Source organism: Odocoileus virginianus, chromosome 7 (genome assembly GCF_023699985.2).
Source record: "Odocoileus virginianus isolate 20LAN1187 ecotype Illinois chromosome 7, Ovbor_1.2, whole genome shotgun sequence".
NCBI lineage: Eukaryota > Metazoa > Chordata > Mammalia > Artiodactyla > Cervidae > Odocoileus > Odocoileus virginianus.
This window is the reverse complement of record NC_069680.1, coordinates 43486179-43630357: the sequence shown is the minus strand read 5'-3', so window position 1 is coordinate 43630357 and position 144179 is coordinate 43486179. Positions and strand designations below refer to the sequence as shown.

The following is a 144179-nucleotide window of genomic DNA, read 5'->3' as shown; positions in this document are numbered from 1 at the left end:
CATCAGGGTCTTTTCCAATGAGTCAGTTCTTCACATCAGGTGGCCAAAGTATTGGAGTTTCAGCTTCAACATCAGTCCTTCCAATGAATATTCAGGACTGATTTCCTTTAGGATGGACTGGTTGGATCTCTTTGCTGTCCAAGGGACTCTCAAGAGTCTTCTCCAACACCACAGTTCAAAAGCATCAATTCTTCGGCCCTCAGTTTTCTTTATAGTCCAACTCTCACATCCATACATGACTACTGTGAAAAACCATAGCCTTGACTAGATGGACCTTTGTTGGGAAAGTAATGTCTCTGCTTTTTAATATGCTGTCTAGGTTGGTCATAACTTTTCTTCCAAGGAGCCAGTGTCTTTTAATTTTATGGCTGCAGTGATTTTGGAGCCCCCCAAAATAAAGTGTCTCACTGTTTTCACTTTTTCCCCATCTATTTGCCATGAAGTGATGGGACTGGATGCCATGATCTTAGTTTTCTGAAAGTTGAGTTTTAAGTAAACTTTTTCCCTCTCCTCTTTCACTTTCATCTAGAGGCTCTTTAGTTCTTCTTCACTTTCTGCTGTAAGGGTGGTGTCCTCTGCATATCTGAGGTTATTGATATTTCTCCCGACAATCTTGATTCCCAACTTGTGCTGCATCCAGTTCAGCATTTCTCATGATGTACTCTGAATATAAGCTAAATAAGCAGGGTGACACTATTCAGTCTTGACGTACTCCTTTCCCGATTTGGAACCAGTCTGTTGTTCCATGTCCAGTTCTGTTGCTTCTTGATCTGCATACAGATTTCTCAGGAGGCAGGTCAGGTGGTTTGGTACGCCCATCTCTTGAAGAATTTTCCCCAGTTTGTTGAGATTCACAGAGTCAAAGGCTTTCTTATAGTCAATAAAGCAGAAGTAGATGTTTTTCTGGAACTCTCTTGCTTTTCCGATGATCCAATGGATGCTGGCAATTTGATCTCTTGTTTCTCTGCCTTTTCTAAATCCAGCTTGAACATCTGGAAGTTCACAGTTCATGTACTCTTGATGCTTGGCTTGGAGAATTTTGAGCATTACTTTGCTAGCATGTGAGATGAGTGCAATTGTGCAATAGTTTGAGCATTTTTGTCATTCCCTTTCTTTGGGATTGAAATGAAAACTGAACTTTTCCAGTCCTGTGGCCACTGCTGAGTTTTCCAAATTTGCTGGCATATTGAGTGCAGCACTTTCAGAGCATCATCTTTGAGGAGTTGAAATAACTCAACTGGAATTCCATTACCACCTCTAGCTTTATTCATAGTGATGCTTCCTAAGGCCCACTTGACTTTGCATTCCAGGATGTCTGGCTCTAGATGAGTGATCACACCATCATATTCTTACCACCTCTTCTTAATATCTTCTGCTTTTGTTAGGTCCATACCATTTCTGTCCTTTATTGTGCCCATCTTTGCATGAAAAATTCCGTTGGTATCTCTAGTTTTCTTGAAGCGATCTCTAGTCTTTCCCATTCTGTTGTTTTCCTCTGTTTCTTTGCATTGATCACTAATAAAGGCTTTCTTATCTCTCCTTGCTATTCTTTGGAACTCTGCATTCAGATGGGAATATCTTTCCTTTTCTCCTTTGTCTTTTGCTTCTCTTCTTCTCATAGCTATTTGTAGGGCCTCCTCAGACAATCATTTTGCCTTTTTGCATTTCTTTTTCTTGTGGATGGTCTTGATCCCTGCCTCCTGTACAATGTCATGAACCTCTGTCCATAGTTCTTCAGGCACTCTATCAGATCTGATCCCTTGAATTCATTTGTCATTTCCACTGGATAATCATAAGGTATTTGATTTAGGTCATATCTGAATGGTCTAGTGATTTTCCTACTTTCTTCAATTTAAGTCTGAATTTGGCAATAAGGAGATCATGATCTGAGCCTCAGTCAGCTCTGGGTCTTGCTTTTGCTGACTGTATGGAGCTTCTCCATCTTTGGCTGCAAAGAATAAAATCAATCTGGGTAGTTAAGGGAGGGGAAATGGATTCTCTTGAACGCACTGGGTCTCTATTGCCTTTAGTTCCAAGTAATCTTCATGTCAACATGGCACATTTGGGTAAGCTTGTTTCAAACTCTGACACCTTCAAGATGCAGTCAAGAGAGAGATAGATTCCAGTTAGAGGAGTTATGGTCCTGTTAGGAAATTAAAGAAGACTTTTCAGTTCAGTTAGGGTGCAAAGACCTTGGAGAAACCAGCAGCAACCTTAGCATAGAGGTAGTGAAAGTGAAGAGTTCTGTTAAATAAGTTAGTTAGAGGAAATTACAAAGGAAGCTAAAAAGGGTAACAGAAGATTTACACAAGATACTGAAGTACTCCCTGGAAATAGCATTAATGTTTAGGTCAATGGGAAAGAACCTGAATGCGTTAAGAATAAAGAAATGCAAAATCAAACTAAGCCAAAGAGGAAGTCAGCTGCAATCTCACTGGGTATTGCAGACTTCTGTCTCCAAGTCTCCAACAGAAGTATTAGCTAATTCTTAACATTACTGGGGGGTTGGCTCCAAAGCCAAGTCATAGTAGTGTATAATTCTCATTATAACAACAATAAGACTAGCCCACTGCATCCATCAGTGGAGTAGAAAGAATTTCCCTGGGGAGGAAAAGAAATTCAAGAGCTCAGGTCTTGAATCCTAGCTCCTTAATCTTGACCAGAAAGAACCTCAGTTGATTAGAGTCCTATCCATTTGCTTGGGATGACTGAACTCTTTTCTCATAAGTGTGTGTTTTAATTCTGGGAATGTTTAGCACTTTGCTGTGATTGTGTTAAGTTCAGAAAAAATGTGTGAATATTTTGTATTATATTTGGTACCAAATATAACAACTTCCCTGGTGGCTCAGCTGGAAAAGAATCCACCTGCAATGCGGGAGACCTGTGTTTGATCCCTGGGCTGGGAAGATTCCCTGGAGAAGGGAACTGCTACCCACTCCTATATTTTTGCCTGGAGAATTCCATGGACAGAGGAGGCTCTGAACTGGCAGGCTACAGTTCACGGGGTCACAAAGAGTTGGACATGACTGAGCAACTTGCACTTGCACTTGATATATAAAATGTCTGGGCTTCCTAGGCGCTAGTGGTAAAGAATCCACCTGCCAATGCAGAAGTAAGAGAACTCCATGGGTTTGATCTCTGGGTCGGGAAGATCCCCTGGAGCAGGAAATGGTAACCTGCCCCAGTATTCTTGCCTGGAAAATTCCACTGACAGAGGAGCCTGGCAAACTACAGTCCATGGGTCTGCAGAGAGGCAGCCGTGACTGAGTAACTGACTGTTCATGCACACACACACACACACACACACACACACACACAATGTCAGCAGTGCTTAAGAGATTTGGCATGTTAACCTATTTGGCCATGTGGCCTGGTGATTCCATGCAAAATGTATTGTTGTTGTTCAGTCACTCAGTTGTGTCTGACTGTTTGCGACTCCATGGACTGCAGCACACCAGGTTTCCCTGTTTTTCATCGACTCCCAGAGTTTGCTCAAACTCATGTCCATTGAGTCTGTGATGCTGACCAACCATCTCATCCTCTATCGTCCCCTTTTCCCCCTGCCGTCAGTCTTTCCCAGCATCAGGGTCTTTTCCAAGGAATTGGCCCTTGGCATCAGGTGGCCAAAGTTTTGGAAGTTCAACTTTAACATCAGTCCTTGCAATAAGTATTCAAGATCGATTTACTTTAGGATTGATTGATTTGATGTCTTTGCAGTCCAAGGGAGTTTCAAGAGTCTTCTCCAATACCACAGCTCAAAAGCATCAAATATATAATAGAGATTTTAGACTTATGATTTTTAAATGGAATATTATAAATTAATTTGACTGAATTTGAAAAAAGAATGTTTAAGACAATATATTTGTTTTATTAGAGTAAGTTTAGTTTATTCAATTCACAAGATTGTTTAGCTGTGAAAGTATTACTTGTTATGCTCAGAATTACAGTGCTTATAAAGGAAAATCAAATATGGTAGTACTATAAGTGTAATTTAAACTTTTCAAGGTAATTGAATTGACTAGAATGTAAATGGGATTAATTCTTCCAAAATTTAGTTTCTTTTTGAGTTGCTCAAACTTTACTCAGAGATGCCCTTGAAAGTCATTATGACTATATTTATGTATTTAAAATTGTATAGTTTACAAGTTGACTTTATTATTTTAATTAGTTTATATCAAAACATTAAGAATATTAAACAAACTTTTCTGTGAATAAAGATAGCAATAATCCATTAGTTTTAAAGTGGATTTTTCACAAAGGTCAAGACCTGTGCCAACATATATGGTTTTAACAAGTGAGTTTGTTTGCACTTAGCCTTTCTCAATAGCCACTGAAAACCAGATTTCAGTAGGAAATGTCCCAAACACAGTACCCCGTTTTGAGCCCTGAGTCCTTCCTGACCCTGTGAGAACTTTTCTTCCCCCTTCAACTCTGCTTCCTTCTTTTCACATGTCACCATTGGCAGAGCAGATATGACTCAGAAACCGGTTCCTCGGGGTTGTAACATTAGATGACACAGGACTTGGGTCATTCATTACACAGTAAACTAATGCCCTCGTTTCACTGGGTTGGGCTCACTGGAAGGCGTGTTGCTGTGGGCTGCTAGAAGAATACTCACCGGCGTCAGAAGAAATGACTTGCCGCTGACCGCCCTGGGCTTCTAGAGACCTTTCTCTGGACTGGGAAGGATTTGGATATTAACTGGAAATACCTCAAGAAGATTCAAGAAGCTGTAGAGGTGAAGTGAATCTGTGAAGGACCAGTATGGGAATCCTATACTCTGAGGTATGTAAGTTCTCTGCAAATAAGATTCCCAGGGTGTTAAAACTGGCTCCTGCTTTTCAAATGGAACTTCCTATCCCTGTTACTATGTCTCCTTTTCTTCTGTCTAACTTTCAGTAAGAGCATTAAGTCAAAACAAGGTCCTGTGTGCTAGTCTTTTTGATATGTTTGATATTTTTAAAGCAATATTATTTTGCAGCTCTAAAACTTTAGCTAGACAGAGCCATAGCATGTACAAGTCATGATGTCCAGATGTTTATGGGGGTAATTTGGATCCATAAAATGAAGTTTATGAAGATGGAGTTAATGGAGTTGTGTTTTCTGATGTCAAATATCCAGGGGATAAGGAAAAATTGTCCTCAGCTGAATTTTCTAAACAGACAAAAGATAGCCTGGTTCTTTCATGGAACCATTTGTATAATACAGAGTAACACCTTTCTTCTTGGTATTTGAAAGGAAATTCACCTCTAGCAATTACTAATAAAGCCTGCCCCTATATAGAAGATAGATAAAAACAGAATGCATTTTGATATTTTTCTTTTCACATCTGATGGATGCAGAAATACTTTCTCCTATATTGAGAGTAACCAGTTAGAATCAAATAGATTTTTACTAATGTTTTAAAGGAGAACAGGAGAGTGATGTTTAAACAAGAGTCCAAGAGAGGAAATGATGTTATTGTTCACGATTTGCTCCCTCTCCTCTCTGACACAAACAGCCTGTCTGTCCACATTTCATTGCAGATGCTTGAAACCTCTTTCAGCAGTGGAACCTCTTTGGGTGGTTTGTCTATTACTAAAGGCATTTTCTCAGTGTTGGCAGTTTTGTCTAATGCCAGGTGTGGGTTTGTGTTTCTGTAGTCAACTTGTTCTTTAATTAGTTTATATTTCTAGGTATGTCTTGCCCAGCGACTTTAGGCTGGTGAAAAACCCACATAGATGAAAGTGTCAACATGTATAATATTCTAAAATGCTACTCTGGCTTTTCTTAAACCCTAGATTGCCTAAGCGCTGGGGAGAGGAACTTGTTGAAAATGCAGTTTCAAGGGCCCCCACCCCAGAGATTCTGCTTCACTCAGTTTGGGGTAGGGTCCAGAAACCTGCTTTGTAGAGGAGCCTCTCAAGTGATCCCGATGTAGGTGATCAGCTTACCACCTCTTGGGAGAGAAACACTGGTTTAGGCTTGTGCTTTTCAAACTTTAATGTGCATACAGGTCACTCAAACATCTTTTTCAAATATAGATTATTATTCTGTAGGTCTGGCTGGGCCTAAGATAATGCTGCTGGGCCAGGACCACAGCTGTGAGAAGCCAGGCTATAGTTTTAGCTGTTCCCTTCTCCAAGGCATCTTCCCAACCCAGGGATCGAACTCAGGTCTCCTGCATTGCAGGCGGATTCTTTACTAACTGAACCAACAGGGAAGACCAGACTGTAGCTTAGGCCCCAGGAATAATTACTTACAGAAATCTCTGTGTGAGAAGCGTGATTGTTAATGGCCTGCTCATGTGGCAGGTGGTTGAGTCAAGGCAAGGCAAGACATAATGAGTTACTTAGCAAAGAGATATTCAAAGAGAATATCCTCAGAAGCAGAATGAATGGTTCACTTTTCAGATACATCAAGGACAAAGCAATGTGGAATTTGCTGTGATATTTGAAAGCAAATACAACAACCACATGCACACACACACATCACATGCTTACACATATCCGTAAAAGACTTTAACTTACCCAGAAACTCATAGGTAACTATTTAAAGCTCATAATTAATATTGAATCATGGATAGTATTGACTGAAAAACACATGCACAACCTTAAAGTTGAGAGTTATGTTTTATTCAGCAGACACTCTGAGGATATCAAGCCCAGAAGGCAACATCTCAAGTAACCCTGAGAAAACTGCTCCGAGGAGGTGAAGGGGAAGCCAGGATATATAGGAGCTTTGCAAGCAAAGGCAGGTAGTAGGAACAGATGATTACTGTTAACAAAAGAAAACTAGATATCTCAAGTTAAAGAATTTAGTGCTTTTCCATGTATGGAAAGACACCAGAGTCTGGGCTCACTGAAATCATTTCTTTGATATGCATCTCAGTTATCTGGGGCCTATATCCTGGTTTTCACATCCTGAGTGTTCTCAGGGCTCACTGTAGGGAGTGGCTGCAATCTGCTGGCTTCTAGATGGCAGGTTATTTGTTTTCTTCCTGAGTTCCCTCAGGGCTCATCAGGTCACACTTGATGGTCTTTGATGACTCTGACATCCTTTGTTTACTGATATGTCAGGCAATAAGGTAGTGATGGGATAAACTGTATTTCCATGCAACTCAGTATCAAATGATACTACTCGGAGTAACTCAAAGAGGTACTTACAGCTTGGGCTCACATAGCATCTGGACAAAAGAACGACGAGTTTGTAGATCAGTGGCAAGATGGAAGGAAAAGAACTTTTGAGTTCCTGAGGCAGAAAATTGAGGGAAGGCAAATACATAAGATAGCTAATGGAAGATGAGAGCTAGTTCCTGTAGATTGGTTTGTAGCCTTCTCTGGGCTGACAAAGGTAATTTTGTGTTTCCTGGTAGAGAAGGAAGGGAGACACCTTCACAAATTTATATCCTGCTTTTAGTTAAATAGGAGGGCAGAGAATAATCTTTGTATCTACTTTTTCTCAATTGCTTTTACCTCAAAATAACTGTTCCATTAAGAGGTGAAAATTGGGGGGCATATTCTGCTACTCTTTAGAGTCTTGCATTGCTAGTAATTATGCTATTTTATATTAATAGCTATTTATATTAATATATATTTATATTAATACCTAGCATATATATATTTATTGAGATATAACTGACATTACATTAGTTTCAGGTGTATAAAGTTGTGATTCAATATTTGTATATATTGCAAAATGATCACCACAATAAGTCCAGTTAACATGCATCACCATAGTCACCAGGCTTACATTGCATCCCAATGACTTACTCATTTTATAACTAGAAATTTGCACCTTTTGACTTCCTTTACCCATTTCCCCCACCTTTCACCTCCTTCCCTCTGTCTCGGGCAACCACCAATCTATTTTCAATATTCATGTGTGATTTTTGTGTGTGTGTGCTTGATTTGTTGTTTTTCATTGTTGTTATTTAGATTCTGCGAAGAGTCAGACATGACTGAGCAACTAATCACAGCATAAAAGTTACAGCATCTGGTATTTATCTTTTTCTGTGTGACATACTTCACTTAGTATAATACCCTGAAGGTTCTCTTTGTTATGAGCCCCTGCTAAGGTGCTTCAGTCATGTCTGACTCTTTGCAACCCCATGGACTGCAGCCTGCCAGACGCCTCTGTCCATGGGATTCTCCAGGCAAGAATACTGGAGTGGGTTGCCATTTCCTCCTCCATTTATGTTGTTGCAAATGGTAAAAGAAATTGGTTCCTGTTTAAGGCAATGGCAACCCACTCCAGTACTCTTGCCTGGAAAACCCCATGGACGGAGGAGCCTGGTAGGCTGCAGTCCGTGGAGTTGCTGGGAGTTGAACACGACTGAAGCGACTTAGTAGTAGTGGTATGGTTGAATAATACTCCACTGTAGATATAAAAGTACCACATTTTCTTTATCCAGGTATTCACTGTTGGACATTTAAATTATTTCTAATATATTTTTAAGAAAGAAGGAGAAACTAACACAACATTGTGAATCAATTATATGCCAATAAAATTTTTTTAAAAATAGGAGAGAATGAGTGGGCATCCCAGAGTCATTCCTAATGCCTACAGTAGGGGATATGCTCAGAGCTCAGTGAGAGAACCTAGCTTGGAGGGATCACCCCCAGTTACACAAGCCAGACTTTTAAACAGGGCTGATTCATTTAAACTCTTATCACACGTATCTGTTCATACTGTTTACAATAATAACAAACATGTACTTTGCGCTTATTATGTGCCTGGCTGTGCCTGCCAATGCAGGACACGTAAGAGATCCAAGTTCCTCCCCTGGGTTGGGAAGATCCCCTGGAGGAGGGCATGGCAACCCACTCCAGTATTCTTGCCTGGAGACTCCCCATGGACAGAGGAGCCTGGTGGGCTACAGTCCACACGGTTGCACAGAGTCGGGCATGACTAAGGTGACTTAGCACGCATGCACACATGAGGCAAAGACAGTTTCAGGAACCTGCTCAGAGTTAATGCAACTAGAGAGTACTTACTGGCTAGAGAACTGTGTACATTCAGGGAAATTCTGCTTACCTGCTGGTGAACCTACTAAACTCTTTCCCTAAAGCTCTCTAAACAGGCATGTCACCCTCCATAAAGAAGCTGGTCTTAACCACTCTGCTCCCCATGAAGACACACTGCGGCCCTTTCCCTTAGAAGAATAGGGTACTAAATCCAGGTGCCAGTGAGGTACATCTTACTCTCAGCTATAGAGAAGTGTTGCACTGGAAAGTATTGTTGCAAAACAAAAAGTAGAAAGCAGGAATATGTATAAAAACTTAAAGAGCTCAAGAATTAGTGCTTAGAAGACCTACAGAATCTTCTCTAAGCTCTTATACTTGTCAGCTGGGGAATCAGGCCCTAAGAGGAATATCTAGAGAATCATACAATAAATGATGTAGCCCTTTAAACTTTAGGAAAGTTTAATGTTAAAATTACCTATGAACAGAGGTGCTTACAGACACACACACACACACACTCTTAGTATTAGTGTTTTAGAAATGAACCTATTTTTCAGATAGGAAGATGATGCCATAGAAAAAGAGCATATGGTTTAAAGAAAAGAGGGATCATATTGAAATGAACCGTGTCCAGAGAAAGCAATTTCAGCTGAGCAGGGCTTTTTGGGAGAGCTGGTACCCCTGAGGAGGAGAGCTCAGTGGGGAGAGAAAGAGAGATGTAATGAGTGGGAAGGCCATTGGGATGGAAATCCAGAAGACCTGGAATTTAGTCTCCATTGTGCCAGAAAGTCTTGGCCCTTACAGGGAATCATTTAACCTCTCCAAGTCACAGTTTTGATACACATAAAACAAGAGGGCTGGGTGAGATCCAGTTCAGCATGAAACACTGTCATTCCAGACAAGGGAAAAGGAGAAGCAAAGGCAGTTGAAAAAAAAAAAAAAAAAACCCTCCTCATAATTTTACAAGCTGTATCTTCTTTGTTTGTGTATTGCTCCCTTTGCAAAATTTTGACATTGTGTATTTAAAAAGAGCACCAAAGAGCACCCAGTTGTTTTCTTGATTCCTTCCTTGTATATTTTAAGTATTTTAAAAATGATAATAAGGTACTAAATCACTTTTCAAAGGGGAAATGATAACTTCAATGTATGAGCAGAAACTGGAGCTAAGTGCTAGTAAATATTTATTCACACATTCAGTCATCTATTTGTTTAATCAACAATATTTATTGATCACATACTACATTCCAGGCACATACTAGTTCCTGGTACATAGTGATAAGAAAATAAAAGTGGATCTGGACCTCTTGGAGCTACCAATGTGAAATAAATATACAAACTGAAAAGAAAAAAAAACCAACTAGATGCAGTGAAAAGAGGAAGCAAGGAAACAACAGGATAAAGAAAGAGTATCTAAGAGGGATGTATATGCGGAATTAGATTTGACCTGAAAGGCTTCTCTGAGATAGTGACACTCGAGCTAAACTCTGGGGAAAATGAATCAATCTTAGAATCTAGTCTTGGGGATGGTGTCCTGGACAGAGGATGTATGTGTGGAGAATCTGAAGCATGGAAAGTTGGGGCAATTGGAATAACCGAGCAGTGTACGCAAGGCATGCTGATGAAAGCAGTTCATCTGGGTACAGGCAAGAAGAAGTTTTATCATCTATTCAGAACTTGTGTTTGCGTGCGCTCAAGTTGTGTCTGACCCTTTGTGACCCCATGGACTGTAGTCCATCAGACTTCTCTATCCAGAGGATTTTCCAGGCAAGAATACTGGAGTGGTTTGCCATTTTCTTTTCCAGGGGATCTTTCCGACCCAGGGACTGAACTCACATCTCTTGTATCTCCTGCGTTGGCAGGCAGCTTCTTCAGCACTGTGCCACCAGGGAAGTCTGGAATTTAGAGATTAATGAATTTGACTCCGGATTGATTTGCTTTTTGTCATCACTGCTCCAGGGATTCTAAATAATGTCGGCTTAACCTGGTCCTCCCCACCCTTGGGCAGAAAGTCCCGGAGTACAGGAAGCAGTAAGTGTGAGACTAATCTCTGGCGGTCTCGACCTGTAGCAGCTTGAAGCAGAGTTTGAGCTCTTGGCAGATTGATGTCAGGCCACGGCAGTGAGAGTGTCAAATCCTGGCCACCAGACCACCAGGACCAGTGATCGGTGACAAGGCCCTGGCCCCTCAGCTGTGTGCAAATGAATTTCCATGTAGAGAAAGAAAGCTGTGAAGCAAGTAAAGTGTTTATTAGGAGGAAAAAGAGTACACATGGAAAGACACACAGGCAGGCTCAGAGAGAAAGAGTGCTCTCCTAGTGGTAGTTTGAATTACTTTTATGGGACATTTCTTCTGGGTTTCCTTTGGCCATTCACCTTGCTTGGCTTGCTTCTGATATATTTGGTGCATCCCGGGATCCTCCTAAGTGTGCACATGTGTCTCTTAGCCAAGACGGATTCTAGCAAAGAGGCCTATGGGAAGTTGACATCACTTACCATGAGCTGATGCTGCCTCCCTTCCTGACCTTCAAGGAGCCTTTCTGCACACGTGTCATCTGGAAGGTCTCCATGCCTTCAAGAATGAGGAATATGTGATCTTTTATCTCTTACCTGGGTAGGGCTCAGCTCCTTTCTTGCTCCAGCTATTTTGGAGTATCTGTCCACAGGGAAGAAACTCCAGCTGTTCAGACTGGGGCCCGTCTATCTCCTGCCTCAACACGACTTCCTCCTCAAAGCTCTGAACTTACTTCTTTCGTGGTTTGAGCTGGTGGGGAGATATAGGGCTTCTGATTTGCTAAATCTAGCAGTGAGAACCCATGCTTCCTCTGCCCCTTCTCCTCAAACAAGCCTTTGCCATCTCCTGGTCCTCATCACTGACCGCAGGGCTTCTCAGTTTCAAGTGTGGTAATGATGCTTCTTTAACTTTCTGGCGATGAAGATGACATCACGTTCTCAAGAGGATCTTTGTTGGAGAAAGAATAGAAAATAGATAAATGTGTGCCTTGCCTTGATTTCCCCTTCACTGTTACTACTCCTTATAACCCAACCACTGCTGAGACTATCCTTCACGTAACATAAAGGCTAGTGGATGTAAAGGCGGAAGACAAACAAACAGCAACAAAACAAAACACCTTGTGCCTTTTTAAAATTTGTCTGAAAGAATTTACTAAGAAATTTAAGTCACAGTATGTGAAGAAAGGAGTCATCAGAAGGAAAGACTTGAGATTTATTGTACAGGTAAAATTAAACCTTCATTATTGTTCCCTAAGATTTCTTGAATTGAAGAGGAAGAAAATGCTTTCTTGACTTTTCTGGGAAGACATTTCGTTAATATACAAGGCTCTCTACCTGAACCATGTTGCATCAAAAGCCACTTATCCTTCTCAGAAGTTGTTAGGGAATGTTTTAATTCCCCCCCACACTCTTTTTTTGCCATGCCATGTAGCATGCAGGATCTTAGTTCCCCAGCCAGGGATCAAACCTGTGCTCCCTGCATTGGGAGCGCAGAGTCTTAACCGCTGGACCACCAGGGAAGTCCCAGGGAACATTTTAAATGAGTGGATCTTCAGCATGGAGTGTGTTAATAAGCAACTTATAAAGGCAGAGTTCCACATCATCTTTCTTTAGACTGATAGTTAAGGAAGATCCTCTACACTTAGAGGGAAGCAATACTGAGGATGGGCGTGGTGGGAGAAACTTTGCTTTTAGAGAATCTATAATGGTGCAGGCAGCTCAGGTTCTTCCATGTTACTAAAAATGCAAACCCGAGGACTGTAGCTCACCAGGCTCCTCTGTCCATGGAATTCTCCAGGCAAGGATACTGGAATGGGTTTGCCATTCCTCTCTCCAAGGGATCTTCCCAACCCAGGGATTGAATCTGGGTCTCCTGTATTGGCAGGTGGATTCTTTACCCTCTAAGCCACCAGGGAAACCTGAAAAGGTGGGATACAAAGTGGGACAGAGGTGGGCTTCTAGCACCCAGCTCTCAACTATTTTTAAGGCCAGACATGGACACTTCCTCTTCTTCAGGCTGATCTGAGAATTAGATGGGCATGAGGAAGACAAGCAGGAGAAAATCAATCAAAAGTTTGATAACATGTTTACATGGGAGAGACCCAGGAAAACTGAGTAGCTCGCCAAAATGGCTGAAATCTTCACGTTAAATACCATCTTCAGCTAAATATGCAGAGGATGTCGGGGTAGTGATTTGAGACTTCAAAGGGGGAGGAAGGCAATTCATGTAAAGATGAAAAAGCAGAGAACTTCCCTGGTGGGCAGGTGGCTAACACTCCATGCTCCCAAAGCAGTGGGCTCAGATTTGATCCCTGGTCAGGGAACTGGATCCACATGGCACAGCTAGGACCCGGTGCAGCCAAAAAAACAAAATAAACATTTTTCTTTAAAAAGATGAAAAAGCAAACATTTGGTAGATGGATGTTTGCTGGGCCTGCAGAAACAGTGGGACACAAAGTAGACTCTCATCTTTAGGCTTTGCTGAGTTTTCCCCATATTCCTCGCAGAGATCTCTGGTGATAGCTTTATTCTGGAACGGGCCTTTTTAAAAAAATTATAGTTGATTTACAATGTTGTGCCAGTTTCTGCTGTATAGCAAAGTGATTCAGTTTTACATGTACATACATTCTTATTTTTAAATATTTTTTCTACTGCAGCTTATCCCAGGAGACTGGATATAGTTTCCTCTGTTGTACAGTAGACCTTGTTGTTTATCCATTCTAAATGTAATAGTTTATTTATATCCACCAACCCCAAACTACCAGCCCATTTCTCTCCCTCCCCTTAGCCCCTTGGCAAGCACAAGTTTGATCTCAACCAATAGTCTATGAGTCTGTTTCTATTTCATAGAGAGGTTCATTTGTGCCATATTTAAGAATCCACATGTAAGTGATATTACATGGTATTTGTCTTTCTCCTTCTGACTTATTTCACTTAGTATAGTAATCTCTAGTTGCATTAATATTGCTGCAAATGGCATGAGATTCTATTTCCATGTAGGTCATTACTGGGCATTGAGTGCAGCTCCTTGTGCTATACAGTGGGTTCTCTATCCCATCATTACTCTTTCAGTAATTATTTATCTGATAACCAGCTCTGCTCATCTTCACTGGCTTCTATGTTTTTAAAAAATAATTATAAGGGTATAGTTTATGTTAATTGAAGGTTTATTATGAGTCAGATCTGAGCTATGTGCTTTATCTATACAGTCACACTTAATCCTTTTTGTAACCTAATAAAGAAGATGTCATTATTAAATGAAGAAACAAACTGAACACAAATTATTTAAGTTGTCCAAATAGCACAGTTGTTAAATGGCAGGGCTGAGATCGGAACCTAGAAACTTTGCTTCCAGTGCCTGTATTTATAACCATTTGAAACCTTGTCTATAAGGGGGGTAGAACTTTGGCTGGACCCTGATACTCCCCTCTGGGTACCCACTGGCTCCCTCTTAGCTTTCACTACCAAACTTACAAACCAGTCCAGTATTCTTTTCTGGGAAAGTCTGAAGACAGAGAAGGCTGATGGGCTACAGTACACGGGGTTGCAAAGAGTCAGACATGACTGGATGACTGAGTACACACACACCAAACTTGCCACAGATTCCTCTCTGATCACACTCTTTAATTCTTCTTAATCTGAGTACTCAGGCCCATATAATCTGCCTTCTGCACAAGCCTGTGTGAAATTGATCTCTGAATGGTCATTAATGATCAGATCCAACCATCTTTTCTTGAACTTGACTTTCTTAATTCTATCTTCCTTCTTGAAACTTTTAAACTTTTTCTTTTTTTTAGCAGATATTGCTAAACACAGAAACTGTATGTCTAGGATATAGGAAGCCTAGGAATGATGGAAAGATAAGGTCAGGTTAATATTGTAAGTAATGTTGCTCAAATGGGATTGAGAAAACACGCCAAGGCACTGGGCAACTCTTGCAGGAAAACTGTCCACTTTTCCTTTCCTCCTCATATTTAGCTCTCAATGAAAATTTTGAGCAACCCAAGCAGAGGGAACTTTGTTTGGTGTCCTGTGTGAATTGTGGGCTCTTAAAATGTTTGAGTATTTTAAGAGAATTTGGAAAGCCAGATTACTACATGAAAAACTCTGCCTTTTAAAATATTGTCAATAAAAATTTTAGAAAAGAAAAATTAACAATTTGGATAGGATGTCTAACCAAGCCAGGAAGACACTTTACATTTTAACAGAAAAATTAACTCTAGAACCACCTGTTTTTAAGTTTTGGAGACCATCACTTCCCGAACACTAGTCCGTGAGTAGTAGTGATAAGAGGCAAAGTTTCACAGGTCTATGGTTAAATTTTTAAAAAATGAAATGGGTTTTTCAAACAGCTAAATCTAGCTAATATGACAGACTGTTTTTTCCTTCTGATTACAGACTGGCATCTGTTATCAGTGCTTTTATGACTCCGAGCTGCCCCCTAGTGGAGATAGAATGTAGAACAGCATAGAATTTTCTCATCTGCTTGTACAAGTCACCCAACAAATCACTTCTGTGTGATGTCTAAATAAAAGTTGAGAGTGAAAGTGTAGTCGCTCAGTTGTGTCCGACTCTTTGAGATCCTGTTGACTGTATGTAGCCGCCAGGCTCTTCCGTCCATGGGATTTTCCAGGCAAGAATACTGGAGTGGGTTGCCATTTCCTTCTCCAGGGGATCTTCCAGACCCAGGGATGCAACTCACACTTCCTGCATTGCGGGCAGGCTCTTTACCATCAGTTAGACATAACAATTTAATTTTATAATTAAAAAAAGCTTTGCCTCCTTTGCATTTGGGCCATATCTTCTTCTGTCTTCTCTTGCAACCACTCTGACCACTATTTCTTTACCTGTTGGCAGATACTGCTAATTAATTTAATTAATACTTGTTTTAGTCACTAAATTATGTCCAACTCTCTGCAACTGCATGGACTGCTGTCCACCAGGCTCCTCTATCTATGGGATTCTCCAGGTAAGAATACTGGAGTGGGTTGCCATTTCCTCCTCCAGGGGACCTTCTTGACCCAGGGATCGAACCTGTGTCTCTTATGTCTCCTGCATTGACACGTGGATTCTTTACCACTTGCCACCTGGGAAACTCATAAGCAATAATAATAACTTCCATAAACTAAGTATGATTCATGTGCTAGGTATTTTAAGTGCTTTTTAATACTGTCTAATTAAAATCAATCTGAAAATATTTAATGTTTTTCTACTCTGTTCCCAGTGCTGACCAACACTGCATGAAACTGATCTCTGCATGGTCATTAATGATCAAATTCAGCAATCTTTTCTAGGGCAGCGGTGGTGAATGAAATTAAGTAATCTCTATTCATGTGGAATTTCTAGCCTGAGCTTCAGTGTTTCCCCTCACTCACTGTGGCCTCAACACCTCCTGATTCACACTGGTGTGAAACACACAATTATAAATAAGAAAAGAGGTATAATTATGTCAGTTGCTGTAAAGGAATGCTGTAGCCAGGAAAGACTTAGATAATAGGAAAATAAGTTATGACATGAAGGATAAGCTAGAAGTTAGCCAGGTGAGGAGAGAGGTGAAAAGTGTTTTGATTTGTTTAGCTTGTTTGTTTTCTAGAGGGGGTAGTAAGGGCAGAGGCCCTGATGGGGGAATTAAACATCAGCTTCCCTGATAACCCAGTGATAAAGAATCCACTTGCCAATGTAGGAGACATGGGTTTGATCCCTGGGAAAACCCTCTGGTGAAGGAAATAGCAATCCACTCCAGTATTCTTGCCTGGGAAATCTCATGGACAGAGGAGCCTGGCAGGTCAGTCCATGGGGTTGCAAAAGAGTCTGACATGACTTAGCGACTAAGCAACAACAAATTGAAAAAAAGAGAGAAGCCCAGAGGGAGAGCAGAGCGGGGAAATTAGGCAAGATTAGGTAGGCTCAGAAACTCCCATCATGTGTTGCCAACTTCCTTATAATTCTTTATAAAATAAAAAGCATCTAGTTGCAAGTAATTACATAAATCAGTATTTGTATATTATTCGTCTGAAATAGGTCCTTCCCACTGTGCAGAGTTCCTTGGTGGGGTGTGCGGGAAGGGGACAGGTGGTCATATGTCTTTGACCCATTACTTGGCTGCCCTGAACTCCTCCCATAGGCCGATTTCATTTTAAGTAAAATCCTGCTTTCGTGACAGACATTAATCCATGAATCCAACATATGATTTCCTTAGCGAGTTGGTAATATTGTATTCCTCCTTTCACTCACTGGTCTTGGATGAACATGCCTGTGTGCCAAGCAATTTAGGAAATCATGAGGTTCTAGTCCTTAAGACTAGACATAATGGAGACCCAAGATCTCATCTACAAAGCAGAGGACTACTGTTCCAAAACACAGAATTTCAAGGTATCAGGTGATTTTTTTTTTCCTGCTGTAGTTTAATTATTCCTGTATTTCAAAACCTGCTTTTGTTTTCTTCTCCTCAGCCCATCTGCCAGGCGGCCTATCAGAATGACTTGGGTCAAGTGTGGCGGTGGGTGAAGGAAGATGGCAACTATATCAATGTCCAAGACGGCTTTAATGGAGACACCCCCTTGATCTGCGCTTGCAGGCGGGGGCACATGAGAATTGTTTCCTTTCTTCTAAGAAGAAATGCTGATGTGAATCTCAAAAACCAGGTGAGGCTGTGACCACTGTAATGCCTTTTCCCTTGGCCCGGTGGAAGCAGTGAACGTCATTTGCTTGATGTTTGCAGTTCTTAATATCAACAAAAAATTTTTTTGGCCTTACTTTAGAGAGACTGACACTTACTGAGGCCATGTTATCAGGCTAAAAAGCAAAATAAAGCATAGTTCCATGAGCAGGTATAGTTCCATAAGCAGGCATATTTTGTGGGTTTTGTGGCAATTTTGTCCTTGAATTTATGAAAAAAAAACAAACGAAACAGGAATGGTTCACTCATTTGTCTGCAAAGAGCATCTTCCTTTCTTTTCCTCCTTCTCATCCTCCCCAGGCTTCTCTTTGCCCTTCTTCTTTCCCTGCTCATCTTCCTCACTATTACAAAAGTTAATTGTCAAGAGTCCCTGGAAAACAAGTATTGACCTGGTACTGCTATTTCATTAGTTAGACTTTTGTCTACTATGTCAGTGTTCTGATCTCCAGAAGATTCTATAATTTGCTTATGGAATAAAAGAATTTCAGTAAGAAATTTGCAAAGAGCAAATACGAGGCTACTTGAAACCAGACAGGAGATGCTGTGAACATCCTTTCAGAACCCCACAGGAACATCCAGTATTGGCATCACAGTAAAGCCAACATTTAAAGGACACTGAGTAAATATAAAAAGTCACTTTTTGTAATAATTGTGAATGCCCAGAACCCACTCAAGTGCATTCAATGACAGAAAATAGCCCATAAGGCCCCACTTGCTCCATCCAAGTCACTTCAAAATCCACATTTGGAGTAATAATATATTATCAGAAAATGGGTCACTGCTGGACTTTTTTGTTTGTGCTTCCCATTTTTGGTGTTGTTGGGTTTAAAAGCAAGTCATGGCTGGGCTGCATCTAACAGATAGGCACTTTAATGGAGTGTGACATGATTGCCCCAGCACCCAGCTGAGGAACCAGATGGGTGGCCTTGTGGTGAGAGGGGGTGGCCAAAACAGATGTTTCTGGGTTCATGCCCTCTCAGGAGACTTGGTGGTTAGGAGGCTGAGAGATGGAGATGTTTGTCAATACTGGGAGGAGGCAGCTTAGCTCTGTTTGGCAGAGAACCCGAGCCAGCCTGCTCATGGAGATCATGTGGATACTTAAGTAGAGATTTTATGAGAAGTGGTATTTGGTTTGCAATTTGAAAAATATTTTTAATGTTTTTTTAAAGGTTTAATTAGTTACATTTCCCCCCATTATTAATTCTTACACATTAATAATTTGAACTGGTGCTTTCTCATTTCTTAGGTCTGTGAACTGCCTTCAGGAAGTTCCCCTAACCTAGGAGTTAGGAGTAAGGACTCCTAACTGGAGTCCTTAAAAACAAACAAACAGAAAGCTCTGGTGTACCATTGATGATTAAGGAGGGGTGGTGGTGGTAGCTTAGTTGCTCAGTCATGTCTGACTCTTGTGATCCCATGGACTGTGGCCTTCCAGGCTTCTCTGTCCTTGGGAATTGTCCAGACAAGAATGCTAGAGTGGGTTGCCATGCCCTCCTCCAGGGGATCTTCCCAACTCAGGGATCAAACCCAAGTCTCAAACCTGCACCTCCCACATTGCAGTTGAATTCTTTATTGCTGAGCCACCAGAGAAGCCCAGATTAAGGAGTAGCTATAGACTTTCATATTAAATTCAGTCCTTTGTTTTTGTCTCAATGTATTTTCCCCCCAAACTAAAATGAGTGTAATAATCCATTTTTTGATAATTTGTAAAATGTGCATTTTATTTACTGTCTTCTTCTGTGGCCCAACTTTTCCTTTAGACTGTACTGTGTTCAATATTCTGGTCAATGGAAAATGGGGTTTATTTGTTAGATGTACTCTTCAGAAAAGGGTGCCATGGGTACCACAAAAATAAAAACCACAGACTAAAGTTTTTTATATTATAATTTAAAAACCTGAATTTTGAAAGTGTTTTATTAGTAAAGAGTCCTTTTATGAATTTTTTAGAAACAGAGAACCTGCTTGCATTATGCTGTGAAGAAAAGATTTACCTTCTTTGATTATCTACTCATTATTCTCTTAATGCCTGTCCTGCTTATTGGGTATTTCCTCATGGTGAGTACAACACTCATGAGATAAGTGAGTAAGAGATCGTCAGCATGAGTCATTAAGTTTTGCTACACTGGTGAGATGTAAATAAATGGTAACAAAAATAAGCTCTTGGTTTGTATTCTATAAGTGGCATTACCAACATATATGCAATGCTATGATTGAAGTAAAGCAAGAAGAAAGGAAGCCAGGTTAATCAATCAATGATAAAATAATCTATGCAATGTTCATTTGGAAAAATAAATTAATTTTGATTACAAATCTTCTGAAGGAAAAGCAAAAATTCTAAATATTAAAAAAAATCCCCTCCCTACTGTTTATTTTCGCTCTCTCTCTTTTTTTTTTTTGGTAAGGAGAGTGTAAGTATGTACATATCTTTCTGAGTTTCTCACTTTTAGGACCCACCCTGGTGTGAATTAATAAACAGATCCCAGGAGATTTGCACCAGAAGCTAACAAACATAGGGGATCTTTACAGAGAATTTGAAGCCCACCTTTCCCCTTGGTTGAAGGAATCTTTGGAGTGCAGTAACCTGCTTACATAAAGAAAGATGCAGTTGGTATATGAATACAGTCATATTATGAGTAGAAAATGAAGCTTGAGATTTTTTTTCGCAAATAGAGTGACCAATTTGCACTGACTCATTCACTTTTTCCCATCTGGTTCTTCTTCTGGCAAGTTCCATGTTTGAGAGATGACTCAACATATATGCAATTTATTAAGTGACCAACTCCCTTCCTTTCTTGCTAATAGACTATGGGTGTCAGTTATACTTGTCAACATAAGTTCCAGAACAAACTCTGCCAGTAGGCAATGTGATTATCTCCTTGAGTAATTAAGTGTTATAAATTTTGAAGAACTATAATTAAATATGGTAACATTGATTCTGATGCTTGGATTTATGAGAGAGGGAAAACTATAATTCACTGACAAACATATAATCTGTTTATACTCTCAAAAAGTTCTTTAAAATGTATATTTAGTCCACAGCATTTGAGTATTTGTAGTTTTGTTGTGTGTGTGTGGGGGGGTGGGGGGGGTGGAATCTGCCATTCACTTCCAAGCCTTTTTAGAGATTATGAAGAAAAAGTCTCAACTATGATTGGTCAGACTGTTTTAGAATTTGTTGACACACAAACTTGCTCTTTAAAACAGTACAACTTTTTTTTTTTCATTTATTTTTATTAGTTGGAAGCTAATTACTTTACAATATTGTAGTGGCTTTTGCCACACATTGACATGAATCAGCCATGGATTTACATGTGTTCCACATCCCGATCCCCCCTCCCACCTCCCTCTGCATCCCATCCCTCTGGGTCTTCCCAGTGCACCAGCCCTGAGCACTTGTCTCATGCATCCAACCTGGGCTGGTGATCTGTTTCACCCTTGATAGTATACTTGTTTCAATGCTATTCTCTCAGAACATCCCACCCTTGCCTTCTCCTACAGAGTCCAAAATTCTGTTCTGTACATTTGTGTCTCTTTTTCTGTTTTGCATATAGGTTATCATTACCATCTTTTAAAATTCCATATATATGCGTTATTATACTGTATTGGTGTTTATCTTTCTGGCTTACTTCACTCTGTATAATGGGCTCCAGTTTCATCCATCTCATTAGAACTGATTCAAATGAATTCTTTTTAATGGCTGAGTAATATTCTGTAGTGTATATGTACTATTGCTTCCTTATCCATTCGTCTGCTGATGGGCATCTAGGTTGCTTCCATGTCCTGGCTATTATAAACAGTGCTGCGATGAACATTGGGGTACACATGTCTCTTTCAGATCTGGTTTCCTTGGTGTGTATGCGCAGGAGTGGGATTGCTGGGTCATATGGCAGTTCTATTTCCAGTTTTTTAAGGAATCTCCACACTGTTCTCCATAGCGGCTGTACTAGTTTGCATTCCCACCAACAGTGTAAGAGGGTTCCCTTTTCTCCGCACCCTCTCCAGCACTTATTGCTTGTAGACTTTTGGATAGCAGCCATTCTGACTGGCGTGTAATGGTACCTCATTGTGGTTTTGATTTGCATTTCTCTGATAATGAGTGATGTTGAGCATCTTTTCATGTGTTTTGTTAGCCATCTGTATGTCTTCTTTGGAGAAATGTCTGTTTAATTCTTTGGCCCAGTTTTTTGATTGGGCCACTTATTTTTCTGGAATTGAGCTGCGGGAGTTGCTTGTATATTTTTGAGATTAATCCTTTGTCTGTTGCTTCATTTGCTATTATTTTCTCCCATTCTGAAGGCTGTCTTTTCACCTGGCTTATAGTTTCCTTTGTTGTGCAAAAGTTTTTAAGTTTAATCAGGTCCCATTTATTTATTTTTGCTTTAATTTCCAATGTTCTGGGAGGTGTGTCATAGAGGATCCTGCTGTGATTTATGTTGGATAGTGTTTTGCCTATGTTCTCCTCTAGGAGTTTTATAGTTTCTGGTCTTATATTTAGACCTTTAATCCATTTTGAGTTTATTTTTGTGTATGATGTTAGAAAGTGCTCTAGTTTCATTCTTTTACAAGTGGTTGACCAGTTTTCCCAGCACCACTTGTTAAAGAGGTTGTCTTTTTTCTATTGTATATCCTTGCCTCCTTTTGTCGAAGATAAGGTGTCCATAGGTATGTGGATTTATCTCTGGGCTTTCTATTTTGTTCAATTGATCTATATTTCTGTCTTTGTGCCAGTACCATACTGTCTTGATGACTGCGGCTTTGTAGTAGAGCCTGAAGTCAGGCAGGTTGATTCCTCCAGTTCCATTCTTCTTTCTCAAGATGCTTTGGCTATTTGAGGTTTTTTGTATTTCCATACAAATTGTGAAATTATTTGTTCTAGTTCTGTGAAAAATACTGTTGGTAGCTTGATAGGGATTGCATTGAATCTATAGATTGCTTTGGGTAGTATAGTCATTTTCACAATATTGATTCTTCCAATCCATGAACATGATACATTTCTCCATCTATTTGTGTCCTCTTTGATTTCTTTTATCAGTCAAAACAGTACAACTTTTAAAGTTGGAGCCTGGGCAAAAAAGATGAATTACAGTGAATAAGTCAGCTCTGATTGCACATGTATTATATTAATTCATGGGGCCTGAAGTTGTAAATTTGTGATGCATAAAGAATAAATGACATGAGAAGAAATAATCTGGGAAGCGATCAGAAAGGATTGTGCTACATCAGAGGACAGGAGGAGAAAGGCGATATTGAGGTGGGAGGGAACTGCAAAGAGAAGACAGCTGGATGGAGCTTCCTAAATGATAAAGGGGCTTAACTCCAGGACATGCCCACTTGAATAGGGACAGCCATTCTCCCTACACAGTGGAATGGTGGGGATGCTCAAAGTGTCCCGTGATCAGAATCTCAGAAGACTAGGCAGGAAAAGTGGATTTCTGAGGAGCCTAGTTAATTTCATTCATGTTTTCAACCATTCACCACATACCTATTATAAACCTTTTATGTGCCAGACAGTGTGCTGGTATTAGGAATACAATGATGCACCAAACAGGTTTGGTTCTTGTCCTCATGAGAGTTAGATGGTAGTGAAGAATGAGTCATTAAATCAAACAGTGAAAGAAACTTATGAAATTCTCATGAGGTAGTTGGTACACAGAGGTAGTCAATGGAGAGGGATATTGCCTGGACAGGTAGGTCAGAGAGAGCGTGTTGGAGGAAGAGGGGCATAGGGTGAGATATTTACCAGGCAAAGAAGAAAGAGAGGAGGCTTCTAGGCAGAAGAAACATTCAGTGCAACTCTTCTATGGCACAGAGGAGCCTGTGGGGATGAAAGACTAACAGAGGCCAATGTGGCTGGAGCAAGGTGAGCCAGGGGGTGTGGTTGAGATGGCTGAGGCCATTAAGTGGAGAGCAGAATATATGGGGATTGCCACAGGCTGACGATTTTGCTTTTGTCTCCAGAGCAATGGGATGTTATAGAAAGGTTTTGAGTGAGGAAAGGAAAGACAGGTCACTGGACTCCAACCTCAGCAGGATTTGGCAGGTCTGGGATGGCACCCTAGATTTTGTATTTCTAGGTCCCCAGATGCTGATGCTGCTACTCCAGAACCACACTCTGACAACCATGGTTTTCCCTAGTTGTTACTGGAGGGCAGGGGGAAGGTGGGGAGAGTTTAAGAATGATGCATAGATGCAGGGGGATGTTGGGATTAAAATAAAGCCTATTGATGGGAATATTCCAGATATAAGAAGGAGACAACATTTGTAAATAACCCTCTCTTGTTCTTCTTGTGCTTGCTGTTGTAACAGGTATCAAAGACGAAGCAGAATGAGGCTCTTGTACGAATGCTGCTTAATGCTGGTGTTGAAGTTAATGCCATAGACTGTGTAAGCTTGCATTTGTAGTCACTTTGAAATAACATTCAAAATGGTATTCATGGGTATTATACTTGTCTCAAAAGAGTCAGACATGACTTAGTGACTAAACAACAATACTTGTCATCTGTAAAGTTGCTTGTTTTTTACTTTGTGAAACACTTGAACATTTAGCTGCTCCTTCCTCCTTTCTTGCCTTTCTTCTTCCCTCCTTCCTTCTTTGCCTCCCTCTCTCCTGCCCTCCTTTCTCTTCTTCCTTTTTACTGTGTCAGGCAACCTTGATATTGCCACTGAACTCATGGGATTAATACTTTTATTGAGTATAGTACATTTTTTAAGAGAACTGCTCCACCAGTAGTGGGAAGTTAATAAAAATGGAGGCTCTGATGACAAAATTCCATTCTCAGTAGTTAAGCTGCAATCCAAATGCCTGTGTGTAAACCTTACCAGTTTTTATGTATGCAAGTTGTGGCAAGTTTTAAACTTACCTGACTCTTGGGTTTCCTCATTTGTAAGATGAGGACATCACTAGTTCTTACAAGACTCATCACGTGATGCACAGAGCAGAGTGACTGGCACACAGTAAGTGCTCAATGAATCCTAACAGCTGTTGCAGCCAAAACCCCAACCCACTGGTGAGAAGGTACCCAACTGCAAACTAAGGAAAAATAAGGGCAAAAGGTCAAAGAGAAATCCAAATGACAATAAAAACAGTGATAACAGAAGCAGTGTAAGCTACTTTCTTCCTGTTTAAATATAAGATTTTGTTTTCACCTTTTGCTCCATACCCTTGCACTCATCTTCTCTTGCATGATAATAAAGGGATCAGAAGTTTACTTGCATGAAATTTTGCTTATATTAGCAAAATGAAATTTTGATTCCCAGTTCTTTATTGAAAGGGCAGGCAAGTTGAAATTTGATCCTAAGAAAACCAATATTCTTAGGTTTTCTTTATGATCCATGCTGTGTATATCCATGCTGTGTATTTTATGCTGTGTACATCTGTGTGTGTGCATGTTTATTACCATTTTTCTGTGGTAGAGAAAATGTCCCCACCCCTGTTTGCATTATTGTAATTTTAATTTTGGTTATATTGGTATTGTTTAAATGGAAGTAGCACACTCTGTGTGTGTGTGTGTGTATGTGTGTGAAGAGAGAGAGAGATACAGGAGGAGAATGCCCAAGAGAATACATTTATGAAATGAATGTTTTCCCTTTTATTTAAGTTAGAATTTTTGGATTAATTTGGATAGAATGTACATCATCATTTTCTTAGATAACTTTGAAATGTATTAAGTAAGATGTTAGAAACCTAAAAGATTTGTTGCAGGTATTGCTAGGTCTTCTTATTTCGACTCAAAGGGTGTATTTCTTTTTTTCAAATAGTTTTTGCTTTAAGTATTGTCTAACCATTTGTTGTTAGAGACTGTATTGGATGACTTCTGATGTCTTGTCTAATTCAAGATTCTGCTTATTTAGTGTTATTTGTGCAACTAAAAATATGTAAAACACATGTAATGTCTTGAAAGATCTTTTCATCCAGAGCTTCTTAGTTTCTAACTTATTAGTTGATGATTTTCAACTTGCTACACCAAGGATGTATATAAATGAGTCAACATAGAATGTATCTATTTTTAAAAATGTGTTCATAATATAATTTCAAACTTAATTCCCCTTAAAAAAGGTTTAAACTTTGCCTATGACTGAAATTTCCCTAGGATATTTTTCTCATTATCTATGTCTCTCTCTAGATAGAAAAAATCACATTTTTGAATACACACAAGCACATACATGCAGACACGCTCTTTCCCCACTATTTTTCAAAAACCATCTGAATATTAAGGTCCATTTCCCAAATCTAAGTAATGCAGTATAGTGCATTTTTAGGTAATTAGGTCCTATTTATTTCATATGGAAAAATTCAGATCCAGATCTTCATTTAACATGTTATCATTTAATAAAAAATAAGTGGTTGCAGCATTATTTCCTATGATCTTAGAAGAATTTCTGGGGAATAAGATCCAGAGTCAATTTTGTTAGTCTTGACAGTCAAGCATAATATTTCTTCACTTCTTGAATATTATTATTCAAAATCATAGTTATTTGGCTGCTTTTTAAAAGACAAAACTTTGGGCATGAATATCTCAGCTATAAATTTCCTTTGACTGTCAGTTGTGTTTTAAATTAGACCCCCCTAGTAGATCTGCTACTGTATAATACATAATATAAGCTACAGCAAAGCAAGGATGGGCAATGGCTATGTGGACCAACATTGATCTTGTAGGTGTGCTACAACATCTGAGCACCAGCAACCTTCTTCAGACTGGAGGGATTTTGATTATGAACAATAAAGGATGATATTTGTAAAAACTTGGGATCTCTTTAAGAGAAAAGATGGTAACATAATCAAGGTGGTGATTGCCCAGAATTGTAGAAAGAAACCTTGGGATAGTTCAGCATTAGCCTTTTATAAGCAGAATTTATTTCGTCTGGAACAGAAAACAAGAAGGGAAGATATGGATGACTTACAGGATGTTGCTAATATACACACTGAGGCACAACAGACTTTTTGAGCTTAAGAAATGTAATTGCATGTGGATGGTTTGCAGACTGTTGATTTGGCTTAGTTGTACAAGACAAAATATGAAAAGTACTTGCTAAAGAAGCCACATGTACAGTGTGTAAGGGTTCCGATGGATCCGTTGCATTGTTGGTCTTTTGTGTTTCAGTATGGCTGCACTGCGCTACACTATGCCTGTGAAATGAAAAACCAGACTCTCATTCCTCTGCTCCTTGAAGCCCATGCAAACCCCATGATAAAGAATAAGGTAAGGATCTGTGGACCACGGTCTGAGGTCCTTCTATCAGCATCACCTTCTAACGTTGGCCTTGTGTTGACATAAATAAATTGCCCCTGAAGTTGTTAATAGCAAATTATTAAGGAATCAAGTTATCCTATTAAAGTTAGAACCCAGTGACATTGAAAGCCCTTGCCAAACCTGTGAGTAAGTCACACTAAACTGTTTACTAGATCCTTTGCAATGACATTTGACCTTCTTGGTGATAATTATGGTTTCTTTTTCTTCTCAGCATGGTGAGACTTCCCTGGATATTGCACAGAGATTAAAATTTCCCCAGATTGAATTAATGCTAAGGAAAGCATCATAATCTTTGCAATCTCATATGAAGAAGTAGTAAAAGGCCTGGATTGTGTCTCAATCTTGGACTGTGGGTCTGCAGACCACTCAACCTGGAGACCCCCATGGTACGGGGATAAGGTTGGTTGCCATGGGTAACATTTTCGAAGAGCTTTGTATTTCTAATGTTTTTTGCTCAGTGGAGTTCATTATGGTCACAATCCTTCTGGGGGAGCCACTAAAGATGTTGGACTCTCCACATCAGTCAAAACAAGGTGATGTTTCAAAGTCAATCTCTTCTGAAGGAAAGGATCAGTGTTCTTCTCTCTTTTCAGTTGTGCTGCGCTTATAAAGAGGCTGTCCCATCCATATCCTGCCCCAAGAGCCAAACTGTTCCTCTGAGGCTCCTTTGAGTAATAAGACCAAGAATCAAGCATATATATTCGTACAGAATGGTATATGTATGTGTGTAGGTTTAGAGATTTATATGTAAATATTCAAACTTCAACAAAATCATGTATCAGTTATCAACAACAGATATTGGCAAATGCTTCAAGTCAGAGCTTTTTTTTTTCCCTTACAAAGAGCCAGTGTACCAGCACATCTCTAGATGTTTTGCTATCAGCTTACAAATTAGAGTCATCTTGATGTCAAACATGATTATGTGACTATCAAGTTGTTTGTTCAAAAATAATTTTATGATCCTCTTGTGAATGCAGGACAGTTACTAACCTTGTTAGTGTATTTTTTATTGATAAAATAAAAATATTGTAAATTATTTGAATAAAAGAATTCTTGACAAGAAAGGACTATGTGATGAGGTGGTATCTGGATTAAACTTCTAGAGGAGAGAGTGAACATTGAAATATCTGTCTCAAGTTCTTTGTCAGTGAGAGAACAGAAATGAGTACATTTAAAAATGACTGAATTTTGCAAAGCAAGACTGAATCATGAATATTTTTAGCCATGGACTACACAGTGTGTAGTAACAAATGCAGTCTAAGAATGAAAGATTTACCATCTCCAAACAGAACAAAGGTCTAATAAAAAAATAAAATCCAGGAAAATTTACTGAACTCTGCACAGTACCTTAAGCACATACTTTTTGAGGGAAGTAGTTGTGTGTAGATATAGATTCTGAAGACCTTAAATGTCTCTTACTACATTATCTAAGATCCATTCACATTGAACTTAGATATAAGGTGACTCTGAAGATTAAAAAAAAAAAAATTGAAACTTTCAACAAATTGCCAGAATGCCTTCAGTTTGGTGTCAGAGTTCTGCAAAATCACCATACCATGTAATTCATAACTGTTGTCTTTGAAACTGTGTGAAAATTGAACAATTTTCTAAAGAAATAAATCCAGGTATATAAATGAGTTACTTTGCCAACAAAGGTCCGTCTAGCCAAGGCTATGGTTTTTCCTGTAGTCATGTATGGATGTGAGAGTTGGCTTATAAAGAAAGCTGAGCGCCGAAGAGTTGATGGTTTTGAACTGTGGTGTTGGAGAAAACTCTTGAGAGTCCCTTGAACTGCACGGAGATCCCACCAGTTCATCCTAAAGGAAATCAGTCATAAATATTCATTGGAAGGACTGATGCTGAAGCTGAAACCCCAATACTTTGGCCACCTAATGTGAAGAACTAACTCATTAGAAAAGACCCTGATGCTGGGAAAGATTGAGGGCAAGAGGAGAAGGGGACGACAGAGGATGAGATGGTTGGATGGCATCATTGACTCAATGGACATGAGTTTGAGTAAACTCCAGGAACTGGCAATGGACAGGGAGGCCTGCTGTGCTGCAGTCCACGTGGTTGCAAAAAGTTGGACACGACTGGAGCAACTGAACTTAACTGAACTGGGTATGATTGCCTGATAACAGTACCTCTGTTAAGATCAAAGCATAATGTTGTATTATGTTCATGATATTTTAAAACTTTCTTCCTGGTGTTTCATTTTTGAAGGCAGAAAACTTGGCTGGACATTTGTAACCAGTAGGTCTCCTAGCAACAATCTGTAAATTATCAAAGAAGCTTGAACTAGAATGTAGGTACTGAAATACATACGCATGCTTTATTGGAAAAACTCATAAATATCCTAGAAGATAATCTTCTTTGACTCTCAGCTATGAAACTTGGCCTTTTCATCTATACTGTACATTGATTTTTCTTTTTTGGTTAAAGCAACTTGGCTTCCTGAGGTAGTGTTATGTCTCTGTAGCAATAAGGTAAAAACATCTAGCTTATTTTTTCAAATTCAGCAACCATCTGGAACTTCAAGACCTCTGACCCCAATTCATCATTTTACTTTATTGCTCCAAAAATATGGCTCATAGACAATAAATGTTTTAAGGAAGTTTATTTGAATGACGTAAAGAATGACTAGATAATTTCTAGCTGTCAGCTAAAACCTACCTTTCAAGATGGCAGAATACACAATAGTACATGAAAACTGTGTTCACCCAATGAGTAGTTCAATTAATTGAAAAAATTAAATGTCAGTTTTAGCCTCAAATGCAAAAAATCTAAAGGAATGAATACAATCTTAACCCTAATCTTGGCCCTCCCTTTTCCTAATATGGTGAGTTTCCAGTGCTGAAAATCTTTAATATCTTTTACTCATGGCCCCATCATTCATGAGGTTTTTTCCTAAGACTAGTCAGTATCAGATGCTTCACAAGCTTATACTGATAGTTCCCTGGGAAAGGCTGGTATCTTCCTGTTTCATCAGATGTATGATTTCATTGTACATACGGTGAGGAGCATCCAGACCCCAGATGAAATCCACGTGGGCCCATTCAGGAATGTTCTTATGGTAGATGAGGGTGGTCACCTCAGAGAGCAGTGTTCTCACATCATCCGGATTTGAAAGCCAGTCCTGACCCCCAGTCCACATCGCTGTAGGGACTGTCATATCTCTAACTTTGTACCTTATAGGAGTTGGCTAGAGAAAAGAAATAGTTTTTAACTGTATAACATTTGGACTTCCAAACTCATCATTTACTTTTCTAATAAACACAGTCAATGTGCTCTGTGTTGTGATGAAAGGGGCATGGGCACTGGACCCATACAAAACTGCATTAAGAGTTTCTACTCCAGCCCCTGCTTAACCTCATTTAACCTCGGTTTCTTCATCTGCAAAATGTGGATGATGCCTGGAATAAATTACCAAGTTAAATGGGAAAACACCTCAATTGCCCAGCACCTTTGGCATTGCATGTTCAATTCTTTCCCTATTAGTAAATATTTAGTATATAAATTGCCTTTAAAAGATAATACTCCTGTCTTTTTCAAAAATAATTTCACAGCATTTCATGAGGTCAGATTGAAGAGATTCTACAGAGAAAGGCAAGAGGATGCAACCTATTGAGAAGGACTTGGGTGTTCACAGGGGTTTTCTGTCCTGTGTCTCCAGAAACATGGGGAAGCTAATGGCACTGAAACTTGGGGAGTTTGAACCCAGAAGTGGTAAGAATTAGATCCCTGCTCTAGTCACCCATCACCCAGAGAAAAGATATCTAGGATTCCTAGTTCTTGAGATCTTCTCTTATTCAAACAGAAATACCAGATCAGTTTGGTTGGCTGAGAGCCCTTGATGTTAATACACACCAAGAACTTTCAACAGAAATGTCCAGGCCCACTTCTCACTCAGAAAATCAACCCTGGATCCAGGGCTCCAATCCTGGGAGTCTTCATTTCTCTTTGTGGCTTTTAAGAATTTGAAGGTATAGCATCTGATGCTGTGAGTTATAATAAGACATATGTGTATGGTCTTCATTCATGTTTGTGGTCAGATCCACTTTTATACAGTAACTAGATGTGAAAGGTTGGAATAGTCTATGGAACCTATAGTATGTTTTTCTCATCTAACAGGTGAAATGATTGAACTGAATATCAGGACTGGCTCTAAGGCTATGTGCTTCTATGATATCTTTTTGTCATAATACCTTTTGGTATGTGTGTTTTTCTTTCCATGACATTTTCTGTCACCTATTTTGCATGCTTCACTTTCTAATTTATGACCTTAAATATTGATTAATTAAATCTATCTTGGAACTGGTATGCTTTCTCTAAAGATATATTTTAGGAAACAAGAAGGATCTAAAAATATATAGCTGAAACTCGTGATTGAGAGTTTGCTCTTCGGGGGCATTGCAACGGTCTCTCCAGTTTCCTAGACTTTTACACTTAGACTGTTGTAGAAAAGTGGACGCTAAGTATGATGTGAGACTCTCAAAGATTCACCTATGTGTGTATTCTGCTCCCTCCAGCTTTATGTTTGTGTGGTCAAAATCTGTTTACATTCATATACAAGCTAACCAATAAACTTCAGAGAAGATTTTATGCTCAGAAAAGTTTGATGCCCATTACTTTTACTTTAAATTTTAGTCCATAGCATTGATTACACACACATTTTCTTGGGTAATATTTTTTCATATTTTTCACTTGCAGATTACAGATTCATTAAAAGTGTAACCAGGCAGAACTATTAAAAGTTACCTCATCCAATAATTTTTATTTTAAAGAGAAACAGATTGAGGCCTGAAGAATCAAAGCCGTCTAGCCATCATTACACAACTTTGTAGGGCAGAGGCAAAACTAATGCAGTAATTCTCACTTGTTATTAATACTTTTTACTGTACCATGAACCAGACTCACTCCTGCCATCTTCATTTTTTTTTTCTGTTGTCACTGTTGTTTTTAAATCTTGAAAGATCCTTCCAGCAGCCACCAGACTACACCCTTCCCTTCACTGTCTACCCAATCTTGCTCCTAAGAGGGCCAGTGTCTTGTTCACAGAGGCAGCATCATCAGAAAAGTCCTCCTACTGCATTATAACAGTTTTTTTAACCTCTGAAAGTCTCTTGTCAAAGCTTTGAACTTTCTCCTTCTTAAATGAAGTTGAACCAGAACTTATTACTTTCTACTTGAATTCTTTTTTAAGAATTTATTTTATGCCATGCACATAATTGATTGACAATGTTGTGTTAATTTCTGCTGTACCACAAAATGATTCAGATGTATATTCTTTTTCATTTTGTTTTCCATTATATTCACAGGATATTGAATAGAGTTCTCTGTGCTATACAGTAGGACACCATTGTTTATCTATCCTATATATATTAGTTTGCATTTGCTAATCCCAAACTTCAAGTCAATGCCTCTCCTAACCCCTCTGCCCTGGCAACCACAAGTCTGTTCTCTTTGTCTGTAAGTCTGCTTTGTAGATAAGTTCATTTGTGTCATATTTTAGATGCCACATATAAGGGATAACATATGGTATTTTCCTTTCTTTTTCTGACATACTTCACTTAGTATGATAATCTCTGGGTCCATCCATATTGTTGCAAATGACATTATTTCATTCTTTTTTATGGCTGAATAGTATTCTATTCTACTTGATTTCTTGTACTTTATTCCCATTTCTAGAATAAACTGCCAGTATAACTTTTCTCTCATGCATTTCAAAAGGATATATTTTCAGCAGTTGGTATTTGATTTTCTTACCTGATTGCCTTTTTCCAGATTTTTGGTCTCACTGCCCCAGTCAAATGCTCGGAGTTCCCCAGAATTCATAGCCTAAAAGGAAACAAAAATTTAGATGGCATTCAAATGTGTTAAGGGATAAAGGTGGGAGGAGGGGTGAAAACATGCTGCCAAGTCTGCAGTTATGAGGGAAGCAGAGAACAAAGCCTGAGGCTACTTTCCATTCAGCTTCAGGATAGTCTTCAGGAGAGTGTAAAGACAAGAATAAGGTCCTTCAGGAAGAAAAATGTGCTATAGAAATACTTGGCCACCATATTATACAACCCCAGAAAATGTATCCCCATCGTAGTCTATGTAGGCGGATATCCTGCACAAACCTAGAGTGGGAGAGTAGCCCCTACATTTGTGCAATGTAGTGATTCTGGAAGAAGATGACCAACATTTAATCCATTTAGAATTCTTCTTTGATTTTGATGATAAAATGCCTCCCCCTACTCTTCTCTCTCTCTCTCTTTCTTGCTCTTACACACATCTACTAAAATATAGCAATGACCTTTGAAGAACAATTTGACTAGGTTCTAAATTAGCAAAGTGGACAGGACCAATATTTATGATTTATTAATGTCATCATCACTATTACAACTTTTTGTTGAGTTAAAAGTCACCCATTTTTAAAAACAAAGTAGTGTTTTTAGTATATATGTACATACATTAGTCGCTGCGTCATGTCTGACTCTTTTGCAGCCCCATGGACTTTAGAGCCCATGAGGTTCCTCTTCCATGGAATTCTCCAGGCAAGAATACTGGAGTGGGTGGCCATTCCCTTCTCCAAGGGTATTTTGAATAGGTGAGAGTCTAAGGTTAGTGAGGTTCTAACTCTCTGGCCTATGTGCATTTTTATTCCCACAGCCGATTGGGGTCACTCTATAGTATCATCTATAATGAGCAATATTAGTTTTGTTGCTTCTTCACATGTGAAAAATAATTAGCAGTCACATTGTTCCTTGAACCAATGCCGAACAAACTCACCACACTGTGCCTAGAGATAGTTCCTGTGACTGTTAATCAGGACATTCCTTCCTTGCCTGCAGGTGAAATCTACAGCACAAATGACTTCTTGTGGAAACCTCTTTGGGGAATTAGACCTGCGTTTGCATTTTTATTTCTACTTGACTATGTTGTCCTGCTGGAAAAGCCTATCTCCAGTCTCATCTTTGAGGTGTCTAGAGACTGAAAATGTCTCACCTGAACCGTCTGAATTCACACTTGCAGAAGTCTACTAAAGATGTCCTAGGGCCAATCCTTTCCTCCCACATCCTGAAAAGTTTCAGGGTTCTAGATCAAACTCACAGTTGAAATAGTGTTGACAGAATCACGTGTCATCTTGTAATAAAGGTGAAACAACTCCTGGGCTCTCCGAGGAGCATTCTTTGACTTTTCCAGATACACTGCACAAACACCTTAAACAAAGACTACAAATTCAGCATCCTTACCTGACTCCAGTGCAGGATATTTTGCACAGATGTTCCTGAAGGAGTATGAGCGACATAGACATTTGCTCGGCTCTGTAACAAAGCATGAATAGTTTGTGGGACATACATGGAAAAACTCACAAGATTTGTACCTTGTTAAGATCAAATCTTCAGGGTGTCAAACTCAGAAATGGTAACATCATTAAAGTCTCAGCATTTATCCATGAAATAGGAAACTACACATGCACATAATTTTAAAAATGACCCTAAACATATCACAAGCACCTAGATTTTTCATCTAAGAAAAGTTTCTCATTAGACATCTGACTTTATCTTTTAAAAAGCTTTCCTAAAGTAATTAAGGATAAAGACTCAAGAACTGAGACTGCATTCAAATCTCACTTCTGCTGTTTAATTTTTAGGAGAAATTGAGAGCATATCTTAATCCACTAAATGTCAGGTTATTAATCTGAAAAGTGGGAATATTGATAATACCCATCTCATAAGGTTGTTATAGGGAATAATAGCCTGGCATACAATAAAATGCTTATCAAATGATAGCTCTTCATCATATCTTTGATTTAAAAAAACTGCAAAAAATCTTTAGGAATTAAAAACAGGTTCCTCCCGCTGTTGACAGATAGCCCTCCGCTGTCTGGTGTCCTTAGGGGACTGTCCCCTCTGCAGAGAGCTGCACTGCCCAATGCCTCCCCATGACTGGTGCTGTCTGCATTAAATGATTATTTGATGTGGGGGTTATAAAGACCCAGCCCTCTCATGCTAACTTGGGACAATTCTGAAGGGTCATCCCATCTTCAAAGATCCCTAGGGGGTCAACTGAAGTTCCCACTGAGGCTACATCTCAGCTGGACTTTTTTGATCTACCAAACCCTGTTGCCTTCCCTTTTCTAGGTGTTATTCCAAGGCCACAGCCCAAATAATTTTGCACACGAATCTCCATCTCAGAGTATGCTTCCTGGGGAACCCACTGTCATACTCACCAAACGGTAGCTATGCCTTGTGTGTGCTAAGTTTCTTCAGTTGTGTCTGACTCTTTGCAATCCTATGGACCATAAACTGCCAGGCTCCTCTGTTTATGGGATTCTCCAAGCATGAATACTGGAGTAGGTTGCCATGCCCTCCTCTAGGGGATCTTCCCAACCCTTGGACCAAACCTGTGTCTCTTACATCTCCTGCATTGGCAGGCAAGTTCTTTACCACTAACACCACCTGGGAAGCCCTGGGAAGCTATGTCTTAGCCAAACTCCCAGACAGCCTATCACAGCACTTAAACTACAAACTGGAAAGGTCTGAGTAAAAAGAAGTGGGTGATGCACAGTAGTTTTCTCTTTTGACTTATGGGTTCTAATCACATATTTTTGCAGATTTAATTCACTATAGTAAAGCTGCCTTCAGACCTCTTCAATCTTTAATCTATGGAGTTAATGTGTAGTCATGTTGTTATGTTAAACTTGACTTAGCCCATGTTAAAGTATTTTCTGCATAGTATTATGATTTGAAGAAAACTGAGTTTCTTGGAGCATCACTTCTCTGTCTTCCTTGGCATTAGCTCACCCTCAAGGAGAGGGAATAACAACTCTTTGCTTTGTTCTGGGACACTAAGAATTGACTAGGCTGCCACTTACCATGTTCATATTATTTGCATTAAATCCTCCCAGGAGTAACATGAAGTTGCTACAAATCTGATCCATAATCATCTGGCCACAAAGGTAAATAACAAACTGTCTGAGAAATCGGGTCTGGTAGAGAAATTCTCTTTTGCCAAACAATCCCTGTAAAAACATGAAATAGTCATTATAGTCGAAAAGAAGTGTCTCTAATGTAAAAGTGTATCTCCTAGCCAATGGGCTGGAAGACTATTGTGCATAGACAAGAAATTTTCTGAGGAGTCACATACCTTGATCATCATATCTGGCAGCAGCAAAAATTTGGTCCCAGGGCTTTTTGCATATTTAATAGTAGCTATGGGTGCTAAAGCAAAATACATTTTTATTTTCTGAGCCAGCTCTGGCATGGTGGAAAATGCAATAAAGCCTGCAAAAAAGAAATATGTCAACATGGATATTGAATATCCTAGAGCAAATAAAATGCCTATTTTACTTCTACCAAGATGTTTCATTAATATTTTGCTGTTTAGCTAAGTAATTATGTGTGTTCTAACTCTCTTGAGAAATTATAAGGTCTTCGACAGGCAAAAACAACAGCAGCAACCACATCTCTGAGCTTCCTTTGATGTTTTGGATAGTTGCTGCCCATTACTAGGTTCTCAGTGAATTATTAAATTATTGAATCCAATAATATGGATTTTGAGAAAATATGTGTATTGAGAGGTAACTATATGTTAGACACTTTGCAGGAGACTTTCATGGGTCTTACTTAACTTTCAGATGTTTGTGAGGTTTTTTTTAAATAAATCTTTATAGTGAGAGACATCAAGGATGAAAGACTTTTTCTTGTTTATTGATAAAAACCACGTTCTCTAACATAGTGGGTATTGAGATAACAGAGTTTTGCTGATTTTCTTGGATCTCTAACTTTTCTGGAGCCCAAATTGGAACACAGTAGCTCAGCTGGGAAAGAATCCACCTTTAATGCAGGAGACCCCGGTTCGATTCCTGGGTTGGGAAGATCTGCTGGAGAAGGGATAGGCTACCCACTCCAGTATTCTTGGCCTTCCCTGGTGGCTCTGTTGCTAAAAAAATCTGCCTGCAATGAGGGAGACCTGGGTTCAATCCCTGGGTTGGGAAGATCTCCTGGAGAAGGGAACAGCTACCCACGCCAATATTCTGGCCTGGAGAATTCCATGGATTGTATAGTCCATGGGGTTGCAAAGAGTCTGATATGACTGAGAGACTTTCACACACATTAGTAGAGAAATTGTCCAGTGAACTGGATTCCAGTTCTTATTTGTGCCTACAGACGAGGAATGGGATACTGGTAAAGTCAGTCTGTGCCTCAGTTTCCATACTTATAAAATAGAGACCAATACCCCAGATTGCAAAGGGACCATCTTTCTCGAGCCTTTGGGAGAAAAATACTATTATAGAAAGCCAGGGCATTGCCATTATATTGGAAATACTATGTGTCTATTTTAAAAGGGCCTGCATACTCTCTGTCTAAGCTGATATTTGCATGTTGTGGGGCAGGAGGGTGGGCAGGGAGAAATCAGAATCTCATGGCCCTGAAGAAGCCATATCTGAGAGAAGTCTGTGATGCCTGGCCTGGCTGTGCTCATATACGGTCACATTTCTCCTGAATATACAAACCTGACTTTTTTGGAACTTACCCATGGTGGTGCCCTGTGAATAGCCGACATAATAAATCTTTTCTTGGCCCGTTTTCTGCAAAATAAAGTTTATGACTGCAGGAAGGTCAAACCTAGCCATCTCATCATAGCTACAAGGGGAAAAAACAAAGTTATATGAAAAATTATAACCAGAAACAAACAAAAGCAGCCCTCCAGGGTTTACAAACACACTTGAGTTGTCAGTCCCATCCATCAGCTTGTTACTGTGCTGCTCACAATACTCAGGATGGACTTGTTTCAAACCCATGATGCGTAGGTGCCTCTGGGATCATGGGCTGTTAGCAAACTGTTGTTTTCTCTAGATATTATCATAGAGAAATAACTGTCTTAATCAACATTTAGTGAGCAAAAGCTCCACCTCCTAGGGGAGGTGTCCTCGTTATTCGCCTAGCAGAATAGCATAGGGCCAACCAGATTGTTTGTTTTTTTGGCCATGCCAGGCGACCTGCAGGATCTTAGTTCCCCACCAGGGATTAAACCCATACTGCCTGCAGTGGAAGCATGAAGTCTGAACAACTGGACTGCCAGGGAATTCCCATGCAGATTCTTTATATGAAATGTATTAAAGATGCTGCAGGGTCCCTTCTCTGGTGAAATGGATAAACAGAAAGTTGAATATCAATAGATCATTCAAATAAAAACATTAAAAAACACTTTTGTAAGAGTGTGAGAGATCTATTAACCAAGTTAATGGCCCCTAAAGCTTATTCATTCCCTTTATATCTTTAACACTCCTGTCCTCATCTTCTTCTGGGGTCCAGAGTCATCACTTAGGGAAGAGTCAGTCCCAGGATATCCATCTACAAGGAAATGGACCTACATTTCTCCCATTCCAGTCTCCATCATTTGACACTAACCATCATTCTTATCCCACTGGCCACAACAACCTTCTACTTGGGGAACTCAATTTACTCTCCCCAGAGAATCATTAGTCAACTATGACAATTGGGGGACATAGTGTTGGGATATTGATGGGCCAACCAAAGTAAATTATCTTAATACCAGGAGTTCTAATTCTTTACTCAGTTCTCCCAAAGACATCCATGTCCATCTCCACTCTCAGGATTTACATATACCTGAAAGCCCAGAACTCATCTTGGTCTATGGAGAGGGTCTTGTGTTTCCGAGACCAGGTGTTTCCCCTGCTGTTCCCCAGCCACACGTCAAAACCAGCATCTGCCAGAATGAAGCCCAGGCTGTTGTTGGGCAGGTTGGAAATCCAGTTGCTAGCATCTCCCAGCAGGCCATGCTGCAGTAACACCACAGGTCTGGGACCTACAGAAAAGTGAATTTCAACAGCGTGTAATGTTCTGCACCTGTCTTATCCCTAATGTGTTTGAAGGCTTAAAGTTAGACAGACCTGTGTTCAAACCTCAATCCGGTTGCTTGCTAACTTGATTACCTTGGCCAGTTACTTAACCTTTCTGTGCCTTGATTTCCTCATGAAAAAAATAGTATTTTTGTTATGATTAAGTAAAATAGTGCACAAGAAGCAGATGGCAGAATGTCTGACACAGAGAAAGAATAACGTTTGCCTTCTATTGTTGCTTTTGTGTAGTTACCATTATCATTAGACTTGTGTGGGGTCAGAGGATATTGGAAGTGCCCCAGGAAGAATGTATAGTATAATGATTAATTTAATTATATATAATTATAACTATCACATATAAATAAGAAAATAATGTTATAATATTTAAGTATGCTATATTATAAAATTATATATAAATATATGTGTATATTAATATTACAATATCAATAATGTACACTATGGGCTGTAAAGAGTCAGACACAACTTAGTAACTGAGCAATAAAGTTAATATACAATTTAAAATTAAGATTATACAATATATATAATTACTGACATACTATTAATATACACACATATAAATATATACACAAATATATTTAATATATTATATGTTTACTATATTAATAACATATAAACATACACTTGTGTAATTATAAATATATAATATTTATATACACACACACACACACACATATATACACACACACACACCATACACTTAATGGCTTAATTGTTATAGGTCTTTCATATCAAGAGAACTGGCAAGCCAACTTGAAGGAATTTCAACTGTTAAACATGTGAAAGTTTTAACATCAAAATAAATAATGATGATATAAATTATATCCCATTGAATAAACTAAAAATGTATGAGTTAACATTGACACCAACAAAAAATAAACAAGTAATTATGGGAGGAAAAAAACTCTTAGTTACAGCATGTTAATCATGTGTGTGAAAGTGTCATTCATTTGTGTCTAACCTTTGTGACTCTAGGGACTGTAGCCTGCCAGGCTCATCTGTCCATGGAATACTCCAGGCAAGAATACTGGAGTGGGTTGCCATTCCTTTCTCCAGGGGATCTTCTTGACCCACGGATCAAACCCAGGTCTCTTGCATTGCAGGCAGATTCTTTACCGCGTGAGCCACCAGGGGATATGGAAACTTGGATTGTGCTATAAATTCATCTGTGGATGCTAAAATTAATGGGTAAAAGTTTGAAGAGATACAGGATATTTACATATCCAGAAAAATCTCCTCAAAAATTATTTATGAATTCCAGAGTGAAGAATATGAACTTTATGGTGGAAAAACAGCAGACACCACCTTAGCAAAGTGATCGTTGCTAAATATTCCCAAAATGGAAATGCCTGACCTCTTAAAAGATAGTAGCTCCTGTCATTCAGTAAACTGAGTCCCTATCAGTGAACTGAGTCCATACTCAGTCCATACTCAGAGTCTCCATAGAAGACAAAGGCCTTTCTATAGCAAACTAATTTAGCATCTGGGCAATCTTCATGAATGCCATTTGCCTCATTTTATCCTTCTGGAGCGAGAACTCGAGGGCTGCTACTGCAAGGCCAGGATAAAGGAACTCAGAGTTATTTTAGGTTTTCATTTATGTCTGGTCCTTGAGTTCATCCTCTTAACCCTCAAGGAGATGACCTCAACATGAGGTGATCAAATCAAGGAGAATCAGTGCTCCTCTTTGGAACCCTAAGGACGTTTCCCATGGTTGGGGCCAACTTGGTCCTCCTTAGCAGTAGGCTTTGTCCTTATGGCTCACCTAGTGAATGAATTGGCTTACAAATGATTTATTTCATTTCAAATATCCCCTTGAGTCAAGGGCTTTCATTTAAATTAGAGCTAGCAGGTGAGTGTGTAAGGGCTGCTCAAAGATCTATCGTTTCTGAAGATGGCCCAGCCTATTTTACCTCCTGATGTAAATATTTGAAGTTAACGACGATTACTTGAGAAAATAAAATTTTAAAAAGGCTTTTGTCACAAACTCCTAGACATCTTTCAGTTGTTTGTAGTATGAATTTTATCGGTCCTCTTTTTGAAGAGATGGTGAGAAATCCTTTTCCATCATTGCTGGGAGATAACTTCCTTGCAGAGGCCAATGGGAGCTGCAGGAACAACATCAGCCACTAGAGGGGAGTATTCTGCACCCGATAGCTCAGTTGGTAAAGAATCCGCCTGCAACGCGGGAGACCTGGATTCGATCTCTGGGTTGGGAAGATCCCCTGGAGAAGGAAACGGCCGCCCACTCCAGTATTCTGGCCTGCAGAATTCCATGAACTGTGTAGTCCATGGAGTCGCAAAGAGTTGGACGTGACTGAGCGACTTTCACTTTCACTTTCATCTTGAACTCCGATTGCCTGGGCAATGAGGGGACAGTCTAAATAAAAAGTATTTAAGAAAACAAACTTCATCCATGAATAAGTGCTGCAGATAACCCTCTAAGCTTATGAAAGGCCACAGTCTCCTGCTTGCTTGGAAGAACTGTGGCCTGCTTTCCCTCTAGGATTTGTGGGGCTTAGTGAAAAAATTCTATCTCCAGGCTATTCATTTATTTACAAAAAATTCATTCATTCATTCCACATATATTTGGTACCTGCCATGTGCTTGGCACTATTTTAGGCACTGGTTATACCCTTGAACAAAGCTGATAAAGTTTCTTGCTGAGTTTACATCCTGGTTGGGAGAGACAGTTAATAAACAAACGAGAAAATATCTATCATATCAATGGTGTTAAGGGCTATAAAGAAAAGTAATCAAGATAAAGGGCCAGATCTCCATAGTTGGCAAGGGTTTGTTATTTTGAACAGACTGGTTAGGGAAGAACATGGCAGAAGACCTGAAAGAGAGGCCAGAGCAAACGGCATGGATATCTGTTGAAACAGTTGTCCAGAGAGAGAATTGTAAGTTCAAAAGCATTGACATAAGGACATGCTGGACATATATAAAGCACAACTATTTAGCTGGTGTGAAAACAAGTTGCACATTCCCACCAACAGTGCAAAAGAGTTCCCTTTTCTCCACACCCTCTCCAGTAGAAAACCATAATTTAAAAAGACACATGTGCCCCAAAGTTCACTGAAGTACTGTTTACAATAGCCAGGATATGGAAGCAACCTAAATGTCCATCAAGAGAGGAATGGATAGTGATGATGTGGCATATATACACAATAGAATATAAGTCATAAAAAGAAACAAAATTGGGTCATTTGTTGAGATGTGGATGGACCTAAAGTCTGTCATGCAGAGTGAAGTAAGTTAGAGAAAATCAAATATCATATATTAATGTATATATGTGGGCTCCCCTTGTGGCTCAGCTGGTAAAGAATCTTCCTGCAATATGGGAGACCTGGGTTCAATCTCTGTGTTGGCAAGATCCCCTGGAGAAGGGACAGGGTACCCACTCCAGTATTCTGGCCTAGAGAATTCCATGGGCTCTATAGTCCATGGGGTCACAAAGAGTCAGACACGACTGAGAGACTTTCACTTCACAATGTATGTATGTGGAATCTAGAAAAATGGTACAGGTATATCTATTTGCAGGTCAAGAGTAGAGACACAGACCTAGAGAATTGATAGGTGGACATGGGGGGAGGTGGAGGGAGGGGGTGGGGCGAATTTTGAGATTGGGCTTGATATACATTCACTGTGCTGGGTGCTGTGTTTAGTTGCTTAGTCGTGTGTGACTCTTTGCAACCCCACGGACTTAGCTCGCCAAGCCCCCACCATGTGCAAAATGGAGAGCTAGTGGGCGCCTGCTCAACAGTACGGGGAGCTCAGCTTGCTGTCCCTTGATAACCTGGGAGGGGTGAGATGGGGGTAGGGAAGAAGGGAAGTCCAAGAGGGTGGGGGAGTATGTGTACATCCAGCTGATTCACTTCCTTGTTCGGCAGAAAGTAACAACATTGTAAAACAACGATACTCCAATAAAAAATAAAATGATGTATTATTTTAAAAAGCTGTACAAATGCAAATTAGAATCAAATAGAACCCTGAACCTTCTTTATACCGAAGCCAAATAGCATTCATTCAGCATTTCTGGTCCTAGTTAAGAGAGGAATCTTAATTTGAGTGCAGGTTTTGCAACATACTAGCAAGTACTAGCAGAGATTCTCAGGGTAATTTAACCTCTGTGAGTGTCGGTTTCTTCAGATTATTGTGAAAGCTAAATGGGATTAATGTAAATGAATTTAGCATTGTGCCTGGTATACAGAAAGAAGACAGTAGGAAATTACATTATCTGTACTCTTGATGGATAATGTAGTTGCTGCTGTAAACATAGATCTAGCCTTTTAAAAGGAATAGAGCCAAATGTAGCTGAAGGATGGATATACTTTAGTTAGTAATGAAGGTGAATTTCTTAAAAGCCAGCAGTGACTGAAAATCATAAAAAAGGAGATTGTAAGAGCTATGGAGACATGTACCAAAATCTTAAAATATACATATAGTCCTCAATTCTTTAAAAGACTTTAGTGAAAATCTGAACATCTTAAATATTTACAGGATATTTATAAGACTATCTGGATGGGGAATATAACGTGCAGGGGTGAATATCAGATGCTATGTGGGAGTTTATATTCTTTGTGAGCAAGGTTTGCAGTGATCTATTTAAGAGATTATCAGTGGATATTCTAGAACGTCTACGTAGGAGGGATTGGGGGGAATGAATTAATTACTAGAAGGGATCAAAAAATAAACTTTTCTTGAAGGTGTTTTTTGAAAAGCAAATGCTGTGTTTAGAGACCTTCTTGGTGGTCCAGTAGTTAAGAATTCCCCTTCCACTGCAGGGGATGTGGTTTCAATCCCTGGTCAGGGAACTAAGATCCCACATGCTGAGGGGTAACTAAACCTGTGTGCTGCAAGTAGAGAAAGCTTGTGTGCTCAGCACAGCCAAAAAAAAAAAAAAAAAAAACCAACAAAAACAAAAACCATACCCCACTGTTTATTTGAGATAATTGGGAGTGGGCCAGTGGTGATGAGAATTAAGAAGGAGTTGAAGCCACATTTTGGCTGGAATAATGGGCCCAGTCTCTACCAAAAACCCAGGTTTCTTTCTACATACTCAAATCACAAGGAATTCTTTACTGCAGGGAATACTGCCATGTTGGGATAATATAGGGGGAATCATACTTGTCTTCTTAAGTTGCACGAGGCCTTGAGGAATCCTGTTAACAGAAAGGATATATCCATCTTCTGTTAAGACTTCATACTCCTCACAAGGATAACCTTTATGTTGGATGATTTCACTCTATGGAAAAAGCAAAACAAAAAAATTTCCTTTTTAGTTCAGTTCTGTATGGTTATGTTCTCAATGATTATAAAGTAAAAAGTAGATTTCTTGAGCATGGAAGACATAGACAAGAAATTCCTTACTTCTCACTAGCTAATTAGGTTGTTGTTAAAAAAAAAAAAAAAAAAGAAGTAAACTCTCTCCAGTTCTCATTTTCTTTATCTTTAATGTGGAGATTGAACTAGAAGGATAGTTGTGAAAGTGTAGCCCTGAGCCAAGAGCATAGCATCGTTTGGACACTTGGTAGAAACACAAAATGATCAGTTTCCACTCACACCTATTGAATTGGAAACTCTGAGCATAGGGTCCAGCAATTTGGGTCTTAACAAGTCTCTTAGGAAAATCTGATGCACTCTAACATTTGAGAACCACTGGACAAGAACACTTATTCCAAAACCTGAGCATACGTCAGAAACATTCAGGGCACTTAAATATTCCTGACCTGTCAGGAAGCATTTAACAGGAGGCTTGCTGTGTGCTGTTTTGGATCTGTCAGGAAACCTTTGGCCCTTATTAATTTCTGAATATTCAGGAGTTAAGAGGAGAGGCACGCCTTTCCCGGGGCTGAGGAATCCAGGCATTTCCTTTGTTAGTTTCTCATTATGGTGATAAGTACCCTCTTCTCTCTTTAATAGGGATCGCCTTGTGTTTTCTAAGTCTGGAATTTTAATCTTTATCTTTGCTGAGAATAACTACCTTGTAAGACAGTATGTATGCCCACACCATGTGGATTAAAACACCTTTGCTCCATCAGAGCTTCGGTCCCCATGTCTGTCTGTCTTTCTCTCTGTCTATTTCTGTCTGATTCCCTGGAGCGTGAAAGCTGGCTACATAACCCAGGGAATATTAGCCTCTTTGCTTCTTTCACTTTCTCATCGTCGACTCTAGACCACCAGGTTCCGATCCATTAAAGGACCAACAAGTGGCACCCAGAAACAGGGACTCTGGTACACGTGCATTCAGACGGAGTGACCCCAGAGGGCCTAGTGAGCCCGGTAAGTACTAAGACATGGGTCAATTATCTGGAAAACCCCTCAGTTTTCTACTTTACTTTATTACTTATTTAAAGTTCAGGGATTTTTGGTTTCACGCCAGCAAGTAGAGGCTTGCCTTCAGACAGTGGTTGAATGTAACCCTTGGTTCCTTGATGAAGGTAGTTTTGATTTAGAAATTTGGCATCGGGTCAAAGAGAATGTTGAATGAGCCATCAGACAGGGAAAAAATATTATGATAGGTTTCTGGCCCTTATGGGCTCTCACTGAAGCTGTGATTCTGCCATTCCAAGGTAATTCTAGCCCTCCTGATATTTGGCTACAGGCAGAACACTTATTATATGAATATGAATTAGATGATGAAGCCTTACAAAAGGCCCAATTAGAACAACATAAGATATTTCAGAATTTTCCTAATAATCCTGCCCCAGTTGCTCCAAGCACTTCTTCCCTGCCAGCGGGCACAAATCCCAAAGTCTCTAGAAACTGCTATTTTCCATACTGTATTTGAAAAAAGAAAAAAAAAAAAAAAAAGAAAGAAAGGAAGAAAAAAGCTAAAAGACAACTAAAAAAATCACTTGCTTATGAAAATGCAAATCAAGTATGTCAAGGGCTATAGTTCCAATTCATGAGACAGGGACTATTTTTGATTATTTGAAGGCTTGTCACCATATAAGATCAGAAACTCAAAAGATGTAAATGCTGGCTGAAACAATGGTTGCTGCCTTAAGAAAAAAAAAAACGAAGGATGCTTTATATGTGGAGATAAAAACCATTTAAAAAGGGACTGTCCTAAGAAAGCTAATAAGAAACCTCCAAAAATCTGCCCTCATTGCTATAGAGGAAATGCATTGGGCCAAAGAGTGTAAATCTAAATTTGATATTAAAGGGAAACCTATTCCAGGAAACTCCAAGCAGGAGCCCCCCTACGTCCCTTTCAACAAAACCAGGGGCAAATTCCATCTTTTCCCTCAAACCCTCAACATCCAGCAGTGCTGCCATCGGTATACCAGCCCTAAATGACTTTCTCCTTTACCCTCAAGCAGTCCCCTCTAGAATACCTACTGGACTTTTTGGGCCCCTACCCCCACAAACCTTCAGTCTTTTACGCGACTGATTTAGTTTGACTTAACAGGCAGGAAGGACAGAGGTCTCCAAATGGAGAAAATAGGCTGCAAGTGTCGGACATTTTTATCTCTCTTAAGTGGCAGGAGGAAACAAACTAGTGATATTTCTTCTTTTTTTCCTTCTCTATACAAATTTAAAGGAGGTTTCCCTTAAAATACTGTGCTGCCATAATGACACCTGGTTTCACTTGAAGTTAACTACTCTCAAACTCTGAGTTAAGAGTGCATTTTTTTTATGGTAATGTTTGTCTTAAGCTATGTTAATGATTATGTATTTACCCTAGATTCTTTCTTCAAGTCGGTTCTGCCTAAGACTCAGAACCGACTTGACAAACCAGTATGTTTTAGTCATGCAAATGTTCTCTTAAACTATGTTAATGAAACTGTATTTGCGTGGAAACCTGCCTTTCTTCAAGATTCATGTCAATCATTTTGTGCCCCTGGGACAACTCACCTGGTGCCAAGGTTATCTCAAAATGCATGTTGTGGGTGAGGGGCCCGGTGTTATTGTCTTCAGTTTTGAGACATTTCCTTTCTCTAATTAGCAAACTGCTAGTAGTTATATGACACCTGGCTAAACACTAGCAGGGGGGCACTCTTTCTGCCCCTTTCTGACGCCTCTGTCAGAAGCTTTCTCTATCTCCTTTATACTTTAATAAAACTTTATTACATATAAATCTCAATTTGAGAACACATTACAAACTTCTACAGATTTATAGTTAGCTTTTCTAAAATATTTTGGAGAAATATCATTTCATTATCCTTCTGGTAAGCTGTGTAATTTCTTCAAAAACACTGAATTTATTATTTCTCGCATTTCTTTTATATAGATGGGACTAAAAATGCCAAGGCTTCATTCTGGTCTCTTAAAAAATATAAAGTCTTTTACACTAAATTCCATTCTGCTCAACAAAATGAATTATACGCTCTTATTCAAGTTATTTGCCTACATCCTTACCCCACTAATATAGTCTCTGATTCTATATATTCAGTTTTTGTATTAAAAAATATAGAAACCTCCACCATAAACTCCTAGTTCTTTTTTTTTTCTTTTTTTTTCCATTTATTTTTATTAGTTGGAGGCTAATTACTTTACATCATTACAGTAGTTTTTGTTATACATTGAAATGAATTAGCCATGGATTTACATGTATTCCCCATCCTAGTCCCCCCTCCCACCTCCCTCTCCACCCGATCCCTCTGGGTCTTCCCAGTGCACCAGGCCCGAGCACTTGTCTCATGTACCCAACCTGGGCTGGTTATCTGTTTGACCCTAGATAATATACATGTTTCAATGCTGTTCTCTTGAAACATCCCACCCTCGCCTTCTCCCAGAGTCCACAAGTCTGTTCTATACATCTGAGTCTCTTTGATGGTAACAATAACCCTATATGCAAAACTCCTAGTTCTATTAAAACAGACAATGGCCCTGCCTATATTTCTAGACACTTTAAACAGTTTTTACAATCTTTTTCTATTAAACATATTACAGGTATTCCTTATAATCCACAGACACAAGACATAGTCGAATGAACACACACACACTAAAGTTACAAATAAAAAGTTAAAGAAGGGGGGATACACAGGTACACTACTGTCTTCCTTATCTAAAGCAGACTGTACTAGATTCCAACATAAGATATTTTCTAAAACTATAATTATTGTTAATACAGCTCTATTTGTCTTAAACTTTTAAAACCTACCACAGGGAAATATTTTAACAAGAGCAGAAAGACATTTTGAGGAATTGAAGGACACTTCTCTTCCTCTGCCCATTTGGTACCAAGACGGGTTCAATAATCAATAGAAATCTGGGAAATTAATCTTACGGGGAAAGGGATATGCTTGTATTTCCCCAGATGGATCCAACAAACTTTTTCCTTGGAAGATTCAACCCAAGGGGGCCCCCGACATTCAAAATGGAGACGAAACAACAAGAACCTCGGGAGGAAGAAATTCCGATATGGGCCATGGTGACTCTAAAGATCTCCAAAAAGCACCTCCCTTGGTGACGTCAACCCTATGATCTCCCCACTTGGGGACAAATAAAAACCCTTATTAATCAAGTTAAAAATCTGACTTCTCAACAGGGAATGCCTCAGAGTCCTGAAAACCTTCTTATTGCTATGCTCTGTAGCCTGCATGACCCTCGCTGGAGCCGGATTAACTAATTTACTCACCGCCCCCCCTTTATTACAGGTCATAAAATGGATGCAGAAAAGACCCATGGTATCAACCAATGACTCCACCCATATGCCCCCTCCCTGGAACCCTCACACCCTGGGGAAGAGGGAAAACTAATTAACATTTCTTTAGGCCTTCCATTGTGCCTGGGCCCAGGAAAATTATGCATAAACGTTGGCCGACAAACTTGGGCTTTTGTCTTGCCTCCAAAAGAAGACTTTCAGACATTGCTGCCCTTTGTCTGTGAACCATGTTTACTACTGAAACTTTAGGGAAAGAGTTAGAGGAAGAACAAAAAACATTATGTAAAAGGTTACTAACACTACGTTGAAACATTACCATGACAACGGACTTCTTGGCTGGCTTGACAGTGGAATGGCATCCCCCCACCCCTCGAATTGTCCTCGATAAACAAATTGGGCCTAAACGATGGGACATCGGGAAACTTGCTGCCAGCATCAAAGAACTTGAAACTCGGACTAGACATTTCACAGAGACCAGTCGTGCTCATAGTAACTATTTCTTTCACTATAATCAGTCATATTTTATACAGGCTTGTGTCCCACTTCCTTTTGTTATCGGCCATAGGAAATTTACAATTTAATAAGACTTTACATTCTGTAACTTGTATTAATTGCCAATTTTGTGTTACTCTTGTTCAATTCGATCATAGTACCTACAACTGGGAATAAATCAAATTTCATTTACATGATAATGCCTCTCTGAATATACAGTTACTGCAAAAGAAAATCTTTGAAACGTTTCTAAATGTCTGCCCTCTTCCACTAATTTGGAAACTTCAACTGAACGAATTATCTGGGCTAGACCCATGAAGATAGTTTCAAAGTATTACCCACAGCATTTGGTCTGAAACTGTAACTTTGGTGATTGTCTTGATAATTGTATTTGTTATCATCGCCTTTCTATAAGGTTGATTAATACTAACCAAACTCATTTGGTCAGGACCTTTTTTTTTTTTTTTTTTTAACAAATTAATAAAATAGGGGGAATTGTCAGGAAGCATTTAACAGGAGGCTTGCTGTGTGCTGTTTTGGATCTGTCAGGAAACCTTTGGCCCTTATTAATTTCTGAATGTTCAGGAGTTAAGAGGAGAGGCACGCCTTTCCCAGGGCTGAGGAATCCAGGCATTTCCTTTGCTAGTTTCTCATTATGGTGACTAGTACCCTCTTCTCTCTTTAATAGGGATCGCCTTGTGCTTTGTAAGTCTGGAATTTTAATCTTTATCTTTGCTGAGAATAACTACCTTGTAAGACAGTATGTATGCCCACACCATGTGGATTAAAACACCTTTGCTCCATCAGAGCTTTGGACCCCATATCTGTCTGTCTGTCTGTCTTTCTTTCTCTCTCTGTCTATTTCTGGCTGATTCCCTGGAGCGTGAAAGCTGGCTACATAACCCAGGGAATATTAGCCTCTTTCCTTCTTTCACTTTCTCATCGTCGACTCTGGACCACCAGGTTCTGGTCCATTAAAGGACCAACACTGACACTTCAGGTTAGGAATCAGGTAATTCCAATGCATTTGTAGAATATAAAGCTGCCAAGTCTCCTAAGTATCCTGTTTCTGCCCATTGTCATTACTTAGAGAAGGAGGGATTTATTCCTATTAGCTGCTGGTTTTTAAGGAACAGGAGAGGAGAAAGCCAGGTGCAAAGTGGCCAGTGTAGTATATAGGATAAAAGGGCATAGTAGTTAAGAGAAAGGCTGTGGGGTCCCACCGCTTGAGTTTTAAAATCCTGACACTTGCGCTAATACATAAACTGTGTGATCTTAGGAAATTTAGTTAACCTGTCCCTACTGCTCAGTTTATTTGTTCATAAATTAGGTACACCAATAGTTTATTCAGGCTTCCCAGGTGCCTCAGTGGTAAAGAATCTGCCAGCAATGCAGGAGACGCAGGAGATGCAGATTTGATCCCTGAGTCAGGAAGATATCCCCTGGTGAAGGAAATGGCAACCCACTCCATGTTCTTGCTGGGACAATCCCATGGACAGAGGAGCCTGGAAGGCTATAGCCTGTGGGATCTCAAAGAGTCAAACATAACTGAGCACTCACACATGCACGTGCAATAGTTTGTATTCTCTGGGATTATTGCAAAGAATGTAAAAAGATAATTCACATATGACACCAACAAGATTGACTGGTACATAGTAGGGATTTAATGAACATTAGCTACTACTGCAATTAAAAATCACTTCTACCCCTTCAAGTAACTCCTATTCACCTTTCAGAATTCAGGTTAAGAAATCTTTCTTCAGAAAAAGTTCTTAAATTCTCTATTTTATATTTTCTGTTTTGATTTCACTGCTCTTGTGGTTAGTAACTAAGTGTCTGTCTTCTCTGCTGGATTGTTAACTCCATGAACTCAGGGCTTTGACATGCTTAGATCTCTCTGTAACTTTGGTGCTTAGCCCAGTATTGAGGCCTAACAGGTGCTCAATTAACACTAGCTGGAAGAATACTTGAGTGAGGCAAGCTATATACCAAAATATAGGATAGATTTTATCCATATGAATTAGTTGTGTGTATATGCTCAGACACTTAGTCATGTCCGATTATTTACAACCCCAAGAACTGTAGCCTGCCAGGCTCCTCTGTCCACGACAGCTTCCAGGCAAGAACTCTGGAGTGGGTAGCCATTTCCTTCTCCAGGGGATCTTTCCAATACAGGAATTGAACCCATGTTACTGGGTCTCCTGCAGCAGGCATATTCTTTACCACTGAGCCAGATCCTTAGGAGCCATCCTTCTGGCCCTTAGAAGTTCCCATACAGATTCTTCTGGGTTGTTGAGTGAAGAGAATCTCTTTAGTTGTAGATATAGCCAATCTCTCTGGGCCTCACCCACTGGGTGTGCCCAGCACCTACACAATGCTCGGGCTTCAGGAGCCCTAAGACTAAAATCCATTAAATTGGACTCTACATGGAGAATTGTACATGGAGAGGCAAAGTAAGATAGAAAATTCTTTTAATTTCCCGTATAAATTAAATGAAGTAGAATAGAAGTGCTTCCAAGTACTAATTTACATGGCTTCCCTGATGGCTCAGTGGTAAAGAATCCACCTGCAACGTTGGAAAGGAGAGTTTGATCCCTAGGTGGGGAAGATCCCCTGGAGAAGGAAATGGCAACCCATTCCCAGTATTTACATGTGTGTAGATTCAGAATATTTTGATAGCCTATTTAGAGTTTTAGAATTCATTCAAGGAAGTTTCTGTAAAAAGCTTCTTAAATCTGTATTAAGATATATTAAGTCTACGATAAAGCTATGGAGCATGAACATTACTGCTCCATAAGAGAATCACCTTACTCAGTGGGAGGCAGCCTCTTCTTTCCTGGGAGGATTTGTTGCAGGGTGGTTACAATTATGAGTTGTGTGTTCAGGCAGGTCTGGATTTGAATTCTAGTTCTACCACCTACCAAGGATATGGCCTGATTTGAGTTGCTTAACTTCTATCATCTCAGTTCTTGGATTGGAAAAATGAGGATGGTCATATCTATAGCATAGGACAGTGAAGATGAAATAATATCTTTTCAGCTTTCATCACAATGTCTGCTGTGGGATAAACATTACTATACCATGAATGTTATTAAAATTCAGCTAAGAATGTGAGCAGAAGCCAAGAAAATATTCTGGGGATGCCTAGAGAGGTCACATCATTCATGAATTTTACTGACAGGAAGACCTCTTTAGCATTCATAAGGGTCCTTTTACTACCAGTTAAAGAGTTACCAGTTCAAACTAGAATTAAATAGATTAGAATGGCACAAAATGTTACTAAAAAGAGCTGTCCTGAGAGTAAGAAAGGAGGTCTAACAACTTTCTAACATTGGAAAAAGAAGAGGAATATAATTAGCACAGATGATATGGAAATAATCATAGCTCTGAGCTTGACCGAAGACACTGCAATGATTTAACTGTTCATAGGATGAACCTAAGAATTCAAGAAAAAGTTAAATTGCGTTTGAAGCTCAAAGGAACTTAATTATTTGCCTGAATTTACTGAAATTGTTTGAGGTGAACCCATATCCACTCACACCCAGCTTAGTGTTCTTTTCAGGACAATATGTTAATTTACAACTATGCTCTACTAGAAAAAATCACCACCACATATAAATATGATATATAATGCAGATAATACACAGTTGTAAGCAATAAGCATGTAAGGTCCTTCCTTTCCCCCCAAATATGGAAAATCCCAACTTACAATATTCATGAATGCTTCTGGGTCCACAGTGATAGTTGGCATATGTCCTGAATTCACATTCCTCTGGAACAAATGCGCCACCAGGATCAGAAGCCACATCTCGTTTCTGTATGAAACAATCCATTTTTTTGACAAGATTTTTGGCATGGTCCAACATCTGCATTTATCTCTTCCTGGTAATATAACAAATGATGCTAAAATCAGAAGAACCTCTAGGTTTAAAAACTCTTTCACATGTTTGCCAGCTATAATTTCTTCTCCAAATTCCAAAGCATATATATAAGCTTGGTTGATAGGAACGAAAGAACATGAAGTAGAATAGAAACATCATCCAGAATGTCCCAATACCATCTGGCTCCTCCCATTTCATCACACGAATTGATGTGTAGAAAGAACTTTCTCTGATGCAACCTGCAATTACGTGCATTTGATGCAACCCATAAAAATCTCTGTTCACCATCAGGTAATATGAACCTTGTTGTGCTTAGCCATTCAGTTGTGTCTGACTCTTTGTGACCCCATGGACTGTAGCCCACCAAGCTCCTCTGTCCATGGAGATTCTCCAGGCAAGAATACTGGAGTGGGCTGTCATGCCCTCCTCCCAGGGATCTTCCCAAACCAGGGATCGAACCCAGGTCTCCTGCATTGCAGGCAGATTCTTTACCACTGAGCCATCAGGGAAGCCCAAAATGAACATAGGAAGGAAGCATCATTTTCTTTTTACCTAGTTCGTTAAAAAATTTTTTTATTGGAATAAAGTTGATTTATAGTGTTGTGTTAGTTTCAGATGTACAGCAAAATGGATCTGTTATATATATATACACATATCCCCCTCTTTTTTAGATTTTCCCCTCCATATTGGTCATTACAGAGTATTGAATAGAATTCCCTGTGTTATACAGTAGGCCCTTATTAGTTATCTATTTTATATTTATGTATAGTAATATGTATACGTTAATACCAATATTCCAATTTCTCTCCCTTTACCCCTTTGTAACCATAAGTTTATTTTCTGCATTTGTCTTTCTGTTTTATAGATAAGACAAGTATATGATATCACTTATATGTGGAAACTGAAAAAAAAGTACAAATGAACTTTTTCTTATTTATCTTACCTTTCTTTCGTTAAGTAAAAAGATATGAAGTCTGCAGAAAACTTTATAACCCTAATTTAGAGTCACATTCTAGGATTTAGTGATCACTGTCCTTTGGTTGAAGGTCAATGTAGTGATAAGCATTTTTACTTAAAATGTGGAAAAATTTTTAGGATATTTTCTATTTTCAGTGATGGGTAAAAACATTGATTGAAAGACTGAATCCTCCATGTTTAGATCATTTCTAGCTAGCTCAACTAAATAGATGACAAGTTTTATTTGGGGTTGTAATCACTAGTTAATAGCTGAGAGATTAATTTGATGGATACCTGTTAATTAAATCATCTGCAATAACTAAAGTGAGTTGCAGCCTAGTTATTTTCATGAACTGAATGTCTCAGTTTAATCAACTGTTTGAGCAATGCCTTGGCCGACTAATACTTAAAATCGGAATAGTCTTACTGTCATTGTAGGTAAAGAATGTGTTAGAATTTAAGAAAAAATACTATTTAAAGTGAAATATTTCTCTGCTTTTACATCAAATCTTCAGAACTGAGGTACCAGCAGCCACACTAAATGAGAGACTTTTGGAATGTGGTTGGTGAAGAAACTAAAGCTGAAACAGGAATGGTGAGTCTGTGAGTAAATACCCACCCATACTTTCAACCTCACCCACTCTGGGCTGCGTGGCATAGACACGAAAAAGTGAGCTTGCAGCTCTTATCTGTACCAATCTCAACATCACCACCACTAAAGAGCTGATGTGTGCTAAGAGTATGTCTTGACCTAATTTAAGAGAGCCAATAGATTATAAAACTGGAAACAGTGAGAGACTTCATTTTTGGGGGCTCCAAAATCACTGCAGATGGTGATTGCAGCTATGAAATTAAATTTTCAGCCATTAAATTTCCTTGAAAGGAAAGTTATGACAAACCTAGATAGCATATTAAAAAGCAGAGACACTACTTTGCCAACAAAGGTCCATCTAGTCAAAGCTATGGTTTTTCCAGTAGTCATGTATGGATGTGAGAGTTGGACTATAAAGAAAGCTGAGCACTGAAGAATTGATGCTTTTGAACTGTGGTGTTGGAGAAGACTCTCGAGAGTCCCTTGGACAGCAAGGAGATCCAACCAGTCCATCCTAAAGATCAGTCCTGGGTGTTCATTGGAAGGACTGACACTGAAGCTGAAATGCCAATACTTTGGCTACCTGATGTGAAGAGCTGACTCATTTGAAAAGACCCTGATGCTGGGAAAAATTGAGGGCAGGGGGAGGAGGGGCCGGCAGAGGATGAGATGGTTGGATGGCATCACCGACTCAACGGACATGAGTTTGCGTAAACTCCGGGAGTTGGTGATGGACGGGGAGGCCTGGCGTGCTGTGGTCCCTGGGGTTGCAGAGTCAGACACAACTGAGTGACTGAACTGAACTGAAGCGAGCAGAGAGTAGGTGCCCAGCGCCGCAGAGCCCAAGTCCTCAGTGCCCAGTGAGCTCATGCTATAAGTTATGCAGAATAAAATTTTGGAAAAGAACTTGGGTTCCCACTGTCGACACTTTAGGATTTTAAAATGTCATTCAGCCAGATATATACACACTGTGTGCATGCTAAGTCACTTCAGTTGTGTCTGACTCTTTGTGACCCTATGGACTGCAGCCCACCAGGCTCCTCTGTCCATGATATTCTCCAGGCAAGAATCCTGGAGTGGGTAACCATGCCCTCCTCTGGGGATCTCCCCATCCCAAGGATTGAACTCCTGTCTCCTGCACTGCAAATGGATTTCTTTTACCACTGAGCCACTGGGGAAGCCCCATATACACACTACTGTATATAAAATAGGTAAACAGCAAGGACTTACTGTATAGCACAGAATGCTATCTTCACTATCTTGTAATTATCTATAATGGAAAAGAATCTGGAAAAGAATAGAAAAATCTGAATCCACTTTGTTGAATGTCCATTTGAACAGTCCACTTTGCTGTACACTTGAAAATAACACAACACTGTAAATTAATTTTCAAAAAGTAATACAGTCAGAAGGAAAGAGACCCTCATTCAGCCCTGTCATTTTCATTTGGGAAAATATGTTAAAAAGCCTTGCCCAACATTACCTAGCTAGACTGTGGCAAGGTCAGAAATAAAATTTAGGTGTTTTAATTCATCATTGAGGATTATTAATACATGGGGAAAAAATGTAGCATTTCAATGTTCCCCACTGAAGGACAAAATTGCATCTACTATCAAAAGCAATTATATCAAACTCTATGAATTGTCTCTTTAAAAGTTCTCTCTAGTTTTAAAACTCAAAATGACTCTCAATAACTTTAAAACTCAAAATGACTCTCAATAACTTTAAAACTCAAAATGACTCTCATTATAAATTTGGGACATATCTTCCATTGTTCCAATATATTCAGATAAGATCAACTCTCACATAATATACATGTGAATACTGTATAGACTTATAAATGAAAGAATTGATACCAAAAACTGATTAGTTTTGGGAAGAAAACCCTATGTTTTTGGTAGTGGGACCACTTTCCCCCAACACTACCTCTTTTTCAGCCTTTAGAAACTGTTCCCTCCTTTGTATGAGCATAATGGAGAGAAAAGAGAGTTCAATTCAGCTTATCAAATTTTTGGTGTATGAGCTCACAACCGTCATTTTGGAAGCAAGAAAGTGACAGGCAAAGTCCAGCTCAAAGAGCTGCATTTTGAACAAATGTGAAATAATTATAATTATTCTCCACTGCAGAATTTTAAGAATGCCCTTAACACCTGAGCAATCCACAGCTCATGGAAAGTATCAGCAACATCACAAAATGAGCCAGTGTGACCTCCCACTTGGAACTGTTTATTTTGAGAGGTTTGTCTTTAGAGATTTCCATCAAGGAACTCTGATCTTTTTAAATGCTTTTTTTTTTAAACCATCTCAACATATAAAGAAGGATCATATGAAGTACCCTGACACCTTGAAACTAAGGAAATACATTTCCCCTAGTGTATACAACCTATAAATCAATTAAATATCAAAATTATATAAAAAGCAACAGGTCAAATAGGTGACAGGTTAAGGAAAAACTAAGAAAAAAGCGAATAGAGGGTGATTACCTATAGATGTTCTATGTGTAAAAATTATGAAAATGATCAGTTAAACAAAACAGAACCCCCTTACACCCCACAAACACACACACATGCCAGTAACATAAGACTGTAAAAAACAGAACACCAGGAGCGAATTCCTTTCTTCTATTTGAGTTACAGTTTAAAGGGCTCTCAAGCACTGCTTTCCCCCGAAGTTGAGTAGAGTTTTATTAAAATAATTCGTTCAGGTTCTATGATTGAAGACCCCAAGTCCAGTGAAGGCTATACCATGAAATGCGCCTGAAGGCCCAAGTCAGTGCTCTTGTCAGAATCACACTGTGATCAAATGACCAAAGTTCTTGTGCTAACGGATACCCTATTCATTCTTCAATGTGAGTTATCTCACAACAGACTCTGGGCCACCTGGCAAATGCTCTTTTGGTTTATCTGCCCTCCCACTTGTCAGACATAGCTGAAAATGTATAATTCTCATTTTGAGGTCAATCACTATCTCTCAGTTGCATTAATCCCAGGTGGTACAATGGTAAAGAATCCACCTGCCAATGCAGGAGACACAAGAGACGAGGGTTTGATTCTTGAGTTGGGAAGATCCCCTGGAGGAGGGCATGGCAACCCACTCCAGTATTCTTGCCTGGAGAATCCCATGGACAGAGGAGCCTGGTGGACTACAGTCCCTGTGTCACAAAGAGTTGGATATGACTGAGCATGCACAAGATCCAAGTATCTCTCAGCTGCATTAATCAATATGTGATGATTCTTTTCTTATAAATTGTTTTATTTTAAAATAAAACTATTAAGCTCTAAAATTAGTTGTAGTTAATTTTAAAAAAATTTAGGGGGACTTCCCTGTTGGTCCAATGGCTGACTCTGCACACCAAATGCAGGGAGGCTGGGTCTGATCCCTGGTTAGGGAACTAGATCCTGCATGCTATAACTGAAGATCCCTCATGCCTCAAAGAAGATAGAAGATTCTGAGGGCTGCAAATAAGATCTGGCACATCCAAATAAATAAACATCTAAATTTTTTTTTAATTTTTTGGAAAATATTTTAAACGTTATTTAAACAGTAGAATGTACTTAGGTTTATACTTACGCACAAGGAAAATCAGAAGGTTTAAAAATAACCATGGTACAATATTGAGGTTGTTGGTATTATAGAAGGTATAATCTGTTTAGGTGAGTTCATAAATATTCATACCCTAAATTTATCAACTGATGAAGTTCTTAGAGAATTTGAGAATCTACAGTACTAGTCCATTAACATCATGTTTCTTGGAATTTATCCCTTTCTTCTAGGTTATCCAATTTGTTGACATGTAATTGTTCATATTGGTTTCATTGGATCCTTTGTATTTCTGTGGTACCAGCTATAGTGTTGCCTTTTTAAATTCCTAGATGAATTTATTGAGTTATCTCTCCATTGTTTTTAGTCTAGTAAAAGTTGGTCAATTTTGATTTTCTACTCAAAAAATTAATTCATTGGTTTATCAATCTTTTCTATTGTTTTCTTGTTACAGTTTTGTTATAACGTGTCTTGGAGAAGGTCATTTGGAATAAAAATTTTGAGTTGACCTATTAACTTCATGAACTTGGATGCTTCCAAATCTGTCCCAGGTTTGGGAATTTCTCTTTGTTTTCCAGGACTCTAGATGTGTACACTGTTTCTCTTTGCTTTTTTTATGTTGTCTATCTCCTTGTTGAAGTTCTCATTTTATTCTTGTTTTCTCTCTTTCTTTGTTCTATTTTTTGTCTGTTCTGAGTCTTCACTGAAGTGCATGGGCTTCTCTAGCTGCTATGTGGGTTCAGTTGCCTCACAGCATGTGGGATATTAGCTCCTTGGTGAGGGATCAAATCTGAGTCCCCTGCATTGGAAGGTAGATTCTTAATCACTGGAGCCCCTGGGAGATCCCATATTGTTTTCTCAATACCATTCAGTTATTTATTTGTGTTTTCCTTTGGCTGAGTATCCTTAGAACAACTATTTATAATTGTTGTTGGGGAATTCCTGGGTCTCCATTTCTTTGGGGGACTTACTGGAGGTTTACTGTGTTCATCATTCTTCATGATCCCTAAAGCCTTGTATTGGTGTCTGTATTTGGAGACAGTCATCTCTTCCAGACTTCATGATCTGATTTTGGTAAAGGAAGACTTACGTGTGAGTGGGGACATGCTGAGGTGTGCCATGACCTCAGAGCTAGTTGTGTAGGGCACCAAGTGCAGGCGTGTGTGGCGGCTCTGGGTCCGGTGAGGAATGATGTCTCTTGGAATCAGGTTGCTAGGATCCATAGCATCGACAACTGTGTGATCCTGGGTGAGTGTTGCAGCGTTGCACTCCGCTGTGACTGCATGGCCTTTCAGGGCCCTCAAAAAGTGCCTGGAGTGCCTGCAGGTTCAGCAGTTACGGACTGAGACAGGCAACAGTGGTGTCTGGAGGTGAGGCTGAGCACACAGCTGGCTGCGGGGTGCCTGTGTAGTGGCTGGGACTGATCGCAGACACCCAGGTGGTGGTGCGGGCTAGGGAGGCATCAAGAACCGGCCCAATTAGCGGCGCACAGTGGTTCTCCTGTGCTCTGATTTGATATTTGTAAGGTAAACCAGAATTTCTTCATCAACTAGTGAAACTATGAGATATCTGATAAAGAAAGCAGCAATTGTATTCCCCACAGACTGGTCCAAGTGTAAATTCCAACTCCATTTGGTCCTGGTCCTGTGATTTTTTTTAATATTTTTGGCCACACCATTCATCCATTTGTCATGTGGGGTCTAGTTCTCTGAACAGGGATTGAACCTTCACCTCCTTCAGTGAAAGCTTGGAATCTTAACCAATGGACCACCAGAGAAATCACATGGCCCGGTGATATTTGTTAAACCTCTCAACCTCTCAGAGTCTCAGTAAAAATGAGATGCTAGCAGGATAAATGGGAAAATGTATGCAAATGGAATAAGCATGGAGTATCTGCTTAGGGAACTGTCTTTCCTTTCTCTTTTTCTTTTCCTTGAAGGATTCTGTGATATGGACTCAAGCTTGTGGCTTGTTTTCAAATTTATTTTAAATCAGAATTAAGGCATAGGTTGTTAGAGCCAAAATTGCACATTTCTGAAATCATTTCATTCAATCTTATCACTTTAATTTAAAAATTATATAGTATGCACAATACATATTTGTGGTGAAACTTAAAACACTATGAAACACATAGGATGAGATTACATCCTGCTTTTCTTCCTGGAATTAATTCCTACTGATCATTTGATGTGTATATTTTAAGACACTTTTTATAAGTTTACATATATGCATAGTTATGTTGATAATTATACATACACATAACATTATTTACATGAATAAATAAATTCATTTACATACACGTGTATATTTACATATTTATATACAGCTCTGGGAGTCTCTGTCATATAAAAGGTTTTTTCACTTCAATATTTTAAATTATCTCATTCAATGTAAATATTGCATAAAGCTACCTTTTATGGCTGGATGGCATTGCCAACTAGACGGACATGAATTCGAGCAAGCTCCAGGAATTGGTGATGAACAGGGAAGCCTGGCATATTGCAGTCCATGGGGTCACAAAGAGTTGGATGTGACTGAGCGACTAAACTGACTGACATTGTATGTATCAAGATAGAGTGTTGTGCCAAATGTTCCTTGTTGATGGCTCACAGCTTGTTTGTAATGTTTTGTTATTATAAATAATACCATGCAATTACCCTTGTATGTATATACATACATACATATATATATATATATATATATATATATATATATATACTGAGCACATATGAGAGTATTTTTATAGAAAAGATTTATAGATGTAAATACTGGGTCAAAGTACACTAGCTACATTTCCATAGCTACTGCTTATTTGCCTTCAAGAGACCAAATTAATGTAAGTTCTCCTAACAGGGCGTGAACATGATTGTTTCTCCACATCTTCCTTCATCCATTCTGCACCTTGTATATCTTTTTAATTTTGCCAGTATGAAGGGATCAAGACATCTCACTGTAATTTCAGTTTGCATTTTTTTCTTTCTTTTTCTTTTTTGGCAACATTACACAGTTTATGGGATCTTGGTTCCCTGACCAGGGATCGAGCCCAGACCCTTGGCACTGAGTCCTAATCACTGGGCCACCACCAGGGAATTCCTCCATTGGCTTAAGCTATAATGAAACTGAGGCTTTTTTTTTTTTCTATCATCACGGTAGATTTAATGCATTTGTAACTAAGGGGAGAAAATTTAGCATGGATATAAAATTTTCAAACACAATTAGTATACTTGTTCTCTTTTGGGTGAAAATAATAAATGCCATCTTTTTTGTCCATAATACAGTATCATTTATATAAATTAAAAAATTTTTTATTGGAGTATAGTTAACTTACAATGTTGTGTTAGTTTCAGGTGTATAGCAACATGAATCAGTTACACATATACAAATAGCCATTCTTTTTTTTAATATATTCTTTTCCCATATGGGCCATTACAGCATATTGAGTAGAGTTCTCTGTGCTATTACTAGTTATCTATTTTATATACAGTAGTGTGTGTATATATATATATCAATTCCACGAAAATGAGACTTTTAAAATCTTTTGGCTATTTCATTTTTTTTTATGAATTGCTTTTGCAAATTATTAGCTTGTTTTCTCTGTGTTTTTCAATTTGGGCTTTTAATTTTCTATGAATATTGGTCATCAGTTTACTATATATATTGCACATATTTTCTCTTTTAAAATTTTCAATTGCAGTACCTTTCTTTAGTTATTAATTCATCATGTAGAAGATATTGTGAGTTAAGTCTCTTGAGGTCTTCACTTTGGGTTTCTGGATTTTCTGAATTTTAACACATTTCATATTCTTTTCAATATTTTCACAATATTTTTTTCTTAGAACCCTGGGCCATTTGAAATTTATTTTTCAGTATGAGTAGATATTTAATGTGTATTTTTTTTCTAAATAGTTATTTAATTTACCCAGTATCAATTATCATATAGTCTTTTCTAATTCCACTGCTATAAAAGCCACTCTTACTCTTTCACCTTATATCACAAAATCCTGAAGCTTCTAAGCTTAGCATGATTTTCCTAGAGCAATTCTTCTCAGAGGGGGAGTGATTTCATCTCGAAAGGAAGCTTTGGCAGTGTCTAGAGACAGTTTTGGATGTCACCACTGTAGGAATCTTACTCTAATGGTAGAGGCCAGGGATGCTGCTAAGCATCTGACAGTGCACAGGGTGATCCCCAAAGAATATCCCAACCCCAACTGTCAATAATGCTGAGGTTGAGAAATCTTGGCCTAGAGTTATCACAGTGTCGTTTAGTTGCTAAGTCACGTCAGATTTAGCAACTCCATGGACTGTAGCCTATCAGGCTCCTCTTTCCATTGCATTTCCCAGATAAGAAAGCTATGAGTTGCCATATCCTTTTCCCCGGGGGGGGGGGGATCTTCTTGATTCAGAGATCAAATCTGCATCTTCTGCATTGGCAGGCAGATTCTTTACCATGGAGCCACGTGGGAGGCCCACAGAGACATCGCAGTATATGAATATAAGCCTGAAAAAAGTCCTGTTTAGAAAAGGTGTGTGAACATATTTTTAAAATCAGCATTTAAAACTATTGTTGTTTTGTATCTGTTGACAAATCCTGAGAGTTGTTTGGCAAATGAGCTTGCCACCACTATTTAGTACCTGTTTTGCAGGCAAGAAAAACAAAAGACCTTTCCTCATTGTCATTTCTATGCAATGTTCCCTATTCTCATAACTAAAATATTTTATGCTCACCAACTGTAGAACACCATGTTTTATCTTCTGGATGACAAATACACATATTAACTGTGTGTTCATTTCAAAGCACTGGCTTTTACTGGATCAGGTGAGGACCAAGTTTTCAAACCTAATGTCACCTCTCATATGCAAGAAAATCAGACTGAGAATCATTTGATTGATCAGGCTGGTTTCAGTTTCCACCCTAAACCAATTGAAGCTGGGTATCTGGGCTTGGGGTCCAGGCATCAGTATTTTTATCATATGAACCAGATGGTTCTGAGGAAGACTGGGGTTTGGGGGTCGTTGTCTTGCAGCACTCACAGACATCCTGCCTGCAGGAGGAGAAACTAATCTCTGTGCAGCAAATTGTTCCAGACTTGTTCCTTCCCAGAGATGAATTTGGTTCCAGATAGTGAAATAAGACTGGGGGCTTCCAGGGCTAAAGATTTTCCTTGTACTCACCAGCATAAAAAAATGTAGTAAAATGATGATTCATAATGACTCACAATTTCTTTGAGTTTTTAAAATGTGTAAGGAGAAATCATAGGGTTGAAGAAACAAAAATGACAGCTAATGATAGTTTATTAGCTTCCTTTCATCTCAAGGTTGATTTAAACATTAATTATCATAAAACTGGACTGCACTTAAAAATTATAGTAAAGCCTAGGGAACAAGAGCATGAGGATTTGGTCTGAATGATGCTAGGTAGAAAACACCGTGGATCACCTAAGTATACCCATTGGGACATCTTGCAAATAGTCTGATCAACTAAATTTTCCATGGTTTATTGAGATGTTTAGCATTTATGGCCACGCAGTCCTAGAGATACAACAGCTCTGAAAATAGCAATGACAGGGCTGAATTTCAAAAATTGCTTCAACAATAGTGAAAGAATATTCTTAAGTACATTTAACAATTAGGGGAAAGTTATCTTGAATTCTTTAAATCTTGGCATTCCCAATTTTTCAGCTTTTAATAGATTCATTATATTAATTATCAAAATGATTTCTTGAAAAACATGTCAAAAAACAGAAAATTTGCAATAAATTGACAAAAAAATTCTGGTGTATCTTTTCAACAGGGAATATACAGCCTATTCTTAATCACATTAATACAGAACAAATGAAATATATCAAAACAAACAATAACAAATCCAGAAATTTCATGTAAACAATTTTAAAACAATGCCTTTAAAGACATAGAAGAAAAACAATTTTTTTTTTTTTGCTCTTTCAAATCTATACTATACCTAATGAAGGATGGTATAATTGAGGATCATAAAAGACTCTAGCTGTGATTGAGTTGCTTTAAACATTTTTTTTCCAGGGCCATTGAAGGGGTAAGTGTGAGAATGTGTAGGTTTGGTTATGAAGCCTAGAAACACCAACTGAAGCCTCAGGTCACAGGGGCACCTTGCAGAGAGTCCCACCTGGAAGGACCAGTCAATGGTAGTGGAATCTAACAGACCTGTGTTTAAATCCCAACTCTGCCTCTCACCAGCTGTGGACCCCTGGACAATTTTCTGATTTCCTTCCTTACCCATAAATTGATAGCAATAATAACACCTTTTTTGCATCGTTATTGTAAAGTGTAAGCAAAATACGTGTGTGAGGTGCACAGCATGATGCCTGGTATTCAGAGGCTACCTAATAAGTTGTTATTTATTGTTCTTAACCTTATTTCTAGGATTATGTTCAATTTGCCAGGCTTGAGGTGGAGAAGACTGGAAATAAGGCTGATTACTTGGAAATTCTCTACCTCATACTTTAATATATACATAGAACCTGGAATGGGCAACCCCAACAACAAGCCATGCTCTTTAGCTGGCGGAGTTTGCTGTATGAGGTTTAGGCAAAGCCAGTTGGACTGGCCAGGCTGCTCTGGGTGTCATGGGCTTTGCCATGACAGCACCTAGCAAGCAAGGAATTTGGAAGTTCTCCATCTAATAACCTGTGTGAACAGCCAAAGCAGAAATTTACTTTAAGGCTAAATAATCTGGTTGTCTGTAGCAATGAAAATATCAAATTTATTATTAGCTGTGTGTGTACCTTGCACAAACCTTTTCTGAAACAGGCAAAGACTTTTAAAAGACCTTCCACATTTTGCCCTACTGGGGATTGACCATCTGCAACACCTTTCTGGAACCTGAAAACACTGACTCTGAATGTGTTTATGTGTGGCATGCCAGGTGGCTTCAGTCGTGTCTGACTCTTTGTGACCCTGTGGACTGTGACCTGCCAGGCTCCTCTGTTCATGGAATTCTCCAGGCAAGAATACTGGAGAGGGTTGCCATGCCCTCCTCCAGGGGATCTTCCCAACCCAGCGATCAAAACTGCATCTCTTGAGCCTCCTGCATTGGCAGGTGAGTTCTTTACCACTAGTGCCACCTACGAAGCCCAGAAGTTTTTATAAATTCATCTAAATACCTTTAAAATTTTTCCTTATTTATTTTTTCCCCTTTAAGAAGTCACTCCAGTTCCAGAGCATCTTTTTCTGCCCTCTTCTTTCTCCAGTCGATAGTCAAGTGAGGAGAAAGACAAGCATATTCTCTTGCTTATAATATAAAATATGAAATAAAAAAGTTTTTCTTTCTCTTTCTTCCCAAAAGGTTATCACTTATTTTCCTCTTTTATTTACCTAAATGTGCAATTCATTCTCTTTAAAAGAGATTTTTTTCCCAACATAAATTTTTATAACTCTCTGATGGGAAATCTGGCAATAAGTATTAAAAATTTAAGTATTCTTAATTCAGAAATTTATTTCCAGAAACCATCAATAGTGAACAAAAATATTTTCAAGGAGCAGGGTGAAAAGTTGGAAACAGCAAAAATAGCCACATGAGTGAAATGGTTACAGAAATTCTACTTTATCCTTACAACCCAATACTATTCTGTTATTACAAAAATATTATAAATGTTTTATTATAGCTAATGCAAACGTGTTTTTGTTTTAATGGGGGAGAATGAAGGCTACTACACAGTATTTATTGGCTATTTTTTAAGTTATAAGCAGACATGAGGAGAAATGGGACCAGAGAAAAATCTATCAAAATAGTAAAAAGGAGTTTTCTCTGGGGAGGGAGTTCAGTTACTGGTTATTTATTAATTTTTTTGTTAGCTTTTCTCTATGTTTAAAAAAATGAGTCATTAACAAATTTTACTTTTGCAATGATACAAGAACACAATTTTGTTTTTTTTTTTTTTTTCAAACTTGAGAAAACATTCCCAAGCCTCTTTTAATCTAATAGAAAGGCCATGTCATTTAGGAGCAAGAAGAACTATAGCCGTGACCTACCTCGGCACAACGTCCATTCGCTGAAGGTTCTGGAATGCTGTCTCCTCCGCTCAGACACTACAGCATAAAGGGAGGTTGAAGTAGAAGAGCAAGCAGTATACCGACCACACAAATCTTCTTACCCTATAATTGGCCATCGTTCTAGTAACCAGCTTCGTTGCCTCGGGCCTAAATTCTTCCGCAGTTGCTTTCATCTGTGGCTACCCTTTTCTCTGACGCCCTGGTGGAATTCATTAGGCAGTTTTCTCCAAGTGCAAATGTACAAGACTGGGCTATGGAAGATTTTAGCTGATACATGTGCATGGTATTAAATAATGTTATATCACTTGGTATGAGAATTAGTCTCTGTATTAGTTTCCTATTGCTTCTGTAACAAATTATCACAAACCTGGCCTGTTCTTAGTTACTCAGTTGTGTCTGACTCTTTTAGACCCCATGGACTATAGCCTGCCAGGCTCCTCTGTCCACAGGGTTTCTCGAGGCAAAAATACTGGAGTGAGTTGCCATGCCTTCCTCCAGGGGATCTTCCCCACCCAGGGATTGTACCCAGGAATCCTGCATTGCAGGCAGATTTTTTCCATCTGAGCCACCAGGGAAGTTCATCATATAAGTTTATTCTCTTATAGTTCTGAAGGTTAGGAATCTCAGTTGGAGGGTTTGATCCAGTTGTATTCTTTCTGGAGACTTCCCTGCTTTTTCCTGATTCTAGAGACTTCCTGCATTCCTTGGCTCCTGGTGTATCACATCAATTCTGGTTGTTCCATTTTCATAGATCCTTTTTTTTACTTTGATCTTCTTGCCTCCCTCTTATAAGGACCCTTGTGATTACATTGGACCTATGCAGATAATCTAGAATAAACTCTCCACCTCAAGTATCTTAACTTAATCACATCTCTAAATTTTCTCTTGTCATATAAGGTAACATCTTCACAGGTTTCTGGAATTAGGACATGAACATCTTTCAGCAGGGGGCGGAGGGTATTATTCACATTATTCATCCTACTGTATTCTCTCTATATAATTTCTTTCACTCTTTTGAGTGCATCAAGAAGAAAGTATAAATTTGGTTTATGGCTCTTTTTCTAGCACTTGTTAACTTCTCTTTCAAACGAAGAGCCCATATTGAATGAAAACAAGGCAGTTCTGAAACTCAAGTGTCCTGAATAGTAATCAATTTTATTCTCAGTCATCTCCTTTTCACTGTTGCTATGTTTATGCGTGCGCACTCTGACTCTATGTGATCCCATGGACTGTAACCCACCAAGCTCCTCTGTCCACAGGATTTTCCCAGCAATACTGAAGTGGGTTGTCATGCTCTCCTCCAGGGGATCTTCCTGACCCAGGGATTGAACCCAAGTTTCCTGCCATCTCCTGCATTGCAGGTGTCTCCTTTACTGCTGACCCACCAGGGAAGCCCTATTATGTTTCTGGTTATCCTCAAATTTTAGCAAATAATATTTTCCCCTCTCATTTACAGTAATTATAGGAAGTTTAGTTTAAAAAGTTATTTAATTAAATAGGCAAATTGATTTTGAGGCTTTTAAATAAGTAGTACCAGAGGTGGCATACAGATGGGGCAAATATTGTGAATGAGGAATGTGAATGACTACAGGTTAGGAAATATGCCATAGTAGAACACCACCCTAATTAAAATTAGGGAAGAATCAGTGAATCCAGGGATGGTTCTGCCTCACTTAGTTTTGCATGAGGCCTCCCTGGAACAGACAAAATTTCCTCTCTGTCTCTTTTGACAGTTGGTTCTGTAGCTGCTAGAAGATGAGCCAGCAAGACAGAGAAAAAGACCTTCCTTCTCATTCTTGGCACTGGAAAATTGCCAGTAGAAGATCTATGGGGTAATATGCGTTGAATGTTGGATTAGTGCATATAACCTTGTGAGTCTTGCTGAAAGTGAAAGAAAAGTCCTTGAATGCTGGTGGTCTTATTCTAGTAAATGACTACAGATCAGAGCAACATAAGGAGGAAAGTGTCAGATCCATAGGAAAAGCAGTGATACAAAGCTGCAGCGTTCAGACAGGAGATGATCCTTTCAGTTTGAAGGTAGAGAGGAACAGGTGAGAAGGGAATAAATGGAGAATGTGGAGGATCAAGAGACTCTTTATGATGAAGACATTTTTCTTCAGAGACTTCATCAGGCCTTTCCTCAGGAAGCATTTGAGGAGGGGGGCTTCAACATTGCCATCACTTGGGTTTTTTCCTTGACACCATCTTCGGTATAAGAAAGATTTCCTGAGTCCCTTGCCAGAGTTGCTAATAATGTGTTGATGTAAAACTAGAGTTTAATTTTCTCTCTGTTAAAATCATAAGATATATTAAATTATGAGTCTTTTGTTAATAAAGTTTATGAAAGGATTTTCTTTACCTTTTATGTAATGTGCCCATGAATCATAGATACTATGCCTTTTCAATATTTCTTGTATTTCACACTGACTTGCTCAAATCTTTGATTATTTAGAAAACTAAGTCTTTTCAATAAAAGAATAGGTTTTTTAAAACTTGTAATTTTCTGTATTTGCCTTTCAAACCTTAAATAATTGGAAATACGGATATGCATTGCACCAATCCCCCCATCCCAAAAATCTATTTAAAGAAGTTACTTAGTAGTGAACAGTTTTTATAACATTTGCATTTCCCATCATGCACATGTATCATTTTTATGGTATGAATAGTATTGTTTCCCTATTTCATTATTTAAATATTGTTAGTCCATCCTAAAGGAGATCAGTCCTGGTGTTCATTGGAAGGACTAATGCTAAAACTGAAACTCCAATACTTTGGCCACCTCATGCGAAGAGTTGACTCTTCAGAAAAGACCCTGATGCTGGGAGGGATTTGGGGCAGGAGGAGAAGGGGACAACAGAGGATGAGATGGCTGGATGGCATCACTGACTGGATGGACATGGGTTTGGGTAAACTCTGGGAGTTGGTGATGGACAGGGAGGCTTGGCGTGCTGAGATTCATGGGGTCGCAAAGAGTCGGACACAACTGAGCAACTGAACAAAACTGAACATGTAAACATAAGCCGTTTCCACATAGCCTTGTGATAAATCTTGTGAAGTATGTGATCAGTAATTTTCCCTTCCCTCTCTCCCAGTGCTGATTTGTTGGCTTTATTTTCAATGTGCAGAGCTTCTGCATCCCATTCTGTTGGCAGCATGCTTTGGCTGCCTGGGACCAGGTGTTCATTACCTATAACAGAGTTCCAGAAATCATTTCTTGGAGGGAAGGGGGGGGGATGGCAGGGCATGGAAGGTACTTTTTTTTTTTTTTAGGTGCTAACTTTGATGAAGCTTATGGAGGCCACAAAGGATTCCAAACAAATTAACTTTCAGTTCAGCTGAGAACTGGTTTGGTAAGGAGAACAGTTGGCACACAAAAAATCCCTGGTCCTTTTATGTATACTTTATATGTGCATGCTGTTCATGCTAAGTAGCTTCAGTCATGTCTGACTCTTTGCAACTCCATGGACTGTAGCCTGCCAGTCTACTCCGTCCATGGGATTCTCCAGGCAAGAATACTGGAGTGGGTTTCTATGCCCTCCTCCAGGGGATCTTCCTGACCCAGGGATCAAACCTGTGCCTCTGGCACCTCCTGCATTGGCAGGTGGATTCTTTACCACTAGCGCCACCTGGAAAGCCCCATACTTTGTATAATGCTTTTAGTGATTGTACCACACAATTGCACTCATCTCACACGCTAGTAAAGTAATGCTCAAAATTCTTCAAGCCAGGTTTCAGCAATATGTGAACCGTGAACTTCCAGATGTTCAAGCTGGTTTTAGAAAAGACAGAGGAACCAGAGATCAAATTACCAACATCTGCTGGATCATCAAAAAAGCAAGAGAGTTCCAGAAAAACATCTATTTCTGCTTTATTGACTATGCCAAAGACTTTGACTGTGTGGATCACAATAAACTGCGGAAAACTGAAGTTATGACCAACATAGACAGCATAGTAAAAAGCAGAGACATTATTTTGTCAACAAAGGTCCATCTAGTCAAGGTTATGGATTTTCCAGTGGTCATATATGGATATGAGAGTTGGACTGTAAAGAAAGCTGAGCACTGAAGAATTGATGCCTTTGAACTGTGGTGTTGGAGAAGACTTAAGAGTCCTTTGGACTGCAAGGAGATCCAACCAGTCCATCCTAAAGGAGATCAGTCCTGGGTATTCATTTGAGGGACTGATGTTGAAGCTGAAACTCCAATACTTTGGCCACTGATGCAAAGAGCTGACTCATTTGAGAAGACCCTGATGCTGGGAAAGATTGAGGGCAGAAGGAAAAGGGGACAACAGAGGATGAGATGGTTGGATGGCATCACCGACTCGATGGACATGGGTTTGGGTGGACTCTGGGAGTTGGTGATGGACAGGGAGGCCTGGCATGCTGCAGTTCATGGGGTTACGAAGAGTTGGACCCGACTGAGTGACTGAACTGAACTGAACTGATGCTGGCAAAGATTGAGGGCAGGAGAAGAAGGGGAAGACAGAAGATGAGATGTTTGGATGGCATCACTGACTCAATGGACATGAGTTTGTGTAACTCCAGGAGTGGGTGATGGACAGGGAGGTTTGGCGTGCTGTGGTTCATGGGGTTGCAAAGAGTCAGAGCTGACTGAGCAAATGAACTGAACTGAACCATACTATTTTCATCATTATTATGTATTTGGGTTGGTTCTGTGGGAGGTATGATGATACTGATGAGATTTTTGTTTGTTTTATTTTAAAAGTGACTGAAGTTTTGATGGGACTAAAGTCCTGTTACATGTTGACACTGGCTAGGAAAAGTATTTCTTAACCTATCAAAAATACCAACAATCTGTTTGCATTCTACCCCAAAGCACTTAAATCACACAGAACTCTAAAATGTAATGAGAATCACATCAATGTTTTGTAATCATGGGCAGAGAATTGTGTAGTTAAGTTAGAAGCTTTTAGGGAACTGACATTTCCCTTTAGGTCCCTATACATGTTAGTGATGGCATCAGCATACAATTCAGCTTTGGTTGAGCTGTTGTTTAGTCGCTAAGTTGTGTCTGACTCTTTGTGACCCCATGAACTGTAGCCCGCCAGGTTCCTCTGTCCATGGGATTTCCCAGGCAAGAGTACTGGAGTCGGTTGCCATTTCTTTCTGCAGGGGATCTTCCTGACCCAGGGATTGAACCTGCATCTCCTGCATTGGGAAGCGGATTCTGTACTGCTGAGCCACCAGAGACAAGGAATTAACTCAAATTGTAATTCTACATTCTCTTTGAACCAATAATTCTGGTTCAAAGATAATTTATGATATTTCTATAAAGTTTAAACTGATATTTGTACAATATTTTCTACAATACTGTATATAATTATTACAAAAAATTCCTAATTCATCATAATCTCTACTGATGAATTTCCATGTAACCTTTAATAATGTTCCATGTGAGTTGATGGAGAATGATTTCCAAGAGATAGTAAGTGATCATAGCAAGACATGGTAAAGAATGTACAATATGGTACCAAAAGGAGAAAAAACTAAATGGGTATCTGTGGATTCATTTGAATAAGCATACCATAATCTGTAGAAAGACACACAAAAATATTGGTAAGAGTTAGGTGTCTTTGAAGGAAAGAGTGTATGATAAGGAGTTGGGAGAAAGAGGAAAACTTACTTTTTATTCCCTATTTTTATCTTTCAGATTTTGTGCCTATGTATGGTAGAATGGAATATCTTCCCCAACTCTTCATTCCTGTGTAATAGCATTTTATATCCACACTTTCTGGCATGTGGTTTGCAGTTTCTTCCTGTAGGTGAAGCAGACTACTCTGCACCATTGAGGTAAGGCTTGGTCCTGTGATCTGAATTAGCTGAAGGCATGTGAAGAGGTTCAAATATTCTAGTGTGATTTTGTTCACCCTCTTGTGTTCTTGGGATCTATCACATGAAGAACATAATCCTGAGGGCTGTTAGTTCCAGAATGAAGAGAAGGTATTGAGCAGACCAGGACCCAGCTTTCAGCTTTGAGCCAAGGCCAGGTGATCTCTGTAAAATGGAGCCACACCAGCCAAACTGTGGACTTGTGAGCATAAAAAATAAATGTTTGCTGTTGTAAGCCACTGAGTTGTTTATTGCACAGGATTGTTGTAGCGGTAGCTGAATAGGACAAATCCTATTGAAGCTCTCTTAATTGACCCTTGCTTAACCAGATTCCTATATTAACCAATGCCCTTTTTTCTATATGTAAGCATATTAACTGATGGACAAAACCTCTTAAATATTCATAACTAGTAGGCTAATATATTATAGTCACATCCTTCCAATCCTTCTAGTTGAGTCATATGCTTACTAAGAGTTAGATATCTGTTCTCAGTCTTATCTATTTGTTCTATCAGTTGAGTTATTGATAACTCATAGTTATCAATGAGCTTTGATTAATTTAATTAAATGTGACTAAAATAGAATGTGGGCTTCCCAGGAAGCATTAGTGGTAAAGAACCTGTCGATCAATGCAGGAGATATAAGAGACACAGGTTCAATTCCTGGGTTGGGAAGATCCCCTGGAGGAGGGCATGGCAACCCACTCCAATATTCTTTCCTGGAGAATCCTCATGGATAGAGGAGCCTGGCAGGCTATGGTCCATAAGGTTGCAAAGAGTCAGACATGACTAAAGCAACTTAGTATGCATGCATGCAAAATAGAACGTATTGTTTGTATGAAAACTACCATGTAATCTTTGAACAAGCTCAATAAAAGTCACTAAAAACTGTGATAAAATTAGTTTAATCTTGGTAAATAAATGCTATAAGGATATAAAAGGATTTTCATTTAAACTTGCTTCCCAAATTTTAAAAAATTATCATCCCTTTTAAAGACACTAAAACTAAAAATGATCAATTATAGATTATTTATTGGAGAATGATTATATGGTATTCAGCATCCAAAGACCTTGACCCTGCATGCAAATATTTGTGAACTATCACACTTATCTGTTTTAAGTTAAACTGATGAAAGTTTGTGTTATGCATTATTTATTAAATTTATGATTCCTTGAGGCTCATAGACAGTTTTCCATTAATTACATCTTCATGGAAGGAAAGGGTTTTTCCAGGTTCACACCTGGAATTCATTCAGGAGTATAGAACTGACACTAAAACTTCATGCTACTTTTGGAACTCTGTACTGAGTCCTAGACTCAGTGTCTGGCATCAGTTAGAGACTGAGATAAAGCAAGACTTTAGAATTCCTAGTGCCTCTCTTGCTGGTCCTCTGTTAGCCTTTCAGAAAACTGCTTTAAATGTTAAAGGGTGTGAATGCAGTAGTATAATTTCTACTTTGATAATGAAGACATAATGGCTGATCAGTTTAGTTTATCTTTAAAGCAAAACAAGAAAGAATGAGCTTTCAAATGCTATCACTAAAGACTACTGTCTATGAGTTCTAGTACACTATTTTCAAAAAGCTTTATTCAATTTGACCTTGTTTTAAAGACAGTAGTCTAAGTGAAAAATTTTAACAACTAGAAATTCAGTTTATCCTAATCATCCTCCATCTTGTCTGCCCCCATCCCCCAGCTTGTAACTGTAAAACTCCTGGATACTTTAATTTGGTTAGTTTTCCATTCTGCTATTCTTTTCAAGCTTGATGTGGATCAGGCTTAGTTCATGGCTTGTTTATAGATGACTATTTGACTATTGCTCTAACTGTGATTTCGAGAAAGCCACAAGATTACAGTCACCTGAAATATTTTCCCAAATGACCCCCCCAACAAGATTTTTCTAGGCCAGCACTCCTATGCTTACATTCAATCCTTTGAAAAGAGGGGTTGGGGAGTGGGTATTATTTGCATGAAGCCACTATATGTATTTGAAATAAGAAAGACAAAGGCCTCTTTTAATTCTTCCCTGAAATGTACAGTTAGCAGAGAAGAGTTTACCAGGGCTTCTTAGATGAAAAGCATGGACTTGGCAAGGAAGAGATCCTGAGAGTTCAGGTGTGGACATTTGTTTGAGAGAGAGCAGCACAGTTGGAATAATTACTAGCTGGGATGACGTGATAAGAGAACACCTCAGTGAAAGTAACAAGGTGAAGGATGCCGGTGTACATCTCACTGCTACTTAAGTAGATTAGTATTTCCCCAAAGCCTCTTATGGGCTTGGAAGCAACTCCTAACTGAAAAGTAGGTATATTGCAGTTAGGGATATGACTTCATCAAATCTATGATTTTGCTGTATACTCGTTGAGCAGCATCGAGGCCCCAGATGAAATCAAAGTGGTTCCAATCTGGCAATAGTTTGAAGTAACGGAGATTCTTGATTTGGGGGAGTATCCTGGCCACATCTCGGGGTGTGATGAGAATATCATTTCCACCAGCCCAAATAGCAGTAGGCACTTTCATGGCAGTCAGATCATATAGTGGAGGATGACTCTACGGAAGAGAGAGAAAGGACATTCATGAGAGGAAGCTCCTCAGAGCAACAACTGACTTCAAATAAGTAGAGAGACTACTAGATGAGTATTTATGACGACCATAGGAAGACAGCATGCAATGATCCCTATATTCAAGGAGTGTGAAGGAACAAGGCAAAATGGCTAAATAAATATTTGTATACAAAGGAGGGTATGTTAAATGCTATAAAACTTTCCCCAAATGTGATGGAAGTGAAGACAAAGAAGAAATTATTTTCACCTGAGGTTTCATGAAAAAGCAGTCATTTGAAGGGCTTCCCTGTTGTTTCAGATGGTAAAAAGTCTGCCTGCAATGCAGCAGACTGGGATTTGATCCATGGCTGAGGAATATCCCCTGGAGAAGAGCCTGGCTACCCACTCCAGTATTCTTGCCTGGAGAATCCCATGGACAAGGGAGACTAGGGGGCTACCATCCAAGGGGTTGCAAAGAGTTGGACACAACTGAGCAACTAACACTCATTTTCACTTGAGGAATGGTTGTATTTTAAAGATAAGGATGAATGTGGGAGCACTTTCCAGCAGGCAGATACAGCATGTGTGCCATGGTCAGGAATGGCAAATTGCTCAGTGCACCCAGAAAAGAAACTATGTGAGGGAAGACAGTAGGATGTAAGACTGGAGACAGTCAAGGTCTAAATGCCAGGTTAAGGCAATTGGGCATCCTTCAGAAGTTTTAGAGACAAGGCACAGTCATTTCTCATAACTCTGCCTAGTTTGTGGGATGACTTGAAGAAATTTGTGAGGAATGGGTCCTGAAAAAATCTAGGCAGGCAGTTTGGATTATCCTCAGAGCAGGATAACTGAAGCGGTTGTTTAGTCACTAAGTCATGTCTGATTCTGTGATGATATAGACTATAGCCCATCAGGCTCCTCTGTCCATGAGATTTCCCAGGCGAGATTACTGGAGTGGGTTGCCATTTCCTTCTTCAGGGATCTTCCTGACCCAGGGATTGATCCACATCTCTGGCACTGGCAGTCCGATTCTTTGCCACTGAACCAGTGAAGCCCTCAGTTGAAGCTGTAGAGATGGCTAAATTATTCAAACACAAAGGGGAGAGATATGGGAAGAATTGAGGAGAATTCTGATAATTGAGAGTGGTGAGGGTTAGAGAGTAGCTCGTGAGAGGATAAAGAGAGCAGTCAAAAAGGGACGGAAAAAAATCAGAGAGTGTTACATTATGGAAACCCAAGTCTGGGTGGTAAGTTGCAAGGAGTCTATGGTAACTAACACTACAGGTGAGAATAGGCTATCATATTTGGCAATTAAAAGCCACAAATAATCTCATGGATTGGGGCCTGCCAGACTCCTCTGTCCACGGGATTTTCCAGGCAAGAATACTGGAATGGGTTGCTATTTCCTTCTCCAGGGGATCTTCCCCACTGAGGGGTCAAACCCAAGTGTCCCACGCTGTAGGCAGACTCTCTATAGTGTGAGCCAGCAGGAAAGGTACCTTAAATAGAACAGCTATAATAAAAAGATGAAGACTCAAACTACCTTTTCCAGTGTTCAGGAGTGAGTGGAGAAGTAGAGATACTTAACATTTTTAGATATTAAAAAAATGTTGATAAAAACAGAATGATAGAAGCATGACTTTAGATAGAGTTCAAGGCTTGAGGGAAGGGTTTCTGTTTGTTTTTGTATGAAACAGGAGTTCATTTAAGATAGTAAGAGAAGCCAGTAAGAATAGATGAGAAGAGATGGGGTCAAGGACACAAGACAGGATAACTTAGATAATAAGAGGATCATCATATTCTGAGAGTGAAAGGAAAGACAGAATAAAAAAGACAGAAGATTTTAAGATGGATTAGAGGGAAGCTAAGAAATTTCATCCATACAGCAAATGATTATCAGGGGAGTAGTAAGTGCCAGCTACTCTACCAGCTGGGACAAAACAAAAGGAAATTCCTACCCTCATAAGTTAATCTTTTTATTCTCAAGAAGACATAGAATGGACACAGAGGTTGTGTTGGGAACTTATGAAGAGGACACACTGTTGAAAATGGAATAAAAATTGACTTCCAATGATACAAAATTACAAGCAAATAAAACAGAATTGGCCTGGAGTAGGGTAGGACCAGCTAGCTAACTGTAAATTCTGAGAACATTTGCACCCTCAATATTTGTCATCACATCATACACTTCAATCTTAAATTTTTTGGGTCAGTTTTACCTCAATAAAGCTGAAAAAAAGAGAACTTGATAATAATGGTTTTATGTGTATGTGATTTTTTTGTCTTATTTTCTTGTAAATATAAACAATATATAAATATAACATGTTCGTGAAAAACAATGAAAGAGAACAAAAGTGTGTGAAATCCAAAATAAGAGCCTCCTTTTACTCCTTTGCATGCATCCACTTCACCTTTCTTTTCTTCCTTTTCTTGAAAGTTATCACTTTAACCTGTGCTGTTTATTTTTTGGCCCTTTTCTAAGCATTTGCGAATATATGCATCTGTGAATTTATATTGTCTGAGGAACAGGAGAAAACTTTTGTGGGTAATGAAAATGTTCAATATCTTGCTTGTGATGTGGTTCCATGAATGAATATATTTGTTGAAACACTGAGCTGAACATGTAAAATCAGTGACTTATACTGTATGTAAATCACATCTTAATCATGCTGATTAAAAATAATAAAAAAGATTTTCTGTATGGGTTTAAGAACTAAGGGTTGCTATTTTAATCGCAATTCAAAACCACAATGGTCCAGTTACCACTTATACTGGACCAGTCAGGAGGTCTTGCTATCAAAAGTCTACAAACATAAACTGGAGAGTGGTGGAGAATAGAGAAAACCCTTAACATTTTTAGATGTGAAAAAAACAAATGATAGAAGCCACTATGGAAAAAAAGGTTGAGGAGGGTTTCGTTAAAACGGAAAATAGAGAAGCCAGTAAGAATCCAGAATGCAGACTTGGGTCAGACACGCAAGGAAACCTAGATAAAAGAGATCACTGCACCCATGTAGAAGACGATCAAAGACGATTTTAAATATAGAGGAGCTATGAAATCAACCCATAGCCCATCTATCAGAGGAAGATGTAAGTGGTACTTACATACACAAAAGGAAATTCTCCCTCTAGTTCAATCTTTTATTTAAAAATAGAAGACACGATTTGTTGGTCTATGAGAGGATGTAAAATGGAATAAAAATGAGCTCCATTCATTACAGAGCAAAAAAAAATAATAAAAAAGATAATAATTATATACCATGGTCATTGTCTTAGGAGCTAGTAGATTCATTTCCCTAACAATTCGATCCGTTACTGAGAAACTGAGGGCTTCCTGGTGGCTCAGCAGTAAAGAATCCACCTGACAATACAATACAGGAGACATGGGTTCCATCCCTGGGTGGAGAAGATCCTGGGAGAAGGAAATGGCAATCCACTCTAGTATTCTTGCCTGGGAAATTCCATGGGCAGACGAGCCTGGCAGGCTAACGTCTATGGCATTACGAAAGAGTCGGACATGACTTATTGACCAAACAACAACTGAGAAATTGACTGGTCTGATTGACTTATTTGCTGTGCAGAGTCAATTTAATTGACCTATGTTTGCACCCATAGCTTTAGGTATGTCAGTTTGGGAAAATAAAGGAAAAATTTAATTTAACTTTCTTAGTTCATGCTGAGAAGCCCAGCCGCTGACTTAGAAAATAAAGGAAGGTGGCAACAGCATTGATTAAAAGCTTAGGATGGCTAAATGAATATATAAATTTTGGTGTGTAAAGTTAGAGGGAAAAAGATGCCTTTAAGACTCAATGCTTCACAGGTGGATAATACTCTTAGCTTCTATGTGCAGTTTTATTTTTTTCTGTTGCATCAAGACATATGTATTCATTTACTATATAAATTTTTATCACACAATTTTCATTATTATGCAGCCATTAAAATTATATTGAAAATCTCTCCTGCAACATTAGTTATGTTTTGCTGTGACTATAAGTGAAAAACAAGATCAAAAGTTGTAAAAAGTAGTGATGTTGAGATTGGAAGAAATGTAACAAAATATTGATCCATCTAGTTATCTCTGGGTGGAGGAATTATAAATGATTTAACTTCCTTAGTATATACTTCTTTTATTTTTAGATTTTTTGAAATAAATACATATTTAAAATACACTTTAAAAATCTCTGTCTACCATTGTGAATCTGACCAAGTGCCAACTAGGATTATTTTTACTGTCAAATAATTTATCATTATAATTTTTCAAAGCCAACCTTCTGGGGTTGCGCTGAGTAACTCACCTGATTGTAGTGATGCATGTTTTCAGCTTCACTTCCCCAGTCATAAGCTCTGAATTCATCAGAATGGTAAAGCTGGAATGAAATGTTTTATAGAAAAGTAGTATTAAGAATAAGAATTAGGGTTAAGATTGTTAGTAGCAAATCTTAGAAAAGCATACTGTATGCTGGGAAGAAAATAAGGCTTCTGCATCACCAGAGGATATAAATAAATTTTACCAGTGTGCAAAACAAGATCAAGAGAAATGGAGGCAATGAAATCCTTGGTTTGAAGGAAAAGCTAGTGAGAACCCAAGACTCACTGAGGGAAATCAAATGTCAGGTATTTCTCTCTCTGGGGAAGGCTAAGTTCTGAGGTTCTCCCAGTTTATGTTTAGTTTCAGATCAGAGCCTACTTTGCAAGGTCATATTTAAAATGGGATTCATTTATGTGACCTACTTGGTCTGTGCATACTTTGTTCTTTCTCTTAAAATCCAGGGAAATGCAACTATAAAGATGGTGAAAAAGGTAAAATGGAAGCTAGCTGCTAAGCTTCTTAGGACAGATGTGCTAACTCTGTCCTTTCAAATATAAAGAAAATAAGGGAAATGGTTTTCCATGTCAAAGACACTACCTGTTTTATATGCAGGATGTTCTGTATTGATGATCCAGTGGGAGCATGGGACATATACACATCCATTCGGCTCTGAAGGTAAAACAAAACAAAACATGTTAAAGCAATAACCACCCAATGAAAAAACTGTGCCTTTAAGGAGCAGAGAATAATTATGCTAAGAATGAATAAACAAATATTGCAGTAGAATGGCAAGGCAGAATTCATTCCATTCCATTCCATGCTGTCTTACATGTTCCAAGTGGTGAATTTTATTTGAGGCTAAAGTGACCCAACAAGAGAGGGCATAAAGAATAAGTTTAAAGCTTCTTTCCTAAGATTTCATTTTATTTTTTAATGCATTGTATTATAAAATCAAGCTGACTATATTAAGTGGTGGCTAATTGCAAACATGTGAAACCACTACCTATTGTTGGACAACTATTATCTCAAATTTGACCAGAGATGAAAGGATGAAGCTGCCTATTCTCTTTTTCAGTCTTCACATTTATGGTCCATTGAATATTTAATCTTCTATGCATAGAAAATCTCTGCCTTTAAAATGAGTTAACAATACCACATTCATTTTTTAATATGATAGATACATTAAAATGAAACAAAGGGAACTTCCCTGGTGGCTAAGTGGTAAAGAACCCACCTGCCAATGCAGAAGATGCAGGTTTGATTCCTGATCTGGGAAGACCCACATGTCGTGGAGTAACTAAGCCCATGGGCCACAACTATTGAGCCTGTGCTCTAGAACCCAGGAACCACACTACTAAAGTAAGTGTGCTTGGAACCCGTTCTCCAGAACAAGTGAAGTCACTGCAATGAGAAGCCCACGCACCTCAACTAGAGAGTAGCCCCAACTCCCTGCAATCAGAGAAAGCCGGCACAGCAACAAAGACCCGGCACAGCCAAAAATAAATGAATAAAATAAAAAACAAAAAGAAGAACCAAAGGAAAGCTGGAATTTCTAAAAGCATCAAATGGCCCTAAAATCATTATACATACCATATTCATGTTTTTCTTGTTGAATCCCGCCCATAAGGACATAAATTCACTACATATCACCCATAATATTTTATTGTTGCAGATTTTGATAGAAGGTGACTTCCCTATACTTTCTTCTAAAAAGAAACCTTTGGTACCAAACAACTTCTGTAAAAAATAAAAAATAATTATTCTTTCAAGAATCATTTTCAGACTTCTTGATGTTCCCTTCACCTCCGGAATGAGAATTCTTAGGAATCTATTTATATTCATATATTTTTTCCTGTTTTGCTCAATGAGACCAAGTTATTTGGGAAAAGTAACTATTTATAAATCAATCTTTACCTAGGGAATATCATCAAACATAATTTACAAGTAGATGGTAGCAACGACCTTCAGCCCCAAATTAGCTAATTTATCCATTGTGAAAGCGCCCCTGAAATCGGTCCAATCAGCAATTGCCTCTATTTCTCATTAACTGGCAAGAGAAGTAGGACAGTTTCTTCTTTAAGGTCAAACATTGCCTTGATTAGGAAAGAAAAGCAGGGTTTTACCTATGTACACATCACCTTTCTGGTAGTGTACCAGAGCGCTTGACTTTCATGCTGAAAAGTAGAGGATGGTGTACTGAAGGGAGGGTGCCATTGGATAGGAGAAAATGATGTCTTGGGCGACAGCATGATTAAAACTTCTAGAGTTTATAAAAGCAATCTTGGGTGGGGATCTCCGATGGAACGACTGGAGCTTCTAGGGGCAACAGATATTATGGAGGGGTAGGAGTAGAGAATGGGACTTAAAGTGGCAGAAAGTTTGACAAGAGAGAATTAGAAACTGAGATAAATCAGGGAAAATACTTACCTCAGACCTGACCTATGTAGGCAAAGCAATACATATGCAAAACAGGTATACTTAGTGATAGATGTGTCTATCTCTGCATTTACTTTAACTAGTTTGCCTGCTTAACTCTGCCCCAATGTAGAAAACATCCCAAACTAATGGATGCCAACACATTTTGAAATAGAACTATCAATCACACAAAAGGGAAGTTACATGTGGTTTAGTCACTAAGTCGTGTCCAACTCTTGCGACCCCATGGACTGTAGCCTGACAGGCTCCTCTGTCCATGGGATTTTCTAGGCAAGAATGCTGGAGTGGATTGCCATTTCCTTCTCCAGGGGATCTTCCCAATCCAGAAATTGAAACCAGGTCTCTTGCATTGCAGGCAGATTCTTTACCAACTGAGCTATGAGGGAAGCATTGTACTCAGTCATTCAGTTGTGTCCCACTCTTTGCAACTCCATAGACTGTAGCTCTCTAGGCTCCCCTGTCCATGGAATTTTCCCAGCAAGAATACTGGAGTGAACTGCCATTTCCTCCTCCAGGGGATCTTCCTGACCCAGGGATCGAACCCATATCTTTTGCATCTCCTGCATTGGCAGGTGGATTCTTTATCACTGAGCCACCTGGGAATCCCTAAGTTTATTGTTGCTGTTGTTTAGTTGCCCAGTCATGTCTGACTCTTTGAGACCCCATGGACTGCAGCATACTAGGCCTCCCTGTCCCTCACCATCTCCCGAAGTTTGCTCAAATTAATGTCCATTGCATCAGTTCATGTCCATACAGCCATTTCATTCTCTGACACCCTCTTCTGCTCTCAATCCTCCCCAGTATCAGGGACTTTTCCAATGAGTTGACTGTTCACATCAGATGACCAGAATACTGGAGCTTCAGCTTTAGCATCAGTACTTCCAACAAATATTCAGGGTTTATTTCCCTTAAGATTGACTGGTTTGATCTCGTTGGTGTCCAAGGGACTTTCAGGAGTCTTCTCCAGCACCAAAGTTTGAAAGTATCACTTCTTTGGCACTCTGACTTCTTTACAGTTCAGCTCTCACAACTCTACATGACCATTGGGAAGACCATAGCCTTGACTATACGGATCTTTGTTGGAAGAGTGATGTCTCTGCTTTTCAACACACATCTAGGTTTGTCACAACTTTCCTGCCAAGAAGCAGTCACCTTCTGTAGTGATTTTAGAGCCCAAGAAGAGGAAATCTGTCACTACTTCCACCTTTCCCCCTTCTATTTGCCATGAAGTAATGGGATTGGATGCCATGATCTTAGGTTTTTTAATATTAGTTTCAAGCCATCTCTTTCACTCTCCTTCACTCTCATCAAGAGGCTTTTTAGTTCCTCTTCACTTTCTGCTGTTAGAGTGGTAGCATTTGCATATCTAGGTTGTTGATGTTTCTCCTGCCTATCTTGATTCCAGCTTGTAGCTCATCCAGCCCAGCATTTCTTAAGATGTGCTCAGTGGTGGGAGGGGGGACCGGGATGGGGAATACATGTAAATCCATGGCTAATTCATTTCAATGTATGACAATAACCACTGCAATGATGTAATTAGACTCCAACTAATAAAAATAAATGGAAAAAAAAAAGATGTGCTCAGTGTATAGGTTAAACAAACAAAGTGACAACAGACAGCCTTGTCATACTGCTTTCTCAATCTTGAATCAATCAGCTGTTCCATACAGGCTTCTAACTTTTGCTTCTCAACCCACATACAGGTTTCTCAGAAGACAGGTAAGATGGTTTGGTGTTCCCATCTCTTTAAGAGCTTGCCACATTTTTGTTATGACCACACTATCAAAGGCTTTAGCATAGTTGATGAAACAGAGGTAGATGTTTTTTTCTGGAGTTCCCTTGCTTTCTCTATGATCCAGTGAATGCTGGCAATTTGATTTCTGGTTCCTTTTTCTTTTCTAAACCCATCTTGTACATTTGGAAGTTCTTGGTTCAGATAATGCTGAAGCCTAGCATGCAATATTTTAAGCATGACCTTACTAGCATGGGAAATAAGTGCAATTGTCCGATGGTTAGCACATTCTTTAGTACTACTCTTCTTGGGGATTGAAATGAGAACTGATCTTTTCCAGTCCTGTGGCCACTGCTGGGTCATCCAGATTTGCTTACATATGCCTTGATGGCATTATCCTTTAGGGTTTTAAATAGTTCTACTGGAATTCCATTGCATCCATTAGCTTTATTAACATCAGTGATTCCTAAGGCCCACTTAACTTCTCACTCCAGAATGTCTGGCTCTGGGTGAACGACCACAGCATTGTAGTAACCCAGTTCATTAAGATCTTTGTTGTACAGTTCTTCCATGTTTTCTTCCCATCTCTTCTTAATCTCTTCAACGTCTGCTTGGTCTCTGCTGCTTCTGTCCTTTATTGTGCCCATCTTTGGGTGAAACGTTCCCTTGATATCTCCAATTTCCTGAAGAGATCTCTAGTCTTTCCCCACCAAATATGATCCACTGGAGGAGGGAATGGCAAATCACTCCAGTATACTTGCAGTGATAACCTCATGAACTGTATAAAAGAAAAAAAAGATATGACACCAAAAACAGTATTGCATAGGAACCTGGAATGTTAGATCAGTGAATTAAGGAAAATTGGATGTAGTCAAGAGGAGATGGTAAGAATAAACACCGACGTCTTAAGAATCAGTGAACTAAAATGAATGGGAATGGGTGAATTTAATTCAAATGACCTTGACATCTACTATTGTGGGCAAGAATCTCACAGAAGAAATGGAGTAGTCCTCATAACCAACAAGAGTCTAAAATGCAGTACTTGGGTGCAACCACAAAAGTGACAGAATGATCTTGGTTCATTTCCAAGGCAAACCATTCAACATCACAGTAATTAAAATCTATGCCTCTACCACCTGAAGAGGGTAGAGAAGCTGAAGTTGATCGGCTGAAGCTGAAAACCTAGAAGGCCTTCTAGAACTAAGTTTATTAAACAATACCAAAAACATACTATCAAATCAATCATTAGGGCTCATGAAAGTTCTTCCTTGGGTTAACTCACAAATCCTTTTTTTCCCACTCTTAACTCTCCACCACAAACCAGGACCTCATCTTAAAAATGAATTATTGATATCTTGACTTGTCTCTTTGATCTCATTTTGGTCACAGCTTATTTTATCCTTCAATTCACATTTAAGGGGCAATCTTGATAAAATACTAGTTAATGAGCTTTTTAGAGAAACAAAAAGCAAACAGAAAAAACTTTTAATGGATAAAATCTTAAATTCACAATTGACCATCAAACCAGTCTTCCAACCATTGGAAAATAACCAATAAATATTTGAGTGAATAATTCAGCTGTAAAACATTTAGGCTTTGGCATTTTAGCTTTAGTAAATTGAAGCAAGCTCCCATATGGAAAGGGGTATATTATTGCAGCTTATCTAACATCAAAGTCAAGGACATCAGTGATCAAATTGAAAAATGTCTTCCATTTGGGCACTGTGAATTCATTGACATGCCCAGTGGAACAAGAACAGAACAAGGAAACTGCGATAGCAGTCAGCTCAGCTAGAAATTCTGACTTATACTCAGGTCTATTAATAACTGAGTATAGTGAATTGTATATGAGAGCTGTAGACACCGTCACACACACACACACACACACACACACACACACACACACAAACACACCCACACAGAGCACCTGACACCAGAGTGTAATCTAGAGTCTGTAATCTACAGATTTCAAAATGTCCTACTTTTGTTTCATAGTAGATTTTCAAATAATAAGGATCTATCATCCAAAAGGAGATCCTCATATACACTGTGGCAAAAAGAAGAACTTACCTTGATTGCAGAACTTGGAAGTTGGAAAAATCTGGTAAAAATGCCCGTGGGATATTTGAAGGAGACCACAGGGCCCAAGGCAAAATTCATTTTGATTCTTTGTGCCAGTTCAGGCATGGTGGCAAAGGATACAAACCCTAAGAGAACAGGAGATAAGACAATCTCATAAAAATTAGGAGTAGTGATGTAATGTTTCTACTAACAAAAGTGAAGCTCTCCTTTTTCATTTTATTCTTGTACTGCAGCACATGGGGGATGAATTGGGCAACTCTTCTGAGTTATTCGGCAGATTTAATCTATCTTCAGCCCTGTCTACTCTCAAATCTCCATTTTTTTCTTATTCTGGACAATTTAATTTGGTTGAGGAAAGTTAGGGATAAATTGCTGAAGCAACTCCTGCCAAGTAAACTGAGGATGCCCTCAACCCCCACCAAGCGGGGGCTAAGTGCTGGCAGTATTGTCACTCTACCCCAACTCTGAGATGACAGAGTGAGTCACGGAACCTCTAGAAATAAATGATCAGTTTGTAGGAGATGAATCAATCAGATCTTTGTGCATCACCATCAAGCTATTCTGGAGGAAGAGATGGTAACACTCCAGTATTCTTGCTGAGAAATTCTCATGGACAGAGGAGCCTGGCAGGCTACAGTCTGTGGGGCTGTACAAAGAGTTGGACATGACTGAGCATGCACACACACACACACACACAGAGCTATTCCACCGTTTTTTTTTCCTCACAGTGGAATGAGATTGCATTGCTCCCAGTGCTTCATTGGATGCTTACCAAACCTCCAGAAACTTCTCTGCTTCCAAAAGTCCCACCATAGTCCCTGTATGGACCAAGTGTCTCCATTTATAAAGCAATAGCATTGCATTTGTATCTAGCAATATGAGGGTGAAGGTGGTGGGGCTCAGCCCCACACAGAAAAGTCTATGCGGAGGATCTCTTTGTTTTGGTTCCCTGTTGTGCTTTCCTGGGCCCCCCTCCATTGTGTGTGTGTGTGTGTGTGTGTGTGTGTGTGTGTGCACAAAGCCATAGTAGAAGTTTTTTTGTTTTTTCTGAATTTCTTGTTGAAATATTGAAACTGTTTTAACCAGAAAAGGAGCTGGCTGGGCACTGAATTGAAACAGGCATAATAACTCCCCCTAGATGTCTAGAAACGAGCAGAGGTAAGTTTTTGATGGTCATACTGGCTGAAGAGTCCTACTCCATGCAGTATTTAATGGGCTAGACCTGGCTTGTTAAATGTCCTGTGAAGAATTGGTCCTTCCCACAAAACAGAAATTTCTCTGCTCAGGATACAAATCATGCTCACTGAAAAATGTCATGCTCGAAATGCAACGCAGAGCCCTGATAATCAAATTGACTATTTTCTCTGCCAATCAGGTGTGAGAGCATATCTAAGTCTTACTGGCTTTTCTAGTCACACTCAAATGATCCTTCTCCATACAATCTCTCCACAGCACCCAAGAACCCCATCAGTGAAGTCAAGATGACCTGGTGTGAATTTTGTGTGCCATCGCTAATGTGTAAAGAGACCTTGAAGGAGCCAATTAATTTCTTGGAACTTCTGTTTTCTTTTTCTATGAGATGGGAATAATAGAGGTAGGCTTGTTCTAAAGCTTAGAGAGGGATGTTGTAGGAAAGGTCCTGAATGAAAATCCCTAAACATAGAAAATGCTCCTAAGTGTTAGCAATTACGGTATGATTATTTTCCTGTTAGTGGCAGGTTTGTTTTTTTTTTTTCTTTTTGGTTGGGGGATAGGGTCCTCTTACTAGTTCTTTGATACTCCTTTAGTATATTCTCTCTAATGCTCATATGCTGCAAGCTAAGTTGCTTCAGTTGTGTCTGATTCTTTGCAACCCTATGGACGGTAGCCAGCCAGGCTCCTCTGTCCATGGGTCTCCGGGCAGGACTATTGGAGTGGGTTGCAATGCTCTTCTCCAGGGGATCTTCCTGATCCAGGGACCAAACTCGGGTCTCTTACATCTCCTGCATTGGCAGATGGGTTCTTTACCACTAGCGCCACCTGGGAAACAACACTCACACCCTCACAGCCTCTCCTAAATTTGTAAGCTGCCTATCAATATAAATGGGCTTCCCTTGTGACTCAGCTGGTGAAGAATCCGCCTGCAATGTGGAAGACCTGGGTTCGATTCCTGGGTTGGGAAGATCCCCTGGAGAAGGGAAAGGCTACCCACTCCAGTATTCTGGCCTGGAGAACTGCATGGACTGTATAGTCCATGGGCTCACAAAGAGTTGGACACGACTGAGCAAATTTCATTTTCTATCAGTATAAAACACTGGTAAATACATGTTTGTTCTTGATGATAATAGTGGTAATGTAGGATTATTTATTATCTCTCACACAGTTTCACCCAAACTAAGAGTGCATTTTCATTTAACCCAGTCTCTTAAAATTAGAAGTTTTAGTGGAAGATTGATAACAAATTCATATTTTTAGTAGTATCAGGTTTTTACATTTTTATTTGGAGCTAGATTATTGATTTCTTTTTTGAAAAATCTGGGACCATTAAGAAGTATACATTCAAAGTATATTTTTTGGACTTTTAAAAAACTTTCTATACAGTGCTTATAGTTAATTGTGTGCTAAGTCACTTCAGTCATGTCCGACTCTTTGTGACCCGATGGACTGTAGCTCTCCAGGCTCATCTATTCATGGGATGCTCCAGGCAAGAATACTGGAGTGGGTTGCCATTTCCTCCTCCAGGGGCTCTTCCTGAGCTAGGGATCAAACCCGTATTGCTTGTGTCTCCTGCACTGGCAGGCGGGTTCTTTACCATTAGCGCCACCCATGAATCATACACTAAATGTATATGCCCAATTTACTTATTATAGTAAGTTTTTGCATTCTGATTCACAAAGAAAACATTACTATATCTTTTTAAATTTGTTCAAATGTGAATATAAGCCCTCTTTTTTATTTTTTAATATCCCATGTTGGTTGTGAGGAAGGTATGACTGATGTATATTTAACATTCTTCAAGGATATTTCATGCCATTTGGCTTTACTTTTTCAGCCTGGAGGAGAGACTCAGTCTTCGGAAGTATTTCTTTGGAATTCCTGGCAAATTAACATTACAAATGTGATGCAGTGACCGGAAATGGATGAAAGATTCTTCCTAGGAACTCACAGTCTCTGGAATTCAGGTTTACAGCCACTAGAGTTACATTCCCATCACAGGACATAGAATTAAGGACGCTATAAATGTAAAACAGTGACTGTTCCTGACTCAAAGGTGAATTCTTGCGTGGCTCTGACCCTTGTAAAAATGTTGACCCTTGTAAACATACCTATTGTAGTACCAAGCGAATGTCCAACGAAATACAACTTCTGCTGACCAGTCTTATTGACAATGAAGTCTATGATTCCAGGGAGATCATATTTGGCCATTTCATGAAAGCTGAAGAATAAAACAGGACCTTATAAATATTCGCAGCTAAGTTCAAAGCAGAGCACTTGCTCATTTATTTTTTATACACAGAATTCTGTGCTGTCCACTCACTTGGTTTGTGTTTCATTATTTATCCAGTTACATGTAGGCTATTGTGGGTTTTGTTTGCTGCACTTATACGCATTACTTTCTAATAGCAGGAATGATTTCAAGACATACCTTGTGTATACTACATTTTCTGAAATTGTCTTATCATTCTTCCTCTTCACTCCCTTCTCTTGCATTTCTTTTGCTGCCCTTTACCTACCTGGCTTGCATGCCTCTCTTTCAGTCTCTCCCAGGGAACTTCAAGATGCTTAGGGCCATTTAACACCCAGATTTCAAAATGAAAGTGGTTGTAAATCACGATTGTATCATGTACTAGCTGAGTAGCTTTCCGTAAATTACGTAAATGCTCTGAGCTTAAATTTCATCATCTGTAAAATAAGCATGATAGTGCTTTATTGCAGGGGAGTTATGGGGGCTGGATAGTATTAAAGGAATGACTCTAGCAGGAATTAGACATTCAATCAGATGTTGCTGTTATTATTTCTGTCCATATGCAGTTATATTCAGTATATACCAAAATCCTATAGTACTGGTTCAGCCAACATTAATACAAATGTTGAAAGAACAAAAAATGCCTAAATAATATACGGTTGAGTTAGGTACTTCACAAACTAAGGGCTTCCTTATTAAAAGAACATAAGAGGAAATATAGATTGGTACTTTCCAGTATAAGAGAATCGTTGTGATGCCTTACAGTAAACAAGCTGCAAGTTCCCAACCAAGGATCAGCTGCACAAAATATTTCCCGATGCTTGCCCCTGGGAAAAAGCTCTGACCCTAATTGGCCTATTCTTCCTTTGCTTCCAACTTGTCAGTAGGTACAGAAATAAGGTATGGAATATTTCATTAATATGGTTCTGTTCTAGCAGCAGGCTTCAAACAACCAGGGAGTTTAAGCCTGAGAAAGGATGCTCACTGCAGGCATCAGCCTGTTCTCTGATGACAGAAGAAAACACTTTCATTAAAGCAAGCAGTCAGCATGTCAAAAGATTCTTTCCTATTGCCTATTAACAAGGTTGTAAAGATCTCATATTAGAGTTTTCCTGAAAATGGTATTCTATACATTCTCAACCACAGTTCCTATAGGTAAAATATAGTACTGATACACAACATCTTTGCAAAACTAATTGACAGTCCAAGAGAAGAAAAAATTGTAATAACATCACTAGGATAAAAATATAAGCTTCGTGAAGGTGGAGGCTTGTTTACTCTTGGATGCTCAGGGACTAGAACAGTACATAGGAAAGGCACTCAATAAATATTGGCTGAATGAGTGCATACGTTGTTCCAGGAATTTTCTAAGCTGTCGTTTGAGACATACCTTGTATTAGATAGAAATGTATGTTAAAATGACCTTGTTGAAATGATAATTCACTTGTCGAAGAATCAGTGTAAATCAGAGCTTCCTGCTATTTATCTTGGAGAAGGCAATGGCACCCCACTCCAGTACTCTTGCCTGGAAAATCCCATGGACGGAGGAGCCTGGTAGGCTGCAGTCCGTGGGGTTGCTGAGTCAGACACGACTGAGCGACTTCACTTTCATGCCTTGGAGAAGGAAATGGAAACCCACTCCAGTGTTCTTGCCTGGAGAATCCCAGGGACGGGGGAGCCTGGTGGGCTGCCGTCTTTGGGGTCACATAGAGTCGGACATGACTGAGGTGACTTCGCAGCTGTTTATCTCCTTTGAGCTGTTAGTAGAGACTGCAAGGAGCTCTATGACCCCAAGTATCATACATATTATGAATACCATCCACACTATTACATTTAAAGGACTTGTCTCAAATTGTGTTCATGGTCTTTCTTAGATAGAGTTTACCTAAAGGCCCAGAATTTCTCTTCATTCACTGAGAGTGTTTTGTGTCTTCTTGACCAAGTGTTCCCCCGACTGTTTCCCATCCATACATCATAACCAGCATCAGCTAGAAGGAATCCAAGGCTGCCGTTGGCAAAATTCTCAAGCCAGCAGGCACTGTCTGCAAACAGGGCATGCTGCATATATACAACTGGTCGGGCACCTAGAGGGAGGCAAGAAGGCAGAGAGAGAAATTTATAACGAAAGCATCTGAGAAACATAAGAATCACACACACACACACACACACACACACACCCCACTGGAAAAAAAACCCAAATCAAAAAAGAGACACATAATAAATATATTTTAATTCCCAATCTTGCCCAAATTCTATCCTCCCTTCTTAAGCAATATCTTTCCTATAAATGTTTCTCCTTTTATATTTCACAGTGGCTCCCCACAACTCCTCATCATGCTTGGTGTTGCAAGATGATCCAAAAACAAAAATAAAGGTAAACAAAAAGACCCAGGATGCCCTGTTAAATTTACATTTCATATTAACAATGAACTGGCTTTTTAATATAAGTATATCATAAAATGAGACATGAAGAACTCATCTGCTCTTTATCTGAAATTCAATTTTAACTGGGCATCTCATATTTTATATAGTAATCCTACCCATGTTGTGCTCCCATTTTTCATTCTGAAACTCTTGAATTCTTAAGCAACATGATTTTAGCTGCCTCTGAATGTGGATGGGAGATGAGATAATGCAGAGCGATCACAGTAAATGATTTGGTAAATAAAGACCACTGAGCCTTTGCAGATACTTTGCTTACTCTTCTCTCTCCCTCCTCAGATGATTTGTGGTTACATTTCCCTCATAGGTCAAAAGGATACATAGCAGCACTGTTTGCAATAGCCAGGACATGGAAGGAACCCAAATGTTTGTCAACAGAGGAATGGATAAAGAAGATATGGTACATGTATACGATAAAATATATCTCAGCCATGAAAAGGAATGAAATTGGGTCATTTGGGAGATGTGGATGGACCGACAGAGTGTCATAGAGAGTGAAGTAAGTCAGAAAAAGAAAAACAAATATCATATATTAGCATATATATATGGAATCTAGAAAAATGGTATAGATGATCTTATTTACAAAGCAGAAATAGAGACACAGATGTAGAGAACAAACACATGGATACCTAGGGAGAAAGGGGGTTGTGTGGGAGAAATTGGGAGATTGGGATTGACGCGTATATATAATCTCTTTCCAACAATGAGGAAATCCACTTTATGGGAATACAGCAATTTCTCACATGAGAAATAAGTAATGAGCTGACATAATGTAGGCTTCACCTCCACACTGACTCCCTAAGAAGCAAGTCTGGCAGCAGTCAACTAGATCAATTCTACCCTTTGAAATTTTCGGTTCTTGCCTGCCTTCAGAGAATTGGAAAACAATGAGACTTCCTGTTAACTATATAAAAACTAATCCAAAATTCAAACCAATTTTGATAAATCAGTCACTATCTTAATGAACAGCCAGTACTAAATTTTAGTCATGGGCAATTCTCCTTCTCAAGATAGACATGTCTTGTACCTGTGATCCTAGTGTCTTTTCGCCCATGGGGAATCCGATTGACGCTGAGTATGTACCCGTCTTGAGTGGTTACTTCATACTCCTCACTGGGGTAGCCATTATAGGTGATGATTTCATTCTGCCCAGTAAAACAGAAGCATTAGCTAAACATTTTCTCTAAAGGTTATCAAAAGGAGCTAGAACAAAGCAGCTAGTGTGTGCTTATTAGGGTAAATTATCTGAAATCTGCAGCCCCAGGTTAACAGTGAGATTAATTTACTATGTAAAGTCATGATTAAAAAAATAAGTAGACTATTGGAAAATGTCTGCTAGTGGTAAATTTTTTGGGGGAGTTGAAGATAATATCTATCTTTGACCCATTCTTCTGACAAAGCTATATTCTCAAGTGAGTTGTCTTTTTTAAGTACATATAGATATATTTTAATTGAAATGTAGTTAATTTACAAATTTGTGTTAGTTTCTGGTATATAGCAAAGTAATGCAGTTTTATACACACACTATATATGTATTATATATATATATTTTCATATTCTTTTCCATTATGGTTTATTATAAGATATTGAATATAATTTCCTGTGCTAGACAGTAGACAATAGAACCTTGTTGTTTATCCATTCTATACATAATAGCTTGCACCTGTTAATCCCAAACCCTCCTCTAACCCCCCCTCAACTTTGGTAACCACAAGTCTGTTATCTGTGAGTCTGCTCCTGTTTCATATATAAGTTCATTTGTCAGTGACTTCATATGCTATTTGTCTTTCTCTTTCTGACTTACATAGTATGATAATCTCTAGGTCCATCAATATAACTGCAAATGGCATTATTCTTTTTATGGCTGGGTAAAGTTCCATTGTGTATACACAAAATGTACGTATTCATCTTTTTAAAGATTTTATTTTATACTGGGGTATAGTTGATTAACAATGTTGTTTTAGTTTCAGGGGTACAGCAAAGTGACTCACACACACACATATATATATGAAACAATTGACATTTATATATATAAATATATACATATAAATGTCAACTGTGAGACTGCTCTTGGTTAAAAGGTAATAAAACCACAGTTCAGTGGACGGCAGTCACATATATCATCCAGAGGGCTTAAAATCTGTGTGTGCTCAGTTGCCAGTCATGTCTAACTCTTTGAGACCCCATGGGCTGTAGCTCGCCAGGCTCCTCTGCCCGTGGAATTCTCCAGGCAAGAATACTGGAGTGGGCAGTCATTTCCTTCTCCAGGGATCTTCCCTACCCAAGGATCAAACTCAGGTCTCCTACATTGCAGGCAGATTCTTTACTGTCTCAGCCACCAGCAAATCTCTAAAAATCCCTTGTTTTTATCTATATCAGAGATTTTCTGCTATAACAGGAACTTCAATAATCTTACCACCTATTGATTTGCTTTATTTGATGTTCTTTGGAATTCTCCATTACTTACAATATTCATCCACACTTCAGGATTCGCTTCTTTTTCCAAATTGAAGAATCCAGCAGCATTTAAATTTCCACAAATCAAATAGGCTGTTGTTAAAAACAGCCACATGGTGGGAATGCCTGATAGAAAACATTTAAGAACCACAAATTGTTATATGTCAAAATTGATTAATGAAATGAAATAGTCCCCCAGGGAAAACTTTAATAACATCCTGAGAAAGCTGAGACTGTGTGGAAGGGAGTAAATACAATGAGCTAACTCCAAACACTATTGATCTATTTTTTCACATAGAAACTGCCCTGACATAGTCCAGTTTCAGATATGAAATGAACTAGTATGAGGGCTTATTTTTTATCTTATTTTAATCCAGGATTTTCACTTAATTTAAATCTTTGCTTACCTGTGAGTTGCCAGGATATATGAAGATTCAGAGGACACTATGATTCTCCACACCATGGAGAAGCTAAAAGTGGAGTTACTCTTTAATCTCCTCCAACATCCCACAAAATAAACAAGAACAATGAACAATGAAGCTTTTAAACAAACAGGTTTATAGTGAATTTCAAATGATGTGACTACCTCTCTTGTGAACAACCCAAGGCAAATTTTGCACATTTGAATGTGCAGTGTCTCTTCCTTAGCAGAGCTTAAAAGCATGCCTCCTCAAAGCAGTTTGACCAACATCACAATGCAGAGTAACTCATCAAAGGAGAGCAGCAGTTCAGTGGTCTGAGTTTGAAGTCCAGGCTCACCATGAACAAGATTTCTGACCTTGGCCATGTTATTCAGTAGCTTTGTCTCTCATTTTTCCTGCTGGTAATATTAGGATAATAAAAGAGCCTACCTTATAGGATTGTAGGGAGAATTAGTGACATATAATGCATTAATCACAGTGTAAGCTCTTTCACTATTTTTTTTTTAATCTAAGAACGAGCATGAGAGTCACATCAGAGAACCTTTATTGTAATAAATTAATGACAGATTTCTAGAGAAATTCAGAGTTTACTTTTGCAGTTCAGTAGCTTTCCATAAACTTGCTATCTGGTTGAAGATGATTTTACAGCTATAAATGTTATGTAATTAAAACCATTTTTGAAATTAATAATAGCTAATGTGTATTGAGGGCTCAGCTTGTGCCAGGCCCTGTTCTAAATGCTTCATGTATGTTATTTAGATCTCAAAGAAATGCCATTGAAACAGCTACTGTTATTATCCTCATTTTGTCAATGAAATTAGCAAAAGCTTAGAGAGATTAAAGATCTGCCCAAGGTTACAGAGCCAAGAGGTGACAGAACTAGGACAGGAACACAGGAAGCCTCAGTGCAGAGCCCTATACCTGGCTACCACGCCCAGCCTGCCTCCCAGTTGTGCTAAGTCTTGATCTTACCTAGTTAAGAGAGCTTCCCCTGCTCCTGAGGACTCCTTATCGATGAGGGACTTCTGAACTTTTGCTTGGGACAGTGAGATATGATTGCAGCTAGAAGCTAGAAAAATGAGAGATGGGAAGCCCGTGGAAATGAAGAAATCCTGGACAGTGGCACACACCCAAGGTTAACCAGTTTGACTGAATCCTCATTTGCACTATGTCTGTCACCCTTGGGAGGGTTCAGCAACATTTTCAAAACAAGGCATCCAGTGCGGAAGTGTGTACTCAGGATCCTAAGGCAAAATCAGAGTTAACAGTTATCTACCTTCTCAATACCAGAGTTCATTAGGAGGGTCAACTGAAGCAATGTTTGTGAAAGTACTGACAACCACCAGGTAACATGCAATGTGCAGGAAAGAGATTGATTGCAACTGTTGACATGTTGAGGCCTTCCTGATTCACTTCTTTTTGTATTTTTTTAAAATTTGTTTTTTAATTGGTGGATATTGCTTTACAATGTTGTGTTGGTTTCTGCTGCACAACAATGTGAATCAGCTATAGGTATGCATATATCCCCTTCCCTCTTGAGCCTCCGTCCCCCTGCCACCGTAACCCCATCCTACCACCCTAGGTCATCACAGAGCACTGAGCTGACCTCCCTGTGTATTACCTTCCCACTAGCCATCTATTTTACAAATAATAGTGTATATATGACAATGTTCCTCTGTCAATTTGTCCCACGCTCTCCTTCCTCCCCTGTGTTCACAAGTCCATTCTCATATCTGCATCTGCATTCCTGCCCTGCAAATATGTTCGTCAATATCATTTTTCTAGATTCCATACATATATGTTAATATATAGATTTGTTTTTCTCCTTCTGACTTACTTCCCTCTGTACAACAGGCTCTAGGTTCACTTCTGAGGCCAGAAAGTGTTTGGACGTAGCAATGTAGAAGAGGAAATGAATCCTTATGCCAAAGGGATTTGACCAGCTGTTAACTTTGGCATAGAGGCCTGTGGAGAATGAAGACAATTTAGCTCAAAACCCCACCTGAAATACTGGATGATAGAGGCAGAAGTGCCTTCATTTCCTACTTTACTCTGAATGCTGGAAAAGCCCTAGCAGTAATTGAATCTCTTTCTTTTCCCAGTGGGAAGAATGGTAAGTGGCTGCCCAGGATAAAGTAGTTCCAGTTCTATTAGTCTGGACTCATTCTCAAATCCTTTCAAAGACACACATGTTCATATTTATCCAGAGCCTAAGATCTGTTCCATTTGAGCCAATTAAACAAATGTAGAGTGAAAGGAAACACTCAGCTTTTTGGAATAGGTGGAAAGCTTAAGTACCAGTCCACACTCTTCAGTCTCTTTGATGAAAAAGACAACCATACTTTGCCTTCAATGAGAGTGGGCAAAAGCGTGTGGCAGAGGCAGAGATGTGTAGATTTGTCTAGATCCTCTCATGGGTTGAGATTTTAAAAACAATCCTTTTAACAAAATTTCAATGAATTCCTTGGAGAATTCTAGGAAGTACAAATGTTGCTATGACTTCTTGTGAAAATAGCATAAATACAGTTAAACTTCTCAGGTCTTTATGGATTGTAGACCAGCTTAAATCTCAGAAGGACTTCAACATCATTGCCTTCTCATAGTCTTACTCAGCTTTGAGGTTTATCTAAAGAATCTGGAGACTTCTTCCAACTGATTTTCTTGTAAAGGCACAAAGTCATCTTTTTACAGTAAATTCATAAGAATAAACAATCTTGCTTTATACTAACCTATAATAAGTCCACTATTATCTGTAAAGTGCATTGCACACTAATAAAATAAAAAATTATTACTCAATAGCTTTTCTGCCATTCAGACTCCAAACTATCCTTAAGTTTGGAGACCACTATGGCACAATCTGATGTCTTTGACACAATTTACATTCTCTCATTTCTCCATATATTTAAAAAATTTTAGAAATGCATAATTATTCACATTTTTCTATCATATTTCATAGAGGACACTTACCTTTACTCTTTTCTCTATTCCAGTGCTGTCCAGTAGAAATGTAATGTGAACTACATATACAATTTACATTTTCTGACAGCCACATGTTTTAAAGTATAAAGAACAAATGACTAATAAAAATTAAAAAAAGAACATATGAAGTCAAATTTTTATTTATAATTCATTGTATAAATAATCATTTTATAAAATTTAATTCTATTTCTTTTAAACCAATAGATCCAAAATATTATTATTTCAACATGCAATCAATATTATTATTGAGAAATTTTCCTTTTTTTTTTTTGCGCTAAGTCTTTAAGTTTGATCATGTTACAGTGTAGCACATCTCCATTAGCGTTACCCCATTTAAAGGGCTGAACAGTCGCATCTGACTAGTAGTATTTATTGGAGATGCAGCTCTGTACTCTCAGGCTTATGTTTCTTTTGTCTTGTTTTTCCTTTTATTTTGTTGAAACTTTCCAACCAATTCTTTATTTTTCATATCATACTCACTCCAAATACATAACTTTGTATCTTATGTATGCTGTGCTAAGTCACTTCAGTGGTGTCCAATTCTTTGTGATTATATGTAGCCCACCAGGCTCCTCTGTCCATGGAATTCTCCAGGCAAGAATACTAGAGTGGGTTGCCATGCCCTCCTTATATTTGGCATGAATTGAGTATCTGCCTATCAAACCTCCTACTATTTGAATCACCAACCATATCTTCTCAAGTGCTTGCCCTCTGCTCCCCAAATGAGCTTTGAGCCTTATTGTCCAGCAAAAAAGACATGAGCATAAATACTTAGCTACAGTCCTTTATCAAAATCGTGTTCTTGTGAACAAAAACAGTGTTCTTGTGGTCACTACATCTGGAAGAATGGCTTGTTACGCTGACTCTACTCCAATAATAAATGTCAAACTACTATTTAAAACAGAAAATGTCACCAAAATAATATTATTTAAACTTATTTACAGATTTGACAGCTTCCTGGATTTAACTCTTCTGAGAGATTTGATTGAATAAATGGCTACAGGTATCAGTTCATTTCAGTTGCTCAATCATGTCCAACTCTTTGCAACCCCATGGACTGCAGCATTCCAGGCTTCCCGTCCATCACCAACTTCTGGAGCTTGCTCAAACTCATGTCCATCCAGTCGGTGATGCCATCCAACCATCTCATCCTCTGTCGTCCCCTTCTCCTCCTGCCTTCAATCTTTCCCAGCATCAGGGTCTTTCTCAGTGAGTCAGTTCTTTGCATCAGGTGGCCAAATTATTGGAGTTTCAGCTTCAGCATCAGTCCTTCCAATGAATACTCAGGACTGATTTCCCTTAGGATTGACTGGTTTGATCTCCTGCAGTCCAAGGGACTCTCAAAGAGTCTGCTCCAACACCATAGTTCAAAAGCATCCATTCTTCAGTACTCATCTTTCCTTATAGTCCAACTCTCACATCCATACATGACTACTGGAAAAACCATATCTTTGACTAGGTGGACCTTTGTTGACAAAGTAATGTCTCTGCTTTTTAATATGCTGTCTAGGATGGTCATAGGTATATATGTGTGTAAATAGCACAGCAGCTTACTTGAGAGATTTTGCTTTGAGATCGTGAGTATCAACACAAATTGTCCCTAAAAGAGCCCTGATTCCTTAACATTGAGCTGAGAATATCTTTGTTCTGGATAATTCAATAGCCACATAATAGCCCAAGCTATCTTCATCACTAGCTGGACCCCTGCAATCTTCTAACTAAATTCTCTGCATCTATCTCATCTGTTCTCATTATGCAAACTATTGTCATCATTTTAAATCACAGATATGATTCTGTTTTAAGCATTCTTGAGATTAAAAGTCCTTAATGACTTAGCATCCAAACTTCTGTGAATGGCAAGGAAAGCATAAAACCAGGGTCTATCTCTTTAAACTCATTTTGTCCCATTTTCTCCCTGTGCTTCTTTAACTTTCTTTAGTAAGCCTATTTCCTTGCCACTGAGAGCTAGTTCCCTATCTGTAACAACTGGCAGAATGTATAGATCTCAGCCAAAATTTCAATTCCTCAAAGAATTGCCTGTCCACTTTGATGAGAGTGATCTTCTTATTGGTGATTCAGTACAGTTACAATTAGATTTAATTATGTGAGTAAGTAGCTATAAAAATATCTGATTTTTTTTCATTAGCCTTTAAGTTCCACTTGGGAAGGGATGGTGTCTACCTTACTACCCTTCATGTTTTGAATGCCTAGTTATTAATAGTTCATAATAAATATAATATTATTGCATAAAGATTAAGAGCTTGGTATCCAAAGTCAAGATTTCAGAGTTAGAGAGGTAATATGTTGGGAGAAGTGGCTCAATAGCTCCAAACTTCAACTCCTTGGTCTATAAAGCGGGGATAGTAGTGATACCATTTTAAATGATGATTGTTAAGATTAAATAAGATAATTCATGTAAAGTGCTTACACAGTTATTTCCTAATGGAAAATGGCTCAGTGTACTTGAATTGTTTTTTAGGTGATAATTTTTGCTAAATCATATACTTCCTCTGTGTTTTATTCCCTTGCACAAACAAGTAACATTTTTATACTGGGGCTTCCTATGTGTTTTATTACAGGGAAAGAATGTGCTGCTGTGGCCAAAAAATTGAAATAGTTCTTTTGACAACTATAGTTTTAAATATAAATTATAAAGACATGTTTTGATTTATGCTTTTCACCTTCTTGTAAGTTTCAGTTACGTGACTGAAACATGCGTAAGTATTCAGCATGGGTAAGTGCAATCATTTCTGGGACACTGACATGTCAAGTGCTGGGATTGGCCAGTCTGATATGCCATAGTCACCAAAGAGGTGCCTCCCTGTGAAACTTTTTGGTGCCCTGCCAGCCAGCCTTCCCTTGCCAACACTCAGATCTTCTTTAATACTCCCCCTCACACCTATAGCTCCTTTATTTAAGTATGCTAAGACATTTTTGAGAAATGAGTCTTAGCCAAATATGTATTCATCACGTGTATGAAAAGCATTCCAATTTCCATAGTACCTAGTCGAGTGCTTAGAGGACAGAGGTGGCCAGCCATTCAACAGCTATTTATTGATCACTGAATGTGCCTGGGTCGTTATGGGTGCAATCGTGAATGAGATGGACAGAACGACTGTCACAAGACAATTGTTTTCCCACCCATGTCCATTTGGTTACAGATAGACTTCACATTCTCTGCTTTTTCTTCTGTCTGAGGTGCCCAAGTCTTCCCTTACAACTTAGATCACTTATTTTCTCCTCTGGGGTATGTGCTCAGACACTTTAGCCTTGTGTAATCATCTTTTTTTCATGTATGACTATATTCATACCTGGGCTTCATTGGTGGCTCAGAAGATAATGAATCGACTTTCAATGTGGGAGACCTGGGTTTGATCACTGGGCTTGGAAAATCCCCTGGAGGAGGGCATGGCAACCCACACCAGTATTCTTGCCTGGAGAATCCCCATGGACAGAAGAATCTGGTGGGCTACAGTCTATGGGGTTGCAAAGAATCAGAGAGAACTAAGCAACTAAGTACAGCACATGGACATACCTGGATCATAACACTGAGAGCATAGGAAAGTGCTCTTGAGAATTAGGGTAACCAGCTAGTTATTTGCTGTTTGACTTTGGGTACCCTAGTTATTTCAACTACGTATCCTCTTCATATGTAAAATAGATATGCTAATATCTAACTCATAAACAATTGCAAGGACTAAATGAGATAATGTATGTCTAGTTTGGTTCTTGGTGCATAGTATGAACTAAACAAATATTAATTCTTATTTCTGTGCACATGTTTCTTCTCTTTCTCCCTCCATTGTATAAGGCAGTATGGCAGTGGATAAAATCTTAGAGCTTATTTAATTGCTTGTGTGAATAAATGGAGATTAATTGCTTGACAAATACTGTTATTCTGGCAATACTGCATTGTGAGAAGTAATATAGCATCATGGTTAATCAACAGTACTGGCCCCTATAATGAGACAGCTTTTCCCCCAAAAAGTGGGTCTATTACTTCAGCAAGTTATTAATTTTACAAACATACTGCTATGTATTTAAAGATGTGTAAAATGGACAGAACATGGAGTCCATTTTTAGGACTATTATGAGAATCCAACAAGATAATGTATAGAAAGTACTTAGTATAATACCTGGCCAATGTGAAGTGTTTCAAAATAATAGGTAGAGGTGATTTCTATTTTTAATGTTAGTAGGATAAATATATCAAAGTCTCAAGATGGCAGAAAAATAGGATTTTGCATATGTCATTTAATGTCTCGGTATACTTAATTCCTATGTAAATTAAGATTTATATTTTCCATGTGGGAATTTGATCAAAATTAAAGATATTAATCAATTATCTTTATATGAGTGAGTGAAATTCGCTCAGTTGTGTATGACTCTTTAACACTATGGACTATACCCCCCCAGCCTCCTCTGTTTGTGGAATTTTCTAGGCAAGAATTCTGGAGTAGTTTGCCATTCTCTTCTCCAGGGGATCTTCCTGACCCAGGGATTGAAGCCAGGTGTCTTGCACTGCAGGCAGATTCTTTACCATCTGAGCCACCAGGGAAGTGCTCCCTCCCAACATTTTATAAATAATATTTATTAATCCCTTTCTATGTAACTGGCATTGTGTTAAATTCTTTTAATGCATTATCTCATAACAACTCAATAATAGAGGTACTAATGTTGTCTCTGGGCTTCTCTGGTGGATCAGTGGTGAAGAATCTGCCTACTAATGCAGGAGACGTGGGTTCTATTTCTGGGTTGGGAAGAGCCCCTGGAGAAGAAATTGGCAACCCACTCCAGTGTTCTTGCCTGGGAAATCCCATGTACAGAGGGGCCTGGAGGGCTGCAGCTGCCCCCCCCCACCAATATTCAAACACAATGCAGCAACTAAACAACAACAAGTATTATTTCCATTTCACAGATAGGAAAATGTGATTAAAGTGATTCGTTAACTTGTCTTTGGATATAAAGATAATAATAGGGCTAGAAACCGAACCTAAGCAATGTGACTTCAGGGCCTCTGTTTAAGTGCTGTGCTTTACAGATATGCTTCATGTATTAATACATCTTTTGTATCCATGACAGCAGATGATGTAGGTAAGGAAGAATGTTACTATTTTGTAGAAAAGGAAATTGCTGGAGCCAATGGTACATGATATTTTTGGTGTCATGTGGCTAATCAATTGTGGAGTTGGCCCTGGAACTTTCAATATCTAATGCTAACATGAGTATTTGTTGCTGTTTAGTTGCTAAGTCATGTCAAACTCTTTTGCGACCCTATGGACAGTAGCCTGCCAGGCTCCTCTGTCCATGGGATTTCCAAGACAAGAATGCTGGAGTGGGTTGCCATTTCCTTCTCCTTCGTAACCCAGGGCTCGAACCTTCATCTCTAGTATTGCAGGTGGATTCTTAACCACTGGGGAAGCCCAACATGAGCACTATCAATAACCCATAACCATTCCTTGTTACCTCTCAGTCAAAAAAAGAAAGGTAATTACGGCTCTGAAAGCACTTTGAATACAACACAACATGGTACAGAAGTGAGAATGATTTTTGTTATGATGATCTTCATAACTACTGGTATTATCCTTGATGTCCTATAAAGGAAGGACTGACTTAACTAGTTCATTCCTCTGAGCCAAATGTATCCATGTAACATCACATTGGTGTGCAGGACACAATATTTTGAATCAACACTGAAAGGACTGGATCTGGAAGGTGTGGAAAAAAGTGTGAAATGTTCAGCCTGATTTAGGCAATCTCAGGCATGAAGACGAAGGAAAGGCCTTTTCTTACAAAGAGAAGTGACTTCCACAAATTTCTGACTCAACTAAATGTGGAAAGGCAGATTGTTATGTTGAGGGTTGGGTAATTCTCAGTGTTGCAAGACAGGGCTTCATGGAGATGAGTTACATTGGGTAGGGTCAAGTGATTGCTACCTGAAAGTGTGACTATGGAAAAACTATCACAACACACCTATTGACACACTGGCAGGTAAGTACCAACCAGGCTGCCAGATCTGGCTTCATTCTGTGCCAACCTAATTTTGACTCAGAACCTGGGTAGCCTGTTTCACTTAGTCACCCACACTCCTGCTCTGTCTGAACATTACCCATTTTATACCCTGTCCTTGTTTCTGGTTCAGCCACTCCCTTTCTGTTCTCTGGTGATTTTGCTTTAGTCTTCTTGTTTAATTTTAAGTTTTATTTAAATAAATAAATAACTAAATAAATGTTGTGTCCTCATTGCTGCACATGCTTTTCTTTAGTTGCAGGAAGTGGGGGCTACTTTCTGGTTGCGATGTGTGGGCTTCTCATTGTGGTGGCTTCTCTTGTTGCAGAGCATGAACTCTAGTGTGTGCAGGCTTCAGTAGTTGTGGCTCTTGGGCTCCAGAGCCCAGATTCAATAGTTGTGGTGCATGGGTTTAGTTGCTCCATAGCATCTGGGATCTTCCCTGATCAGGGGTTGAACCCATGTCTCCTGCACTGGCAGACAGATTCTTTACCACTGAGCACCAGGGAAGCCCCCTGTTTACTTTACAGACTTTTCCCTTAAGTAAAAACATGCATTAAATTCTGCCCTTACCCACTGTACAAAGCCTTAGAAATTCTCTAATAAGCAGGACCTTCCCTGACCAGGACAATCTGTATTGGATTTCCTCATCTACATCTCTAGGGGAACAGTACCAGGAAGTAGCAAGAGCTAGAATTTGGATCTCAATAACTCTGCACTCAAGATCCAGATTTTATTGTTGTTCTTAAATATTTGCCTGAGTTAGTATTTAAGTCTTCTGAGCATCAGTGGTCTTCCTTATAACAAGATAAGCATAGTACTGTATCACAGAGACAGGGACAGGAATAGACATCTTTGGCTATGCCTTTGATAAATGCCAAATAAGCTAACAAGTGCTAAATAAATACTGTGTGTGTGTGTGTGTGTTTGTGTGTGTGTGTGAAAGTCTCTCAGTCATGTCCAACACTTTGCAGCCCCATGGACTGTACAGTCCATGCAATTTTCCAGGCCAGAATACTGGAGTGGGTAGCCATTCTCTTCTTCAGGGGATCTTCCTAACCCAGGGATCAAACCCAGGGCTCCTGCATTGCAGGAAGATTCTTTATCATCAGAGCCACCAAGGAACACACAAGAGGTTCTGGGTAAATTTTTTATATTAATAATTGGTAAGGGTTACAAAGACATGATGCCACCAAGGAGACTCTGACTCCCCAAGTCCTGTGCACAGAAGCCTTATAGTGGAACTGAAAAATGGTTCCATATTAAAATGTTCTCCCCTCTGGAAGTTGCTAGTTCAGATTCCTGAACATACAGTTCAAACCAAAAATGTTAAATTGATATGATTGATGAGAATGGTGGTGATGTACCTTGAGGCTCCTACTGAAAATAAATTATAAATTAAGAAAGAATATTTTTAAGATGTAGGAATAAAACCAAGAAAATCCTACCTGATTAAGAGATGTAATGTTGTGTACATACTGCTATAATTAAAATAGATAACCAACAAGGACCTGGTCAATATTATGTGGTAGCCTGAATGCGAGGGGAGTCTGGGGAAGAAGGGATACATGTATAGTATAGCTGAGTCCTTTTGCTGAACACCTGAAATTGTCACAACATTGTTAATTGGTTATACTCCAGTGAAAAATAGACTTTAAAAAATGGTGTAGGGAAAGTGATCAAGATAGCAGAGTAGGGAGAACTGAGCTCCCCTCCTCCCATGAGCACATCAAAATTACAACTATTTACAAAGCAACTATTGATGGGAATGACCTGAGGACTACCAGAAAATATTTTCCACAGTTAAAGATATAAAAAAAGGAACAACAAGACAGGAATGAGGAGTGAAGATGTGATAGAATCAAAACCCACACCCGTGGGTAGGTGACCCACTTAAAAATACACTTAAAAACATATTAAGAGGGTAAATCTTACGTTAAGTGTCCTTACCACAATAAGACAATATGGTATCACACTGCAAGAATGAATCACTATCAGATCTGCATAAAAAGAAATATTCAACTCAGTTCATCATAAGAAAAATAAGACAGAGAAAAATAATGAAATAAGAAACAGGATTTCTCCAGCGTCTAACCAAGGAAAAAAATAATGAGAGAGGTAATGATAATAATTCATAATTAATAATAACAGTAGTAGTTTGCCACTGCTGATAGCAAATGACCACAAATTTAGTGATTTAAAACAATATTTATTATCTCACATTCTGTGGGTCAGTAGTTCAGGTATGGCATAGTTAGGTCCTCTGCTCTGGGTCTCACTGGTTCTCAGGCTGCAATCCAGGTGTTAGACAGACTGCTTTCTCAACAAGAGGCCGAGCTAGGAAAGAATGGACTCCCAAGCTCATTCAGATTTTAGGCAGAATCCATTTTCTCATATGACTGAGAGTCCCAATTCTTTGCAAGTTATCAGCTGGAGGCCACCTGCAGATCCTAGAAGCCACATATGGTTCCTTCCCACATTTGCTAGCCTTATTAAGTCAAGGAGAATTTCTTGCTCTAGTCTGCTAAGATGGATTCTTATATAATAGACTGCAATTAGGGGATGACATCCCATCACCTTTGCCAATTCTCCTGTCTGGAAGCAAGTCTCAGGTCCCTCCCACAATCAACAGGAAAGGATTACACAAATTTGTGGTTCCTGGGTGGACCACAAATTATTCGAGGAGTTACCTAGAGTCTGTGTACCACATTCTTATGACTAAAATCCACTTCCTTAGGGAAAGGAAAGTGTATTTAATTTTACAACCATTCCTCCATCATTCTAATTAGGTCTTGGTAAATTTCACGGGGTGCATCCTGTCCAAGGTAAAAATCCACATGATTGTAGTGTGGAATTGACTTGTAATAAATGAGCTTGGTAATTGCAGGAAGTAAATTCTCAACATCTTTGAGATCAGCCACGCAGTCCTGTCCACCACTCCACACTGCTGTTGGAACTTCCATATTAGAAACGTTGTATAGAGGAGGTGTAAGCTAAATAAAATTGAGGAGAGAGAAAAATTGTTTTCACAGAAAATCGTATTATAGAAGGAACATCAATTATCAGTTGTTAAGCAAGTTCTGTATGTTCTAAATGTTACTGTATGTTATGTACATACATTAACTGTTGTACTACTATCTTAATAGTCTGAAAATGCAAGCAGCATATGCAAGCAGAATTGAGAGAGAGTGACAGGGAGAAAGGGAGAGCCTGATGATTATGTATATTCCTGGCTATTGTGAGTTTACCATTATACTTCTTATTTCAGTAAAACCAAACCATATTTTTATAAAATTTAAAATAGAGTGATTTTCACTACTTGCATTGTAAAGACCTACATATTCTATGGACTAAATTGTGTTCCCTCCAAATTCATATGTTGAAGCCTTAACCCCAAGTGATTGTATTTAGAGAAAAGGCTTTTAGGAAGTAATTAAGGTTAAATGAGGTTATAAGGTTTGGATCCTAATCCAACAGGATTGGTGGCCTTATAGGAGGGGAAGTGAGAGAGAGAGAGATAGAGAGAGAGAGAGAGACAGATCTCTCTCTTCAACCAGAGACAAAGAGGAAAGGCTATGTGGACATACATGGAGAAGGAGGCTGTCAGCAATCCAGTAAGAAAGCCCTCACTAGAACCTGACCATGCTGACACCCCTGCTCTTGAACTTCCAGCTTCCAGGACTGTTAGAAATAAATTTCTGTTGTTTAAGCCACTCAGTCTATGGGATTTTTTATGGTAGCCAAAGGCGATTAATGCACCATAGGTAATTTCAGCAGCAAGACTAAGAAGAAAAGGTAACATGGACCAAGTTATAAATTCTTAGAAAACAGTATCTTTGGCCAGGAAGAGGTTTCTAAGACTAGAAATGTGCCTGGGGAGACCTCTGACTCGGTAACTGCACCATGAGTTCTCTTAGTAGAGTGATCGGCAGGCAGAGCACTGGTATAGCCATTCCACATGTCACCATCAGTAGATGGGTCTTTGCATTAGCAAATATCTTAAGTATTAAGTCCCTACATCATAATACTGGAAGACCTTGGATCTGGGCTTAGAAGCAAGTGGTAAATAGGAATGTGTAGCCATGAGAAGACAATGTGAAAGGCAAAGAAGGAAATCAGTGAAGATTAGAACTAATGAGTACCGCATGCAAGGGAACGGTGGGCTAAGGAAAGCCTGGTGCACTCAACGCCAAGAGCAACTGAAGAAAGAGGCTTGCTTTTCCTGACTTGGTAGTGTTCTCAGTAGAAAAATACAAGGCATAAATATTCAAAGGCAAGCATAGAGAGAGATAAAGGATAGAAAAACAACACAGCACAGAGGAAGAAAAATATTAGCAAGCTTTAAGGCACAAGTTTATCTAAGGAGCTCCTAAAATCAGAATACATTGACTGCAGTAATTTAATACCGTACTCAGAATGAACTGGGAAGCCCAGAAGATGTCAAAACAAAAATGAACATCCAGATCAGGATCCAAATGACATGTGGTAGCTTTTGGCCCAGAAAATTTTCTTTTTTCACTTTTTTTTTTTTTTAGTAATACAGGATTGGTGATTATATTGGTAATTACACCTATCTAACTTATGATGATATTACTTATAGTTGTGACAAAGGTTGTTAATTGTTAAAACTTATATATTGTTTACAGTTTAAGTTTTCTTTTCCTCCCTAAAGTTCCAAGCAAAAGATCCATAATTGAACCTGAAATGCCATGTATTTTGATAGAATCTATGAGCACAATGACAGAGTTAATACCTGTGATTCAGCTTTCATCCAAATAGGTATTTGAGTCTTATAGGGTAAGGTCATCACCTAAAAACTTTTCCTAAATCAATTACATACTCTTGCTAGTACAAGGAGCTGTTAATCACAAGAGTAAATAGCACTCTGACACAGTGTGTGAGTTTGCGTATGTTTCCACACACCTCTCCACACACATACAACTATAGCAGTTTAGGGGAAAATCAGCTTTTTTACACTACTTGAAGTTATGCATTTTCACTATCATAGTTATTATGGTAACAGTGAAATTGCTTTAAAAAATCTCCAAATTTCCACATGCCTGATTTGAAAAAAATCCATGTATCTTTGTTGCCTACTTGTTTAATTTGAGCTCCATCTATTAGCCAGAAGCTGAAGCCATCATTGGATTTCCTTAAATATTGGAAAAATTAACAACAATACCTATTCACTTTAATATGGAGTTTTTTCACAAGGGAAAGTTTTCATATATAATGTCAGATATAAATGGACATATTATTATCTGGCAAACAGCATTGTTTTTTTCTAAAGGTGATAATCCTGTCTGGAATATCTTTAATCATTCATAATTGTTTTTGAATGAGCAGTAAATGACATTCAAAAACTTATTAGGATAAACAGTTCATTTTATGAGGTTCATTTATGAGGGATGGATAAGAAGCCAGAGAATATGCTTTAGAAATAAAACTGTGCATCTTTAATTCTTTCTTTAAAAATATGGTCTTAAGTGCTGAGAGTTTCTATTTTTTTGAGGAGTAAGTGTAACAGAAGAAGAATATACTTTTGATCCAGGAACCCTGGGTGGTATTCTGGTTCTTTACTAGCTAAATAATTTTTGACAATTCACCTAACCTCTCTGAGCTTCTGGAAAAATAGAGACAATTTACATAACCTAATATTTATTTGGGAAGTTCATGCTGAGAATCAAAAACAATAATAAGACAAGTGGTAAGATTCCCCCAAATAGCATCTGATCTATACAAAGTATCTGGCATAGTGAATGGAGCATACTGAGTAGGTGTTTGATGAGTAGATACTATTTTTACAAATTTCATCTGCAGTATGCAATTGGTGATTATTGTTATTGTACCTGGTGGAAGTGCTTCATATTCTGATCAGGGTTTCCCCAATCAAAAGCTTGGAACCGACCAGAATTAACAGCCTATAAAAAGATACAAATAATAAACACTTTAAAATGATATATGAACACAACATACATGTAAATACAGTAAGCAAAAAATACACAAAAAGGATTGACATAATGTCCCACGCTTTAGCACATGAGCTAAAAGTCAAAGTTTAATAAGTAAAATAATAAAAATGATACAAATTCATGGAACTATCTTTTCTTTCCTTTAATATTTTTCCAATGAAAATCTTCCAGCAGTGATGCCTTTAAATAAATTGTATGCTGTGTACATAGACGTGTTTTAAAAGATGCTACATTGATTCTTGAACATCTTGGCTTCAAGAATTTTAATATTTTTTGAAAGGCACTAGCTATACATTAAAAAATGACTGCTACTATTATTAAACTTTATACCTCTTATCATATCAGATGGTCTAGGATAATATGACTATATCCCTTATTCTTAAACATTTTTGTTAACTTTGAAGGGAATGCTCACTCAAAGAATACCTTCAAGGCTTTCTGAGGTATCGTGTCTGTCTGTCTCCTGTCTATATGGCCAAACAGCCTGCCATATTGTCAATAACATGGCCACAGCCTGAGAGCCTGAGACACTGTGTGTGCCTTTTTGTTATTTTAAGTTTTAGACTTCAGATATTAAGATAGAAACATTAATACTTCTATGAGTTCCCTTTTCTGGTTATTTGCACCCATTTGGATTGAGGAGACATAATTTTTACCTTTACCTCAAGCACTTCGTTAAATTATTTTCATATTACTCCAAAGGTTTTTTTTAACTTGATTTTTTTCACATGAACTGATTTAATTCTGATTTTTTTGTTTGAAATGTTTCTCACTGTGATTTATATTCACAGAGGCAGTAGTCTGCTGTGGTTGAAATTGTGTAGGTTTTCAGCCATGAGAAGCAATAGAATGTACTATATAGTTAGGAACTTGGGTTCTAGCATCAAACAGACCTAGCTTTAATCCAGGCTTAAAGGATTATTAAATCTGTGATCCAGGCTGTATATACATCTTCTCTAAACCTGTTTTCTCATCTGTGCAATGGAAATGACAACAGCATTCTGCTTATAAGGTTATGAAGATTAAGTAATGTATAAAAAGCATGTGGCACCTAGGAACCGTCAAGAAATCACTCTTTTTATTGATATGGTTACCATCATGTCATTATCATCATCCTTGCTTTAGCTGTCTATGTAACTTATAACCAAATATTTTATCTCCCCATCCCACCCAATTATTTCTCTTCTCAAGAGAACTTTCTATCAAAGGAGAAGAGATAGCTTTAAGAGGAGTCAACCGTGAGAGGTAAGGATTGGCTGTGACATTTTTAGAGTGGGGAATATCAATGGTTTCATTGAAAGATTGTTAGGAGAATTCATAACAGACAATGAGATATATATCTGGACAATAAAAACACATTGTAAGTGCTCAATGAATATGAAATTGAAGTTCTATTATCTGGAAAACTATGCCTTTCAGAATCTACCTGTCTCCTCACCAGTAGGAAGTCCTAAATCTGGAATATCTGTCTTCCTTTAGGAACTTGAACACTTATCTCTTGAGGGTGGAACTCTTCAAAGAATTTCAGTAATCTTCAACTAGTATTTAAGACTATCTATAGCAGTGATTGTCAACTCTAAAGCATGGAAGAAATTTATCAGGGTGTAGGTTAAAATTCAGATTCCTAGGGATTTAAAATTCTTATTCAACTTTTTAAAGTATTTTAAAATTAAGATATTTAATTAAATATTAAATATTAGACCTTCCCCACTTGTACATGTGCACACACACATACACACACACTGACATACGTGGCTTAGAAAGCTATACCAACTGAATTTGACTTATCGCTGAGCTTGCTAAATCCTGAGAAATATAGTAACACACACAAAAAACTTAAATGGAGAGTAAAAACAGAAACCCTTAGTCCATTTAAAACCCTCTCTAACGTTCAATGTCCTCTAAATTAGGCAGTATTTCCACACTCTGAAATTGCCTATATCCTAATTGAGGGTAAAAAGATCTTTCTAGAATAGCATTTATCATGTTATGTATGGCTCTGTTAGAGTGAATGATTTCCCAAAAGAGGAAACACTAGACAAGACAATTAGGAGTAATCTGAAGATCAGAATTCAGTCAGAATATCTGGGAATACACAGAGGACCTGGAGAATAGATGAGAGTAAAGAACATCGACACGAGTTGATCTGATTCCAGAAGCATCCACCCAACAGTGGCATAACTCACAGAGTGAGCTCTCTGGACGTGCCCCTCAGGGATCTTGCAGAGATATGTGTGTGTTATATCAGGAAGTGGGAGTACATACCTGGGCCCAGTGCAGCATGGTCTGAACAGATGTTCCTGCAGAGCTCTGTGCAAAATAAACATCTAAGCGACTCTGCAAAGTAAAAAGATTATTTCTTACCTGAAGGCTAATCATGTAATCACACCACAAGTGAATCTGAGTGTTTTCTTTCCCTCTCTCACCTGACCCAATCTCTCTCTCTCAGAATAAACATGTCCAACATCCTCTGAAGATAAACTAAGCAAAGAAGCCCATCTTTAAGAATTTTCTCTTCCCTCACCTCTATTTTCCTGCCTAGGGAAGTGTCTGTGTAAAGCCCACAGAGGACATCCCGTGGTCAAAGACAAAAGGCAAAGCACTTTTCTTTCCTGGTCCAAGAATATAGTCAAGAGATATTTAATGAAGCCTCAAATCATCCTACTCAAGCAGGTGGACTCTCAGCTTGGGTTGGAAGCCATGAACATGCTAGTTACATTCCAGGAGACAAAAAGGCTTTGAAATGTGGTTTCCACACAATTTAGAATGAACTCTCCTTATCTCTGTCCAACAAAACAATTGCTTTCTTGGATCTGACTACTTACACGTACCATGTTTAAGTTTTTCGGATCAAATCCACTCAAAGTAAATATAAAGTTGCTGCAAATACGATGAAATATCTTCCGGTTGCATACCTTGGTGGCAATGAATTGGTTAAAAAATGTGTGCGGAGAGAACATCTTGTCACCGAATAATACCTGCAAGATCGATTTAAGATGCCATCAAATTTCATGGATGTGAATGTCAAGTGGAAAACAAGTGGTAATTCAGTCAAGCACTGGACATGGTGACATCTGCTCAGTACTAGCCCTCAGTGAAACCAAAAAGCCCATTAAACTGTCTTTGTAGCCCTCCCAACTCACCTCTTGAAGCTTTTTCTCCCAAGATCCTTTAGTTGAAGTGTTTTTTGGAGCATCCCCTAAAAATCTTGTCTCCATAGAAAACTGCTAAGGCTTTGGGGGTTAGTAGTACCTTGGTTTGATTCTAAACTCTGTCTCGTATTTAATTTTCTATTATCCTGGATTTCCTCAACTATAAAATAGAAAATCAATGTGCACTAGGAATTTCTGTGTAGATAATAAATCACATTTAAAACACACCTAGTGCAAAGTAGGCAAGGTGGTAGAGTAGAAAGACCCTAAGCTCATCTTCCCCACAGGCACACTAAAATTAGAGCTATTTACAGTGCAATTACTGATGAGAAAAACTGGAAGACCAACGTTTGCCTAATAGGAGAGGAAAAGAGAAAACAAAAACAAAAGCAAAAATCTTAACTCTCTAAAAGTTTATGCCATGCCTATCATTTCATTGTCAAATCCTATAAAGTCTTCTTTTGCACAACCTTGGCTAGGTTTCTCAACTGAAGTGTAACAATAAATCTATAACCATTTCCCTCATCTTTTGCCCTTCTTATATATTTTACTCTCATTCACTTCCATTTGGTCCCCAGGAGAATTCTTCTAAAAAGAGCATTATGCATGTCATTCTTTTGTGTAAATACCTCCCATGATCAGCCACCATATATCGAATATAACCCAAGCTTCTTAACTTGGCATTTAAGTCCACATTTCCAATATTCCTACATTTCCTACAGAATCCATTCATACATTTCCAATATTATTTCTCATACCTTTCACAAATTTAAAGCTAAATAAAGTCAATTACATGTGATTTCCCAAGACTTGAGCTTCACCCCTTCAATGGTGCTCAGGTTTCACTCTTAGTTTGGAAAGACTTTCTACAGGACATTGTAAAGTGAAATCTTGTCCTTTAGCCCAAACTTAGAAATGCCATCCAGGAAGTCTTCCATGATTCCAATGCCTAGAAACATTTTCTCTGAGTCTGTCTGGCAATTTCTTTGATCTATCATTATGATTTTGCTGGAATTTCTATTAGGAATTAGTGAGTTAGTCACATGTGGTAGCTTCTCTATTAGAGTTAATGCACCTTACGGGTAATATTTCTAAAACTACAAAACTGATCAATCCATTTCTCTGTTCAACATTCTTCAATAACTTCCCATCACCAACAGAACAAAACTCTTTAACATGACATAGCTGTTTTCTATGAACTGTCCATTATTCTCTTCTTGGTCAAGTCTTCCACCATTCACACATTGCCCCAATTTTCAGTCATGCTGATTGGCTGAAAAGTAGCTTTATAGGCATAGCTGTTTCATGATGCCATACTTTTGAGACAGTAGCTCCTAGATCATTTTATTTATTTATTTTTTTTACAAAATTGAATTGAACTGCACTACAGTATAGGTAGATCAAAACATTTTGAAAGTTGAAGCGGAATTGGGCAAATTGAGAATGTGAAGATCCTACCATCTCAAAATATCTCTTAACTTTGTGGGAATGCTGAAGTAATTGAACAAGAAGTCTGGTGCTGTTTGCCTGATAATGTAGGACCAGGTTGGACTGAAATCTCTATGGTAAAAGATGCCCATGTACTACGAGGGATCTGTGAGCATTTTTCACATTGTTACCATAGTTTTGCTGCTACGGTCTTTCTTGGTTGTATAGATATGGAATTAAATCGCCCTGGGCTAATTTGCTTATCTCTCACCAATCAGAACTCCTGGCTTCTATAAAAATTCTTTCACTTTTGTATGCTTTCACTGAAATCACTAAATGGTCTAATCATCTTCCGTCTGTCACGGGAGAAGCCCCTATTACTATGTAACAGGAAAACACATCAACTCACAAAGAATAGTTCTTTTCATTGAGCAAATAATCATTTAGTTAGCTGGCAACTGGCAGAAATCATCTGAGGTCTAGGATACTGCCTAGGTTTTGAGGAATTGACAAACAGAGTTGACAAAGAGTGGGCAACTTTGGACTTTTAGTGTTCTATGGAAATCATGACAGCAATAACAATAGCTGGAATTAATTGAAGGCTAACAATGTGTAAGAGATTTACATATATGTACTCACTTAATCCTCAGAGCAGCCCTACAAGTAGAGACTACTATTATCCTCAGTTAATAGATGAATAAAATATTTCCTAGAATTAAGGTCTTGACCAAATTCACCCAGCTACCTATGATTCAGATTCATGCCATCAGACTCCATACAGTCTGAAATACTACACCATACTGTCCTTGATACAGTAGGGGGCACTGGAGAGAAATTTAACCTACTAAATTAAACCACTGATGCTTTTGAACTGTGGTGCTGGAGAAGACTCTTGAGAGTACCTTGGACTGCAAGGAGATCAAATCTGAAGGAAATCAACCCTGAATATTCATCGGAAGTACTGAAGCTGAAGCTCCAATACGTAGGCCACCTGATGTGAAGAGCTGATTCATTAGAAAAGACCCTGATGCTGGGAAAGATTGAGGGCAGGAGGAGAAGTGGATGACAGAGGATGAGATGATTGGATGGCATCGCTGACTCAATGGATGTGAGTCTGAGCAAACTCCAGAAGATGGTGAAGAACATGGAAGCCTGGTGTGCTGCAGTCCATTGGGTCACAAAGAGTCGGACATGACTGAGCAACTGAACAACAAGAACAAATTAAACCAATCAATCAGCCCATCAGTCAAATCAGCTCTTGCTATATCTGTGATAGAGGAATCATGTGAGAGAGAAGCCTCTAAATAAAAAAATGAAGACGGTAGAGTAGTATGGCATCAGAGTGAGCATCCTGAACTCAATTGGCAAAATTGTGCATCATCAGTAAACCTACATGTGTACCTCAAGCACCTATCTTATTCTTTCTAGATGCTCAGTTGTGTCAGACTCTGTGTGACCCCAAGGACTGTAGCCTGCTGGGCTCCTCTGTCCATGGAATTCTCCAGGCAAGAATATGGGTAGAGTTAGCCATTTCCTTCTTCAGAGGATCTTCCTGACCCAGGGATCGAACCCGAGTCTTCGGCATTGTAGGCGGGCTCTTTACCACTGATCCACTTGGTAAAACTTTATGTCTCAAGTTGGCTTTTCTTGAAATCAGTAGAAATAGAGATAGTTTTAGTTACTACAGACTGAAACCTGGGGAAAAGTTGTCACATACCTTGACTGCTTTTCTGGAAAGATTTGTAAATTTTTTCATAGGACTTTGGGTATATTTCACTGTTGTGACTGGAGCCAACGCAAAAAATATCTTAATCCTTTTAGCCAGCTCTGGATTAGTGGAGAATGCTATGAAAGCTGAAAGGGAAGAAGATACTAATTCATGGATTTAGAACAATTCTTACTTAACTCACTTTAAATGATAGTAAAAGCAGTTATATTAAAAAAGAAAACAAAGCCACTCAGAGTAAGTACCATTTTGGGGCAAGGATTTTTAAATTTCCAAAGATGAAACTGGCTAATTCAGAATAAAGTGAGTTTCCTGTTTCTGAAGGATGCAAATCTATTTACAGAGAATATTACAGAAAGGATTCAAATATCTGTTGTCAGGCATGTCTAGGTTAACTCCAACGGCCATTCTAGCTTGATCATAGTCTTTGGTATCAGACAAAACTGAACTAGAATTTTGGTTTCCCATGTGCTAGCTGTGTGAAAACTTGGGCAACTTACCTCCCCTTTATGAGTCTCAGCTTTCTCTATCTGTAAACATGGAAAATAGAATACTTATAGAGTAATTCTTTCAAAGGTTAGATTTATATTTATGTAGAGTTTCTAATGGCATTATCATGATTAGAAAGGACTCCTAAGTTCAGCCATTTATAAAATATGGATGATAATGCTCTCAAATGCCTGATATAAATGCTGTTAGCAATGTCAAGGTCTCTAGCTGAAATCACAGCAGGATCCTCTATGACCCACATCCCAGACTTTTAGAAACAAAAGCAAAAATAAACAAATGGGACCTAATGAAACTTAAAAGCTTTTGCACAACAAAGGAAACTATAAGCAAGGTGAAAAGACAGCCCTCAGATTGGGAGAAAATAATAGCAAATGAAGCAACAGACAAAGGATTAATCTCAAAATATACAAGCAACTCCTGCAGCTCAATTCCAGAAAAATAAATGACCCAATCAAAAAATGGGCCAAAGAACTAAACAGACATTTCTCCAAGGAAGACATACGGATGGCAAAAAAACACATTAAAAGATGCTCAACATCACTCATTATCAGAGAAATGCAAATCAAAACCACAATGAGGTACCATTACACGCCAGTCAGGATGGCTGCTATCCAAAAGTCTACAAGCAATAAATGCTGGAGAGGGTGTGGAGAAAAGGGAACCCTCTTACACTGTTGGTGGGAATGCAAATTAGTACAGCCACTATGGAAAACAGTGTGGAGATTTCTTAAAAAGCTGGAAATAGAACTACCATATGACCCAGCAATCCCACTTCTGGGCATAGACACCAAGGAAACCAGATCTGAAAGAGACACGTGCACCCCAATGTTCATTGCAGCACTGTTTATAATAGGCAGCACATGGAAGCAACCTAGATGCCCATCAGCAGACGAATGGATGAGGAAGCTGTGGTACATATACACCATGGAATATTACTCAGCCATTAAAAAGAATTCATTTGAATCAGTTCTAATGAGATGGATGAAACTGGAGCCCATTATACAGAGTGAAGTAAGCCAGAAAGATAAAGACCATTACAGTATACTAACACATATATATGGACTTTAGAAAGATGATAATGATAACCCTATATGCAAAACAGAAAAAGAGACTCAGATGTATAGAACAGACTTGTGGACTCTGTGAGAAGGCGAGAGTGGGATGTTTCAAGAGAACAGCATTGAAACATGTATATTATCTAGGGTGAAACAGATAACCAGCCCAGGTTGGGTACATGAGACAAGTGCTCGGGCCTGGTGCACTGGGAAGACCCAGAGGGATCGGGTGGAGAGGGAGGTGGGAGGGGGGACTGGGATGGGGAATACATGTAAATCAATGGCTAATTCATTTCAATGTATAACAAAAACTACTGTAATGATGTAAAGTAATTAAAAAAAAAAAAGAAAAAGAAAAAAAAAATTCAACAAGGTTGAAAGATATAAAAAAAAAAAAAAAAAAAAAGCTGGAAATAGATCTGCCATATGACCCAGCAATACCACTTCTGGGCATACACACTGAGGAAACCAGATCTGAAAGAGACAAGTGCACCCCAATGTTCATTGCAGCACTGTTTATAATAGCCAGGACATGGAAGCAACCTAGATGCCCATCAGCAGACGAATGGATGAGGAAGCTGTAGTACATATACACCATGGAATATTACTCAGCCATTAAAAAGAATTCATTTGAATCAGTTCTAATGAGATGGGTGAAACTGGAGCCCATTATACAGAGTGAAGTAAGCCAGAAAGATAAAGAGCATTACAGTATACTAACACATATATATGGAATTTAGAAAGATGGTAACGATAACCCTATATGCAAAAAAAGAAAAAGACTCAGATGTATAGAACAGACTTGTGGACTCTGTGGGAGAAGGCGAGGGTGGGATGTTTCAAGAGCACAGCATCAAAACATGTATATCTAGGGTGAAACAGATCACCAGCCCAGGTTGGATGCATGAGACAAGTGCTCAGGCCTGGTGCACTGGGAAGACCCAGAGGGATGGGGTGGAGAGGGAGGTGGGAGGGGGGACCGGGATGGGGAATACATGTAAATCCATGGCTAATTCATTTCAATGTATGACAAAAACCACTGCAATGTTGTAAAGTAATTAGCCTCCAACTAATAAAAATAAATGGAAAAAAAAAAAAGGTCATCTTAAAAAAAAAAAAAAAAAAGGTCTCTAGCTGAAAAGAGAACAGAGAAGAGAATGGAGAGACTTATGGCACTGCCAATGTGGCCCGTCCACATTTAGCCTACCCTAGCAGCCACTGGGTACTAACTAAAAGTCACATTGATTATGGCATATGATCACTGAGATTTGTAATTCTCTGCTTTCTTTTTAGTTTCCCTTATTAGACTGTGAGCTCTTCAAGAGAAAGATGTATACCATATTTATCTTTGATTTCCTGGTATCTAACCCAGTGTCTGACAAGTGTTTGCTGGGTACACAAATGAATAAATAAATAATTGACTTTCTTTCAGTCTTTCCATCGATCTCCAAATTTAGTCCTGAGGGGGCAGGAAAATCCCTTAGTCATCCTCACTTTATTTATTCTTCAGAAGACAGCCAGGTGTGATGTTTTTCCAACTCAAAGTCCCCAAAGCTAGAGACTGCACAGAGGGAAGAAATCCTGACCCCTTTCATGGATATGAAGAAAATCTCCTGACACCCTCAGATCACATCTGTCCCAAACACACCAATGGTGGTGCCTTGGGAGTGGCCCACGTAGTAGAGTTGCTCTTTTTTGGTTTTCTCTATGATAAAATTGATTGTGGCTGGAAGGTCGTATTTAGCCATCTCATCCAAACTGCCAAAAGAAAAAACAAAACAAAACAAAACAGCATTAGAAAAAATCCATCTCTTTGTTAGGCTTGTAATACTTAAATATATGCGATGCAGATCTAGATGCTTAGCTTTTGTTAAATATAAGACTAGAATCAATACATGATGTCAGGCATCTTCTGAGGATCTCGTCTTGATCCAAGAGTAACTTTGTGTTAAGAAACTGAAAACTCTGACTTGCAAAGCCTACAGAGTTGTTGTAGTTGTTTGGTTGCTAAGTCATGTCTTTGCGGCCCCTTGGTCTGCAGCATGCCAGGCTCCTCTGCTCTCTACTGTCTCTCGGAGTTTGCTCAAGTTCCTGTCCTTTGAGTTAGTGATGCTATGTAACCATCTTATCCTCTGCCACCCACTTCTCCTTTTGCCTTTGATCTTTCCCAGCATCAGGGGCTGGGATCTTTCCCAGGATCAGCCCAGTCTACAGAGGCTTTTCACTTAATCCTATAGCAGATTTACCAAACTCCTTTGAAAAGAAAAATTACCTGGAATGCTTATTTTACAAACAGAAAAAGTGAAGAGACTTGCAGACCTCAGCCCAGATAGACTGAATCAACATTTCCAGGAAAGCGGCCTCAGGTGCTTTCTCTCATGTGTGTAGTCGGGAGAACACTCATCCAGGGAATCATGATGCTATTTGCAATGGTGCCGTGACACAGCTGCCCTGGGATGTGGAATTAGGGGATGACAAATGGCTTCCAGGAGTGAGGTGGGAATGAGGTCAAGGAATAAGTAACTTTAGTGACCTTCAAGGCTTGGTTCTTTGCTTCACTACAAATGCCAGGCTTGCTTCTGTCACTCAGTTGGCCTAACTTCTAAGGCAGACAACACCCTCGGGGACTGCTGTTGGCAGGTTGGCTCCATGGAGAGATTTTAGCACCCTCAGTCTATGGAGGACAGGGTTCCTTCACACCTCAGTGAATAAACATTGGAGTGTCATCTCTGCTCAAGTGCTTGGCTCATTTTGACTTAACCGGAATGTCTGGTTCTCAGGGTTTTCAACTAAAACATTGTTTCTGTTCCCATTTCTTGATCAGTGTCATTATTCCTCTTCATTCAGCGTACCATGTAAATTTCTGGACTGCACGTTGACAGTGTGATAGTCCTGGAATTTGCATTTTGATTTTTTTTCTTTCTTATATACTTTACATACACATAGGCCAAGTGGAGTGTTTAAAACAACTATCAGTGCAATAATAAGGGCATTTCTTCAGAGCTTGTGAAGAAAACCTGGGTAGAGGAAGGTATGTTTATTTCCATCTTGTGGATTCCACAATGCGCAGTTGGACAAAAAGGGAAAATTCAAAAGGGTAGTCACCCATATAAAAGAGCAATGTACACATGTTAGTCATTAGTAGTGTTTTTCTTACCTGAAGGCCCAGTATTCTGGTGACTTGGGTGAAAATTTCAAGTGTTTTCTGGACCAAGTATTTCCCCGGCTGTTCCCCAGCCACACATCATAACCAACATCTGCCAGAAGGAAAGCCAAGCTGTTGTTGGGCAGGTTGCAAATCCAGTTACTGGCAGATGCAACTAAGCCATGTTGCAGATACACAACAGGCTTTGGAGCTGCAAAACACAGACAATGAGAATTTTTTTATCTGAACTTCCTTGGTACCTACAAGAAAATTCTCTTTTCTGAATCCCTGTAATACAAAAGGTTAAGAAAGCAAATTTGGCACCACCAGGCAAGTCTAGGTTTTAGGATTTTGAACTACTTCTGAAGCTGGTCAAATTATTTATCTTCTCCATGTCTTGTTTTTCTCTTTGTAAAACTGGGATTATGTCCAAAGCATTGAATTGTTAAATAGTTGTTGGAGTCAGAGTGCCCCACTTCATAAATCTCTTCTGCTATGTATCAACCTCCTTATGCCTTAGTTAACTTATTTTGTAATGGGGGATAATACAAAATGCGATCTTATGGTGTAGTTATAAGAATTAAATTAGAATTAAAATATAATTTTGTTCAGCCACAATAATTACCTGCTCTATAATTATTCACATTAGTGACACTTTACAAAGCTAGTATTTTTCCAAGATAATAACAAAGACAATAAAAATGCCATTTGTTGAATATTTCACTGAATGCCAGGCACTATGTAGTTAATTTGCATTGTCAGAAAGTGAAATGCAAGGTTTTTAAGTGAAATGCACACAAGGTAAAATTGTTCATTTGATATAAAAATTCTGCTCACAATGTAGAATTGGAACAATTTGATTAAAGAAAGAGAAAAGAAAAGGAAGGAAATGGGGGAAGTGGTGCTGAAAACATTGAGAAGAGAAAGAGAAGTGACTAGGATATTTCTGTCTTTCATAAATGGTTTATGATGCTGTGTTGGTACCACAGGGCTTTCCCACAAGTCCCCTTTGGGGCTCGACCAGCTTCCTGAGATTGAGTAGGTGAGACTGGACTCTCAGAGAGCCTCAGCCATCTGGAAGCAAGGACCAAAATCTATATCCATTAATCCACCTTTTGAGAAAAAGACAGAAGGAAGAGGTGTTACTAATTCTGCTAAAATACCACCAAAGTGCAGTCCCAATCATAGCTCATCTCTAATCTGAGCCCTCAGGCAGCTACTCATTGTAGAGACAGCTTTCCTTCCATGCTTTTTGGCAGCTACCTGCCAGAACAGACAAGGTGAAAGTTTGGGCAAGTAAAGTTCTCACGAGTATTTCCAAAGTTAATGGAGTTATTTTAGGGAACAGTCAGTTCTGTAAAGTGAGCAACACTGTTCCATCTAGATTGCGTAAAAAATTTTTTTAATCTTCTAACAAATAATCCTTCTGATATTGGAAAGTTTGTTTATACAAAGCTCCAAAGAATAAAAGGTGCTATGAGAGAAGCAAACAATTCTTGCCAAGTGGATCCTGTCTTCTCTCAGATACTAACCTGTATTGCAGGGAGCTAGAAATGGCTCTTTAATTACAATCAAGTATAGAACTAATAGGGTCAGGTTTACTGTAAAAAATAAAATCCAAATGACTTGTGTAGAGAACTAATTACAAATGAAATAAAAGCAGTTAGAAAACTATTGCAGTAGCTTAAAAGATAACTGATAATGTCAAAGATAAAGATAATGTCTAAACCTGGACTTGAGTGACATTGAAACTGAGAGTTTTCAGATTAGAGAGACATTTAGAAGGCAAAATTGGTAAGTCTTGGTGATTGGCTGGATATAGAAAGTGGGGGGAGAAAAGCATCAAAATGACCCTAGAGTTCTGGTTTTTAAGCAGGAAAGTGGGTATTCCTGGAATAAGACCACATTTTCTTTTGTTCCGTGTTTGTTGGGAAAGAGGACAAAATGATGGAGAAAAGTAAAGACTAAATAGTGTATGCCAAAATGATTGAAACACTCCAGCGTTATACAAATAAAATGGAATAGTGGAGGTGACGGTGATGATTTTCTTCCACTAGAAGGAGGAATAAAAGAGAATAGGCTCTATTTTAGAATCACAGCTGTCCTGCTGCTATCAGCACATCCAGGAATCTATCCTTAGGCATTATTCCTTTCATAATGAAATAAATCCTACCTGTTTTTGGACATCCTCTTCCATGAGGAATCCTGTAAATTCCGAGGATATAACCATCTTCTGTGACAACGTCATATGTTTCATAAGGATAGCCCCAGTAGGAAATAATCTGGCTCTAAAAAGGGGAAAGGAACATGTATACCTTCATGATAAAATGCCCAAATTTTTACCCACATTGCAATATAATACTTTAAGTCACAACCTACTGTTCATCTGTGTTTTGGAACAGAATAGAGCAGGAAAATCAGGATAACTTGAGGAGGGTTTTAAAAGGAAGATGCATGCCAAGGTGTTGGTAAGGTAAGGTGGTGATCATACATGGTAGTTTTCTTGGCATGGTATTATTAATGCACTCAGGTTCACTCTCTAAATATTTTTGAAAAATTATATCATTGATAGTTCTATTAAAGTTCTAATACAAATGGGTATGGGTGGGGACATGACAGTACACAATGTATACAAGAAATATGTTTTCCATTGGAATGAAGCACATAGTAAGCATTTGTCACTGGTCTTTTTTTGTTTGTTTTTGTTGTTTTCATAGATCTATTTCATTCCACTTTGTTCTAGTCCCCTTCTGATATGAATTCCTGCATGTTAATATATTTTTGTTTATAAGCAGCCCAAACCAAATCTGGCTTACTAAACTTAAAATGTACATGAATGTAGCTCATAAATCAGAGAAACTGCTCTAGAAAAAAACCTCAGGAAGAACCCAAGGATTCTCTAAAAATATCATCAATAGGAATTCGTGAACTTTCTCTTCAGGAAACCACCGTGAGATGGTAGCTCAAACCACCAGCAGAGGGAGTCTTACTGCCCCGAATTTGGGTCAGGTCTTTCAGTTCTTTGGTTAGTCAGCTATGCCAAGGAACAAGGGTTGGAAACACAGATTTAGTCAATTTAGAATTTTTAAAAACTAGACAAGCATGCCAGTTATATCTAAAATGACACCAGGAAAGCCCTAAAATGACAATATCTTAATAATTACTTATCTTAAATATTTTCCCTTAATGAATGACTTACAATATTCATGTTAGCTTCAGGATTTGTGGTGCTTCCTTTCTTGTGATAACCATATACAGGTCCAAGAAGAAGCATCCAGCATGTTGCTGCTAAAAGCTGCCACATTTTGAATCTATCTATAAGAGGAGATATTAATATACTTGTTATCAAAGAGAATTCTAAAAATGAAACTCCGTGTAATCTCTCTATAAGACTATTTTTGGAGGGAGTGGAAAAGATCCTTCTATGTAGTGTCTTAACAAATAATATACTTAATTATTCAAGATTCATCCCATGAAAAATCTGAACTGGTGACTTTTTATTAAGAAAAGAAAGAAGAAAAGAAGGAAAGAACAAAAAAATAAAACCAATATCAATTAAATCTACAATAGATATTGAGCAAAAGAAGGAAATGTACATATAATTCACAGAAAAACATAAGGACAAATATATGAATCAAAGCACATTTAATATCCCTAGTTATCAAATAAAACAGTACTCTTCTTCTGGTGGTGGAAGTGAGCATTGGCACAACCTTAATGGAAACAGATTTATTAGCACATCAGTTCAGTTCAATGGCTCAGCCGTGTCCGACTCTTTGCAACCCCATGAACCGCAGCACTCCAGGCCTCCCTGTCCATCACCAAATCCTGGAGTCCACCCAAACCCCTGCCCGTCGAGTCAGTGATGCCATCGAACCATCTCATCCTCTGTCGTCCCCTTCTCCTCCTGCCCTCTGTCTTTCCCAGCATCAGGGTCTTTTTAAATGAGTCATCTCTTCACATGAGTAAAGGAGTTTCAGCTTCAATGTCAGTCCTTCCAATGAACACCCAGTACTAACAGCCTTTAGAGTGGACTGGCTAGATCTGCTTGCAGTCCAAGGGACTCTCAAGAGTCTTCTCCAACACCACAGTTCAAAAGCTTCAATTCTTCGGCGCTCATCTTTCTTTATAGTCCAACTCTCACATCCATACATGACTGCTGGAAAAACCATAGCTTTGACTAGACAGATCTTTGCTGGCAAAGTAATGTCTCTGCTTCTTAATATGCTGTCTAGGTTGGTCATAACTTTCCTTCCAAGGAATAAGCATCTTTTAATTTCATGGCTGCAATCACCATCTGCAGTGATTTTGGAGCCCAGAAAAATAAAGTCAGCCACTGTTTCCAATGTTTCCCCATCTATCTGCCCATGAAGTGATGGGACCAGATGCCATCTTAGTTTTCTGAATGTTGAGCTTTAAGCCAACTTTTTCACTCTCCTCTTATTAGCACATATTGGGAAAATAAAAAGATTTATACACCTTACTCTATAATTCTAATTCCAAGAATCTATCCAAAAGGAAAAAAAATATGTGAACATCATCTGTAAAATTTACCTTATTGTTTATCTTAATTTGCTAAAATAAGGGATTGATAAAATAAATTATGGGGAAGGAAGAATAGAATTATTCAGCAGCCAAATATTATCTTTTGGCATGGTATGTGAATTCCTATTATATAATATTAAGGGCAAAAAATGCAATTTGTGCATACATTTTGATCTCAGTGATATAACAAACTATAAAGAGAGAGAAAGGACTAAGCATCAAATTTTAATTATGGTTATATCTAGACAGTACATTTTTTCTCATTTTTAAAGGACTCTCCATTTCTAAATTTTCTATGTCTAGTATTACTTTATCATAAGAAAGAAGCTATTTTTCAAATAGACAATAGTGAAAATTATGAGATGAAAAGATTGTGTATATTCCTCATTTGGCTTTTAAACTACTTAAGTTGAAAAAACAAATAATGACTGCAAAAGTAACAGAGCGGGACATTTTGCAGGCTATCTCCCAATAACTACTATATACAGTGAAAATCTCAATGATGATGATAAGTCTCACTCTGTAAGAAATGGAAGGATTTTTCAGACTATGCCTTCACTATTCTGTTATAGAAAATTCCATGAACTCCTCTCTTGCATTTGTTAAAGTCATAATCTCTGTTGACTATATCAGTTCAGTTCAGTCACTCAGTCATGTTCAGCTCTTTGCGACCCCATGGACTGCAGCATGCCAGACCTCCCTGTCCATCACCAACCCCCAGAGTTTACTCAAACTCATGTCCATTGAGTTGGTGATGCCATCCAACCGTCTCATCCTCTGTTGTGCCCTTCTCCTCCTGCCTTTAATTTTTCCCAGCACCAGGGTCTTTTCAAATGAGTCTGTTCTTTGCATCAGGTGGCCAAAGTATTGGGGTTTTCTAATCTATACTATAATTAATGTGATTAATAATATATGGATTATGTATGTAGTCCATGTGTGCTTTGTCGCTCAGTCATGTCTGACTCTTTGCAACCCCAGGGTCTCTAGCCCACCAGTCTCCTCTGTCCATGAAATTCTCCAAGCAAGAATACTGAAGTGGGTTGCCACTTTCTCCTCCAGAGAATATTCCCAGCCCAGAGATCGAAGCAAAGTCCACTGCATCTCCTGCATTGGTAGGCAGATCTTTACCACTAGCGTCACCTGGGAAGCTGATATAATAAATACATAAGTTTATGTTAATATGCTTATATATAATGAATATTGATCAATATAGCCAAATTCTGGTGAAACACTATAATATGATAGAGACAATAATGCCACCACCAACAGTGATAATTATTGTAGTTAATACAACTTGTTTTGAACACCTATTATGTGCCAAGTAACATGTCAGACATGATTGTGATTATCTCATTTTATTCTTAAAAATACCCAGAGGATAAGAAGTGTTATTACAACTGTATTTCAAATGAAACCTGGTGTTGAGGTCAGGTGGTTTGCCCAAGGTCAAACATAGAGGGGTGGAACCAAGGTCTGAACTCAGGTGGCTTGATTCGAAAGGAAATGTTAATCATTAGGCTCTTAACCTTTCAGTCTGAGTGAGGAGATACATGGGCCCCGGCCTGAGCAGATGGAGTTTGTCCCCTGTGGACAGATGCTCCAAGATGAAGAGGAGGAGGAATTGAGCCCTGTCCAGATAAGACACCACATATTTCTCATTCTCAAGATTAAGAAGACTCTCCCGATTATGCATGTGCAGAAAGGCCCCTTGGAGATCAAACAGGGAGTGATGTCACCTACCCATAGGCCTCTTCACTAGAACCCACTTAGACTAAGCGAGGGGTGTGCACACATGGGAAGAGCCTAGATACATAAGTACAGACTCAGAACCAGGCAAAGCAAGATAATTGGCTAAAGAAAACCCAGAAAAAAATGCCCCATATAAGTGATTCAAACTACCACGAGGGCACGGCTCTCTCTGAGCCCATGTGTTTGTCTATCCACATGTACCCTTTTCCTTCTAATAAGCACTTAACATGTTAAGTTAAGTGCTACTTAACTAAAAAGACTACTTTTCTTAACTAAAGACTACTTAATTAACTAAAAAGACTACTTTTTGTGTCTTCATGGGAATTCATTTCTGCAAAGCGAAGGACCAGGCCTTGTTGCTGATTCTGGTCTAGTGGCTAGGATTTAACACTCTCACTGCCATGGCCTGACTTCAATTTCTGGTTGGAAACCAAATCCTGCTTCAAGCAGCTGCAGACTGAGGCCTTCTGAGACCAAGTCCATTCAGCATAGACTTACTAGGACCCTCTGCTATGTGCTTGCTTAGTATTACATGTGGCCCATGGACCACAGGCATCATAATTACCATTAAAACAATGAAGACTTTTAGAACCCACCCCAGCCAAACCAGATGAGAATCTATGGGTATATAGCTACGCACCTGCATTTAAAATCCTCATTTCAAGTGATTCATGTGTATTTCCACATGTGAAAAACAGACTGGATTCCTTGATAAAAGAAAAAGTTTTGTTGTCACATCTGTCTCTTTGAGACCTAGCATGAAGGTTCTGAGAAGTAAAATATTGCCTGCCATATTAGTAAACAAAGGATGTCACAGTCATCAGTGATTGCAGCCCTGCAACAGTGAGCCCTGAGGGAACCAAGGAAGGAAATTAAGAACACCTGCCATCTAGCAGTCATCAGACTGTGGCCACTCCCTCCAGTGAGCCCTGAGGAAACTCAGGTTGTGAAAACCCAGGATACTGGTTCCAGAAAGCTGAGGTATATATCAAAGGAATGATTTCAGTAAGCCCATATTCTGACATCTTTCCATACACAAAAAAGCACTACATTCCTTAACCTGAGATATCTAGCTTTCTTTTATTAACAATAATCTTGTGTTCCTACCACCTACCCTTTGTTGAGAAACTCCTGTGTGCTCCAGCTGCCCCCTTGCCTACTCGGAGAAGTTTTCTCAGGATTACTTGAGATGCCGCCTCCAGGGCTTGAAGACTTCAGTAGGTCCACTGAATAAAGCATATAATAACTCTCAACTTTTAGTTTGTGTGTGTATCTTTTAGTCAACAGTCCCTATAAATGTTTGCCAAATATATAGATGGGTGAAAGAATGAGTATATATCATTTAATCTTAAAGACTATCCCAAATTGATTCACTATTTTGTATCACATTTTTCTTGTCTGCTTTCATCTTATCCCACTGAAATGGTCCTCTCTGACAGTAAGTTCTGACAGTTCGTTGTGTCCTTAATTCATGACTGTCTCTTATGGGAATTTGTGTGCTTTGTTGCTCAGTTGTGTCTGACTCTTTGTGACCCCGTGGATTGTAACCTGCCAAGCTCTCTTGTCCACAGGATTTTTCCCAGGCAAAAATACTAGAATGGGTTTCCATTTGCTCCTACAGGGGATCTTCCAGACCCAGGAATCAAACTCTTTTCTCTGTGTCTCCTGCCTTGCAGGTTGATTCTTCACCACCAAGTGATCAGGGAAGCCCTACAGGAAGGTCGTAGGGCAATTTAAGAAATGAGTCTTTTCTCTCAAGACATTGACAGTTTAGATGCTCCAGTCTATGCTGAGTGATTGATACTTGAGGCCTCTGAGTCACAATCACTGGCAATTGACTGGGGTTCCTGAATTAGAGGAGACTGGACACTCTTCTGAAATGGGCAGACTGGGGAGTTTGTGGGGCTTGTTGTGATGCAGAAGGAGGGCTGTGTGATGCTTAGGGGAAGAGCCCTAGCTGTGCACAAGAATGAACTAGTCATGACAGAGTGTATTTTGCAGCCATGACCTAAGGAAGGCCCATTCAGCTGCCTTTGTTTTGTTCTTCTGTGTGTTGGATCTGGGTATGGGAGGGTGATACACCCAGGCAACAGGTGTCTTTGTGTTATATCTTTATAAGAACTAGCAGGTCCTAACCAAACAAGCTTTCTGCAGGTACTTCTCACCAGGGCTGTGCCTACATGTGCTTTCTGGGCATGTGTTTACATGCTCTGTGCAATGTGAGTCTCACAATATTTAGTGTAATTGTTGGGTAAATCTACCTTATTTACTTCTCCTTAATGATACTGCAACAATCCTCTAATTTCTTTGATCCATTTCTAGGATAGCTTTCTGATAACTGTGTCCTACATTGACCTCCTGCTGATTCCATGTAGGACTAAGAAGAGAGGACATTATAATGTTTGACTCAGAAGAAAGAAGACATTGTAAATTCCAGGGAACTTTTAATCCTTAAACATAAAACCTTTAGCCTCAAGAACCCTGACTAAATTAATATAGATTATATTTATTATTTTCATATTTTATTTTATGAATAAAATTTATATTTTATTTTATGTGTAAACAATATAATCTGCATAGATCATATTGATCTATTACTCTAAAGCATTCATGTTGCTTTGCTGTAAAAGTGACTTCCATTTTAATAGCAAAATGCTATTTTTAAAATCAACTCTTGGAAAATGTTATAATATATAGACATAAATATATGTTTTTAGACTTTCTATATATGTATACATATATATAAGCTATATACATGACTGTTGGAGAGTCTTAACTTAAAATATCACAATTAAGACTCAGTATGGTTCTACAATCAAGATTTCATTTAACTTTTTATTTTTCCATAGCCTTATTTGCTCTTAGAATTTTATCATTTGAATGACATCAATTAAACGTAACTTGACCCAAATTTTCCAGGGAAAACTTTAGGAAGTGCTTGTTTGATATTTTTTCTTTTTCTCTTCATTGTACACTCTGATGACAAGGGAATGGCTACCCTCTCCAGCATTCTTGCCTGGAGAATTCCATGGACAGAGGAGCCTGGCAGGGTCCGTGGGGTCACAAAGGGTTGGACATGACTGAGCAATTAGCACTAACACATACACTGTGATGAAGGGGAGGCTAAAACATTGCATGTAACCAAAAACTGGAACCTCATCTTTGAAAACCTTCCTGTAGGCAGATGCCCCCCATGACTGTGGTGAGAGACTTAATGAAAGTGGTTTTAAAAATGATAGCACCAAGAATGGTAAGACTCTCCTCCAATGTTCAAAATCTCCTTTCTCAAATGATTGCTTTCTTTCTCTCTTTCTTGTTACAGTGCCAGGGAGAACTATGAGACTTCCAAAAAAATTGTTGGGTGTATTTTCTGCTTCATATGGGCTTAACTATTTTATGTCAAATGCATGTGGGTCATATAGGTAGTTCTCATAAGCCATGCATTTTGCACTGACAGATACAATGATGATGAAACCAAGGATAGCAATTACTCAACAAAGGAAATAATGAAGACTTTTATTCTACTTTTCTCATTGTTCAGTTATAGTCACTGTCAGCTTATCAAGCAAACAAGTAACCAGGGATTATGCTGATGCTTGGACAGTGTTTTCAATGAATCCCCACTCCAACCCTCAGTGATGTTGCAGAAGTGGAGGTGAAAGTAAGCCAGATTATACAGATATTAAGACTCCACATGTAGCTCTAAACAAGCTTTGTTTCTGAAAGCACACAAAGGCCAGTTTCTCTGTACGGTTCTTTGATGAATCTCAGTCAGCTTAGCGGTAAAATAAAGCCAATGATGAGTCCTGAGTGCTTTGTGAAATTTTTTAAGTTAAAATTCTAGATCTGTGCTTTAGAGGGTGTGGAGGCCATGAGAACTTGATCTCAAATCTGTGACTACAGATAGTAGAACTGGTCATCAGCCACAGAGTCTGTGCTTTAACATCCATCATTGTGTCCCCACTGAAGCCACACATTTTAGGCACTCCCTAAGTATTGGCTATGACTATTAGCTGTGCTAGCCAATGTAACCTCCTTGAAACTTAGTTTCCTGGGAAGATTAGTTTAAGATGATAAATGGGATAAATGATAACTAAGATGACAAATCATGTCTATCAAATATCTAACAGAATTTGGCACTTAATAAATAGTAGCTACTGTTACAACATGTCTTCTAATATTCAGGGATTGCTTCAGATGTGTAATTCTTGGCTGTGAAACTAGCCCATAACTTCTTAAAGGTAAGAACCACCTTTTATACTGTACCTGTATTTAAACTTTTATATCTTTCATTTCTCTACCCTTGCTCATGCTACATATGATATAACTCTTTGAATTGAGTTGTGAGTAAATGACTGGTTATAATGTACTAACATCTCTTTTCAAATAAGAACATGCCAAAGCTGTTAAAAATTTCTGTTTGCAGACCCATCACAAGCATGAAAATCAAAACTGCAATCAAAAATCTTCCAACAAACAAAAGCCCAGGACCAGACAGCTTCACAGGTGAATTCTACCAAAAATTTAGAAAAGAGCTAACACCTATCCTACTCAAACACTTCCAGAAAATTGCAGAGGAAGATAAGCTGCTAAACTCATTCTATGAGGCCACTATCACCCTAATACCAAAACCAGACAAAGATGCCACAAAAAAAGAAAACTATAGGTCAATATCACTGATGAACATAGATGCAAAAATCCTTAACAAAATTCTAGCAAACAGAATTTAACAACATATTAAAAAGATCATACATCATGACAAAGTGGGCTTTATCCCAGGGATGCAAGGATTCTCCAATATTGCAAATCAATCAATGTGATACACCACATTAACAAACTGAGTGATTAAAAACCATATGATTATCTCGATAGATGCAGAGAAAGCCTTTGATAAAATTAAACATCCATTTATGATAAAAAACCCTCCAGAAAGCAGGCATAGAAGGAACATAACTCAACATAATAAAAGCCATATATGATAAACCTACAGCAAACATTATCCTCAATGGTGAAAAATTGAAAGCATTTCCTCTAAAGTCAGGAACAAGACAAGGGTGCCCACTCTCACCACTACTATTCAACATAGTTTTGGAAGCTTTAGCCACATCAATCAGAGAATAAAAAGAAATAAAAGAAATTCAGATTGGAAAAAAAGAAGTAAAACTCTTACTGTTTGCAGATGATACGATCCTCTACATAGAAAACCCTAAAGACACTACCAGAAAACTACTAGAGCTAATCAATGAATATAGCAAAGTTGCAGGGTAAAATTAACACACAGAAATCCCTTGTATTCCTATATACTAACAATGAGAAAACAGAAAAGAAATTAAGGAAAATATTCCATTCACCATTGTGATGAAAAGAATAAAATACTTAGGAATAAATCTACCTAAAAAAGGAAAGACCTATATATAGAAAACTATAAAACACTGATGAAAGAAATCAAAGATGACACAGATAGATTTAGAAATATACCATGTTCGTGGATCAGAAGAATCAATACAGGGAAAATAAGTATACTGCCCAAAGCAATCTGTAGATTCAATGCAATCCCCATCAAGCTATCAATGGTATTTTTCACAGAACTAGAACAAATAATTTAACAATTTGTATGGAAATACAAAGAACCTCAAATAGCCAAAGCAATCTTGAGAAGGAAGAATGAGAGTGGAGGGATCAACCTGCCTGATTTCAGACTATACTACAAAGCTACAGTCATCAAGACAGTATGGTATTGGCACAAAGACAGAAATATAGATCAATGGAACAAAATAGAAAGCCCAGAGATAAATCCATGCACCTATGGACACCTTATCTTTGACAAAGGAGGCAAGAATATATAATGGAGAAAAGACAATCTCTTTAACAAGTGGTGCTGGGAAAACTGGTCAACCACCTGTGAAAGTATGAAACTAGAACACTTTCTAACACCATACACAAAAAATAAACTCAAAATGGATTAAAGACCTAAATTCAAGACCAAAAACTATAAATAGAGGAAAACATAGGAAACACTCTCCGACATAAATCACAGCAGGATTCTCTATGACTCATCTCCCAGAGTAACAAAAATAAGAGCAAAAATAAACAAATGGGACCTAATTAAACTTAAAAGTTTTTGCACAACAAAGGAAACTATAAGCAAAGTGAAAAGACAGCCTTCAGAATGGGAGAAAATAATAGCAAATGAAGCAACTGACATAATCTCAAAAATATACAAGCAGCTCCCAGCTCAATACCAGAAAAATAAACGACCCAATCAAAAAATGGGCCAAGGAACTAAATAGACATTTCTCCAAAGGAGACATACAGATGGCTAACAAACACATGGAAAGATGCTCAACAGCACTCATTATCAGAGAAATGCAAATCAAAACCACAATGAAGTACCATCTCATGGTGGTCAGAATGGCTGTTATCAAAAAAGTCTACAAACAATAAAGGCTGGAGAGGGTGTGGAGAAAAGGGAATCCTCTTACATTGTTGGTGGGAATGAAAAGTAGTACAGCCAGTATGGAGAACCATGTGGAGATTCCTTAAAAAGCTGGAAAGAGAACTGCCATACAACTCAGCAACCCCACTGCTGGGCATCCACACCGAGGAAACCAGGACTGAAAGAGACGTGTACCCCTATGTTCATCGCAGCACTGTTTACAATAGCTAGGACATGGAAGCAACCTAGATGTCCATCGAATGGATAAGAAAGCTGTGGTACATACACACAGTGGAATATTACTTAGCTATTAAAAAAGAATGCATTTGAATCAGTTCTAATGAGGTGGATGAAACTGGAGCCTATTATACAGAGTGAAGTAAGTCAGAAAGAAGAACACCAAATACAGCATATTAATATATATATATATATATATATGGAATTTAGAAAGATGGTAACAATGATCCTATATGCAAGACAGCAAAAGAGACACAGATATAAATTACGGACTTTTGGACTCTGTGGAAGAAGATGAGAGTGGGATGATTTGGGAAAATAGTATTGAAACATGTATATCACCATATGTGAAATAGATCACCAGTCCAAGTTCGATGCATGACACTGGGCACTCAAAGTTGGTGCACTAAGATAACCCTGAGGGATGGGATAGGGAGGAGGTGGGAGGGGTTTCAGGATGGGGGATACATGTACACCCATGGCTGATTCATGTCAATGTATGGTAAAAACCACTACAATATTGTAATTAGCCTCCAATTAAAATAGATTAATTAATTTAAAAAATTTCTGTTTATAACTTTCACCAAGAATTCTCAATTTTTACTATATAAAATACCTTAGTTATTAAATATTTAATTCTTAAGCCATTGATTGAGCATGTATATGCTTAATCATCATAAATTATTCTTTTTCCACAAGTAGAAACTGCCAATTTAGGATTTGAACAAGGCCTATTTACTCCATGTTCTTTTCACTGAATTTTGCCTTTTCTTATAAAATTATTCTATAGTGAAAATCTCTCAAAGTATTAAGAGGTGTCTTAACATATGCAGAGTGCATCATATGAAATTCTGGGCTGGATGAAGCACAAGCTGGAATCAAGATTGCTGGGAGAAATATCAACAACCTCATATATGCAGATGATACCACTTTAATGGCAGAAAATAAAGAGGAACTACAGAACCTCTTCATGAGGGTGAAAAAGGAGAATGGAAAAAGCTGGCTTAAAACTCAACATTCCCAAAATGAAGATCATGGCATCCAGTCCCATCACTTCATGGCAAATAGATGGGGAAACAATGGAAACAGTGACAGGCTTTATTTTCTTGGGCTCCAAAATCACTGCACATGGTGACTGCAGCCACAAAATTAAAAGATGCTTGCTCCTTGGAAGAAAAACCATGGCAAACCTAGACAACGAAGCAAAAAGCAGAGACGTCACTTTGCCAACAAAGGTCTGTATGTCAAAACCATAGTTTTTCCAGTAGCCATGTACGGATGTGAGAGTTGGACCATAAAGAAGGCTGGAAGTGAAAGTGTTAGTTGCTCAATCATGTCCGACTGTTTGCAGTCCCATGGATTGTATCTCACCCAGGCTCCTGTGTCCATGGAATCCTCTAGGCAAGAATACTGGAGTGGGTTGCCACTCTCTTCTCCAGGGAATATTCCTGACCCAGGGATCAAATCCAGGTCTCCCACATTGCAGGCAAATTCATTACCATCTGAGCTACCAAAGAACACTGAGCGCTAAAGAATTGGTGATTTTGAATTGTGCTGGAGAAGACTGTCAAGAGTCTCTTGGACAACAAAGAGATCAAACCAGTCAATCCTAAAGGAAATCAACTCTGAATATTCGTTGGAAGGACCGATGCTGATGTTAAAGCTCCAATCATTTGGCTACCTGATGCAAAGAGCCAACTCATTGGACAAGACCTTGATGCTGGGAAAGATTGAGGGCGGGAGGAAAAGAGGGCAGCAGAGGATGAGATGGTTGCCATCACTGACTCAGTGGACATGAGTTTGAGCAAAATCCAGGAGACAGTGAAAGACAGGGAAGCCTGGCATGCTGCACTCGATGGGGTCTCAAGGAGTCAGACACGACTTAGCGACTGAATAACAACAGAAAATCTGAGCACAGTGTAACTTAGTAGAAGATTTGAAGAGAGGAATAATTCTGATAACAGATTCGAGTGTAAAATTCTTATCATCGACAGAATTGAAAATGAGATAGGGACAAGAAATATGAAACTCTGTGTATGCATGTTGCTTGGCAATCAAATAAAAAATAACAAGAGAAAGCCTGTGTTCACAAGCACAATAAAAGGTAACTTAAATGTGTGGCATTCTCAAAGCCCAAGGGAGAGGTGACAGTTGTGATGAAAATTATGTATATGTATGTTTATATGTATATACCAGGTGGCACTAGTGGTAAAGGACCCACCTGCCAATGCAGGAGATGTAAGAGATGCAGGCTCGATCCCTGGGTTTGAAAGATCCCTTGGAGGAGGGCATGGCACCCCACTCCAGTATTGTTGCCTGAGAACCCCATGGATGGAGGAGCCTGGCAGGCTACAGTCCATAGAGTCATGAAGGGTCAGACATGATTGAAGCAACTTAGCATGCATGTATATATATACCAAGTATAATATTAGTAAGACTTCTGTTATAAGTGATGGCATATCACTCCTGTTGTCAGTGATAGCATACTTTTCTCTTTCATTTTTTATTAATGAACTGAGAAGGATGAGAAAAGAGATGTAGGAAGAGAAAGTGGGAGGAAGAAAGTGATCATATCATGGATAATTATTTGGACTAAATGGTAAAAGATGCAAACTTATAATGAATCAGTGTTACTTATAATTGTAACCCAGATAAACAATACACAGAAAGACCATTCTTCCTGCCCCAAAAGAGAGACAATAGGAGAAAAGCTCAAGAAAGAAAGAATTATATATTAACACTTCTAGGCAATCTGGGTGCTGGTTTTTTTTTTTTTTAACTTCCTATCTTAAAATTGTCTATGTTTAAGCAATTTTCCAATGTTTAGCGGTTAGTATACAAAACTCTCAGTTAATTCAAATTACCCTTGATCTATGTATCTCTGTATATGTTCCAGTGAAATATTAGTATATGTCAATGAAGCATTTGTTTATATTTATTCTGTCATCAGATAATACATCCTTATTTCACCAGCTATGCACAGTGTGGGGAAAGTTTATTATACTTTTCTCTATCATAATGTAGAATTATGAGATGTACCAGGGGTTAATGAAAGAACTTTGGAAGAATAGGAAGATAAAAAACCTCTTGGGCTTTTCTATTCCTATCTGGGACAACACTCAAGGCTGAAAACATATGCTCTGTGCAGCCTATCTCTTTAGGCTGTTGTGAGGGTCCAAGGTGCTAATGTTAAATGCATCATGTTTAAATTATGAAGAATTACAAAATTCAAGAATATAAGGCATCTTGCACCTTCTCTTTAGAAAGATCCACGGGTAGAAGTGAATGCCTTTTCCTGGAAGGTGGTAGAGAGACTTTCCAAGAAATCCAGTGTTGATAGCCATATACTTAGCAGAAGCTTTGAGAGCTTTCCCCTGTGTTTACTGTTAAAATGAACTGACAAATCTCACAATCAAAACCACCTGTGAGATTTCTCCTGCTGTCTTCCTCATAATTCATCCTTTTCTTCACTAGGTGTCCTAATTTCCAGCTCCACCATTCTCTAGCCACATCCACTGGTCGTCCTAATTCCCCCTGATTCAATGGCATCATGTATTCTGTCCACTACTCACTTTTCCTTGTCCCATACCCATTCTCTCCCTAACTATGTGCTTTCATTTATTCTTGGTGAGAAAGAAATCCAAAGCCATACAACCTACCCTGACCACTCATCTGAGGTCTAATTCCATGTTTCCTTGAGAGTTCAGGATGTATCCACTTTTTCTTTTTTAAATCTTTAATCCAGCATGTTTCCAAATAAAATCACCCTCTTTTTTTTCTTTCTCTATTCCTCTTTTGTCCCCTCAATTTTAGACTCTTTTCCCCCTTCATCCTGAAAGCTGGAATCTTAGACATTTTCTTATATTCTATGGCTTCTTCAAACCCTATCTCCAATCTTTAACTAAGTAGTAATGTTCTTCCTTCAAACTTTTAAAAACTCTTCTTCAAAACTTTGCTCAGATTTTCATTTTTGCTATTATTTTTTCAAAATTATTTTCAGTCACTTCCACTACCTCTCTAGTCCACAACTTCATTTCAAATACCTGTATTATTTTACCGGATCCTGGTTGGGCTTTCATTAGTCTTTATGACTCAAATCATTATGTATGTTGCTGACAGATTGATTTGTATAAAATTCATTTTCTCATGTCAGATTTCCATTCAAGAAATCATAATGAAAGACTTGAACTTTTCCAATTGTGCTGCAGTAACCCATAAAACACTAGTCCCATAGATAGATAGAAGTCAATTATTTTCAGATATCAGGCAATAGGGTACAGTATTATTAATACCACTCAGAAGCAGGTATATTTTACAAAGCCAATAGAAGAATCAAGTGAAGTGAAGCCGCTCAGCCCTATCCGACTCTTTGTGACCCCGTGGACTGTAGCCCACCAGGCTCCTCCATCCATTGGATTCTCCAGGCAAGAATACTGGAGTGGGTTGCCATTTCCTTCTCCAAGAAGAATCAAAACAGAATGCTAAAAAATCTTCGATCATCTGAGAAGAAGGCAGAAAAGGGATAAATAGATAAACCGGAACTGAAAGAAAGAAGGAAAGAGAAAGACACACACAGAGACAGAGAGAGAGAGAAAAATAAATGACAACGGAAAACAAATGGAAAAGATGGCAGACAAATCCAAATGTACCAGAAATTATATTAAATGTTAATGCACAGAATATTCTAAGACAGAACTTGTCAGGCTGGATAGAAAAGCAAAGCCCAACTACAAGCTTTGCACAGGAGACACACTTTGAAATATACAGAAAAATAGGTTAAAATTAAAATAAATAAAGAAGTATGCCATGTAGGAATAAGCATATGAAACCTGGCATGGCTACATGGGTATAATAATATCAGACAAAGCAGACTTTCAAGACAAAGAGTATTGTTTGAGATAAAGAAGAATGCTCATAGTGTTTATTCACCTGGAAGACAAAAGTCAGTTCATCAGAACAACAAAACAACCCTACATGTGGAGGTACCTAATAATAGAGAGCTTCCTGGATGACTCAGCAGTAAAGAATCTGCCTGCAATGCAGGAGACTTGTGGGGGCGGGAGAGGTGGTTTCAATCCCTGGGTCCGGAAGATCCCCTGGAGAAGGAACTGGCAACCCACTGCAGTGCTCTTGCCTGGGAAATCCCACGGACAGAGGAGTCTGGTGGACTACAGTTCATGGGGTTGCAAAAGAGTTGGATACAACCATGTGACTAAATAACAACAACCTAATAACAGAATTTAGGAATGCAAAAGAAAAAAACCTGATGGAACCAAAGGGAATTCAGTTTTGTAGTTGTATATTTCAACATTTGTCTTTCAGTATTTGATAGAAAAAGTAGACAGAACATCAGCAATGATACAGAAAATCTGAATGCTACTATAGCTAAATTGATCTAATTGACATTTGCAAAACAGGTCTAAAGACCACACAGCTAAAAAATTAAAAAGGAAAATTAGAAAAAATGTATAATTGATGGGTAAACAATGTATAATTGTTTTAATTAATTAAAACACTACTAATCAAAACCAGGGATGCTGCCAAAGTGGTACTTAGAAAGTTAATATTTAACTTTATTAGGAAAGAGAAAGCTTTATAATCAGTAATCCAAGCTTTTACTTTATTAAATAGAAAAAGAAAATTATATTAAGCCCAAAGTGATGCAGCGGTAAAGAATCCGCCTGTCAATACAGGAGACTTAGGAGGTGCAGTTTTCATCCCTGAGTCAAGGAAACCTCTTGGAGTAGGAGATAGCAACCCACTCAAGTATTCTTGCCTGGAAAATTCCATTGACAGAGGAGGCTGGTTGGTGAGAGTTGCAAGGAGTCTAACACAGCTGAGCACACAGGCACACACAGACACACAAAAAGTGAGTAGACAGGGGAAAAGCAATTGTCAATAAAATAAAGAGAGTATTAGAGAAAATTAACAAAGTCAGAGTTGGTCATCAAGCATGAGACAGATGGTCCTCCCAGGGTGAGCAGCTGGAGTTCCTTTCCTGTGGACCGATACTCCAAAATGAAGATAGCAGGAGAGAGAAAGGAGGCTAAGCCCTGCCCAGATAAAAGATAAGAGACCACATAGTTGTCATTCTCAAAGCCACGGAGACCTTCCCGACCTGTCTGCTGCTTGGAAGTCAGAAGGGGAGTGATGCCAAGCTACTCATAAACCTCTTTGCTAGATCCATCCTGGCTGAAACGTGCGCGAGCACACAGGAGGAGCCTGAGATATACCAAATATGGACTCAGAACCAGGCAAAGTAAAATGATTGACCAAAGGATATTGGGAAGAAATGCCGATATAAGTGATTTAACCACCGTGAGGATGTGATTCTCTCTCTGAGCCTGCCTCTGTGCCTATCCACATGAAATCTTTTTCCCCCTAATAAACACTCTACTTGTTTCACTACTTTCAGTCTTTGTGGGAATTCATTTCTGCAAAGTCATATGGGCTGGTCATTGGTCCCTGATGGTCTAGTGGCTATTATTCAGGCCTCTCACTCTGCCACCTGACTTTAATCTCTGGCCAGGAACCGAAATCCTGCTTCAAGCGGCTGCAGGCCTAGGCCACGAGAGATGGATCAATAATTTGGAAAGCTAAATAAAACTGATAAGCAATAGCAAGACTAATCAAAGGAAAGCTGTTTCAGGTAGAAATAGAACATTTGACTAGCCATATATCTATTGAAGAAATTAAATCTGTTTTGAGAAAACAAATTTCAGACCCAATGGCTACATTGGTAAATATCCTATTTAATATTTGAGAAATAAATTACTAAAATTTGGATAAAAAATTAAAATCTGTATTTTTATATATATATGGAATTTTAAAGAAAATTCTTATCTTATATCCAGAACTTCTGCTCTATAAATTTATACTAAGAGGACAATTCTCAAATTTGAATGCAGAGGAGATTTCTTTTTACAAAATTGCTTTTATGCTTGTTATTTGTCTTAAAAAATGAAAAACATAAAAATTATAAAGCAATGCTTAAACTATAATTCTAGTGAAATTTTATAGATCTAACCATTAAAATGTATATGAAAGTGAAAGTGTTAGTTGCTCAGTGTCTTACTCTTTGCGAACCCATAGACTGTAGATCACCTCGCTCCTCTGTCCATGGAATTCTCCAGGCAAGAATACTGGAGTGGGTAGCCACTTCCTTCTCCAGGGCATCTTCTCCACCCAGGGATCAAAATTGGGTCTCCCCCATTGCAGTTGGATTCTTTACTCTCTGAGCCCCCAGGGAAGCTGCTATATAAAATGTGTACAAGGACTGCATAATAATGAGAAAACATATGTGGAATGTTATGTTAAATGGGAAAAAAATTACTGTTGGGAGGAAAGATTGTAGTTTTCATGCTAGGGTATGCAAGGACTTTCCAAGAGATACATAGACAATTAAATAGTTTTTAAAAAATCAAATTCTAGATCTTTCACTGTTATATATATTCTCTCCTAAAATTGATATGGCCTGAGATTTCTTAACTTCAATGAGATTCTTCTAATGCTACAAAGGAAATGTATAACTCTCTCCTCTCTTGAATTCTTAACTATGATGAATTATCTGAGATTGTTTGAAAAAAAAAAAAAAAAACTGGGGCCCCTAACAAAGGCTGTTGGGGCCCCTAACTTCACAATATTGACACTTGTATTAGGAAAGGGAGAGTTTAATAAAGTATCAATCCTTTTACAAAAGCAGTTAACCTCCACAAATCATGTAGTTTCAAATCCTTTGCTTTCAAAAACTTGAAAAAGGATCTACTTAAGTTGTTAGGAGGTAAATCATTAAAAATCACTTTTTGTAGATGTATCAGTATGATTTGTGATATGAAGCTTCAAAAAGTTAAAAGAGTTTAATGGTACTAGGTAAACATGGTTTTCCAGTACTTACATTTACCGAATAAATGGAAAAGAATTGATTTGAAATTTTTGTCACCTGTGAATAAATAATAATTCTCAATGTGTATATGAATTAAAAGGAAAAGTTCCATTCACATCAGTAAGAGAATCATTGCTATTAAAATTTGATTTTAAGGCTTAATAATTATTCATTGAACTTTTAATATGTTTATGATCCTTTGACCAAATTAATTCTACTTAAATTTACAATGATAAATCATTTAAAAATTGAAAGGAAAATGCAACCTTATACTCAAGTGGAAACAGCTTAAATTTTAATGTATATCCACTTTTTAGTCCTAGAGAAGAAGGATCATTGATCAATAAAATAATTTTTAAGCATTTAAATAAATGCCACTAGGATATATATTTATGGAAATATGTAAAACATCTGTTAAAAAAACTAGGATGGAAATATGAATTCAATAAGAAAATAAAAGATAAAATTCAATCCATTAAATAAAGTATTTTAATGGATGATTTTAGATATCAAAAAACTATTCTATTGAATATATTTTAATAATTTTATAATACTTTCAATCTAAACTGGCAATATTTATGAGATACCTTTAAATACATTCTTTGTAACTATTTAAAATTATGATAAATATTTTTCATATATCAGCCTAAAATATGTTAACATTTATAGAGTTTTGCAAAATTTGTTTGGGCCTATAGAAACAATACCAAATTTTAAGCAACTGCAATCTTATTTCTTTAATATCTCAAACAAGTAAACAAACCAAAAAAGTACAATATTTGGAAATTCTGAAAGGATTACTACAAAATGGTTATGGTTATATTCAAGTACTAGCTTAAAAGTATTTCCTCTTCTACTAATTTGCTTCTTGGTTATATATTTTCCTCAATGACTTTATTAGTTTGAGTTATTCTTGAAATTAAAATGTACTAAGATGTTTATTATAATGAATATTTAAGATATAAAATATAATAATAATGTACTTATACTGAATAAAGATACTTAAAAATAATTAGCTATAAATTTAAATGCAGTGAGCTCTGAATAAAGGCTCTAAAAGTCTTCTTGTGGGGCAAAGTCCACAAGTTTTAGTATTTCCACCTTGTAATAACTGTTTCACAGTTCCCCTGTTTCCTTATTATGAGATTTTTGTCAATGACATAAATAACTGGGTTTGCCAGAAGCCCATTGTCCGCCAATTAAAATATTTTGGCCTCTGACACAATTTCCCTTTTTATTTGACGTTTTCAATCTGATACTGATTGAAGTGTTAGTCACTCAGTCGTGTTCGACTCTTTAAGACCCCGTGGACTGTAGGCCACCAGGCTCCTCTGTCATGGAATTCTTCAGGCAAGAATACTGGAGTCGGTAGCCATTCCCTTCTCCAGGGGATCTTTCCCACCCAGGGATAAAACCTGGGTCTCCTGCATTGTAGGTGGATTTGCTATCATTGTGTTTACAAAAAGTTAGATTCTGTCTTGCCTTTATCTCAGCATCTTCACAAAAGTCTGATATTCTCATCTCTTACCAAAGTATAGTGACTCATAAGGTTACACAACCATTGGGAGCAAAGTTAAACAGAATCTAGATCTAAATTTGTTCTCTATTTTTGAATTCCCCCTCCCATAGAGTGAAAGACTTGATGAATCAGAAAGACTAATGAGGTTATTAACAAGTGAAAGAAAGGAAGTTATTGCACAATCAGATGTCTAGGCCTGCAAATTTCAGATTTGAGGATTAAGAACCTTTCTGTCAAAGGACGAAGGACTAGGCAACTGTTGACACGATCTTTAATTAGGGTGGAGAGGCTAATAGCTCTGCTCCAACACCAAAGGCAACAGAAGAGAAAGGAGTTTTAGAGTGAATGGGAAGAGCAAACACAAAAGAGAAAAGAAAATTAAACAGCATATATTTTCATGGCTCTTCTACAATATGAAGAATGAAGCACTTGTTCTACTTGGCAAAGTAGCCTCTGAAAGATTGATGCCTCAAAATCTAAAATAATAAAATAAATAACCAAGAAGGAGCTGTTAGGTGAAATGTGAAAGTTGCTCAGTCATGTCTGACTCTTTGTGACCCCATGTCCATGGAATTCCATGGGTAGTCCATGGAATTCTTCAGGCCAGAATATTGAAGTGGGTAGCTGTTCCCTTCTCCAGGGGATCTTCCTAACCCAGGGATCGAACCCAGGTCTCCTGCATTGCAGGCAGATTCTTTACCAGCTGAGCTACCAGGGAAGCCCAAGAATACTGGAGTGGGTAGCCTATCCCTTCTCTAGCAATCTTCCCCACCCAGGAATCGAACTGGGGTCTTCTGCATTGCAGGTGGGTTCTTTACCAGCTGAGCTACCTAGTGCGGAGGAGCTGTGGAGGAAATATTTTTTCCCAAAGAACTATTAAAGCAAGCTGCATTAGAGTAAAATGACTCCTTCCATATCATCATATTTCCTGCTTGAAGTGTGAAATGTATTGTCATGATTATTTATTTGATAGATAAATGATTATATATATATATATTTCAAACAAGAGGAAAACCTGGTTAGAACTTCTTTCTTAATTCTAGAAACAGAAAATAAAGAATAAGTATATTGTAAAAACAAACAAACAAAACAACCGTCTGACTTTGATATATAGAATTAAAGGACAATCATTCAATCTCTCAATGCTTGGGGGGCGATATTAGTCCATCAAACTGGCTCATCTTCATCTCCCTAGCTTTGAATGCAGGTCTGTAATCATGAGCACTGAAGGAGAATATACTCTTAACATCAACATTAATATAAACCACTTTTTCACTCATTCAACGAGGCTATTCATTATGAAGCAGCAGCAAAAAGTGGCAGGACCTTCAAAAACTCTTAGAAGGGTGTTCATAATGTCCAGAAGCAGGCATATGACTTAGTACAGTGACTTCTGTCAATCTTTTGGTCCCACATTTCCCTGCAGATGACCCTACTCATAAGAAAGAGTATTCGGGCTCAAGGCCTTCAGAAGGAGTTATTAAGGGGCTTTTTGAAAATGCTGAACAGTTTTTAAGATATTATTTAAATATTACTTCCCAAACCTCTAGATGCACACCCCCAGGAAAAGATCTCTTAAATTCTTAAATGTATAAGTCACTAACATTTCCAGGTTCAAATTTGTGATATCACCTCTCTTTGAGTTTCAAAAATAGCAATGTCTGCTTTGTAATTGCTACAGCTTTCTGAAAGTGAAAACTCACCCTAACATGTCTAGAAAACTGCAATCTATCTTCTCCATTTGGAGTGGCCATGTTTTATTCTTGCTGTCTTTTGCTATCAATATACAATATCCCTTACCAACAATTAAAATTCTGTACCTCCAAATATTTCCCATGTCTCATGGAAATACCATGATCCAGGCTCTGCAAATAAATAAATACTCATTACCCAATCTCTGAAATGTCCGAGGATCTGTCTTCAAATCCTGGGAGCTTCAGATAGAATTCAGCTTCTTTCAGAAACAGCTGTCAATGGAACATGATCTGTTTGAAACAGCTCAGAAGATGTTGCAACCAGAAATTTCTCAACTGGAAGCAGATTAATCATGCCTTGAAACACAACACATGCTACCCAGACAACCTTGTTAGGTGAGTTCTTAGCCTGTGATGAAAAAAAGAGTTGTAATGGACCAAAGTCCCTGCTTCTGCCATGTAGTGCCTGAGTTGTGTGCTTCCAGGGATAAATGGATTGAAATCTTCTCAGCAGAATATAGACTGTCCATTCAGAAAATAATTTTCACTCAATGATGGTTGCAATGT

The 144179-nt window shown here is 38.6% G+C and overlaps 4 protein-coding genes and 1 long non-coding RNA gene across 8 annotated transcripts in view; 2 read left to right on the top strand and 3 right to left on the bottom strand.

The window, feature by feature from the left end:
- The window catches only part of ANKRD22 (ankyrin repeat domain 22), a 50010-nt gene extending 22065 nt beyond the window's left edge, over positions 1-27945 (top strand). Inside the window, exons 2-7 of one of the 3 annotated variants that reach the window (XM_020895832.2) lie at positions 4585-4785; positions 17404-17595; positions 19578-19685; positions 23937-24014; positions 26732-26830; positions 27093-27945. In XM_020895832.2, coding sequence (XP_020751491.1) covers positions 4765-4785; positions 17404-17595; positions 19578-19685; positions 23937-24014; positions 26732-26830; positions 27093-27170 — 576 coding nt within the window. In that variant the 5' untranslated portion in view covers positions 4585-4764 and the 3' untranslated portion in view covers positions 27171-27945. Of the gene's footprint in view, positions 1-3867; positions 4786-17403; positions 17596-19577; positions 19686-23936; positions 24015-26731; positions 26831-27092 lie in introns of those variants that run through there. The other 2 variants (XM_070470612.1, XM_070470611.1) reach the window with 2 other exon arrangements.
- A 1536-nt stretch (positions 27946-29481) lies between these two features.
- Positions 29482-52859, bottom strand: LIPM (lipase family member M). Its single transcript, XM_070470610.1, has 9 exons — positions 52571-52859; positions 43884-44001; positions 38503-38701; positions 37406-37515; positions 36017-36153; positions 35745-35891; positions 34120-34191; positions 32648-32719; positions 29482-30083 (listed from the first exon to the last, which is right to left on the bottom strand). The coding sequence occupies exons 1-9, from the start codon at positions 52715-52717 to the stop codon at positions 29814-29816; spliced, it is 1272 nt and encodes a 423-aa protein (XP_070326711.1). The 5' UTR covers positions 52718-52859; the 3' UTR covers positions 29482-29813.
- Positions 52860-64561: 11702 nt separating this feature from the next.
- Positions 64562-89310, top strand: LOC139036035 (uncharacterized). Its single transcript, XR_011488725.1, has 4 exons — positions 64562-64903; positions 71529-71668; positions 86261-86402; positions 87840-89310. It is a non-coding gene; the product is annotated as an uncharacterized lncRNA (long non-coding RNA).
- Positions 72722-94749, bottom strand: LIPN (lipase family member N). 2 transcript variants are annotated; one of them, XM_020895821.2, is made up of 10 exons: positions 94547-94744; positions 93163-93278; positions 91723-91840; positions 90139-90337; positions 88114-88223; positions 84797-84933; positions 80149-80295; positions 79156-79227; positions 78545-78616; positions 72722-74256 (listed from the first exon to the last, which is right to left on the bottom strand). In XM_020895821.2, exons 2-10 carry the CDS (start codon positions 93265-93267, stop codon positions 74023-74025), a joined length of 1194 nt encoding a protein of 397 aa, XP_020751480.2. In that variant the 5' UTR covers positions 93268-93278; positions 94547-94744; the 3' UTR covers positions 72722-74022. The 2 variants fall into 2 exon arrangements, with proteins under 2 accessions (XP_020751480.2, XP_070326702.1); XM_070470601.1 differs by lacking the exon at positions 80149-80295 and having other exon boundaries at positions 94547-94749.
- A 10035-nt stretch (positions 94750-104784) lies between these two features.
- Positions 104785-143898, bottom strand: LIPK (lipase family member K). Its single transcript, XM_020895822.2, has 10 exons — positions 143809-143898; positions 122750-122865; positions 121724-121838; positions 119563-119761; positions 118054-118163; positions 114832-114968; positions 111366-111512; positions 110800-110871; positions 108412-108483; positions 104785-105555 (listed from the first exon to the last, which is right to left on the bottom strand). Exons 2-10 carry the CDS (start codon positions 122852-122854, stop codon positions 105322-105324), a joined length of 1191 nt encoding a protein of 396 aa, XP_020751481.2. The 5' UTR covers positions 122855-122865; positions 143809-143898; the 3' UTR covers positions 104785-105321.
- Between the last annotated feature and the right edge of the window lie 281 nt (positions 143899-144179).

What these genes read in the sequence shown, in the direction of transcription:
- LIPN (XM_020895821.2), bottom strand. Translation starts at nt 93,267, where the DNA reads ATGTGGCTGTTTTTAACAACAGCCTATTTGATTTGTGGAAATTTAAAT. An exon ending in AAAAGACACTAGGATCACAG is followed by an intron (nt 90,338 to 91,722) that starts GTACAAGACATG and finishes GCCTCCCTCTAG; the next exon opens with GTGCCCGACCAGTTGTATAT. An exon ending in ACATCCTGCATATAAAACAG is followed by an intron (nt 78,617 to 79,155) that starts GTAGTGTCTTTG and finishes ATTTCATTCCAG; the next exon opens with CTTTACCATTCTGATGAATT.
- LIPK (XM_020895822.2), bottom strand. Translation starts at nt 122,854, where the DNA reads ATGTGGCAGCTTTTAGCAGCAACATGCTGGATGCTTCTTCTTGGACCT. An exon ending in CCAGAATACTGGGCCTTCAG is followed by an intron (nt 118,164 to 119,562) that starts GTAAGAAAAACA and finishes TTCTTTTGGCAG; the next exon opens with TTTGGATGAGATGGCTAAAT. An exon ending in ATCCGAAAAACTTAAACATG is followed by an intron (nt 110,872 to 111,365) that starts GTACGTGTAAGT and finishes TTTACTTTGCAG; the next exon opens with AGTCGCTTAGATGTTTATTT.
- LIPM (XM_070470610.1), bottom strand. Translation starts at nt 52,717, where the DNA reads ATGCCAAAAATCTTGTCAAAAAAATGGATTGTTTCATACAGAAACGAG. An exon ending in CAGAAGCATTCATGAATATT is followed by an intron (nt 44,002 to 52,570) that starts GTAAGTTGGGAT and finishes CTTTTTCCATAG; the next exon opens with AGTGAAATCATCCAACATAA. An exon ending in ATATCCTGCACTGGAGTCAG is followed by an intron (nt 32,720 to 34,119) that starts GTAAGGATGCTG and finishes GTTTCCTTTTAG; the next exon opens with GCTATGAATTCTGGGGAACT.